Here is a 144179-nt window from a genome sequence, read left to right on the forward strand (position 1 = left end):
GTTAATTTGTGTGCTTATATATAGCATTAATAAACTTTAACTTTTTGCATTCCAGGTACATCCTGCTTATTTTTGAGACAAAAATGTGATTGTTTTATCCTTTATGTAATCCTACCTTCTGCATCCAATAGGTCATGAGGAGGTGTAACCAGCTCCCTGAGCCACCAGCCTGTATGGTGGCCTTCATCCTGTCTGCCTTAATCCCTATTCTCTACAAAATGCCCTAAACATTTATAGAGCAGACTATAGTCCCTTGCGTCTCGGGAGAATGGAAAAGTCATTTTTTTAACAGCCAACACAGTGACTTGTAATGTGTGAAATATGTGCAGTTGAATAAAGGAATCAGGCTGCCATAAATGCAGTGTTTTTTATGATAAACAAAAACATACAGTATCAAAACAGGCAACTAAGGGCTTGAAACACTGCCAACCATACACATTATTCAATCATGAAATGTTTTATTTCTCTATGTACATGTTTCACTTGCTCCTGCAGCCAATCCTCATAGAGGGTAATGTTATTTCCTGTACATAAAACCATTTCTCTCCCTTGTCATTGTCTTTGGTATTTCTCCATCTCTGCATGCCTCCCACCATCTCATACTCCTCTGTACATATACCTCTCTAGCTAAACAGACAATTATGTACCTCTTGCAGTTTTATTGCAAACTAACCATTTCTTCAAAAATGAGGTGAAATGAATAGGGGAAAAAAAGTCTTGGACAATAGTACCATCAATCTAGGCTTTTAGAATTGGAATAATGATGCTGTGGAAGGTGGATTATTTTATTTTCATCTTATTTTTGGTGAAATAAATGCAGTAATGATTATGATAAATGGTCAATGTTATCTACAAGTTGCTATGAAAATAGTGATAAGGTTAATTTTTAAATTGGGTAACTGGAATGACTGCATTTAGACTGCAATATGGAAGAGCTCAATGAAAAGAGATAGAGAGCACAGTCAAGTAGAGTTGCTGCCAATATAACAATAAAAAAATAGCTATGTACACATTTCCTTCCAGTGATAACTTATTGGTAGTGACACCAACATATCAGCATCGAGCCTGCATCATGGTGGATCGGTGTGAATGCTATGCACTTCCTTCAATACAAGGTTAACAATGGGAACTAATGATTACAGTTTAGAGATCAATAGCAAAGGTAGATGTTATTGAACCATTCCAACTTGCTGAATAGTAGCAGACTAGTTACATTATGAGTCATTGGAAGTGTGGGTTTTTTGCAATTTTATGTCAGATTTGTCAGACACTTGCTTGTGAAGCTATTTTGGATACAACATTGCCTGATGACTGAAGTTTTCCACTGCTTGGTCCTTGCTGCAACTTGCCACAAGTTGGTTTATATGGAAGCTAGGCCAACGGTACCAAGGAAGTTTTATGTAGGAACGGTACACATAAAAATGGCCTCCGCTCCGACCATCCAGGAGTGTTGATTAGAATGGGAAAGACTGTTCAATCCATTCAAATTCTGTGGCGCACGCCATCCGTGAAAGCAACCGGGCGAAAGTATAACCAATTGATATCAGGAAATTTAGCATGAATCAGTGACCTGGTCAAATTAAGTGATATGTCCAGCAACTCAATACCTAACTGGATAACCTAACTGTCAAAGACTGTAACTGATGGGCAACCTATCAAGCAAGTTGCATTTAATTCATAGAATTCTGTTACATCACCACACAGCCATCTTGGTAGGAAAATTACAGGTGATTGCAATAAATTAACAGGTGATTATAATAAAATGACTATGAATAGTCTACTATGAATAGTCACCCCTAATTAGCAAGAGACAATTTAGCAGCATGGTAAATACACCACACACATACTAGTAGCAATGCGCACATTTTTTCTGTACAAATTTGTGGCATGTTAGAGCACACACACACACACACACACACACACACACACATATATTCAGTGACTAGTTGGCTGATTTGCAGCCAGAAACAGAACCGTTGGCGTTGCCTGATTTGCTTGTCGTCTTGCTCATTAAGAGTGCAGAAATGAAATGGCGCATGCGGTCGAGGCTAGACTGGGCGAAGTTTGCAGGCACTGGGGCGCGACTATGCTAATGAATAGTTAGAGCTGATTGGTTGATTTTAGACAGTCCAGTGTCTACATAGAAACTGGAGCAAAATCTGTCTGGCTTGTAGAAGGGGGCGTGTTTTATAGTTGGTGACTGTGGGGAAACGGCATATGATTCAGTTTTTTTACTGTGATTACACACCTCCAAGTACCAAAATCACCAGAAATACTGGAAATTGCCACTTCCTAGGATACCTCCCCGGTTATATTCAACCTGCATAAAAATGTAACATAAGACAGATATACATGTGAGAAATAAAACGCTTGGAGAAAGGACAGTCACTTTGTACCGTCTCACTTCTTTTTCAACTGTATTACAGGATTATTATATTCAGTCAGGTAAAGAAACGGTGACTAGCTCGTGACTTTCTGTCCTGCTTGTTCTGACTGACACAAGCTAGTCCCTATACCTTCTGTTCACTCTTGCATAGAAACAACGTCAGGCCAGGTCTACATGTTTAGAAGATACGTTAGCCACTAGTTAGCCATGCTAACTAACAAGCCAACTTGATTGTTTATTAACAATCTGTCATCAAGTAGCTACGCAAAATAGTGTTCTCTACGCAATATGTAATTGTTACATTATCTGTGTAGAATTTTAAGCCCCTTAAATATCTCGCAAACGCTGGAGACTTCATTCTGCGACAAACCTTGATTCTGAGAATATTGTCTACTTAAACTTCACGCTACGTCAGGAGCAGTAACTATTTTACAGGTAAGGAAAGTGGTTTACTTTAACAATATTTAATCCTGTTATTTATGTACCTTTGATAGTGCCATTTGATTAGAGAGTGTATTTTCTTTACGTTAAGATGGAAGCAAGGATTGTTTCTCCTCTTTATTGTCAGTATCCAGTGAGGCCTCCATGCCTAGAGAAATAGACAGACGCCTAGGTCTCTTTTGTATTCCAAATGTAATTACTGGTTGTTTTGAATGAAATACTTGAAATGCATAAATATGAGTTGATTATACAGGGCAGTGACAATGCGTTCCTCCACTGACCTGGACCTGGAATAATCAGTTTGGCCTGAACAGTTTTAAGCCATTGACGAGAGCATATTTTTGTCAGGTTCTGCCATTTGTCTCATTATGGTGTACATCTGTGTCATTTGTATTTGTGCACAAATGTCTGTCCTCTAACAACCTTTGATTCATTTATAGGTTTAAAACCAGCTTCTTGGGCATTTATGGGGATCCTTGGATATGGATGGCTTGTCCCCAAGCAAGTATATTGCCAGAAGAATTTTTCTTCCTCCACTTTGGTAATCAACAGCTGAAATCTCTAGAAGCCTGAATTTCCTACCCACATTTTTCTTCCGACTTCACCCAAATGCCACCAAGCCCAAGAAGAAGCTGAAGACTTTTCTCCACCCACCAGCCCACATTCCCTTTTTAGCCACACCACTTCCAGTATTCACGGATCTCATTCAGAGAAGTTTTTTTCTTTCCTGGCTATTTCTCTCCCCCTCATTTATTTCTCCCAATAGTTGCACCCATTAATAAAATAATAAGGACACTCATGCACCAACCATCAGTAATTTTTAACAGTCTGGTGGAGATAAAGGTGTCTCGGAGGGTCTCAAAGAAGGGACGTCGTTCATGTCTTCCTTCAGGACTCTATACCGCCACGAAGCAAAGCAGCCTCAACATGACCAGCCATGGAGAGGACTGCTACTTCTTCTATTACTCCACCTGCACTGAAGTATGTGTAGCCGGGAACACTGTTCCTGACTGCATCTACTGCATTCCCAGTAGGATCCCATATATGATAAAGTGACACTCCTCCCACTAGCCAATCTTTCAATCAGTGCAAGTAGTATAAAAGGGAGCTAGTTTGGTAGCTGTGTGCACTCCTGTCTCTGACTGCTGAGCCAATGGGCCTCATGCAAGAACATTTTCGTATTCTTATCTTAAATTTCTCTTACTTTTGGACTCCTACGAGTGTGCCACGTCAGATTCACCAAAAGCTTGTATCTTCAGAAAATGGAAATTACCTGTGTAAACACGATGAATGGCACCTGTTCTAAATTAACGCGCGTTCACAAGAATTATGAATTTGCATAATTGACGCCCCAGTAATGCTAGGTTAGGCGTCCGGCCCACGTGTCGGGAAGCTACTATCAGAAATAAGTCAATGAAAGCATATAATATTTAATAGCGTCAATAGTGGAATCAAATACCCTACTAAAGCCAAGGAATGGGAAAAAAAATACTTGTGCTGTTAATGCAGTGTTGTCTGTTCCCTTACGAAAAACAACTATTCCTATACATTTTAGACGAATACTAAGTAAATATCACAACAAAACTATAATTCCCTATAGGAATATTATAGTGATACTACAGAAGACAAAAATACCATGATACGGTCACTAACTCACTATTGAGTACCACTATAAGTCCCTGTCGGAGTATTATAGGAATATTGTAGGACTATTATAGTGATTTTTCGTTAGGGCACCGTCACAGAAATAAATAAAAGAAATGGCTTGACCTGAAATTAGCAAGGCGATCCATGACTGCACGGACTCCTTTTCAACTCCTTTTCAAATTTAGATTCACTTGCACTTACCCACATTGACATTATCAACTGGAGTAAAATAGACATATAGAAATCTGATTTATCTCCCTCTATAATGTATTTTCCCCAATACAATCTAAACTTGCCTTTGTCTCATTGGGTGTTTGTCAAATAACCTGGCAATTATTAGTGTTTTTTGTTTTCTCTTTGTATTGAGCGCATTTATAGGCTACTATGTAACCTGCAGGATATTTATGAGATTTTATGCGGCTCTGATAAAATAAATTATGCACTGCCTTCTTTTGAAAAAGCCAACAGTGCTTCCTTGATATTTTTTTCCTGACTATAGCCACTGTCAAACAGGATCATCTCAACATGGTTATACATTTCGAAGTGTAATTTATATATTGTAACTCAAAATTTCTTCAAAGTAATGAAAGAGATACAATCCATTAGTCAACAACAACGTTTTTTTGCTTTGGAGAACGGCGGGTTGATTGTACGTGACTCGTACGACAGGTCTGGACCACTCGTAAATTTTGTTCGTGCCTAAGAGAAAATCCTAAATACGAGAAAATTGGTGAATGAGGCAAGTTCTCTTAAATCGCTCGTACGAGTGATTTAAGAACGAATCTGTTTGTACGAGTGGTTCTTGCATGAGGCCCAATGTTTCCCCCTGCTGTGGTCTTTCTGTTTAATTCCTCGTCTTGAGGTAGGTAGGGAGCTAGTTAATATCATGCTACTTGGGTCTTGTTTTATGTTCAATTCCTTTAACCTATTCTTTTCTTTGTAGACTAGTAGCATTCCTGATGGTGGCCATTGCTGATATCTGCTTTGGGTAGTAGCAGAAGGTAATCTGTAGGCTGAGTGAACGCTGGCTGGTGCGTCATTCAGCTGAGGTAACTGTCCTGGTTGTAATCAGCCCATGAAAGTCAGACTTGGTAAGTAGGGTGCTTTAAGTGCCTGAGGTAACATTTTGGTCTATTGTTGGCATGGAACCTTATTAATGGTATGTCTCTTTATAGGTCCCTGCCACCGCTGCTGTTTTGCCTGAGTTGAATTGTTCTTAGCTTTGGAGTGTGTTTACAGTGCTGCTTGCCTCTGTACGAATTGTAACTGTAGTCTGTAAACCAACTGGTATAATATTTCCCCCTGGGGGCATGTGTTTTGGAGATCCAGTAGGATTCTACAGTGGAACTGAGTGCCGCCCTGGTGGGGTTAGTCACCCTGGTGAGGTCCCTTCACTGCATGCTGAGTATGAGCACTGGGCACCTGGTAAACTTGGTTTTGCTGTGGTTCAATTGGTTTTGCTGTGGTTGCACGAGTGGTGAGTATTGCACTCCCTGGGCACCCGCCTTCATAGTCTACCTCCCTTCAGTGGCCCTCGCCCCACTCTGGTGATTTTAATACCATGCTGTAGTTTTAATTGTAGTTCCTAGTAATTATAGTTTTTACTAGACTGGAAGCAGTTTTAAACTAAAAGAAGATACTGTATTTTGTGTCATTGTAATAAACTATTTATTTTTCTACTGCTTGCATAATAGTCTATGGCAGTCTTATTTCAATATTTCTTAACACTTTTCTTCCCTTTTCTTCAAAGCGTCCATTGAGCAAAAAAACCCAAACATAATCCAATCTAATAACAAATCAATCTAATCTGTAGGGTGAGGCTTCCCATTTAGACACTGCAAGGCGGCTATGGGCAGCGAGACAGTCTGCAACCTCTGGCAGGAGGGACGCTGCTTCCGTGCAGGCTGCAGATTCCGCCACATGGAAATCAAGTCAAAGCATGTTAGAGGAATGTCAACTGAAGATTTCCCAGAACTATCTCCTTCAGGCTTTGCCAGGCTGTGAGTGTCTTAAATGGCCATTTACAGAAGGGTAGAAAAAAGCCTCCCTTAAAACCTGGGTCAGGAGCCTCACTCCTGCCTCTGAACCTGTTGGAAGAACACCAATTTACTGCATAATCTATAAAGTCAGACAGAAAACCTGTTAATATGTTACTTACCAGTGGACAGAATTCAAAAATTTGATGTCATAATTGGGCCCCCCCCCCCCACACGAAAATTAAATGCCTGTCCACTGATTTGCTTCTGCCGCCGGGTCTGAATACACTTGCCTGATTTGCCTGGCAGCCACATTTCGTAAAAGTAAGAGCAGTTAGACAAAGTGCAGCCTAAAACTTAAAGGAACACTTTGCCGATTTTCAACCAGCTTTGTATCATTACAATGTCGGTAGTATATGCAAATGAACAATGTTTACCTTCCCTCCATGTTGCCTGCACCGAGAGCTCCCTGTTCTTTTGCCGGCTCGTATGGCTCTCGATCCGACTGTCCGTGGATGCGGGCATACAAAAATGAGTTCGAATAACAGCCATGTGAGCCGGCGCATCTTCAAAATCTGTTGTTCTTCGGAGAACCAGTGACGTCACTGGTTCGCGGAAGTACAACAGATTTTGAAGCTGCGCCCCAGAGACACAGAGAACATTAAAAAAACCTGTTGTTGTTTTTCACACTATATCCCGATTTCGGATAGATAGAGATATGGTTGAAAATCGCCAAAGTGTTCCTTTAAGTCGCCTAAAACTATGAGCCAGACTCAAAGAGAACAAAAGAGAACAAACCTTTAGAGGTTGTCTTTGGCTTAATGTCAGGTGTGTGTGTGTGTATTACATGTGCACACTTTTGAGAGAGACAAAGACAGACTGTATCTCTTTGTCTGCTGTTTGAATTAAACATCACACCTCTATAAGTAAAACTAGCAGTGTAGAAGTGAATATATTCTCCTTAACATATAATACTGACAACAGTACAACTCTGAATTTGTGAATGAGTGGGTTTATTTTTGAAGGGAGAACTCACTCAATTGTCTTTTATATTTTTTCCTTTTCAGGATTAAAGGGCAATACTGACTCTAGGAGTTTGGCCCATTGGTCACCTGACCCAATATGTGACCAGAGGATTGGCTGTAAAATCAGTTCTGTGTCTTTAAAGGAATAGTTCACCCAAAAATGAAAATTCAATCATTATCTACTCACCCCCATGCCAGTAGAAAATCGGGTAAAGTTTGTTAGTCCATACAACAGTCCCTGAGTTTCCCAGCTGAAGTACGTAGCTGCCTTCTCCAAAACAACTGAAATTGCTAGGGACCTGTGTCCAGTGTTAAAAAAATAACGGAACATAACCATAAAATGGCTTAAAAATGGATTAAAAACTTTGTATTTAATCGTCAAATTCAATAAGTGAGCACCTATATTCACGTTTGATGTCATAATAATAATGAAAAATGCCATAATATGTGCCATTTTAACTATAAAAGCTGCATGTATTACACTGCAGAATACATACAGAGACTAAAGTGGACATCAAACATTAAGTACTTGGTTTAAAACAGCATTTCTACCCATTTAAAATCTTGCGCTTTTATTTTGAAGGCTAAATGGCCAAACCAGAAGTCTTGTTTCAGCTAGAGTGACAATTTCAGCTAGATAATGGTGTAAATGTCGGTCTTTTTTGGAATTTTGGAATCGTTTGTCTTCAAGAGACTTGGATTATGCTGGATGAGCTGGATGGTGCCATTTTATGGTTATTTTCCGTTATTTTTTGAAGACTGACGGCAAGTCCCTAGCAACTTCAGTTGTTTTGGAGAAGGCAGCTACGTAGTTCAGCTGGGAAGCTCAGGGACTGTTGTATGGACTAACAAACTTTACCCGATTTTCTACTGGCATGGGGGTGAGTAGATAATGACTGAATTTTGGGTGAACTATTCCTTTAAGGGATGCTGGAGGCTACCCAGCATTTAGATCTATGGGCAATTTAGAGTGTCCAATCAACCTGACCAGCATGTCTTTGGGACTGTGGGAGGAAACCGGAGTACCCGGAGGAAACCCACGCGAACACGGGGAGAACATGCAAACTCCACACAGAAAGGACCGGATATGGGAATGGAACTTGTGTCCTTGCTGTGAGGCGACAGTGCTAACCACTGAGCCTCCATGCTGCCCATACAGAGAACTATGAAGGTTTTTCTTTGCAAAACTCCTGAGAACTTGCATGATGGATTTTGCACTCAGAAAATATTCACCCACCCGTGTTCTTAATCTGAAGTCACAGAAAAGATCAATTTTTTGTCCAATTTTGAATCAGACAAAATATGGTAGCCTCACAAGTATAGGTCACATTTTGTACTCATGAATGCATGAATGCATTTTAAATTGTGAAATGAGCCAAGACACTATACCTACTTGATTCACTTGTGAAAATCAAATAAGTAACATACTTATTTGACTAACCTGTGAAAAGAAAATGAGTGATATACTTACCAGATTTACCTGTGGAAAGAAAATGAGCAATACACTTGACTGATTTGCCTGGCAGCCACATTTCATAAAGTAAAAGCAGTTAGTCCAAAACATAAAAGACATTGCTAAGGTAAGGCAGTAAGGTAATGTAGCAATGTCTTTTATGTTTTTGGCTGTGATTGTTTTTTCTATAATTTTGCTTAGGTCCTCTCAAAAATAGAGCTACATGTTTAGCTTTGCAAAAGTCCAGCAATGCTTGCTGGTTTGACACTTGCTGAGCTTGGCTACGCTACAAGATGTTGCATTTTATGGTAACATTAGCTAGCTGCCATGGACCACGGCTTTATTTGGAAATGTGCTTAATGTACAAGTCAGGCTTGTTGCCCATTTTTCTCCTGTCTATGCGACACCAGTGGTAAGTTCCCTCATTAGATTTTAGCTTATAAGACATCGCTGCTTACATCTGTATTTCAACCATTGATCTTTTCTGTCATTTTTAGTCCAAAAGGCATTTTTGCCTTCACTCGATAGTCTATAGTGAAGAGAGACGCCCAGTGTGAATATTTTCGGTGTAAAATCCGTCATGCAAGTTCTCAGGTGTGTAGCTAAAAAAAACCTTCATAGAACACTTCACTCCACATCTTCCTCCTTGGGCACACAGCAGCAGCGAAGGGCCTTCATCATCCTGGAGAAGAAGCGTCGGATTCCCTTCATCATCCTCTTCTTCTTCTTCTTCTCCTTGGGCTTGCTGACTTCTGAAAATCAAAAGAGCACAGTCAATGCCTCAACCTACCTTAATGCAATTAACTTCAGTGTGGACAGGACAGTTCAGACACAAGTTGAGGTGAATGTCTCCTACCAGATGTGGTGTGGCAGGACTCTGTGTTGTCCAGGTGGTTCTCCGTCTGGTTCAGAGCAGCGGCTGCAGCAGCGCTGCTCAGGGGAACCGATGTGGTGTCCACAGCGGCAGAGTCCACAGCTGCAATAGCTGGAGCTCTGACCTGAGAGGAAGTTGTTGTTATTAACAATAATCACATTCATGATTTGTTGAGTCAATTTTCCTACTGTACAATATTGCTAATATATGAAGCACACTCAGCAAGCGGTGATTCCTACCTCTGTGGCGTTCAGTGAGGGAGTCACCTCAGTTGTGGCAGCAGCCATGTCGGTTTCAGTGAGAGGCTCCAACTTGAGAGACACGGCAGCGGCCATGTCAGTTTCACTGAGAGACTTGGCAGCAGCCATGTCGGTTTCAGTGAGAGGCTCCAACTTGAGAGACACGGCAGCGGCCATGTCAGTGTCAGTGAGAGACTCCAACTTGAGATACACGGCAGCGGCCATGTCAGTTTCACTGAGAGACTTGGCAGTAGCCATGTCAGTGTCAGTGACAGACTCCAACTTGAGAACACTATCATCCACAGTCTCCGGACAGCTGGGGGTCTTGTTCAGAACAGGCTGGGGGCTAAACACACACACACACACACACACACACAGTCACTGTTGGTCCATACAAGTTTTGAAGAGCAGTACTTTACCAGGGTAGAGGGAAAATGATCTTATCTTGTTAGGAGTAACTTGTTGGTAGTGGACAAAACAGCTGCACTGTTAGCATACTATTCCTTCAAATGTTATGTGTCACAACACCTTATACCAATCATGCAAATTTCCCACACAAGTGCACATACTCCCTGATCTGCTCACATTATGGCCTAATTTGACCATTTACCTCCTCTTCCACCCTTATCTGAGTGATGAGTGGAGTGAGCAGAGGAAATAATCTTACCTAATTAGGTGGTTATCACTCTGCTGTTCAGTAGCCCCATCCTCCTGCATGCTGTTCATGAATGGCCCAGGCTGAACCAAGATGACACGTGGCTGTGGTGTTGTTGAAGTTTCCCCAGTGCTGATGAATGAAGACACATGCAGTTAACACATATTGCTCCCTCAAATTTGTTGTTCAGCAATTCAGCAACAGATTCAGCAACATGAAAAGGCCTGAATCTGATAATAAAGCAACTGTGGCCTCTACCACACAAGCCTCTAGCACCAGCAGGCAAATAGAAAGATGGAGCAACACCTACCAATCATCAGCCTCGGTCTTCTTCCCGGTGTCTTGGGATCTGGTCTGGGTCTGGCTCCTGGTGGGTTCCAGTGCTCCAGGCTGAGACTGTTCTTCATCCACAGTCTCACAGTCTCTCTGCATGGTGGTGGCAGGGGGCAGAGCTTCACTGCTACAAAACAACAAACTCACACTGTTACACTCAGGAAACAGGACTTACCACTGAACAAAGTATGTCAATCAGTGAACCAGTTGATCAATTTATAAATCATTACAGACAGCCCCTACTGTTGTCTGATAACCTATACGCAAAGCAGAAATATAAGGACTTTCATGCACGACACACACAGAAACACACACTTACTGAGAGCTGTGGCTGGAGCCATTGAGGTGGCTCATTGTTATAAATGGATGGGTGAGGACTTCACTGGGGGTAATCCTCTTGCTGGCATCCATTTCAAGCATTACCTTCATCAAATCAACAAACTCCCTGATATCATCGGCCCCAGCCCTGGTCTCTTCACCCAGGCTCTCCTAAATTTGAAAACAATAAGCAAATTCCAACAGAAAATCAGACAAATCATCTTCCTGACTGATGAAAAGGCAGTCAGTGAAAGTCATGAATTCAGCCAATGCTACGTCTTCACTTTTCAGCAGCTACCACCAACTTGACCACCTACCTCCTTCAGTGTATCCAGAGAGCGGAATTTGTAGAACCTGGTGTCTCTGGGCCGTGTGCCTGTTTGTATGGCAAACTCCTGTGGAGGCTAAAAGAACATCAAATCTATTTGAGATACCTCTTAATCACTTTATGTATATTAACTGTTATACTTTCATACTGTGATGTATACTTAAAAGAAATCATTTTAAACAGAGAAGAAAATGTTCAAGAGAAAATTATATTTGGCCAGCGAAGCCAAAGACGGGGTGTTGTGGTACCCAGAGACTCCAGCCCTGGATCCAAAGTCTTCTGAAAAACCTCCCTGTTCTTAGCCCAGCGTCCAGAAGATGGTCTGCAGGCTGTCCCAGGAGCTGGACGATGAATCGCATCTGGAAGCAAAACATTGCATCATTTTTCTAGGCTATCAAGCCTGGCCTTTCAGAAAGATTATATGTGGATGCAGCAGTACTAGACGTATTAGGAACCGTGTCCAGCTATAGCAAGGTACTGACCACGTCATATTCACACAACCCAGGGAAAGCTGAAAATCCAAGATGCAAGTCGAACATCACACAGCCCAGCGACCACATGTCGATGGCCTCAGAAAACGGCAGACCCAACAGGATTTCTGGAGACCTGAGTGTGGAAGAACAGCAACACACAACATGAGAAACACTGTCATGTTCTGAGGAAAAAGAATACAACATGGGACATGGCAGAAATCCCTCACAAACAAAAATGCACAGCATCACTACAAGGTTGTCACAGCAGCTGAGAATTATGGAGCCCTGAATTCATCATTTGTCCCAACAAGTATGGAGAGGAAACACACACTCTGCTACTTATTTACAGCAGAACTGAGAAACTGCAAGCACCTTCCAGTAGAGTAGTGATCCATGTTCCTATAGACCTCACCTATAGAAACTGGCCTGAAGCAAAGAGCCAGGCTTTGCTTCATTTGTCTCAATGGCCAAGCCGAAGTCGATCAGCTTCACCTTCAAGGGGCTTGTCCAACGATCCACCAGCATGATGTTGTCTGGTTTCACATCTGTGTGGATCACTCCAACACTCTTCAAGGCGATGAATGCTGAGGCCAGCTGCAAATACAAAGTCGGTAATAAAATATTGAGCATGTGCCACAGCTGAAAATTTGAATTTGGCTTTCTATCTGATTGTATCTGTACCTGTTGGGTGATGGTTCTTATGTCATTCAATTCCAGAGGGATAAATGCTCTAAGCTCCATGTATTCAAACAGGCTGATGTCCAGCGCCTCGAACACCAGACTAGTGCTGCAGCTCGTTTGGAAGTACTCATGAAATCTCACGATATTACACTTGTCCGGGTCCAAACTTCTGAGCTTTTGCAGCATGTCAACCTGGGAACACATGACAAGTTTGACATGCTTATGTTATCAAAAGTTAGTTAATGTGTTACATAGCAAACCCTTTAAATAGCGAAGGCAAAATCTTACCAGCTAAGCAAATGCAACACAATCTTTTGCAAGTGTAAACATCAAAATCAATAAAGTAGCCCACCTCTATTCTGCCGATGATGTGGTGCTGGCTGCATTTTATGGTCTTTACAGCCACAGTCTCGCCGGTGTCCCGTTTCAAACATTGGTCCACTGTTCCGAAGGCCCCCTCTCCCAGGTGGTTCAGTACCAAATAGTTCCTGTTCCAGTAGTCAGTGGAGACCAGGCGGGGAGGAGGGAGAGATGCACTGTCCTTCACGTCTGACATGGGTTATTTATTTTTGCACAGAAAACTGAGAGGAAAATGAGGAGAAAAGAGAGAAAAGAGGTTGCTACTTTCAATCTCTGCTACTTTCAAACCCTTTAATTAGACTATCATCCATTTATCATGTCATTTTACATTCAGATTGTATTTGCCTAGCACTCCTAAAACAGTCATTTAATATGACTGTAGGCATTGTCTTTAAATCCCATTGGCCTATTGTAAGAATTTAACCAAACGAATGAAACACTGGTGTCAGTAGACTATGGAACACTCTAAATCAAGGTTGTATTAGTGTAAACATACGTACTACATTACATTGTCACTATTAGGGTTATCTATCTAGCCCTATACCTACCTACCTAGTTAACAGTTAATACAATAACAGTTTTAAGTAGGCTAATACGTTTAACTGCATGTTGGGGGCTGATGTTAGCCAATTCAATTCAATGTGCTTTATTGGCATGAAAGTTCACAGACAATATTGCCAAAGCATTAAGATGAATATCAGTCTAGGTGTGTGTGTGTGTGTGTGTGTGTGTGTGTGTGTGTGTGTGTGTGTGTGTATGGGAGTCAGTGCTGGATAGAGGAGGATCAGAGTTGCTGCGTATTCAGTTCCTGTACCCAGAGCCTCCACTGCAGAGTGAGGATCAGTAAACTATGTGAAGGAATTAATGTTTGTTGGTAACAAGGGTTACACATTCAGGTCGGTACAGTTTTAGTTTAACTTGAAAACATTTCTAGACAAGTAGCTGTATTCTCGCTATGACCTCCGACTTGAGGAAAGTTTAGGAAAAAAATAACAGCAGGCGGCTCCTATTAACTGAGTCAATAATTCTTCCTTTCTTCAAGTCGGGGGTTGGACTTCAAATATACTTGTCTAGAAAATTGCTCAAGTCAAATTAAAATCATACCTGACTGAAAATGTGAACATCATATATTTCACCCCTCTATCCACCTCTGGTTCAGAGTTACAGCATCACTGGACCTTAGATACTTTGCTACATTAAAGAAGAAAACCATTGACTTACCTTGATCAATTGCAACAGTAAACTGAGTAAAATCCACATCTTTGACACTTGATGCATTTGTTCCACAACAGCTTTATGATGCAATAATCTACAAATTCTCAGGTTTTGATATGTTAATTAAACTTGGTTCCAACCAGTAGACTAAGACCAATAATCCAAAGTCCAGTAATAATTTAGTATAATAATAATAATAATAATGTAAATTATTTACTGTCAGATAAATTGAGCAGAAATAATTTTTCATTCTAACAGAATTGAGAAAAAATGCACAAAGTGGGTGAAGTGGGGCAGGGTGTGAATACTTTTTCTTGCCATTATACTTGATGGGTGGGATGATGGCTGTGCTGCAAAACATCAAACTCCTTAAAGGTCCCATATTTTACACCAGTACTTCACAGTGTTTTGTTTGTATTGAGGTCCATTGAAAGCTGTTTGTGTGGTGTCATGTACCAAAAACACTCTCAATCCAGTTTCACACGTTGTATGGCTTAAATACGCATACTACACGCAATGTCATATTCCACAGTAAACAGGATTGTGGACTGGGGGTTCCTAACTTTGATTGGACATATATTGCTGCGAGGCTCTGCCATCTATTAAATACGCTTAACAGTGATGATCAATGTGTCAGAGAGCTTGCTAGAGCTTCTCTGTTCCTGGACCTACAGAGGTGCAAGGTCCCCCTGGCACGTAAGTCGGATCCTAGTTTCCTGGGCTTCAAGAGGAAACCCAGTGGAAAGCTGGACAGTCGCTCCCCTGGCTTCGGTGTGTGGTCGGACTGGCCTGACTTGAACGACCTATGTGGCTGGGCCAAAGTTACTCTGGAGTGGGTAGGGTCTAACTCCGAGGCAGTGAATGTCTCGGAGGAGGTTATATCTGACCCCAGTATCTCTGTGAGAGCAACTGTGAATGTCGGTGGAACAGAACATCAACTTCCACTAACAAATGCCCAAGGTCACCTCTTGAGGGCGCAACAACAGAGACAACGACAACGCTGGACTGAGTTGAAACTTCAAGGGAAGCTAGCATGTCTCCCTGTTGCAGATCACTTTGTCTCCCACACAGTGTTTAAAAGTGTAGCTATAGATGAGAGCATTGTCATCTTCACTATAAAAGCAAGATTACAGGTTTTACCAACTAAGCTTAATCTTTCCATCTGGCTTCCTGACAGTTATGCTCCTCACTGTAAACACCATGGTCACGAACAGATAGCTGAAACCATGTCTCACATCTTAAATGGTTGCCATGTATACAGGGGCCTTTACATATGTAGGCACAACAGAATAGTGGATCTGATATCAAAAAATATAACATCTGTTTTCAGGTCTTCTGTAATGCTTTATAAGCATTCTACTGTGAAGCCGAGCATGTTCAGTCTGTGCAGTGAGGATTCAGAAGTGTTCTCTAATATTACAGCTAACACCCCTGATGTTGTTGTTGTCAATGAAGATCTTAGAGAGGTGTTCGTTCTAGAGGTTGGCTGTACTTTTGACTACAGCCTAGAGGAAGCCTTTCTAACTAAGATGCTGAAATATCAGCAGCTGGAGCAGACCATTTCACAGCTAGGCTACAAGTGTAAACTTTTAGTTTTCATATTTGGCAGCCTGGGTCATGTGCACAAGCTAGTTGTGAGGGGCCTTCAGATGGCTGGTCTCCCAAAGAGAAGGGCCAAGCAGTTAGCGAGGTATTGTTTAGTATCTGCTATCATTGGTAGCCGCTCAATATGGAGAAGGCGTTGCTTTTTATATCCATGAAGTGGATCATGTCTGTTATCCTTCGACCTGCCACTGTTTTCATCCTGTGTGTCTGCAACAATGTGGTTGCCAATTAGGCACTTATGTAACTGACTGACTCAATATCTGACTGCATTAATAGTGTTTATGTCCTTTGTATGCTTGTATTTATGTGGACATAAATAAATAGTTTATATGTGTGTATGAGAGTCAGTGCTGGACAGAGGAGGATCAGGGTTGCTGCGTATTCAGTTCCCCAGAGCCTCCACTGCAGAGTGAGGATCAATAAACTATGTGAAGGAATTAATGTTTGTTGGTAACAAGGGTTACACATTCAGGTCGGTACAGTTTTAGTTTAACTTGAAAACATTTCTAGACAAGTAGCTGTATTCTCGCTATGACCTCCGACTTGAGGAAAGTTTAGGAAAAAAATAACAGCAGGCGGCTCCTATTAAAAGTCAATAATTCTTCCTTTCTTCAAGTCGGAGGTTGGACTTCAAATATACTTGTCTAGAAAATTGCTCAAGTCAAATTAAAATCAAACCTGACTGAAAATGTGAACATCATATATTTCACCCCTCTATCCACCTCTGGTTCAGAGTTACAGCATCACTGGACCTTAGATACTTTGCTACATTAAAGAAGAAAACCATTGACTTACCTTGATCAGTTGCAACAGTAAACTGAGTAAAATCCACATCTTTGACACTTGATGCATTTGTTCCACAACAGCTTTATGATGCAATAATCTACAAATTCTCAGGTTTTGATATGTTAATTAAACTTGGTTCCAACCAGTAGACTAAGACCAATAATCCAAAGTCCAGTAATAATTTAGTGTAATAATAATAATAATGTAAATTATTTACTGTCAGATACATTGAGCAGAAATAATTTTTCATTCTAATAGAATTGAGAAAAAATGCACAAAGTGGGTGAAGTGGGGCAGGGTGTGAATACTTTTTCTTGCCATTATACTTGATGGGTGGGATGATGGCTGTGCTGCAAAACATCAAACTCCTTAAAGGTCCCATATTTTACACCAGTACTTCACAGTGTTTGTTTGTATTGAGGTCCATTGAAAGCTGTTTGTGTGGTGTCATGCACCAAAAACACTCTCAATCCAGTTTCACACGTTCATTTTCCTGCATCTCTCTGAGCCTTACTCTCCGGTAAATAAACATTGACAACCGCTCAATGTCATTTGATCCAACGTAGTCTGCAAATACTGGCTGATCAATGGGTCCTGTAAGGTATAAAATGCCATGTAACAGTCAGCTACAGAACATACAGGGGGTGCACAGAATAATGTAAACACTTGGGCAAATTAAATGGGCTGCCTTGTCCTTGTATTGTTGGGGTACTCTCATCCCCTAATAAGGCATGGGCAGTGCTGACCACTACATAATTATCTTTAATGACTTCTTTCCTGCTGTCCAAGACCCCCAATGCCCCATATTTACAATGCTACATAAACAGTATTGTTTAAAAGGCATTTTCAATGTATATTTGGGCATGAGTTGATTAACTCTCATGAGGTGGAACGGTGTTGCATGATCCCTCCTGCATAATTTCAGATGCTGTTAGTATTTATGCAACAGTACATATAAGCTGCTTTGGTCATTTGTGGGGGCCCAACATCATTTTAGGACTTAATTGGCTTTGCCACCTGTTTCCTGATGTCAAAAACATGACAACACCAATATGAAGTTGTGTAATATGATGTTGGGCCAATGTGCGGCCAAACCAGCTTGTATGTACTGTTACACAGAAACTACCAGCATCTGAAATGATGTAGGAGGGATGAAACATCATTCCACCTATGAACGTTAATCAACATAGAAAATCTACATAGAAAATACTTTCCATACAATAATGTTTATGTAACCCACTAGACGCCTTGATCAGCACAGACAATCATGTCCTGGTTAACACCAACTATGGCTTCTTAGGGAATGAGAGGAAAATCCAACCAATATGGTTTACCCAGGTGTTTACATTATTTTGCATACCCCATATATTAGACTAATTTACTGATTTAAAGAATATTGCAATCAAATAGTCTATACAGTACTTATCCTTGCACACCAAGCAGGTGAAAGCTGCTTTTACTTTCTCCGCCTGGACCTCAGTCAAGGTGTTGGTAGTTCTTGAACTGATGGACATCTCAGACAGTTCTTTGATAGTTGAGATTACTTGCTGAAGGTCCTGAGAGGCCTGCACCACCTCTATCCTGTCAGCCTGAGGTCTCATCATCCTTTCCACTTGACACATAAAATGCAATTGTCATTATTAGATTTAGTATTGACTACTATAGGTGAGAAATCTACTCACAAAGATTGGTATTGTACCTTGTTCTTTTCCTCTTGCTGCCTTGGAACTCAGCAAAATCTTCCTTTGCTATAGTAAAGACCGTGTGGGCATTCTGCCTTCAATATATGGAACCTGGGGATACGGGATGACATGGTCACCACTGAGGACGACGTCATTCTTCATAGTGTAAACAGTCTAAAGATACAAATGGTTTTCAATTGTAAACTTCAGAATCAAGTGTTTTGTTACCCTGGGCATCTGTGAGGATTACAGGATCATCTTGAACTTGCTCCACGATGCCCTGTAAGTAACCTCACATTCCATTAAGAGGACCCTGCACCAAACCAGCAATGTATATGGATTAGGGGTTGCACGACTGCTGATTTTTTAATATATTATATATATATATTTATATATTCATTCCACACATTTACCCGTTTGTTGGATTCCAATTCTTCTAAGTGAATCAGTCATCCATCGCTACATCGTAACACTGCTATGCATTAACTATCCTGGGCATGTTTATGTTTAGCCGTAGTATTTTGTTACATTAACATCTACACATTCTCTGATTAACTGGGGGAAAAAGAATGCACAGACATAGTTTCAATTTACATTTAATTTATTGCTTTTGTTACAGAATAACTGTGGCGTTGTATTAACGTTCATTTCGTTGCAGTATCAAACCATACTTACCGCACTTCAGCCGCTGGAGTCTGTTTGGGAGGGGGCCGCCCAACTACTGCCGCGTAGATATGGTGGTGATGACGTCAGAGCGAATACACAGGGAGATACATTTAGTGGGGGGTTTTCCATTTTGTGTAGAGTGGTTTTCTGACTGTGTGGGACCTCTTTGGGTTTATATGTTGTAATTTCTGGTGTTTTGGGATAGAGTTAAAGGGACATTATGTGATGTTTTGCATGATGATCTTAATATGACTTTGTGCGAAATAAAGTTAAGAAAAACCTCCTGTGGCCAGATGGCACTGTCCTGGCAGAGAATGCTGGGTAATTGGCCTGGCTATATAGACATTCGTATCTAGCCTTTGGGGGGGAGGGGGACTAGGCCGTGCAGCCGTGTACACGTGCCTTATGTTGAGTTGCCTTTATTTGTGCCTCAGTTTTCTTTTGTTGCTGTAAGATTTTCTTTGCTATTTTTAATTTCTTTTTACCTATGTTACACATGTAATCCAGATCACTGTAAAAAAAATGCACCCTAAGCCTCCAAGACCTTGTCCTGATTTTTTTTTTATTTTAATTTTTTTCCCCAACGGGGTCATCCCTATTATGTTCCCTCAGCCCTATGTTCCCTCATTAATTTTTTTCCCCATCCAAATTAGGCCCTATGTATGTTCCCTCAGCCCTATGTTCCCTCAGTCCCATGTTCCCTCAGCATCAGAGGGCGAAAGGGGTGAAAACATTACCTCATTGGCGGAGGAACTGATCTGAGGGAATATAGGGCTGAGGGAACATATGCTGCCTTCAAATGGAAGTCGTGAGCTCGTGGTTACGACATGGGAAGTCGTGTACACGATATGCTTGGCGTTCAAGTGGTTAAGTCGTGAGAGCACCGCTGCTAGGCAACGCTGTGTCTAGAAGCCACCAAGGCTAACAATTTAGCTAGCTAGCGAGCAGGTAACGTAATGCAGGAAATGCAAAGGCATAATGACAGAGGAAAAAGATGAGGCCGTTGGGAATATCAACATTTTCCTCAGACATATAAAATTACTAAGAAAAACTCTATATGACTAAAATTACAATATATTAACTTACCATCCACCGAAAACGAACTCGTGAACTCTGAGCTTTCCGAAAATTTCCACTTCCGAAGTCGTGAATACCACAGGAGGGGGGCGTTCATATGGACTCTTCTCGTGAACACGGTAAACACGACCCCATTTGAAGGCACCAATAGACACGCTCCCAACCACTTCCTGGACCCTTTGGCTGGGCTACCCTCTTACAGAGGCCGCAGGGATTACTTGTCAACGCAGGTTGAGAAAATGTTTGCTGGGCTGCAGCAGCAAACATTTCCTCAACCTGCATCGAGGCCAACAAGTCTAATAGACGTTGAGTCTTTACTTTGACCAATTGCCGACATGACAACATATAATCTTAGGCGAATGGTGATTTTGTGGAAAACTTGTTTTACAGTGGTGTAACTGAATAAACACTGAAAATTACAACAATATAATTTTGTAACATGAGTGCGAACGGTAATATTAACGCATGAATTGCAATTGGTTATTATTCTAAAAGCAGTATCATGTGTTGTATGGCCAATATAGAGGCTAAAACAGGTTTATTTTTTATTCCAGCATTTCCTCGAGTTGCCTTTATAGGAACTATTTTTTTGCGCATCAACACTACAAGAAATCCCTTCAGCCTCCAACGCATGGGCCGCTGGTGAGGTCACTTTGAGTTCGACAGGGGATGCGAGTTGGTCAGGCGAGTTAACAAAAGGCACTTCGATTTAAAATGCAAATGTATTTGCACAGACGTGTTATGCTTTTACCCTTTGCTTTGAAAACTTTTGAGGCGCTTCCACCGTTGACTGTCAAAAAATTCTCCAATATCAGAAGAGGGGCTCTGTAAAGATGAATTTTCCAGAGCTGTGAAGAAATGGAATGTGAAGGCCACAGAAAATGATATTGAAGCAGCCATGGGACTTGATATACCTTAAATATGCACCACCAGCAAGGACTGGGGGGACGGTATTTGGGTCTCAATAAACAAGCAAACGCAACATTATTTTCAAAATGTTTTTGTTCAGCTTTAACCCTCCGATTATGTTAAAATGAATAGACATCTTTTAGGTTAGGGTTAGGGTTAGGGTTTAGGGTTATGGTTGGGGTCAAATTGACCCCAAACAAAAAAAAACTACTGTGCGTCTTATGTTAGGGTCCTAAAGCATGGAAATGTTTTTTAAAGAGCAAAAATTGCATAACAAAACAAAGAGAAAGAAAATATATGTAAAACTTTTATATTTTCTCTGCTTTTATAAGGCGTTTGTGTTTGGGGTCGAAATGACCACAAACAACACCGCTGTATACAAAGTGTGTTCAGGACCTTGAAAACGTATTATCATGTTACACTTTATGTTTTCCCCATGAAATTAAGAAAAGTAAGTGAGTATCAAGCTGAAAAAATAATGTTAATCATGTTTTTAGAGACGTTAAATGTTGAATGGGGTCAAATTGACCACAAACATAATAGGAGGGTTAAACATGTAGTTAGGCTACCATTAAATACGTTTGGATAAAGCACTTTATAACCTGAATGCTGTCGTTTGTTGAAGAGTATTAGGTCATGTATTTATGCTTTCTCTATGCCCTAAATAGGTTAAAGATGGAAAGTATTCCATAACTTAAAGAAATACCCCAATATTGGTATCCTTTGATATAAACCAAATAATCTATAAGTTTGGTGTTTAGCATTTGAGGTATTTGGGGATAACTACACACATTCTTTTTTACAGTACGGGTGAAATTCAGTAGAAATTTCTGAATTTAAGCTACACTAAGCGATTTTCCGACCACTAGAGGGTGACAGAAACCGCAACACATTTATAAACACAGAAAAAATGCAGGGCGACGGAAGCCTGAAGGATAAACCGTGCATGAAGGCTTATGGCTAAAATAAACGTACCTATGGAGAAATATTGCCCGTTACCCTCTCGCTTTGCCAGATTTCTCTCCCGCTGAAGGTCACATGTCCCACAATGCCAAGTGAAGAGGTAGGTAGCAAGTTTACTAGTTTAACAAGTTTACTCACTCGCTTCATGGAGTTCGCCATTACCACAATTTTTTTCAGGGATGGGAGGGGGGCGAGCGAGGAGACGAGCTAGTTTTAAAAAAAGGAAAAGCTACGACTTGGGCCGAATTGGACAACAAGCTTTAGGAAAGAGGTGAAAACAACAACACAGCTGGCCCTTGTGTGGCTATTTGTTTATATCATTACGTCTCACGGAAATCTCCACATAGCACACATTGAGTTTCAGAATTGGTTATAGGTTCTGAAATGGCTTATTGCAGGTTTAACATAACACTTTGTCATCACAGGTGCCTTTATAAGTAAAGTATGCATAGGCCTATTGGTTGTAAATATGTTTATAACAATGGAAGTGTGGGCTAGTACGGAAAAACGCAATTTGGGGCAAACTACAAGATAACAGAAAGATGTGAAATTTAGCTTAATTCTATTTTCTTTAAGTACGTGGGGATTTGGTGGCTTTGCTTAAAAGTAAATGTCATACAGGTTGAAATTATGTTGTCTGTGAAACGTTGAAACGATGTGGATTGATGTCGTCTACAAGCCGTTGAAACGACGTGGGTAGAAAGACCGACGTCAGAAAAACTTTCATATCAACCCCTCCACTAGACGTATCGACCTTGATTAGACCTTTGATCAATGGTTGCTGGGAGTTTTCTGGCCCATGTGATTTCGTATTGATTTATTCGTTAATGGAGAGCACTACAATGTTCTATAACTTTATTGTTACTGACTCTTCATCTATAGTGATTAGCACTGTCAGTAGGCTGCAGTATCACACTACTAGTTAGTTTCTCCTCAATAAACCCATAACAGGAGTTTGGCTCAGTAGGTAAGCTAAGCATCAGCCTCTCATGTAGACAATTGTGGGTTCAAATCCAAGCTTGTCCTTTCCGAAGTCATAAATTGCCAAAAAATATAAGGGGCATGTTCTCCAATGGAAAATTTGGCCATTGCAAAAATCTTCACCAATATGGTTGCAATGACAAACTTGACAGAGGTCACCAGCCCACACAAAGTAAGCCATAACTAATAGACTGTGTGTCTGATCTTTACAACTTGTTTGTTTCTGTGTGTGTCTATCCGCCTTCTGTAATATTTTGTCTATCTGTCTTTCTTTTCAAATTGTGCTTGGACCCCGCAATTGGCGTGCAAAAGTCAGAGACCACCCTTTCATTCATTTAATTTCCAGTCAAAATGGCCATTAACTGCAAGTTATGCATTTTTCAGTGTCAGTGTTTTTTTGTTGTTGTTTTTTTTTCACAGTATTTATTGTGTCCGCCCTTTGCCTTTATTACAGCTTCCATTCTTTCGGGGAGACTTTTTCAGATTTTTTTTCCTATCTCTCAAAGATGAAAGCTTTACTGTCTATGTGATTGTGATAGTTTCGGTGCTCTATCAGGTCTTGCACGGTTGAACTCCTGTTTTTTCACTTATTTTCCTTTGACTTTCACCTTGGTTATTCAAGTGCATTATCTGATATCAAATCACACCAGAAATGTTGCCTTTAGCCATTTTAGGGATGACAAAGAATGTGCGAGGCAGCTCAGGTGTGTTTGGGAAGTTGTTTGTGTGAATGTTGTAGGCAATAGGGTGCACAAACGTAAAGAGTGGACAAATTCAATACTGATATATTTGATATTATGCTTAGTGTTGGAGGCTTTTGTGTAATTTTCTGCTAAATATGTTAAATAGTACAATAATAGTAACTAAAAATATTGTTACAATGTTAGGTGACCACAATGTCAGCGTTCAGTTCAGCTGTATTGAGCTGCTGCATGTTGTCAAACAGCCATGCAGGCATCTGAAATGTGTTCAAATGGTTGTTTCTCTAATAATCTAAATATTACAAAATGACCATTGCATACTCTGTTTTGAGAATTATGTTTTTGCTCGATGGCATGATTTGATGACCATTTTATTTTCAAATGGAACAAGCTCAATGTTTTGATGCATCTTTGCATGCTATGTGTGATTTTGAGCCCACAATTATGTAATTAGTTTTGTACTTTGGACAAAACTGAAACTGTCACTTATGTCAAAATCTGTCAAAAAAACTGTTTTAGGAGTTTACTTAATCCAGGTCCATGAAACCAGATAGTAACAGCAATACCAGCAACTTCATAGGTGTCTGTGCATCTATGCTCACGTGTGTGTGTGTGTGTGCGTGTGTTTGTGTGTACCTCCAAGTCCAGCTACATGTCTTCATGTGAATGACAGTAAAGAGTTTGCAGAAACAGTGATGGTTATTTGTTGCCACCTAGTGTTTGAATCAGATTCACTGGACACAGACTAGTGACCTACTCCCTACTCCTTTACCTTCACTTGACTGATTTATTGTGCACCTCCAGCACAAAATATACGGCAATTAACCTGAAGCTGCTGACGTTAACTAGTGATGTTGGAAGTTAGAAAATAGCACTGAAAGTTATGTTAACTGTTGTACTCACATTTAGGAGCAGCTTATTCAACTATTCTTTATCCAGGTTTTGTCAATCATGTCATATTGTGGGCGTGTCACAGTGAGGTCAGACTTCCTGGGTAGGAAACACCTGTGCATCCTCCACCGAAGGAGACTTCAGGAGCGGCTTCTCTTGTCTCCTCCACTATTGGGACAGCTAGCAACATGGTGGAAAGGTGGAGGTAGAGGAGGAAAGAAGGTAGAGGAGGAAAGGAGGAGGTAGTGGAGGAAAGGAGAAGGTAGAGGAGGAAAAGAGTGATTTTTGGAGCTTTGGGATGCACCCTATAAGTAACTTACATCCCCTGCATAGCTTTTTGTCTTTTTAATTATATTTATACTTTTACAAGTATGGAATCCTGTTGTCTTTCTATATGTCACACGTATGTACTTATATGTACGTTTTGTGTTGTACTTTGTAAGGACTCGACTCAGACATGAGTCACAATTTTAATAGCTTGAGACTTGACTTGATGCATGAAGAGAAGACTTGAGACTTGACTTGACTTGGGTTCTGGTGACTTGGGACTTGACTTTGACTTACTTTGATGACTTCAAAAGGTTTCTAAAGTCTTGACAAAAGATCTTGTTTTTGTGTTTGACTTAGATCGAAAGTGATGAGATTTGTTCCACCAAACAACTGAATGTAAATTCTGTTTTCTGAATTTGTATGGAATGATTGAATTAATTGAAGTTGAAACTGATTCTAGAAATCAAACTCATAACGGCACCAAGCCTGGGACCTGTTACATTCACCCCATAATTCAGCAAAACCCTTCTTATTGAGTGGACACTGTGTGGTGGGAGTTCTGTAATAAAAGAGACTTGAGAAACAAGCGAGAGTTTCCTTTCTGGGTTTATTCGTACGATACACCTGCAGGCGGGCACAAACAACCTTCAACAGAGTTTCAGGCTGAGTGAGCAACTTCCTCTATTCTCAGTTCCTTCTTATACATCACACTGACATCATTCTCCGCCTATTACTTTTACAGGAGTACAAAACAACTGTATTGATATGGTGAGTTCAAGACATGGTCAAATATGTAATAAAATCTATAAATGTAATAAAGTGTCAGTCGTACATCACATGCATCACATCTGAGCCGGACAGGAACAAGGTTTTGCTTGTCACATATAGGGATATCTTGGCACTTACTGTACATCAACAGTGTCATTGCAATAAAGCCTCATTGATTCGAATAAAGCTCCTTTGAGTTAACATCTGGACATAAAGAGGAGGTCAGGAAAGGGACTGGACATTGGGATGGGGTCAGGAAAGGGACAAGGTTTTCTATCATATTTCTCCGGAATTATGCTCCTGCTGTATTTTTCCATTACACACTGTATTGTATGTACGCATATGCTATGTGTAAAGGTTGGTTTGCTTTCTATCAAACAATTGAAGTGAACGGGGTCTGGTTCAGAGATCCAAAAAGGGCATAAATTGTTCATCAAAGGCTGACCATCAATGAGGCAAGGAGGCAACCAGTTTTGCAACCAGTAGAAGGCTGGACTGACATGTTCCACCATGTCAAATGGACCCACGAAGTGCGGTGCCAGGTTCCTATTCTCCACCCGAAGCGGGAGGTCCTTGGCTGCCAACCACACCTTGTCCCTGAGCTGGAGGGAAACTGCTGGTCTCCGCCACCATTTGGCCTGTCAGGAGTGCCTGGACCTGCAGGTCTTCGCACACCTCTTGACAAAGTCGACTGCTGCTGGCACCCCCACTTCTGGTTCCCGGTCAGGGAATAATGGCAGCAGGAAACCCATCTGGCACTTGAAAGGCGTCATCCGGTGGATGAGGACTGCAGAGAATTGTGAGCGCATTCTGCCGACATCAGCTGAGACCTCCAGGTGGATGGGTTGGAGGCGGCTAGACAACGTAGTATGGTCTCCAACTCCTGGTTCACCTTCTCTTTCTGTCCATTAGATTGAGGGTGGAAGCCGAGACTGGCGGTGGCACCAAGAAGGGAGCAGAAGGCTTTCCAGAAACAAGAGATGAACTGATGAACAACATCCCATGGAATGCCATGCAGGCGGAACACATGTTCCAACATCAAGATGGTGGACTCATGGGCAGCATTTTTATTTATTTATTTATTTTTTTATCTGTCTGTTTGGACTGTCTGTGCTATAAAAATGAATAAATAAATGTTCGCAAAAAAGAATTTAAGTTGAGTCATGCTCTTTGGTTTGGTGAGGTAAAACGGATAACATGTCACATTGTATCATATGCTGTAGCTATAATTAATCATGTGAGTATTTTTCTAAAAATAAACGTTAGGCTATAGCTACACATTCAGAAATTCTGAAAAACAAAGTTGCACAGCATTTGTAAGAATCATAAGGGTTTGGGTCTATTTCTGCAAATCCTTTTTAGGCTACATTGACAAATGTTGAGGAATAAGCACAATATGAAACTGTTCATGCTGTTACTGCTAATGATAATAATAATAATAATAATAATGGCAGCTCTTTAAGTTCATACCTTGGCATCATTTATTTAGTATTGTCTTTTGTATCGATTACAATCAAGTTCTCCTGCATTCCTAGCTGCCTTGCCTACTTCTTTATTCCTTTATTCACCATACAAGGTCAATGTCGGTTCCTCTGCCCCTCCTCTGCAGGAGCGACACGTGGCTGACAACACAGATCGACATATTGTTGTATTTACAGTTGTGGTAGACGGGCTTAAGTTGCCATCATCAGCACCAACAACACAAACGTCATCATCATCATCACCACCACCACCACCGAGGTTGTTGCGCAGTGACAGACTAGAGGAGTGGAGAGGAGTGTGGGAAAGGCTTTGGTGTCTTTTGTCATTTGTTTGTTTATGTTGCCAGAGGACACGAGGAGCAGAGGCAACTTCACGATGATGCTGCCGTTATTTTTTCTATTTGTCTGCATCGGTGCGGCCAGCGCTCATCGGGAGTTGAACGGTGAGTGCGTCATCTTTTAAACACTGTAGGTTTGATGTTCTCGGGAACGACCAGGTGCGGGAAGGGGTTACGATGAGGGATTATTTCGTTCGGGAAAATAGATGCCAAATTAGTCCCCGTTCGTAGCTATATTGCTCCTCGCTTGTGTGATGTTTGCGGACTTGTAATGCGCGAATCACAGTCAAGCATACACTGTACTGGAGTTCATTTGCTATGATGCTGTCTTTTTTTCTGCTAGATTATTCCCTACTGTAGATGATGTCATTCAATAAGGTTTCTTTTTCTTTTTTTTTTTTTCTGCCTCTCCCTTAACTCTCCCTCTTCCCTCTCAGAAGATGCATGTGAACCTGTGCTGTGTGACAGTGGGGAAGATTGTTATACTACACAATCAGATAATTCGGTCCCAAGTGAGTTAATTTGCCCAACTTTTTAATTTTATTTGACCAATGTTTTCAAAAATGCTAGGAAGGCATATTCAATGAATATCCCCCTCTCCTTTCAGCAGCATCATCAGATTGGAATGAGCCTCCATCAGGTGAGAAAACAAACTCAGAGCTTCATTGTAACCTCTCATGATAGGCACAAAAACATAAGTCAAAAGTGCATATATGTGTGCCTGTGCATGTGTGTCAGGCTATGTTCCATGTAGCATATTTTATGTTAATTTCTTAATGAGAGAAAAGTCTTTGTTTTTAAGTGTGTCAGTTTGAAAAAAAAGGCTTTTTCCTCATGTCACAATGACCCACTTTGTAATTTCTGTGATGACCACTCAAGCATAACAGTGTCATTGTTAGGCTTCTTCTGTATGTGCATGCAGATACACTATCTCCCCTCCAAATACTGCTGAGCCAACATTTATCCTTTCAGGACTGAAAAGATTATATGACATAAGTCCTGCTCTATTGTGTTCCTGCATTATGCTCTGCTGTGTGTTTTAGTAAGTCACCACACATGCAGTTGCACACACACACACACACGCACACACACACACACACACACACACACAATCAGTGAGGGGTGCTAAGCTGATGGACAGACTCCCACAATGCTAGAGAGGATTGTATTAGCGGAGCGTAATAATTATACACTGGCCTATATTTCTCTTCAGAGGATGGACCACATACTGTACACTCATTATACTGCTCTGACAGTGAAAAATGTAGTTAACTGAGGAGTTCATTGTTCTCTTTGTACAGCAATCAGTCAGTAAACACACACCATAACAACATGAAAAAAAGCATTTTTAATTCTTTGAGTTGAGCAGGTAGATATTGCAAATCTTACTCTTATGGTGTTCTTTTAATTCACAAATAATGAACTAAACTGCCACATTACCATCTCATATGTGGATGAAATACTGTCAACAGACCCACAGCTTTTTTGGGTCACTTTTATGTTTTTGAGGAGAGGAAATCAGCTTTCATCAGGGCTTGTGTTGTTGAATTATGTTGCTGTTGCCCTGGTGCTCTGCAGGGCCTTGCCAGCCGAACCCATGCCACAACGGAGGAGTGTGTGAGACCACTGATGCCTACAGGGGAGAAGTCTTCCTGGGCTACCTGTGCCACTGCTCACCCGGATACACCGGAGTCCACTGTCAACACAGTTGGTGTCAATGTGTAGCAACAGAAGCAATTTACGTTAATGCCCAGCTGCTATTGTCACTGTTGTTCTTTCACCATCAGTTTCCCTTATGCCTTTCTTTGTCTCCAGCATGATCCTACCCCCTCCCCTTTGTATTCACATACAGTATAGTGCATACATTGCCAAATGTGCAGCTAAATAGCCTTAATTTATTGCATAATCCAAAAAGGGAGACCACATTGTTTAGGATTGTTCATACATATGCATACCTCAGATAAGTGATGGTAGTTTGTGTTGGGGTGTAGGTTTAATACTTACCTCTAACCTAGGACAGACTTGCTTAACAGCTTTAACAGCTCCTATATGGCCTCATGTAAACGGGGGTCTGATGGGATCTATACACTCTTAACGAGGTCAGACAGTGCAGATTAGGCTACTCTCACAATATCACTGTTGATATAATACAATCCTGTGGGCCTGAAGAGTTAGGACAGCATAGAAAAGTGTGGACTGACAAGAAAAGGCCCACAGACTTGAGTTAGTTATTAATGCTTTAACTAGTACTAATTAGTTGCCAAATAGGGCCAAACCATGTTTCCCTCTCTTTAAAGAAACTTAGATGTAATTCTTCAAAGTACACAAGCTAAATAAAATCAGTGCAAAGATGTCTGCTGTGAAGCATTTCCACCATTGTTTCGATGATTGATGGCTGGCGCTCCCCTTGCAATATTTGTACAGTATGTACTAGATTATATTCCCAGTGTAGACAGTATCAGTTTGCCAGGATGTCTTCATGTGAAAGAGAATTTGCACTGTAGATTCAAACACTCATTCAAAATTTAGTTGTTGTATTTTACAGTACAGCACTGAGAGATCTTCAACCAAAGAGCATTTGGTGATATACTAACATGCAGTAGAGTGTTGTCTATGGATGATGTTCTTTCGCTCTGCTTCAGATGTGAATGAGTGTGAGAGTGGTCCTTGCCAGAATGGAGGAGTGTGTGCAGATCTGGAGGCCAACTACACATGTGTGTGTCCTGGAGAATACACAGGTCGCAACTGCCAGCACAGTGAGTGCTTTATCATCATTTCATTCTCTTTATACCGATGGATGATTGAAATATGCTTGCAGACATCTTCTGAAATGTGTCTAGAGCTAGGAACCGTCTTCTGTTTCTTGTGTCATTTTTACTTTGTGTGTGTGTGTGTGTGTGTGTCCATCACTAGAGTGCTCTGGGCCTCTGGGCATGGAGGGAGGAATCATCTCCAATGGGCAGCTGTCCTCTTCCTCCACAGACAGCACCATGTTTGGCCTTCACCTTTGGTATCCGTATCTGGCTCGCCTGAACAAGAAGGGCATGGTAAATGCCTGGAGCCCGGCAGAGACCGACCGCTGGCCGTGGATACAGGTGCGTACATACCCACACTCTGATGTACAGTATACACAATCACACAAACACGCACACTCATTTCAGCATTGGATAATACAGTGTTTCACCCCCTGTGTGTGTCCAGGTGAACCTGCATCAGCGTATGCGCGTAACCGGCGTGATTACCCAGGGTGCTCGGCGGATGGGCCGCTCAGAGTTCGTGAAGTCGTTTAAGGTAGCCCACGGGAACGATGGAAGGACCTGGAGAGTGGTGAAACTCGAAGGCAGCAGTCAGGACATGGTGAGGCTATTTTTATATTCACCTCTGGATACATTTTGCAGGTTCTATTTTCTCCTACTTTGAAAAATATAAGGTCATATGGCCCTGATATTTGCAGCCTTTTAAATGTCCTTTAAACATACCCTGATTTAGTTGAGTGATTTCAGCAGAATGAATTTGACCTCTTCATATAATTTCCAGCCTATTGATTTCAAGCATTGTTGTGTATTATAACATAATTGGATTGAAGGAAATGAGTGTGTTTTGGTTTTGGTGTGCACGTTTCCCTGTTTCTGTGCAGATTTTCCATGGAAACACAGACAATAGTGCTCCCATGGCTAATGCTTTCTCTCCACCAATTGAAGCCCAGTATATCAGACTTTACCCACAAATCTGCAGGGGCCACTGCACACTACGCATGGAGTTGCTGGGATGTGAGCTCACTGGTCAGTCACGTGCATAAACACACTATGGCTAACCTGTATTAACAGTTTGAATGACCCCAAATGCCTTTACAGATTTCTTTCTTCTTTCAAATTGGTACAACACAAACAAAAGTCTGTTAGCCCATTCTGTAACCAATTAGCTATGGTGGTAAATGGGCAGCAAGGTGTTTATCTTCAATTCCACACTAAGCTCTAATGATGAAGGCACTGATGAGCATTGGTGTTGTTGCCCAACCATATGTAATGGAGGTCCAAGAGTCTGCAAATTTTCCAGCCAAACACCACAGCAGGTAATTTCACTTGTTAGCACACTAGTTCATTTGTGAAGCTAAGTTAGTTAGCTAGTTAGTGAAATCAGCAGGTGTTTGGTTGAAATGAAAACCTGCATATTCTTGGCCCTCCATGGACCATGATTGGAGACCACTGTGGTATCTAAATGTTTTCCTGATTTCCTTCATACTTGATAACATGTGTCCCAATTTTTTTGCCTTTTTCACAAACATGGCTGCCATACCTCCGCAGGGTATAGCTTGGTTCTCACCATTGCCAGCAATGTTAAAAAGCCAACTTTCTGTCACCCATAACTCTGTCTGTGATCACTTATTTTGTGTTTCAACATAATGTATAACACAATACAGGTGTTGTCACTGACATATCTTTCTGTTTCTGTTGTCAGACGACTGCACCACTATAAAAAAAGTGATTTAGTCAAGGGTCTCAAAATGCTAACAGTACAGAAATTAAGGTTAGCCTTGGTTAGCTAGTTAGTATTTTGTGACCCTCGATCACAGTTACTTGTGCAGTCGTCTGACAACAGAAACAGAAAGATATGTCAGTGACAACACCTGTATTGTGTTATACATTGTGTTGAAAGACAAAATAAGTGATCACAGACAGAGTTATGGGCGACAGAAAGTTGGCTTTTTAACATTGCTGGCAATGGTGAGAACCGAGCTATACCCTGCGGCGGTACGGCAGCCATGTTTGTGAAAAAGGTCTATAACCTCTCCAATCATACAAATACAATCAACTCATATATTTGAACAGACTGCCCCCACTGGTTTGGAGTGCCATCACCCCAAATAACACTACAAACTGAAACACCCATAATGGCTCCAACAGTGTCTTTACGTAGCTGCCCTCTACCTCTAAGCTTGTCTGTGGTTGCGTCCTCTCCTCAGGCTGCTCGGAGCCGTTGGGGCTGAAGTCAGGCCAGGTTCTGGACTCCCAGCTGTCTGCCTCCTCTGTGTATCGCACCCTGGGAATGGGTCTGCTGTCCTGGGGGCCTGAACAGGCCAGATTGGATCGTAAAGGCAAGGTCAATGCATGGACGGCTGCCTGGAATGACCAGAAACAGTGGATACAGGTAAAACGAGAGAAAGCAATAGCAGGTTAGCAATAGAGAGTATCTTTGTTGTGCACCAGTTCATTTTCTCATGCTCGACTATTCAGTGCGTGGTCTAATCTAATATTTGGACTTTAAGGTTGTGTCAAAAAACACTCTAGAGGCTGGTCTACAGTGATGGCTTCTACTCAACCGTTTGGGCACTACATAGTTCCAATGAGTTAAAATGATTTTAATGATGTATTTAAATATATATATGAAAATGTTAACAACCAAATTACAACAGTTGACGCAGATCCCCGCAAACAAATATTCAAATATTCCGTTTTTATGAGCCATCCCTAGTTGTTACATCTTCCTCAACCCCCCTCCTTTTAGGTGGACCTGCTGGATCCCACCAAGATCACTGGAGTAATAACTCAAGGAGCCAGGGATTTTGGTCTGGTTCAGTTTGTAGGCTCCTATAAGCTGGCCTACAGTGATGATGGAATCAGCTGGACAGTCTACCAGGATGAGTCACAACACACTGACAAGGTAAACACAGCGGCTTCACTCAAAGAAAAGAAGGTACAGAGTTGTATCTTTTGACAGTGTTAGAGAGATTAAGCAAGTGGACAGAAATTAAAACTGGAATGAATTGAGCTATAAAAACATTATGACAGGACCCCCAGAATTCTTAACCAATTGGTCTGTCAAACACGGATAGTGAGGACACATGTCAGTGACAAAATATATTCTATTGAATATGCATAATGGTTGAAATGTCAATGACGAAAATAATTAAATCTGCAAGTTTTGTAATCACAGTTGTCATATTTGATTCTGCTGCTATTAAAATACACCTCTGAAACAAGGCCATAAGCCGCTATGAGTTATGATTGGTCGCGTGACCTCACCTGTTGTCTTGGCGATAGGTTTTCCAGGGGAACTCTGATAGAGACACACACAGGAAGAACTACATCGAGCCACCAATACACGGCCGTTTCCTCCGCCTCCTCCCCTGGTCCTGGTACGGGCGCATCACACTCCGGATGGAGCTTCTGGGCTGCTCAGAGAAGGAATGAACCCTAGCATCTCTCTCTCTCTCTCTCATTCTCTCTCTCTCTCTCTCTCTCTCTCTCTGTTTCTTCTATTCCTCTGTATTTATTCCCCCTATTCTGTGTTATCATTTCTTCTCTCTCTTTGCTAGAATGAAGTGGGGGACATTTTGAGCAATCACTGTTCAGACATGGCACTGAAAAACACCAAATAGGTTTCTATTTTGGTTGCTATTTGTTATTTATTGATCATTTTGGTTTTTTTGTGTGGTTTAAAGCCTTTTTAATGTAGTAAAAGACTGCTCTGGGTGTAGTCTAAGCACAGTGCCACATGACTTCGCAGTCAACATTAAATGGCCTTTCACTAGCCATGACCATTGACTGTTTTCTGCTAACTACTACTGTAATAGTTGACCTATTGTATTGTATGTTGACGATAACCACTGGTACTGTATATGGTACTCACAGATATTGCACTGAATGGATTTTGATTGTAATACTTCATGCTGTATTTGATATGAGGCCAAACTGGTAGGTGCATTTCAATGGCTACGCTTTCATTTGTTTTATTGTTGTATTTAAATATGGACAGTGCAGATAAAAAGTTGGAATAAAGGTTTTTAGATGGAAAGGAAGAAGCCTTTGTTTATCTAATTCTATTGAGTAAATTTGATTCATGATGGGAAGTGTGGAATGAGAGCAGCAACTGAACAGGGAGGGAGACCATAACCAAGGCCAAATTTAGGAAGACAAGAACAGATACAAATGTATGAAACAGCATATTTTCTCAAAAAGCTGTTTGTTCATTACTTGATGTTTTTGCTTGTATGAAAGCTTGTATTTTGGTTTCCATTCTCCAATCCAATCCTCCACCAAGCAAGGAGAGTGGTAAAGGCAAAAACATCTTTTCTTATACAGTGTCAGTGTGATGCTTTATCTAAAGCATCACACATTACTGTTGCATAACTTGCATAACGTTAATAAATAAATTAAAAAAAATACCCAAATTTGTATTTGTTCAATGACAGACACAAGGCCAATACTTTCTCATGGTATTATATTTAGGATAATGCTTTGTAACTCATCTATTTAGTTCGGATTGCTTTTGGCTTCAAGGTGTCACAGCACACAAGAAAATAACACTTTCTTCAAAATCAAGACCATAGTGTCACTGACATCTGCTGGCTGCTGTGTAACATTGCCATTACCATGACAAAACTAAATAATTCACTGTAGCCTGAGGGATCTGAAGGGGGCAAAGCTCTTGTTACCCAGGCAGAGTCCCAGGTCTGTACAGAGATAAGGCCACCAGACACACTCATGGATTATTAAGTTAGAACTGAGTCAAACACAAATCCTGTAGTTTTCAGTCAATTTATCCCTTACATTTCTTAGTGCAAGCCTGCAAGTTTTGTAAAATATATGTAACTGCAGTGGTACAGTATTCATTTCAGCATTCCACTAAAATTAATAGGATATGTGTGAGGGAACTGATCATTGACAATGAGTTTTTGGTTTGCCACTTGAACATTGTATGATAAGGAAGTGGCCATTGGGAGAAAAATAATTTATGTCATGGCCACGATTTACTATAACGTGCGCACAATATCTAATTCGAGCCCTATTTTTCTTTTATTCATGGACACAAGACACATTTTATTGCCTTGATTTGGTTAACATGAGCCCTCGTTTGGTTTATTCGTGCGCACGAGATGCTCTTTACCTGCGCTCAACATATAAAACGTGTGCACGAGTTGCCAAAACGCTGAAGAATCCTACTCCCATCAGACAGCAGATGTTCTAGATGTCTCCTAGTGAGAATGGTGCCGTGTTGATGGAGGAGATCCAGGTGATGATTGATCTAGGAGTAATCAAACCATCAGCCAGCGAATGGAGCAACTGTGTTGTCCTGGTGATCAAGAAGGATGGAAGTATTTGCTTCTGCATAGACTTCCGTAAGGTTCAGTCTGAGTTCCATGCTTACCCAATTCCTAGGCTGGATGACCTGAAAAAGTGAGCCAGGCCAAGTTCATCAGCACTCAACTCCCACTCACAGAAGCAGCGAAGCCTCTGACCGCCTTTAGAACCCCTCAAGGTCTCTGGTAGTTTACAACGATGCCCTTCGGTCTGCAGGAGGTGCCAGCGACCTTCCAAAGGCTGATGGTCAAAGTCTTTTCAGGTACAGGTTAATTTGCAGCTACATATGTTGACGATATAGTAATCTACATTAACTTGTCATCTCAGCATCTGACTCACCTGAAGGAACTCTCGCAGAGGATCAAGCAGGCAGGTCTAACCATCAACCCCAAGAAATGTGCCCTGGCTAAGGGAGAAACCAGATACCTGGGCTGTCATGGGAGGAGGTGTGCTCAAGCCACAGCAAGGCAAGGTAGAAGACATTCAAGCAAGGGAGAGACCACCCACCACAACCCGGGTCAAAACTTTTCTGGGCTTGGTTGACTGGTATTGGCATTTCATCTGAAATTTCTCAGCTGGAGCTGCTCCCTTGATTGATTGACCCTCACTGCCAAGTCCAAGATGGTCTGGGGACAGGAGCCGGAGAGGGCTTTGCAGGATCTGAAGAATCTGCAATGAGCCGGTTCTCCAGAGCTCAGATTTCAGTCTAGGGCTTTTTTCAGGCAGGCAATGGGTTTTTGTATTTTGTGTATTTGATTTCTTCCAGCCCAGAAATGTTAGTTCTATGGTATTACATCAATTGAGCATTGTATAAGAGTAAAGCATATAGTAAATCTATTTGCTTGTATGTTCAAGATGGTTTATAGCCATTTGTACTTTTGGTAACACCTAATATAAATGGTTTTGACCAGGTGTATTTAAAGCTAGCTTGATTTACTCAGTGTGTGACAGGCTGTGGGCTAGGGGAACTGTCACTGTAAGTTTTGGTGGGTCGTCATCTTTCTTTTTGTCAGCAACTCTGGCCTTATAGTTTAAATGGCAAGTAAACAGGACAATCAGAGCTCTGAACCAAACTTCTGGACTCATGTTTCCTTCTTTCTCTGCTTCACACTTCCCAGAACTGCTGGACTACATTCTCTTGAGTAGGGGTTTTACATCTTAACCTTACAGTATGATGTAAACATATAATTTAATTCACAAGTAAAAACACACAGACACTCATACATAGGCTGGCTTGCACATGCATTTGAATCCCCCTCCCAAACACACACACACACACACGCAGCAGAAACATGTTCATGTTGAGGGACATTATAAGAGATCTTAAATGGTCGCAGAAGTGATCGGCCAACTTTGTTTTTCCCCTCTGAGGAAATGTCACTTGGCTCTAAGTGCCAGCCACTTCCAGTTTGCTCTGACATAGCTGAATAGACCCAGACACACACATTCATAAATTTACCAAATTAAGCAAATGCACACACACACACACACACACATATTGCACACACAACGTCACTAAAGGCTAACCAGCTGCACACAGAGACACACAGAACAAACATTGTTTCTGGTAGGACTGAGTACACCTCCACCACCAACAGCCTCCTCTGGAACAACTCACAGAGGCTTCTTGTGCTCCCTGTCTGGGCTGGGTTTGGCTGGGCTTAGGCTGGGGAATGCAGAGGCAGGAGATAGGGCTGGTAGAGAGGCCCTGGGGGAGCGGGGTTGGGATAGGGTGCAGGATCCTGTTGGGGGTTTCATTTCAAAGATATATAAACATCGCCCCCCTGAAGCCACAGTACTCCTAGTTATGTTACAGAGGACAGAAGTGCTGACACTGGCATGAGTTTGTGAGTGCGCTTTACACAGATGTGCACACTCATCCACACTGCTCCTTACTCAACTCATCCTCTGACTTTACTCCCCCTATTAAAATTCACATAGGTTCATATTTACTCAAACACCGAATAACATTACAAAATCACTGTTGGGTTCACGTTCACTCACACTTAAACTCACATATTCACAATCTGACTCATTTAGATTGGCATTACATTTCAAGTCACACTTAACATTTTGGTAACAATAGATATCACACCTGGATGCTGGCACAATAGAGTTCACACACACACACACACACACACACACACACACACACACACACACACAACTCAACCTAAACTCAGATTTTTACTGTATAGATTCACATTTTGTCTATCTACTTTTTCAGCCTATAGAACGCCATTTCTCTTCGTTTTGTCCTGTGCTGTAACACTTTCCCGGACCTGTTCTCTACTCCACCATGTCTACTTAAATTCAAGTCAGTTAAATTCACTCTAGAACGGCCTTCTTCTCTTGCTGAGCCATGACATCCGTTTTGCCCCTATCATGCATTTCCCACAGAGAGTTCTCACTGGCCATGACGGTCCTGTATACAGTAGGTGCCGCTGGGTCTCTGCTTATCTAAGAGCGCGTCTCCTGTCTCACATGTGTGTATTGAGATAGAGGCTGGGAGAGAAGGTCTATCTCAAACCCAGGAAAGACTCTGAGAGACCTTGATACACTCTACTCTGTCATCCGCGAACTCCTCTTCTTCACCATGACGCCTTTTCTCCACCCCCTCCCTCTCTTTAACTCAGGGGTTAGGACACAAGATCGATATATTTAAGAATTTGCCAAATAGCTTTCCAAAGGGGATGCACACGCCAAATGAATTACAAAATGTATCTGCAACCCCACCCAATGATAGAAGTTGATCTTCCTCAAGAGCAAAGCATACCCTTGAAAAAGTGCTGGGTGTGGTTGTTTTCTGTGTTTTAATAAATTGCTCTCATTGGTTTTTTTTTTTTTTTTTTGATTAATAGGGCAGAAGATCAGCTCTTTTCTCTCTTTTCTCATCGTAAAAACAATTATTTGGGATTAGCTTATTATGCTAGGACCCAGAACAGCATTGTTAAACATGAGCAGCAAGTCTTAGTGGCCTAAACCGAACTGTTAGTGCTCTGTTAGTCCCGTCTGAGTGGTTCGACAGCACACACACAGAACAGCTTGAATGACAGGGTTCCTCTGGGATATTTACTGTAAAAGATACGGGATGTCAATAAAATAGTAAGCGGAGACCCGTTGCTGCCGTCCTGCGTCTGAACTCTCGGCGGCTCTCCGGTCTGTCAGATCTCAGACCCCCTCAGACAGAAGTGGCATTTCATGGCCCCGCTCACCCTTGCTAGACCGGCCTTGAACTCGGCTCATGTTGTGAGGCTGAAGGTGAGGAGGGGGCATCATGATTGGAGCGCCTGTTTACCTTGTCCAGAATCAGCAGGCTACATAGAGGCAGCATTTTGAAGAAGCCACATTTGAGCATGCCGCCCAGGGTACATGCGGTGTAAACAGAGTTGTGGACATTCAGTCTATGTGTGTTTGTGTGTGTGTGTGTGTACTCACGGCTCTGTTTGGGGCGGGGGGGGGGGATAGAGGGCAGGGGGCAGGGTGGAGTAGAGAGCAGACCTGGCCTCAGAAAGCAGCTTCTGTCTTTGCTCTCACAAAGTATGATTCAGTCTATTAAGAAGTGAAACACCACTTAAAGGAATTTTATTGAATTTCAGGCTAGGCTGTACAGATGAAAGTAACAGAAATGCAGAGGTCTAAAATTGCCCTTTTGCTCATGGTGGCTGAATATTGTTTGTTTGTATTGTTTGCAAACTTTGTTTAAAGGAAAAAAGTAAAGTATGGAAGCATTTTAAGATACAAGATACATGGTGCAAGGTACAAAAATAATACGTTTTTCTCCATTCACTTAAGTTCCCATTATACACCATGAATCATGAATGAATGGTACTAAATGCAAGTCATTAAGATTGCTGGGGTGGGGCTGTCACTGCTGCAGCATGTTAAAGTCCCAGTGTTGGACATGCCTGTGTTCATGTCATTAAACCAAATCCCCTGAACCCCACCCTGAACGAGCACAAAGACCCCCTGTCCACACTCACTGCACGTGTGTGTGTGTGTGTGTGTGTGTGTGTGTGTGTGTGTGTGTGTGTGTGTGTGTGTACTTTACGTTGGGACACTTGGTGGTAAGCAGCTTTTACCACTAGTATAAAAAGGTAGACCTTCAAGGGATTTGAAAAAGATAAGTTACGGCAAAAAAACAAACAAACAATTGAAACTTGAAGAACTGTATGGACTATAATCTGTAAAATACAAATTCCAGGTTTATTGTCCCACCTATAAAAGTAGAATATTTTCATGGGGTTGTCCCACTATCAGATCAAAACAGTTTATTTTGGCTCAAGCTCATTATGTCCACTACAAGATTTACAAACCTCTCGTACATCACCTCTTCAGGGTTTATAGCTGACGACCCCATTGCTGACCTTTTCAACTCTTTACAATTACTTTAACCTTCTGCTGGGAAAGCTCGCTGACCGCGACAACAGCGCAGTTAATGGTGCAGTGTTAACGGTGTGTGTGTGTGTGTGTGTGTGTGTGTGTGTGTGTGTGTGGGGGGGGGGGGCGGCTTTTACACACCGGTTGTGTTGACTGTAGAAGAAAGGGCTGAATCCTGGTTAATAGCTTGGCATTACAATACAATGTCATGCAATGTTATGGTGTAGCAGTACAACTGGCATATGATGAGTTAGACCAAAGCAGCCATATACTGTAGAGGGAGGAACAGCCTGGAAGTCTAAACTGCGCAGTATGTAAACAAGTATACCAAAATACATATACCCCAAAACAAATATAATGTTTTGCTGACTACCAGAATACAGCATACAAGGTGTCAAACCACTGTCTTTCTTATCCAAAGTACCTTTTAGAGTTTTGTTTTAGACTTTTGTCAGTTTTACTCATTGACAGTCATCACTCTGTGCTTGTCTATTCGCTCTCATTGAAAAATTTAAAGTATTTTGATTTGAGATATTTGTGGCTTGCTAAACTGACAGTTTGTTTTGAGTGGGGTATTACTCAATCCTGAGAGAGTCGTACAGTCTGAGTCCCACGACAAAGACAAAAAGATCCCAGTTTACAACTAACACATTAATCTGGTCAATTGCTTTTTTATTGGTGAATGTCTTCTCAGTCGCTCTCATCATGTCCTGAATATCCTTGAAGGGCTGTTAAATTGCTGTTTCTTGTTAGGCTGAATTGTTTGAGATTTATACCCCCTGAAACAGTAGATGTGCTGACTTAACAGATAGTAGAAAAATAACAAATAGGGATAGTGTGAATGTTGTGCCCCGGATCAGATGGATAACAGAGAAACAGTAACAGAGCAAGAGAGAGGGACAGAGAATGTGATCATGAGAATGTAATCAATTCTCGGGTGTAAACTGTATGTGTTGTGAAACATTCCCAGCAGCGTGTGGTTGGGAATGAAAATAAACACCCAGGAACTGTTCCTAATTAAAGGAATAGTTCACCCAAAAATGAAAATTCTGTCATCATCTACTCATCCTCATGCCAGTTGAAACACAGGTGAAGTTTGTCCATATAACACACAGGGAGGTTGCCAGCACAACTCCATAGCAGCCTTCTCCAAAACAACTGAAGTCAGTGGGGACCAGTTCTTCAGAGTTCCAAAAAGACCTATATTTACACCATAATTTAGTGCAAATCTTAACTACAGCTGATTGATTTGCAACAAATAATGGTGTATAGGTCTTTCTATTCACAGTGTGATTGTTTGGCTGTTTTTGTTTTGGAACTCTAAAGAACTGGTCCCCATTGACTTCAGTTGTTTTGGACAAGAATCATTTAGTCTGATATTGATTCTTCAGATTTTATTATTCTTAAAACAAAAATGTGCCTCTGGAGTGAGATAATTTCACTTGTTTCCAATGCACTTTCACTTGTTTCAGGAATTTCCTCAAAACAAGCTACAACATCAAGGACAACAACAAGAAAAAATAGTTTTGTGTTTAAAAAAAAAGCATACTTTACAGGTTTGCTTTTATTTTTGAGTTGATTGTATCGGTATTTTATGTTGTTGTTCAATTTTATATTGTTTATTTATTTTATTTTTCATTTCAAGTATTGTTTTTTCTGCTTTTAAACTGTCTTATGTCTAGCTGTATCTCTTCACCTGTTGTTTAAAAGCCTTGTTGCAGCATTATGGATTAGTGCCTTTTGGATTAGACGGGTGTAGCGAGAGTTATAGCTACACCTTATAGTTAATAAGTATAACTAATAGTATAAAACATATAGAAGCACTTAACATTACATTTCATATGGCTGAATATCGTGAGGAGGGAGGGACAGGGGGAGCGTTGGGGTTGGGGAGCAACTCATGTCCACATTGAGCAACAGGGGCTGGGAACCTCCTTGGACCGAGACTTTGTTTGAGATGGGTGTGGATGTGGTAAAAAGTTCATCTGGTGAGATGTATCGCAGAACAACAACCCTAACATTGCCATTAGTTTCTGGATTAACAAAAAACCCCACAATCAGCTGCACTGATGTAAGGCAAACTGGCAAACTGTGATGACATTTTACTATTTGGTGAAGTGCGCGTTCGGTTAGGACCTGAAGAGCTGTGCGTCATCTAACAACGAGTATCCAGTTTCCATTGTGGAGGACTGGGCAAGGCTTGCAGACCTCATTGGAGTAGTCCGCAGTTTTGTATAAATTTCACCTGTGTCCTATAGTGGGCAGAGCGCAGACTCCCACCCTCTCATCCCTGCATGTAAAGCGGAGCGCTGGCTGCTCCACAAACATAAATAGCCTCTGCGTGAAGGAGGCGTGCTGCTGTACAATAGTACTTTGAGCGGACCTGTAGGCTGGCTGGACCTGAGAGAAGAGGAAAACATCTCTCTGGACCTCACCGCCTCTGTCGTCGACCGTGACGCGCGTGCCTCATCTCGCGCTTCACTCCTCATCTTGGCCGCTGTCAGAGGGTTCGTCACCGCAACGCACCGCGCTGAACAAGGTAAGATGCTTTTGTCCTTGTTGCTTGTACTGAAAAGAAAAAAACAAAAACAAAAAAAAGACATCTTCCACAAATGCTTCAAATGACATTTCAGACTCATTTCCCATCTTTCTTGGTCTATAATGATCTAATCAAATGGTGTGTCTGTGTTAATTTCATTAGGCAATTATTTAAATTAAATTGAGAAGTGAAATTGAGTCGAAATTAAATTCAGATACAGTTTTTCTTCTTCTATTCATCTTTTGGAATAACTGCGATGTGACAGCAATGCTGTTATTTTTTTAATTTTATTTTTTTTTCTTTATTGACGTCTCATTTTCTGGACATAGAGTTTTATTAGCCTTACATTTACAAAAAAAAAAGAAAAAAAAAGAATAACGTTAGGATACACTTGACTGTGTAGCTTAAACTTCATCCCTTCAGTTTATAGACTTAGACAGAAAAATACTTGATTTATCTATTGACCTGTTGCAAGCAATTCAACAACTTAAACTGTAATTCAGCACAAGTAGTCAGTAGCTTGAGTCAGATTGACATGGACAACTGCACTGGATAAATCTCTGATAATGACTTCAGTGCTCCATCAACTGAGGTTCTGTGGTTTCATTTTGTTTTCTCAGGCTCACATATTCAGTTATTGTCTGTCTGTATAGTTGATCATATTTGCAAAGCTTGTCATTTTTGTGGTCGACCATAGTGCAGTGGAGGCCTAGCGGATTAGACCAGAGACTACCAAGGCTGTGTGCTGCTTTCTGTCCAACAGCCCCTCTCTGTGCGCTGCTGTAGAGTTAGACTAGGCGGCTCCACCCTGACCCCCACCCAACACACACACACACACACACACACACACACACACACACAGAGGATATGGCCCCCAGTGTGGCCCCTGTCAACCCCCAATGAAAAGGCAGCCGGTGTTGATTCTCTGCAGTGACAGAATGTTCTTCTTACACACACACACACACACACACACACACACACACACACGTGCACAGTCGACTTCAATGTACGTAAATTGCTGGTGAGCAGGGTACAAGCAGGTTAAGTGAATTCATGGCTCTCTCTGTGTGTGTGTGTGTGTGTGTGTTTGTCTGCGTCTGCGCACATCAACACGCCTACATGTGTTTATGTTGGTGTGCACTCTACAGGGATATGTGGGTTTAGATGTTAATTAATAAGGAGTCTCATTATTTGCTTTATGAATAGAAGTTTCTGTTGTACTGAGTGGAGATGAATGAGTTTGCCATACTGGCTAGAGCTTGGAAGGGAGTTTTCCTCTAAATATGTGCGTGTGTTTTCACTAGTATTGATGTAAAAGTGAAAAAGTCTATGTTCACTCACTACTATTATAGCAAATGTAATTCAGATTAGGCCACAAATGAACACAGATGCTTTGGAGGATGTTCCATTGACTTCATGGTCCTCCCATGACATTACACTGAAATACATTAAGTATATTTATGAATTTATAGTCACCCATCATTTTTGCCTATTAGTTTACATTTGATGATTGCTGACTGTTTATTTGAGTGTATTTGGATGCATCTTGAATGAGTTTCTATCCATGTTTTGCACTCTTTGTAAAGCATGGAAGTAATGAAGGAGAGGAAATTGAAACCCTAAGCTTAAGGTATTGACCCCTTTCATATCACAGTCAACACTAAGCAGTGACCAGTGGTGAACTCTGCACTTTGCCATTCACCTCTGACACACTGAGAGGGCCTAGAAAGAGAGGATTAAACCCGACATACGCAACCATCCCCTTCTTCTTTAGAAGAGAGCGCCATGCTGACACGCAGAACCATATAAACTTTTAACTGTATGGGTTTCCTCAGGCTCTCAGGGGACATGGGAGAGCGGTTTGGGGAGAGAAAGCATTGTAAATCCTCTCACAATGGGGTATTTTTTTGGGGGAAGGATGGGTTATGGAGAGAGGTGAAAGTTAGGAGGAGGGTCAAGGGTGAGAGTTGATTAATAGACTGTCAGCTCTGGAGGTCTCATATGTCCCAGCCTCTGCCTGTTGGCTGGCATCTTCACTATCATGTTCGGGCACTGGTGAGAATTTGGGATGAGCAGGGATGAATTTGCTTCTATAAACTAAACCAAGACATTTATTATGAATTATGGGTAAAGTCAGGATGAAGGAAAGCACTGGTGCTTTCTATGGGATTTGGTCGTGCATCTGGTTACACAGCAATCAGATCTTACATAGTGACAATGCCATGAGTAAGCTTTATATAATCAGCCGTTTTTTTACTTTGGCCTTTTATTGTCATGTCCAATATATTCTGTTTAAAGCGAATGACATTATCATTTACGATGTTTAGAGTACTGTAGTTTATGTTTAGTGTTTTGCTGCAGCAGACATCTTCTGTCAGAGTGATAAGATCTGAAACCTGAGGATAAGCAGCGGCGCCAAAGCATGGCGGTGTGGTAGCATGGTTTATGTTTTAGGCTTTTAACTATTGCCAGGTTGGAATTCACAGAGGACAGAGGTCCGGTTTTCCAGAAAGCCTTACCTATATTCATTCATCCTCTTGAGGAATGATTACTGATGCTGAATGATGAATGATGCTGGATCCTAGATCAGGACGCATAATCATTCAGCTTCTTAGAATAAGATTACTAAGCTGCATAGAATCACTAGTCTGGTCACATTGCCACAATGTCTAAAAAGTGGGACTGTCAAAAAGTGTCAGATCTGCCTAAAGATTCCCACTTGGTAGTAAGACAGCAACCATAATCTTATTTTTTAATGCATGATGCTCATTTTATTAAAAGACAAATATGTTTTGACACAAGCATGCATCGCTTTGAGTCGGCCCCCATTTTTATATTCTACTGTTGCTGACCTTGATTACCTGCCTATGGGACAGTATAAAAAATGGGGGCCTAGTCAAAACTATGCCAGCAGTGACAAAGACACACAATGTTGAAACAGGTCAGTGTTTTTTTTGGACAGGAGAGATTGGGAGAGAGAGGGGGACGAAACATGACAAAGGTCCCATTCTGGATCTGAACCCAAAATGCGTTTTTTATAAAGTGAGCATCCTTTAAAATTAAGACTGTGATTTCTATTTATTCTTGGGAGTTGGTGTCTTACTGCCAAATAGGGATCTTTATGCAAATGTAACTTAGGATCTGAGATCAGCACTCCTGTAATAAGATACTTCTGTGGCTAGGACTCTTATTCTTTGTGATCGCAGAATCGTGAATTTCAAACTAAACCATAAGGACTCCTCCAATCGAAAATGATGAAGGATGGACTATTAATGCTGCTTCATATTTTTAGCTCAAGACTAGGCTTACAGCAGGGGCGATGTAATCAGTACACAATGGAAAACTGCATCCTGTCTGTCACTTTGATACGGAGAGTCCTGATTGGATCCCGCACCCCTTGAACCTGAGATGCCTTATCCCTACTCATCCGGCCCCACTGGCCACCAAACCTGCCATCACAGACCTACTGTGCTCCATACTGAGGACTCTTTGTAGCAGCCGCAGTGGTGTGACAGTGACGTCAAAAAAATCTACACAGCAACCAGTGAGTGTGTGTGTGTGTGTGTGTGTGTGTGTGTGTGTGTGTTGGTGGGTAGTGGACCGGTTTGAACCCACCACTTCCACCACTGAGGAAAATATATCTGCTGTGCAACAAGGCACTGACTGCACTATTTGTGAATACCCAAGTCTCCATGTCTGCATTCAAATAAATATCCCGCCCAACACTAACTACCCCACCCACCTACCAGGAATGGGTGTCTGTGTTGCATTTGAGTACACACACACACACACACACGTACGTTTTTCCAGGTTTTACCCCTAATTACTGAGGCAGGTTGCCTCACAGCTGTTGAAACCTGTTGCATCGCACAGAGATGCTGAATATAGGAACTTTTCCTGCGTCATTTCCCGACAACATGAGAGCAGCTTACCATGGAAAAGCTCTTTGAAAGGGGGGGAAATACCTGTTCTGCACACTAGACTTCAGTATAGGAATTCCCCACAACTCCAGAAATGAAGTCTGTCTTTTGGCTGGAGGGATGCAGGTTTTCCCTGCCTGAGTGAGTAGGGAGGCCTTATATAAAGAGAGATACAGCATTTCTATTTGCTATTTTTTTTTAATTTCATTTCAGTGTTACTTTTGTGTTTCTGTTTTCTAAGACACACTGATTTGTGATCATGATTTGAATCTCTGTAGTGGACGTTCAGACGCTCTTACCTCTTATCTGTGTAGTAGGAGCATCAGTGTCAACTAGGCGACCTGAGATACTCTCCAGAGACGATGCTCTGTGCAGCTCTGTGCTAAAGGAAAGACATCATATAGATAGCAGCACATTAAAAGGCCCGCCCCCTGTCTCTCTTGCTATCTACACCATGAGACTATATCTACCCCAATGGGACCAACCTGATCTGGATTGCTGTGTTTAGCATTTCTGTGTGTTTGTCTATGACTGATTCATGTATTCATGTAACATCGTATTTGACTGAATTGTACAGTATGGACTGACAAGCTTGCTCCGCTTGCTGTATGTAACAATGAAAATACGAGTTATGAGAGGTTACTTTCTATATATCCCATCTCCAGACATTTCTTTTATCAAACACAGCATTCATGTCTATCCCAATGGCATGATGTGTGTGAATGGCTATAATACATATTTGCACGCCTGGACACATTCTTGTGTATTTGTTTCTCCCATAAGGGGAATGCACACTTGCACACCCATTTCAGACAGTAAATCTGTCAATTAAGACCCTGCATCTAATTTATTTATTTGCTGTATTATTTTCAATTGTTTGGTGGGTGTGATTACTTGCATTCTCTTCAGCAGTCTATTGTTTTATTCTCTCTATTGTTTTATTCTTATCTATATCCCATTCTCTACTGCTGCAACAACCCTATTTATTTATTTATTTAGAGCATTATTTTCAATTGTTTGGTGAGGGTGATTACTCGTATTCTCTTCAGTAGTCTATTGTTTTATTCTCTCTATATTTTCGTATTCTTATCTGTTCTCTACTGCTGCGGCAACCCAATTTCCTCAGGGGGACCATTAAAATTTCATGTAATCTAATCAAATTTTGAATTATTGAATCATAGGCCTATATCAGTCTGGTCTCACTTGTAGCCCACTCTTCATACTTGGATTCATTGTCAGATACTCTCACACATACATTAGCACACGTTTCAAGGTTTCTTTTCATCCACTTACCTTCTTTCAAAAGCCCCTGTCTGACATAACCGAGACAGAAACTTAATACATAGCTTGTCATCGTATGTTTCTTTTCACCATAAATCAGCCTTCATGTCAGTAAGACACGCATGTAATGGAATCCATACGTTTACCTCATTGCGTGCTCGGCCCTCGGCCCTCCTCTGGCTTCTTGCGTCACACACACACACACACACACACACACACGCCCTGAAGAGGTCTTCTGGGCTTTATAGTAAGCAACAGTGAAAGCATTTGCACAAGTGTGTGACGTTAAACATATTTAACAGCTGATTTGTTGTGACAATTGCCTTGTTTGTAAGGGAGTGGTGCAGCACAACAGCCACAGCAGCTCTGCAGCATGTGACTTGGTCAGTGGAGTTGCGCAATACATCAGCGCAAAATGAGATTCGGATACAACACCTCTTGTCTTAGAATAGTGTTTTAAGTGTGCTATACTTTGGCCTTGCTCTGTGCTGCTGGCAGACTACAATGACGTATCACCTGAACTTTTTCAGGCATGAAAATGTATCCAATCTCCCCACAGGGATCATTAAAGTTTATCTTATGAAGGAAAGAATGCCTATTTTCCCATTAACGTACACACATTTATTGAATTATAGGACGGGATTTGCAGGTTAAATGCACAAGCTTTTTCCACAACAGCAGCGTGTGCCATGTGAGTGTGTGGGTGGCCAGGCAAAAGGACAATTTTTGTACCTTTGCCTGGAAAAGAATGTCGATGTTTTGTCCCACCTGGGCTTGTTATAGACCCAGATAAAGTTTCACCCAGTCAAAGGTCTCATGGGCAGCTTTATGGAGTTATGCTGAGTTCACACACAGGTAACACACAGTTCTGGCGCACACACAACAATAGAGTATACAGGCTTTATGTTATTATGTCTTGTCTTTGCACATCTGTGTTGATGTTGCTTTTTGTTATCTGATGACGTCTGGAGCCCGAGCAATCATTCACTTAGCTCTCCTCCTCCACCTAACAACATCATAGCGAAATCAGAAATCTGCTCTGTGACAAAGCACGACGACACACACACACACACACACACACACACACACACACACACACACACACACACACACACTTTACCTCTCTCAAAGTTTCTGGACTTTGAAGGCTTTTGGTATTTTACAGCTCATTTAGTTCTCCCACTGAAGAAGGTTTTGTTAGGGTCAAGTAACCACTCACCCGTACAGCTTCACCATAAATATCTGTCAACATGAGCTTCAAACCTATGGAATGTGTCCAGTGTTACTGGGAACTGGATAACCACCTCTATACTCAACCTATGAATGAGTTTGATACTCATAAAGTAACAAACAGTTAAACTTGAAATGATGATGCTGCTCTATTGAGAAATACTCAGTTACAAACAATGGCTGTTCCACCCACAGCAGGGACACTGTGTGACAGGTTGGAGGACTTGGGGCGGGGGGGCGGGGGGGGGGCAGAGTGGCCGTCTCCATTGTGGATTTTATGAGAAGTGACAAATGAGATCGTCCCGCTGCAGATTAGGATTTGACACTCGCAACCCAGAGGCCAAAAGGTGACGGAGTCAAGGAGTGAGCGGCTCTTTTGAAAGACTGAGAATGAGAGAGAAAGAGAGAGAGGAGAGAAAGGCAGAGGGTTTGTGTGTGTGTGTGTGTGTGTGTGTGTGTGTGTGTGTGTGTGTGTGTGTGTGTGGTTGGGTGGTACACAGCAGTGTAGATGTTTATGCCTTGTTTGAACAAAAGAATGAGAGTCAAGTAGAGAAAAGCCCACACCCTAATTTTGGATTGTATTGGCAAATGTCTCTGCAATCTAATGATGTTTCCTCTGTGCTTGTATTGGAGTGCTTGTGTTAGTGTTCCTTTAAAAACTAAAAAATTAAGCTGTGTATTAGTGTGTTTTTGTTAGTTTTGAAGTAGTATTTGGGCCATTAGAGGTCTGAACTTGGTAATAGTGTTTATCATATGAAGAGGTCAAGGGTACTGTAACCATGGTTCTAATGGAATACATTACACTGTGTGGGATTGCTGTTCTGATGTTAACACAGGTATTTTAGAGGCTAAGTAAAAGAGCATATCCATATTAGGAATGGAAACAGTAAGTGTCTGTGTGCCAAATGCATTTTCTTTGTGATAATTCAACTTGAGCGTAATGAGGGCTGCTCTCCTTGTGATTGTGTATGTGTGTGTAAGATCCACATTCTGCCAAAATACTATCATAATAATAATAATGGTACGCACTCTACCAGTTGAGCCACCAAGGCCCCCCAAGCATTTACATGTTAGAGGATATCACCACTTTGCAAGTCTCCCTAGCAACATCTACACATCTGCTTTGCTAAAATAACTCCAGGCTCAATATGCGAATAATCAAATACACTTAAGAGTAGTTGGCCAAGCTTGCCAAGATCCTAAGGACATTTTGCAATGTCCTAATTTGATCTAATTATTATCTAAGCAATTATAAATGTAGGATATTTTAACCCAGCCAAAGGCAACTGCATTGAGAAATTTTATTATGATTCTCAGATGCTAAAAATAATTTGTAGTGCAATTAATTGCCTATCTTTCGATTGATTTAGCCCATCTTTTGGTCCACTTTGTAATTGTTGCTCTTGTCCACTTGAGGGATCTGTTCACCTCCATGTTCCATAGCATTAGAATTGGCTGATACCTTTTTTTTTTTTTTTGAAATAAGGATAAATTATAAATTAAGACATGGAAACATTCCATAAGGTCTTGGCAAGCTACATGAACCATTCTTGACTGTATTGACAGTTAGGCTTAGGCTTTTCCACGTGCAGACATAAGGTTTCTAAGGAAATAACTATCAAAGTGGCGTTATCATAATATATAAACACATGAATGTAAATCTAGTGTGGCGTCGCTATTGACTCTAAGCTATTGCTATGTGAACATTACACTTAAATTAAAGACATTACGCCAGTGTTCCACCTACACTGCATGTGTCGAACGCCTGCGTCTCCATTTTAAATGTATGTGAATTCTTGGTCAAATTTTAGAGGTTTGGTCAGATATGTGTAAGCGCGTTATAGTCTGTGTGTGTGTGTGTGTTCATTCTCTCCAAGTTGCATACATATGGTAGCATGATAAGAGTTTTTGGAATGGAAGCCAACCAAAACTTATAGTTTAGATGACTGATATAATTTGTGAGTTTCACAATTGAGTGTGGAAATATTAGAAAATATTAGAGTTTTCCACATTGTGACATACTGGAACAATTAATCTTTTTTCACTCAATTTCTCAATTTCACTTTCATTACTATCTGCACTACCAGATGCCAAAATCTGAACCAATATGTGCTATCACACATACACACACACACACTGCTGTCCTTTCAAAATGAATCTCTTTCACAACAGCACTGATGTATGTGTATGAGTGTGTGTGTTTACGTTGGCCTGTGTTGCGTTCACAGTCCCAATCACTTACTTGGCGTTCGTAGTGAGTCCTAACAATCAGGGACTGGGAGGGGTCCTGGATCCCAGTTCAGTTCAGCAGGGGGAACGCCAGGGACTGGGTCAATAGATTGCTTCAACTCCAACACTAAAATCGTATTTTTCTTAAAACAAAATGAAAAAAATCTGAGTGTGAGGAGAGATCATTTTGCTTGTTTCCGATGCAAATCGAATTTGTCTTGAATCAAGTGATATTGATATTAGTGGAGTGATTAAACAAAACTACCGGTGAGATAGAGGGGACTTGGCGAGACGAGAACAGGCAGGTGACACACACACACACACACACACACACACACATACACACACACACACACCTGGCCTATAAAGACTTAGCCTTGTTTACCCTCCACACAGATGGAGGCAGAGGAATGCTTTTGCTGTTCATGATAGCCATTGTCTCTCTCCAAGTCACTCTGGAGAGCATGTTCACACACTGGGTGTATGTGTGTGTGTGTGTGTGTGTGTGTGTGTATGTGTGGGGCCTTTTTCAGTAGAGGTGGAGGTCATTCCGTCGGAACACACACAGTGACGCTCTCTTGTCCAGCTGTGAGTTCTCTGTCATAAAGAGCTGAGTGTGTGTGTGTGTGTGTGTAGCTGGCAGCTCTAAGGTTAACATTGGCTAATGGAGCTTGAGACTGAGCACTAGTCCTCTGCATCAGTTTTGCTGCTGCAGAGTCCTGAGCTTCTTTCTCCCACACCTCCCTCCCTGTCTTGCATTTCTCCTCCTGCGTCCCACTGTCTGTATCTGCCTCCTTCTCTCCTCTCCCTCTTTCATTTCACACCTCACCTCTCCTTGTGTCCTGCAGAACAGTTTGACTTGAAGTTTTTCCCCATTTCCCAAAGGACGAATCTCATTGCACCCCCCCTCCCCCCCTCCCCCCCCCCCCCCCCTTCCCCCGCCACACACACACACACACACACACACTCCCATGCTCCACCTACTTATCACTGCCCACCCCCCCCCATCCTGGTATGCGTAATTACTATTTTCAGGCAGGGAGGGGAAATAGGTGATGTGTGTTCAACTGGGTGTGTGTGTGTGTGTGTGCGCGTGCGTGTGTGTGCGTGCGCTGCAGAGCTATTGTGCTGACTGCAGGAGCTCCACCTGGCAAAGGGGGCCAGTGCGTCAGCAATACGGGAAGGAGTGAATGAAGAGAGAGAGAGGATCAATCCCAGTGACTGCAGAGAAAAGCCCTCACACACACACATTACCCCCCCCACACACACACACACACACATATACACACACACACACACACGTACACACACTCCCATGAACTCACACGCAAGCCTCCTCCACTGCTAAGAGAAACACACACACAGGGACACTTGCGGTGCGAGTGTGTGTGTGTGTGTGTGTGTGTGTGTGTGCCGAGCTGAAATGGTGAATCCCTCTGTTTAGTAGGGTGAGTGTGTGGCAGAGCAGAGGATGGGCTGCGGTGGGGATGTGTGCGTCTGAATGAAGCCTGAGGTGCGGGTTTGCTCAGCGGCGGGACAGGGCTGAAGGGACGGGGCGACGCTGCGCTGTGGAGAAAGTCTCTCTCTCGGAAAGTTGAGGACACCGGGACATGGTACGGTATGCTGCAGCAGCGTTAGATGGATACTTACTGCAGTGTATGTACACGTGCATGGGTGTGCTGTGCCCCTGCGAGCGTGCACGTGTGTGTGTGTGGGTGTCAGAGAGGGAGAAGGTGTTATGCATATATATGTAGTCCACCTGTATTTGTGTGCAGCTTCTCATGGGATGTCCAGTTTGTGCACCGAGGGTGACGCTAATATAAGCGATGATAGTAATGATGATACTGTCCTACAACTTTGTGCATATAAGTGCATGTGTGTGTGTGTGTATGTGAGTGTGTGTGTGTGTGTGTATAGGTTTGCTCGGCGACAAGGATACAGACTGTGCCGCAATCACACAGCTCTCGGGAGAAAGGCACAGCACTGCAGATAGAAACACTGTATGGGATAGTGTCCTGAACCGGGGCAATACACACATATGCGTGCATGCATATGTACGTGCACGCACACACACACACACACACGCATGCTCACACACTTTACTCTCTGCCTTACATGTATGTGAAATAACTCCAGGAAGACTCTCCCCCCAGCCTCGTCGCACACGCTCTAATGTTTGTTTCACAACTCCCTCTCCCTCTCTCTCTCTCTCTCTCTCTCTCTCTCTCTCTCTGTCACTCTCTCTCTCTCTCTCTCTCTCTCTATCACTCTCTCTCTCTCTGCAGTGAGCAGACCCCCGGTGTGGTGAGCGAAGATGATTCCTGTGCTGATCTGTGCTTTGATCTCGCTGAGCGTGGCAGAGAACTTAGACACCCTGTACCCCGAGCTGGAGCATTCGAGAACCATCTATGTCACAGGTGAGCTTCTGTGTGTGTGTGTGTGTGTGTGTGTGTGTGTTTGGGGACTGACAATTTGAGCAATGTCATACACATTATTATGTGCATTGCAGAGGAATCAAGGGAGACCATTTCCATCAGAGCGCTCACACCTTTCCCTGTGCTTCGTTCACAACACCCACTTTGAGGTGTCATTTGTTTCCTCAACTTATCAGTGTGTTCTGCCACTGTAGCCTAGAGATAAGGCTGCTATGTGGGGGACTACTGTCACTGGTCTGTGAGATAAGGCTATCTCTAGTCACAGATGAAAACTTTGTTTAGGTCAAGATTTCAAAAATGAAGAAAAAAAAAATGCCCATGCAGCTTTGAAATCCTACAAAGGGTTTTAAACAGTTTTAATGGCTTTATGAGATACAGCCAGTGCATAAAGGACTATGTAAACTTTCAATTCAAGCAAGAAACAATACAACAAAACAAAAGAAAAACACCAAAATTGGAGTTAGAACTTTTTCATGTGGCACTTGCACAATGCTTTGATTGTTGGACAGAGGATACAGATCGTCTGGACAGACGCTGATCTGATATAGATCCTGTAACCCAGCTGAAGAAGCAGTTCAAAGGAAATGCAAACTCTCCCAACTACACAACTGTATACAGGATCAATGTGCCATTAGCCAGTTGGTCAGTTGCATTGACAAAACACACATGCTTATGCAGCAGACAAGGTGAAATGCTGCGGTGGTCAGACAGCCTGTGTGAGGAGGCAGGGGGACTGAAAACCCCGTTAGTGATGGAGGTTATCTGAGGATCCAGGACAGAGGCTACATGCTCAGCCGCTCTCTCTCTCTCTCTCTCTCTCTCTCTCTCTCTCTCTCTCTCTCTCTCTCTCTCTCCCTCTCTCTCTGCGCCCACACACCCACAAAACACACACACACAACTGCTTTGCAGCTGTTCCCTTGGCGGGTTGACAAACAATGGGACATTATTTAATGGTTCCACTGGAGATTATACAGTTATTGATTCATTTCACCTTGGGGCGCAGAAATTGCACCGATAACAGTGCTGATATTGATGTTAACAGGTTGCATAGTGGAACAAAATCCTTACTTGAACTAAATATACATAAAATACTTTGGCTGGATTGCTGCGGAGAAAACAAATATTTACAGCTGTTGTAAGTGTGTGAGTGTTTGTTTATAAGAGAGATGGATGAGAGAGACGGAGAAAAAACGAGAGGTTAAATCAATTATGCATCTTTTTGGGTGTGTTTCTGTTACCGCGTTGCAGAGAACGGCCCTCGGCTTTCGGTGGTGACAGAACAGTCCAAGGTGGTGTCGCGGCGAGGGGGGAACGCCACCTTACCATGCAAGATCCAACGGGACCAATCACTGGCGCCCAATCGCAAGATGAGGATCAAATGGACCAAGCTGACCTCAGACTACCTTAAAGAGGTCACCGCTTTCATTCCAAATGACAGATTCTTGGCTGTTTCTTAGATATTTGTTCCATTAAAGGAGCTACATCTGGCATTTCTAAACATCAATACATCATTGTGCGTTTGTTTTATGTTTGTCTTTACTGAAGAGGATAAACATGTTGGAAGTGATTTTTCCATCGGCCTTTCACTCCTTCTACTATCTGCCATTGCCAGAAACTGAAAGCTTTAGCTCCGTTTATGCCGCAAAACAATCTCTCTGTGTGCAGTTAAGTAGTGCGGCAAATTTCACACCAAATCCCGATGGCACACAATGTAAAATGCAGTGTGGAGGCAGGTGGAGACTTCCAATCATGGTCTCATTTGTTTGCAGTAATCATACCAGTGTCTCAAAATTAACGTGATAATGATTTATTGGTGTTAATGATAATGTAAGGCACCTGTAATGAAATACAATAAGTACAGATTCCAAAGTAGCATGGCATCACAGACTGGTTTCTCTCCATCTTGTTTCAGGTGGATGTTTTTGTTGCCATGGATTATCACAAAAGAAGCTATGGCCGTTTCCATGGACGCGTCCACCTGCAAGGCTCCTCTCCTATGGACGCCTCTCTGGTCATCACCGAAATCACCCTGGAGGATTATGGGAAATACAAGTGCGAAGTCATTGACGGGCTGGAAGACGGAACGGGGGTCGTGTCCCTCGACCTGCAAGGTATAACACCTGAGTGAACTAGCCCTTTCAAATTGGAATAAAGTGTCTATTTACCTTGTAAACCCTGTAGCGGCCTGTCATTGTGCTCTAATAGACTCTCAGCTGCGGTCAGACTAAATTTAGCGCTGCGAGCAGAGACTACCTGGGGGAGTGTCAGGAGTGAGTGTGTATGCATATACTGTACGAGCACACACACACACACACATACGGGTACACACACACTTCGAATGGACACACACCTCTATCAGACCCATGAGAGAGAGACAGAAGTAAAAGAGTTCAACATTTAGGTTTCTACTCATCCAGCGGAGAATCATACATCAGTGTCAAAGCAGCTTCATTATGTATTAAAGTAGCCAGAAAGAAAGTCTCTCTGTGTAATAGGATTGAACACAGAAAGCCAGAGGATGGATGTTTCTCTCACCCTCTCCCACCTCTCCCCCCAGGCATCGTCTTCCCCTACTTCCCCCGGCTGGGCCGCTACAACCTCAACTTCTACGACGGCGAGCGGGCGTGCCGCGAGCAGGACGCCATCGTGGCGTCCTTCGAGCAGCTGTACGACGCGTGGCGGGGAGGGCTGGACTGGTGCAACGCCGGCTGGCTGAGCGACGGCTCGGTCCAGTACCCCATCACCAACCCCAGAGAGCCCTGCGGGGGCAAGAACACGGTGCCGGGGGTCCGCAACTACGGCCTGAGAGACAAGGACAAGAACCACTACGACGTCTTCTGCTTCACCTCCAACTACAAAGGTGAAGGACGGGGATTATGCCTGTGTGTGTGTGTGTGTGTGTGTGTATCTGACTGTCTGTTTACCTGCCTGTCTTTTTGTCTTCCCTTCCCTCCTCCCAGGTCGGTTCTACTACCTGATCCACCCGTCCAAGCTGACCTACGACGAGGCGGTGCGGGCGTGCCAAAAAGACGGCGCCCAGATCGCCAAGGTGGGCCAGATGTACGCCGCCTGGAAGCTGCTGGGCTACGACCGCTGCGACGCCGGCTGGCTGGCCGACGGCAGCGTCCGCTACCCCATCTCCCGCCCCCGCCGGCGCTGCAGCCCCACGGAGGCCGCCGTGCGGTTCAGCGGCTTCCCCGACAAAAAGCACAAGCTGTACGGAGTCTACTGCTTCAAGGGCCACAACTGAGCTACAAAGCACACACATAGACAACACACGAATACACACACATACATCTATACACATAAACACACACATGCACACTCGCGGGATGAAGAGGAGACAGAGAAACACATTCAAACTGTGATGCTTTTATTTTATGAAAACCTTAAGACAAACCAGAGTCATGTTGAACCATGTTGCTTTGTAATCTGGGACCTGATATTCTATGATGGATAGTTTACACATATTTAAGGTTCATATTATTTAATCAATTCCTATTCAGGGGTAGGGGTACAGTAGGGGAGTAGGGGAAGGGGGGGGGGGACATGGAGGACATCACATAGCCACAGTGAAACCGCCATTCAAGAGTGGGACCAGGCATGTCCTATAGCTGGAACGACATGTCTGGATTGAGAACAATTTAGTAAAACGTCTCACGATTGGACTGATACTTCGGGCACTTACGAACAATAACGAAGCCACGATACATAATGTCAAAACAGACACAAAAAAAAAAAGAACGATAGCTTAGATCCCGTGATGCTCGTCCGACACGAACGCAAGCCTAGCACAAACTAGAACGATCTCTTGCTGTCCCATCTTTTACAAGGTGCTATTACTTTGTACGTCATCATACCGTCCAGTATTTTATGTTTTTATACTAATGTGTTGTGTATGGACCAAACATCAGTCTCATCACAGAAACGGATTAAAAAAAAACAACAAAAAAAAAAACAAGAAACATCCAGCCATTAGCATCGCTTATGTTTTCTAAGTATGACTATGTAGAATGTGATTATCTAGAACAGCGTTTCTGTTAACGGATATTTTTTGATATATGAAATATTTACATTATTATTTGTGTTTCTTGGGCAAACTAGCTATCCCAGACTCCTTGGTTTAGACATAAAAAAAAAATAAAAATAAAAAAAAAAATGATACTCCACAATCCTTAAAAAAACAGGACTTTTTTTGCACTGAAACATACAGAAGATGCCTAAAGGCCGGTGGGGGGCCGAGAGGAGGCGAGGCAAACAGTAGAATGCCCTTTGCAGCAATAGAAAATGCCTGGCGCAAGGTAAACACAGCACTGTGCTGAGAAGTATTGTCACTATACATGCCGAGCTCAATTCCGCTGTTAGGTAGACCTCTATGGCTGCATCTGTGTTTGGCTTGAACCTAGACTGCAGAGCATGACCTCGCTTCTACAAGCACACAGCAAAGCACACGGCAGAGCGGCTCTCAGTGTAGATCCACATCCGATACGCCTATCTATCTGTCCACTTCATAAACGGCTATTTTTGATACAAATAGTTTCTTAGAGTGAATGAGCAGAGCCAGGGCGATGGGTTTCTTGGCTCTACTCTGGCCAACCTGTCTCTGAATGCACAGTCTGGACACACTGAATGAGAGATACAATACATCAGAAATACCGGTAATTCCTGCATGGAGGTAGTAAAGGGATTCTTCCATGTAAGGATATCACAGAGTAAATCGGTGCACATTGATCCGGTGTGAGCTCACTGTACACGGTCCCAGCTGGCCCAGAGAGGGTTAGGTCATCCGCTTCGGCTTTACTTGGCGCCCCCCCTTGACAAGCCACTGAGTGATCAGGGCAGGAACGGTAAGGCTACACTAACAGTTATCGCAAAAGAACTGCTGGGCAGACTCACGAAAATAGCTTTATATTATGATTAGCCTTAGATATTGTGTTAGAAATATTGATGTTTTCCTAGCTTGTTTTCCTTATCAACAAAGGGGGATTTGAAAGCGTTGCCAGGGGACAGAACAGCTGTGAAATAAATACAGTACTGAGTCTATCAAAGTGTTGCAAAACCTAAAAGTTTCTTTTAACCTGTATTCTTTTGATTTTCCTGTCAAACTATTATTTCTGATTATTGTAACTGATTTATGGACAATTTCAAGTTGCTCAAAGTTTGAAGAAACCCCCAAGCGATCATTTCTTGCCTATTATTTTGTGTATTGTATGCCTAACGTTACTCACCGGGAGCCTTGTTTATAACTACAGTATACAAGGAAACCTTATGGACCCAAAGACAAAAAGGAAAATAAAACAGTAGATAAGTCATGGCTTTGCGTCTTTATCTTTTCAGAGGGATATCAACCTGACTGTGTTGCGAAAGTCAGCAAAATCATCATTTAAGCTCAGTTTATTTCATGTTCTACTTTTGTACCAGGCTGGTACAAAAGTAGGTGTATAGACTTAGTTCCTCAGTCATGCAGTAAAACGTGTTTCCGAAGGGAGGGTCGAATGTTTTCCTGTCAGTTTTAGAGAACACAGAAGCACACAGGGCCATTCATGGTGCTGCTTGTCCTCTCCATTGATCTGGTCGCTGAAAAATGTGAGTCAAAGCACCGGACTGTTTTAGGAAACCGGATGACGGCATTTTCGGAGGTGTTGGCTTTTCATGTTGATTCATATTTTCATGCTGGTTTCTAGGGGGCTATTTTAGGCTCCGCACCAGCCGTGTTGCTTTAATGTAGCGGGGTAGGATGACATATTGGACCTAGAGGTTATTGAATGCTAGAGGTAAATACAAATAGATTTTTTACCATATGAAGTACAATATTGCCACTGTGACTGTTCTGTTTAACTGGATTTTTGGTCCTTTATCTCTAATGATGGCTGCATTAAATTAGTGGTATAATATAAAATGACATAAGCAGGAAAGGTTGTGTTATAATAGTTTCTTTTATTGCACACACAGTAGACATGGACAGTGAACTCAGGATGACAGGAACAGGACACATACAGTAACTTGAAAGGGGAATTAAACAAAGATTACATATAAATAAGCTCCTCTACTGTAACAGATTCAGCATCCCCATCAACCGCATGGAGTCGAAACACAAAGACTTGCATATACACTTTAAATCACAAACACTGGGTATATAAAAAAAAAAGGAAGATGTATGAAGAACAATGAAGGAAAAAAGATAAAATGCGTAGGAATCAGATGAAAAAAAAAAAAATTCTTATCCATGTTGTCCCTTCAGAGCATGTAGAAGTGTCTAACCACTCCTTCGGGGGTCAGAGAGTTTTCACATTCCCTTACTGGTTAAGTTTGGGTTAAGGAAACAGATTCCAGATCTGTAGTAAAAAAGCAACATCTACCTCTAGTACACTTCCATAACCCAACTCCATCTTATCTCGTAGAAAAAAGTAGTTTAAAAGAGTCTTTGAGGGTCTCTCAAAGTGCATTTTGGTCAAGGTAAGTCGGGGTGATTTTGAGGCACAGCACATCAACAGGCTTACACTGCTAAACAAAGGTTATGTGCAACACACAGTACACAAGGGCAGCATGTACTACATACGATGTTCACTCTGCAAGGCACAACATGACAGATATCTGTAAACAGCAAGGAAGTCGTCATTAACAGAATCGCTTCAGCTCCGATGACCTCTATTTAATATCACAGTCCATTCATAGTTTAATGTATACAATAAGTTAAATTCATATGGCTTCATATAATATCTATCCTATATCCTATGATTAATACCGTGCCTGCAGCCTCAGCACACACCAAACATTCATATTAGGCGAATCTCGCTTTCCCTCTTCAGCTCTGTGTGGCAAATGTCAGAACACACATCATCATATTGGTTCATCTTCAAAACCTTCCCGCTCCCTTTTAAAAACCATTTTCCAGAAATCGACATGGGAAAACGATAAACCGATGGATCGGAACAAGCAGCACAAATCGAAACCGGACAAATTGGAAAATATGCTATGACAATAATTTAAGATGATGAATTCATGCTGTTTATATTCTACTCCATAACAATATCTCTTATCTAAATTCTCAAAAAACAGTTATGAACTATTGGACTACCCCCATATAAAAATAAATCCACAAACATTTCAGTAAATATCGTGTTTTGGTAGTGAGACAACTGGTTCGGTATCTTATGTGCCTTATTTTTTGTTTCCCAAAATTAAATAAAACATTTCACAGAAGGCACTGGGTGGACGGACCGTGTTCAGATTCTCTAGTCAGCAGGTTGTCAGTGTAGAGAAAGGGAACACAGTGCAAAAATCCAGCTGGTGGAAAACTGATGAGTCACTGAAGTTTCACAGACCACCCTTGTGGTGTAGAGACTACTAACTAAAACCGCTTACTGAAGCCATGAAGGCACTAGTCTTCCTGTTTAGAGGATTGTGATGTAGGGAGATTGTTTCACTAAGTATAATCAATGAGCGAATTGAACTTTACAAATAAGTCATGATGAAGCTACATTCTCATTGGCCTTATGGTATATATGAGCTTGCTTAACCTGAACGTGAAGCTGATCCTGGAGTGTTTATGGAGGGTTGCCAACCTATTAACTCATTGCCTTGTGAAACAATTCCCTTGTCCTATTGAGAGCCATTGACAGACAGTTCAGTGCAGCAACTCTGTCTATCTATGCCTCTGGACTGACTCGGCCAGCCTGCCGTGGTGGGCTACCATGTTGAGGCTGGGTTATAAGACCTAAATACAGATCAGTGTCTCATCTGATCCCCATGCTGTGGCTGGACCTGGCGTTGCCTCTTTTCCCTCTGCAGCTGCTGGTAGCGGCTCTGGAAAGGATCCCAGCTGCTCTGCAGGACGTCCTGACTGGGATATTGCTCTTGGTGCTGGCTGTGCTTTTGTTGACTCTTGGCGTGATGGATGTGATGGTTATAGTACCGGTTTTGCTGATTGTTATTTTGGTTGCTGCGGTGCCGATGAGCGAAGGACTTGTTGTAGGTTGCGGCTGCAAAGAAAAACGGAGAGTGTGAGAAAAGTGAAAATGTGCAGCCTTACAGTTCTGAACCAATGAGCTACAATCTGGACCCTATGCGGTCAGTACTCACGGCTCATGCAGGTGACCTTGGGCGCGTCCCATTGGCCGTTGGCCCGGCAACGTATAGTGGGGGTGTGTCTCTGGATGTAGCCCTGCTTACAGTGGTAGCGGACCAAGGCGTTGATCTCGTAGCGCGGCTTCATGGACCCGAACACCCGAGCCTCCTTCACCACCGGGGGCTGGCCGCATGAGACTGGACAACAGATGATAGAACGTGTCACTGATGTGTGATGTTGAAAGTGTGTTCATGTACGTGTCTGCATGTACGCGTGTGCAGTGCATACCTGTTCCCTTTTTGCAGGTGAAAGTGAGGTGGTAGTTGCAGGGGACGTCGTTCCACTGGCCTCCCTCGTGCCAGATCATCACCACACAGTCTTCCCCGGACTGGAAAAAGCTGTCCGGCTGGTTGGGCCTCCAGTGCTCATATTGCTGTCAGAATACAAACATTTCATAATCTTTCCATATTCTGAAGTTCAGTACCTTTAGTTTGTGCAACAAACATGGAGTTTAGTTATTAGTAAAAGATGCAATACAGAAGTCCCTCCAGTACTGACGCCTGTAGTATATTCTGCAGCAACAGTGACAAGCTATTAGATGTTTACATACCTCACTGACATACTACAGTTTAATACAGATAGACTGGGATGGGACACTAATTCATTATACTGAGACACTGAGAACAGCACCCACAATTACCCTGCCACCATCAATACTGTTTAGCCATATGTGCATGTATAGACCAGTGATTATCAACTTTTTTTCTTATCATGGACCCCTAATTTAGTCCACATTAGAGCCACGGACCCCTGCTTGATGAGATTTTGTCTCTCGGACCCAAATCTGAGACTATTTTTATTGTTAGATATGATTTTGTCCAGAATTCCATGACTATCTGTATTGTAGGTAGAGAGATAACAGAGAAACTTTGACCAAAATAGTCATTCTTCTACATACTCTAACTTCTTGTAAATGAAATAATGCTGAAGTTTAACCCCCTCAAGGACCCCTGGTGGTCCCCGGACCCCACGTTGAGAACCACTGGTATAGAGGATAGGAAACCACCACCTATCCCCAGTAGACATGTGACGATGATAGAATGGTGCTGAGGTGGTGATGAGTCAATGCATACGACCGGATGTAATTCACCTAGTAACCAGACAGTGGCGCTATTGGGACAACACAAGATCTCTGACTCAATCAAACTCTGCCTTCTGTAGCCAATTTGGGGAAAATTAGTCGCTTTGATTTGCATTTCATGAGCTCCATAATAACGTCTTGACTCACAAAGCGGACACACACGGACACACACACACATGGACTCAATCATACATGCATGCTATCATGCAGTCGCTCACAACTGTACCAAACATGCGCTGTATGTACAAACTTTGGCTCGGCGCACATTTCACTCTAACAAGGGTGTGCCTCTGTTCTGAAATGATAACACATTATTACAACAGCGTCCGCCAGTATCGGCTTTCTTGCTCTCTACTCTCATCCAGCCCGTCTCCGCTGCATAACTCATAGCTCACATGCTGAAACAGCTGAGCGTTCCTTGGAGACGCACAATGTGTGTGAGTGTGTGTCATCGTTACTGAGAACACATGTGAGTGCAGCGCTTGTTAGGGATATGTATGCAGAGCAGGACCTCCATCACTACGAACAATAGTTACATTGCATATTATTCAGTTTAAAGTAATAATACGCATTTTCACATAAGTAGATGTCCATTTTGCTACGTCCTATCACTGACTGATATATAACACAATAGTGATTCACTGACTTTTTGGCATTTTCTGCTTTACTGCAGAGTCACAGTATAGAGAGACAGGAAAGATTGGGGAGAGGGGGGGTGACGCGCGACAAAGGTTTCAGATTCGAACCCAGGACATCATGTTTACATGGTACCCGCCTTAGCCCACTGAGTCACCAGGATGCCCCTCATTTGCTGTTCTAAACATCCGGTGTTAGGCCTTTACCGGGAAAAATCCCCTTGATCGCAGAAAGTGATGTATTTTACATTTCTGGCAGCAGCAACAGTGGTTTGTTTGGAATAAACAGAAGAAGAACTGGGTAGTTAGCATGAGCAGCGATAGCCACCGTGGCCGAACAGACGAAGAAAAGAGAAACTCAAACTGCATCAACAGAAAATCCAAGGAAAAAGACGTCACAGTACTGGACACACTGTTTGATTGACAGGTGATCTCTGGGAAGAGCAGTGCAGAAACACCACAGCATTGAGCGCTTAGCAACAAAGATGGAGACAAAATAAAAAAAAACACTGTCTGCCTGCCTTACCATGGGCTTGCCATCAGTCCATCTGAAGTCTCTCTCAAACATCTTGTCGTTTAGGCCAATCCACTGGTAGTCATGGCCCAGACCTGCAGAGACAAAACACACAGGGATCTGAGCTGTTGCATTAATGTAGCCTACATTATAATATACAGCAGGGGTCCTCGAGGTCCGGCGGCCTGCAGACTTTTGGTCTGGTGCTTAATGAGCCACACCTGGTTTGTGTCTAGGTGTTGACTGGAAGTGAGGACCCCTGCCCTACTACACACTACAGCATGGCTCCAAGTTTCTCAGACTGTAAATCCAATCAGGAAAACACAGCCACTTGAAAGTCTCATTCCATCTTCAGGATGAAGGATGAAGCCTACTCACCTATCTTGTTCTTAGGACTATTACTGTGCAAAGTCTTTAAATGAGGGTGAGCATCAAAGTAAGAGAGAGTAGGAGGGCAGAGAAAGAGAGAGATGGTGTGTGTTTACAGGCTACATTGCGTAAGTGTCTCTGTGTGAGTATAAGCTTGCGGTTTGAGCATGTGTGGGGCGGCAGGGGGTGTCGAACAATCAAGATTGTGAACAAACAACAAAGCAGGAAGCAGAGGCAATGTTAAGAGTAAGCAGCTTCAGGGAATGAGTTCATTTCATCTCAGTCAGCGCCATCCACAATAAACTGAGAAATGGGGTCATTTTACAGCCCCCCAGCCTTAATGTTGCACAAACACAAGTGCTGCGCTTCGCTATGGAAACTCTCTGTGTCCTTTCTGTTTTAACTAAACCAGGGTTTATTTTATCTTCCCAACATTAATCACCGGATTAGACCGCATATGTGATTGGCCTCCCTCCCAACATGCTCTTTTGTCAATCTGCACTCATCTACAAACCAGCAGATCAGAGTTTTAGCTAAACAAACATTTCTCGGAAGCAGAGCTGAAATGAGTTAGCTAACTGGCAAACTTGAAAGGCAAAGAAAACTCTGTTCAAAATCTGAAAAGCTCCAATCTGCTACAAACCGATGATGAGTGAGAGTGATATAGAGAATAGAAGACTGACTGTAACTCCTCAGACCAATCAGTGTAAATAAGGACAGGAGATATGGTTTAAATGTACCGAGCAAATGCCACAACACGGACTTACGATTGACATATAGTTGTTCCTCCTGTGACAGGATGCTGACAAGGTGGGCACCGTGGAGGCGACACTCCCTCTCAGCGGCGTCCCAGGTCCGACGGTGTGTGATGTACTTGTAGCAGTGAGACTGAAATTTCTGCCAGCCGAATCCACACACCTCTGTGTCTGGAGAGAGACAGACAGAGAGAGAAAGAGGAAGAGAATGAGTACAGAAAGTATCCAATAAAGTAAAAAAAAACAATAATAAAAAAGATGTAGTGGTCGATAGTCTGTAGAACAGTCTGTAGTATATTAGGCTATAGTTTATAGAACAATCTATAGAATGGTGGTCTATAGTCTATAGTACAGTAGTGTATAATATACAGCACAGTTTACAGTATAGTGATCAATAGTCTATTGTACAGTCAGTAGTGTAGTATTTGACAGTTAATAGTACAGTATAGTTGTCTGTAGCTTATATTACAGGCTACAGCATGGTCTAATGGTAGAGTCTATAGTATTGTTGTCAATAGTCTATAGTACAATGTACAGTTTAAGCTATTGTACAATCTATAGTATAGTAGCTGATAGTCCATACTACAGTACAGTAGTCTATAGCTTATAGTACAGTCTACAGTATAGTCTATGTTGCAGTCTATAGCATAGTAGTCTATTGTTTACAGTACAGTGTAAAGTATAGTCTTCAGTACAGTCTATACTAGTATAGTAGTGTATAGTACAGTCTATAGTACAGTAGTCCATAGTGTATAGTACAGTCTACAGTATAATCTACATACAGTCTATACTAAAGTAGTCTGTAGTTTATAGTACAGTCTGTAGTATAGTCTAAAGCACAATCTATGTGTGGTGGTTTATAATCTGGAAGAAGAATATGCTGTATGTATGTTTTCAACCAGGTTATGTACGTTGCCAGTGAATTTGAATGTCTTCTCTTATAATGAACCTACTGCAGCTAGACAACAGCATTGTGTTGTTTGTTATTTCTCATCAGACTCAGTTTTTCAGGCCAGAGAGAGAGGGAGAGAGGGAGAGAGAGAGAGAGAGAGAGAGAGAGAGAGAGAGAGAGAGAGAGAGAGAGAGAGAGAGAGAGAGAGCTGGGATCCAGATTAAGACAGAGGCACAGCTGGGGAAGAAAGGCCCCTCACTGAATGAGCTCAGTAACCCACAGTTGGACTTCATTAACCTTCACAACTCTCTCGTTGTCTCCAGGTCAAACACACACACACACACACACACACACACACACACTACACACACAACTAGCTTGATATACAACGACTTTAAGCCACATAATCAGCTCTATGCTTTGTCAGGCTCAGTAAACAAAGAATGTTTTGTATCAGTGGGTTCAGAATAATGTGTATGCCAATAAAGCCATGATGGAAAGTTTCTGTCCAGGCTTCAGGGTATTAGCTATCATCAGCCCGCTACTGATCATCTTAATAACTCCAGTGTGCAGCCACCTGGAAGGTCAGGTGAGGACTCCGGACCCGCTGATAAATGCATATCTTTTATCCACGACTGTCCCTCTGGCATCCACATTTGGAAAAAGCGTAATACTATTCTAATCTATCTAGGGAATAGCTATCAGTCGATTACAGAAGACCAGCCTTATCCCAACATGGCTTCATCTACATGATGAAGGAGAGCTTGACTTAGTCCAAGGTATTTATTTAGAATGTATTTAGCTGGGCTTGCATTGATCCAATAACACACAGCTGCAAAAGCTTTCTATCGTAATAATGGACCAATTATCTCTTTCTCTCCCTTTCCACTGGCAAGCGACTGTGACAGAACAGCTGTGTCTCTGGATAAGTGTATGCATGGTTCTCTATTACTGTATGCATTCAAATGGGTGAGCTGTGCTCTCTATACTGTATGTTTCGGCGGTGTGTGTGCATACTGCAAATATCCTGTAGGGTGTATCCATATGTAAATTGGGAACTGGGATCCTGGGATTCCCTGTCTTTATTCACAGCCGGGTGAAAGCCGGGAAAGTAAATACTACTAAATCAGCAGTCTATTCTAATTTAAAACAAACAAAAAAAACCAAATGTTTTTTTCCCTATGTTTCTAACGCAGCCTGCACCATTTTCACTGTAGGTTATGTCAACTAGCTTTCGGTAATTCATTGTATGTACTTATATACTTATCACTGCACATTTTACCAGCTGCCCACAATCAGAGCCGGCCCCAGGCTTTTGGCTGTGGTCCTAAACGACGGCATAGAAAGTTTATTCCACGGGCCGGCTCTGCCCACGATATGGAAATCTTCCAGTTTTCCATCCAACAAAAACAAAAAATATGAATGAAGGCACCACATTAATATTTTACCTGCTGATCTTATTTGGCTGTCCCATAAAATATGATTCTTATTGCGGAATATGTAATCTCTGAGCACTGTCTTACTTATTATTGAAATATTGCGTGAAAAGCACATTTGGAACACAAAACATTTATTAGGCTCTATGTAGATGGAGACCTATGTGAAATGCATAAAGCTTGCCCCACTTTTTGATTCGTTAATGTTTGCTCTCACACCTTAATTCCTTGGTTCTGAACAAAGCAAGTTACCTAAAGAAATAATTGCAGGTAGACTTCTGAATGAAAGCTGAGATCAACTTCATTTAAACAGTTCCATTTTTTAGTATTCTGACAAATGATACCCCGCTCATTAAAAGTGTGTTGGATGAGCTTGTGAAAGTAACTGAAGTGACGGAGCGCAATGCATTCTCTGCTGTAATGCATTCTCAGCCATTAGTTCAGGGTTATGACCTTCAAAACTGCACAATAAAAATGGATGGTGGCCTTAGCATTTCATTTAGTAAAATCTGAATAGCTCAATTTTTGTTTCTGGAGAATATTGGGAGAGAGATGTTTTTGAGAATTTTTGAGATAATATGAATCCCTAGAGTCTGCCTGTATATTTGAACCATAGACTAGTTGCTGAGTAATAGCAGAAATATTGGATATGGGGCTGGAACTAATCTGATGTAGAGCCAACGCCCAGTCACAGGGGATAGCCAAGGAGCAGAGACATGAGTCATTCATACATATGTACTTGTGTGCGTGCATGTGTACGTGTGTGTGAATGCATGTGTATCTACTACATGTGCAAAGATATCTCCTACATAAATAGTTAACTATTTGACTGCCAAAGAATGCAGTCTCCAAACTAAATGCTCACATTACACTCATTATTACTTATTATTAGTAAGTTACATGCAGATGATACTGAGATGCGACTGACCTTGCTCACAGAGCTCTCCTGCATAGCTGGGGAGACAGAGGCAGGTGAAGGAGTTGACGCCATCCAGACAGGTGGCTCCGTTATAGCAAGGGTTAGACTGGCATTCATCAACATCTGCACACACACAACAGAAGCTTATATTACTCCCCATCATACATCTTTCACTATGGGGTCAATATCCATGAAAGAGGATATGGCTGTGTGTGTGTGTGTGTGTGTGTGTGTGTGTGTGTGTGTGTACCTGTTTCACAGTACTGTCCAGTGTATCCAGGTGCACATAGGCAGATACTTGCTCCTCCTTTCTTGTAACAGGAGGCTCCATTCTGACACACACTGACTGAGCATGGCAAGAGATCTAGACAGATGATACGATAGAAATGCAAAAAACGTTAAAATCACACCAATGTGATGACAAAGAATCTGCAGGTTCTCATTCTAACCAAACACTACAGCAGCTCATTTCACTGATCATTTCACACTTTGTACATATACAACCAGTCAAATGAGCTGTTGTAGTGGCTAGCTGGAATGAAAGCCTTCTGACTCTTGGGCCTCAGTGGCACATGATTGAAAACCACTGGTGTAGCTAAACAGGAAAACACTGACTCTGGAGTACATGTACCTCTGACATTTACAGTGCTGGCCTCCACAGAATAAGCCGAGTCGGTGCCGGTCTCTGGTTGTTCTGTGGCCCGGGTTTCTTCTGCAGGCACCGGAGGGCCCGACTCCACAAGAGAAGGGGCGATCTCTCGGTCATAGTCCACATCCTCCTCCTCTGGTAGAGGGACGGAATCGGGGTCAGGGATCAGCGCCCATTCAGGGACCGAATGGGTGCTGTGGCCGGTGGGATACGTGGGCGACGGGGTGGAAAGCATCGGGTGGCCTACGTAACGTGTGGAGCTTGCGGTGGACTGTGCGGTCTGGTTCCCATAATGCTCAGTGGGGTGTGTGGTGTTGTCACTGTGGTGAGTAGTGAAAGGGGTTGTAGATACAGGCGGTTTGTGATGATCTGTGGTAACGTTGGTATGATCCTTATCGTATGTGACAGCAAGAGCGGGATGTGTGGGGTGTTTCTGTGTGGTATGGTCCTCGGTGTGTGTGCTAGGTGCTGAGGTCTGGTCCGTGGTGTGTGTGCTTGCGTGTGTGGTGTGTGTGATGTGGTCTCCGACAGTCACAGCTGCCACGGCTGGTAAAACAGTAGCAGCGATCTCTCCGGGATGCGTTTGGACACCCGATCCGTCCTGTTCCCCAGAAGTCTCGCCCTCTCCGGACGGCTGATCTGTACCCGAGTCAACATCCGGTACAACTAGGGGGACTTCGGTGACTCCTGGGCCCAGGGGTGAGTGAGGCTGCGGTGGGTGGGTGGTAGAAAAAGAAGGGGGTCGGGTGCTGGTAAGTCTGGGCACATCTGGTGGGTAACTATCTTGTCCTGAAGCCTCGTCCTCTGCTGATGTCGACCCCTCATAGTCTCCTGTTTCTGCCTGGGTCTTTGTAGCGGAGGGGGTGTCCCGAGAGTGCGTGTCTTCTGCGATGGATGGGATAAGAGTAGGGAGCTCCGTCCCGATTTCCGTCTCGTCGGTCACCACACCTGACGTGCGTACGGCCTGGGTGGGCAGGGCGTCGTCGGCAGAGCCCTCCTGCGCCATACCCCCCTCATCGTCAGTGGTGTGGCCTGCAGAGCCCTCCATGTCCTCGTAGGGGGAGAGGCGATCTGTGCCAGGGTGAGACGGGCCTGAGGGTGTCGCCGGGGTCGGGGATGAGATGGGGAGCGGATACGGCGTTGTGGGGGTTTTCTCTGTGGAGGTCCTCGCAACCGTCTGGTCTTCTGGCTCTTGCGTTTTCACACCGTCTCTCTCAAAGTCAGTGTCAGTATCTGGAACCGTGTCAATATGTGCACCTGAATCTGTAGCTGTATCTGTGTATGTGTCGGCGGGACTGGTGACTGCGATCGGCGTTTCTTCTGTGTGGATTTCTATGGCTCCATAGTCAAAGGGAGTCGCGCTCTCCTCCTCTTTCTCCTCTTCCTCTTCCTCAACCTGGACAGGAGTCGCTGTCTCAAACTGATCTCCTCTGGCTTCTTCGGGTTGCTCTACCTCCAATGTCACCTGGAGCGGTCAGAAAAGTGGGTACATGAATATATAGATAGATAAAAAGCTTCTGATTAGGTAGGACAGAGGTAGGATGAAAGGCAGAGAGAAGGAGAATCAGCATCCCTACTCCACTGCATGAACGGTACCTCATGTTTTCCATTGATGAAGCTCAGAGTTGGAGGCATGGTGATGGGAGAAGGCAGGACAGAGTCGGTGTCCCCGCTGCCCTGAATGGCTCCACTGGCCACCGCAGAGAGGTCCGTGATCTGGGGGAACTGGGACTGGGAGCCCTCCATGCCTCTCACAGGCTGGTTCAAGATCTCCAGGATATCGTCGACTAGAGACACACAATAAAAACAGAAATTCAAAGTGCTATACAGACAATAAAGCAATACTAATGAAAGCGAATAAGAAAAATGCCAGACTTGAAATATAAAACAGGGTCACAGAGGAATAAAGCAGGTAAACACAACATGAGTAAAAATCAGAAAGCATATTTTAAGTAATGATTTAAAGATGACACTGATTGTGCAGGTCAGATAGAAATTGATATGTACCAAGTAAAATCACTGTTAGTCACTGCTGTCTTTAACTGCTTCAATAAGTGGCATCATGCTGGTTTCCATCCAACAGACTGAAGCAATAACTTGTTTTGTTTGTTTGGTTCCTCCATGCATGCACCTTGATAGTGTTGTGATGTGCCAATCATATATATTCCCCTTCTCTATGATGAAAAACAACTTCTCTTCCAGCCATAAGATAGAGTCTCACATCCAATTAACAGGATCCTAAAGCAGTCCATTTCTGATGCTGATTAAAACGAGCCAGAAATGATCATCCACGGCTGGGACACTGTGCATATTTGGATGCTTAACAGTCAGGGGTCTGTGTTGCTTATGATTAGGGTCAGCCACTGCCAGGGGCGGCGGTGACACAATGCACGCTTGTGTCTCTTCATTAAGACTTTATAGTACACATGGAAGCTATATCGTGGGAACCGGCGTAAAATGTGCAACGCTTGACGCAAACGCTAAACCTGAGGTTAGTTATCTCTCTGAGGACAAATAAAGAGGCACACCGTGACCGAGTTGGCGGCCGCTCTGTGAAATAGAAATTGTGTGTTAGACATAATAGCTCTCGCAAAGTCTAAACCGAGCCCCTGCATGACCTTAAACACGACGCGTTGCACTATACGAACCCGGAAGATTTTTTTCATCGTAACGCTCAGTACTTCAATTTTCTAGTTTCCTCAAGACATGTGGAAACAGTGAGTCTGTGGGCCTTATGTAATATGCAATCCAATACACCTTTGCCTTTTCAATAATAAACACAGCCCCTCCAAGATGGCATGACTTGGAGGGAGAGAAGAAGGAGTGTAGAGGGGCGTGTGAGGGGAGGAGTGTTGAAACTGGGTGGGGGGAATATAACTAACGAATATAGAGGGGAATGTAGGGACGGAAAGAGAGTTTAGAGATTAATTTATAAGGTGCTGCAATTGAGACAGCTCCCAAGAGAAAGGACAAAGGTCATCAGAATCTGTGGCTTGTTGCCCTCTCCTATCTACAGATATGCCTGCTAAGAGAAAAGACACTGATCATGCCATCAGATCACCAATATGTGTGTGTGTGTGTGTGTGTGAGACAGGAACAGGCAAAGCGGCTTGTCTTTCGCTCAGTCAGATTTGACTATGCTGCTTTCCCATCTGAGACAGTGTGATATTTTTGCAATATGAGTAGAGATACTGACTGACTTTCCACATCTGGCTCTACATGTGTGTTATGTGAGTGTGTATCTGTCAGCGCGCGGGCGAATACAAAGCCGATGATAACAATCCATTGCCCATTTCCTACAAAGACAACAAACGATGCTAAATCATCTAGAGCGGATCACTGTAAATGTCTTGGGGGTATTGTTCACAACACAAGACAGCACAGCATAACAAACACAGTGCCATTCGGAAAGATAAATAGTTCGCACTGAAAGATCTTAAAAACTCACATTTCATCTCATGTCCCAAAGCACAGAGGGGTTACAAAGAGTCAAGGCGGGGAAAAAAAGAATCCGTATTAGCTGATTCATAACTGGGAAGATAAACATGGGAATATAAATATGGCTTTGAGTTGCATGGGGTTCAGTCTAGGACACAGCTGTCCAGCAGAAGGCTGGTCTGAAACACTGGTCACTGACTGCTACCTCTCCACAGCAAACTGGAGGATTTTTCTGGTCCACTACTAGTTACTACAAAAAAGTAATCTGAGTACTCTAACATGGGCATTGTACATACAGACAGACAGACACACAAATGCACACACAAACACGCTTAAGTGGTTTAAATGATTATCCAATAGCCAATATCGGCCCCATAAATCGGCTGATCAATACATCAACCTAACCCATGTATGTCAATGCAGACATGGGTTAGCGACACTGTATTTAAAAGTTTTACTTACCTGAGTGATTTTTGCTGTACACATCGACGATGATAAGATGGAAAGGTGCTTTGGAAGATAATGTCCCCTCTCCGGGAATGGCCAGTGATTGGTCGAGGTCAAATGACGCTCCAGGCTGGCTGTCTGTCGGCTTCGTAACACCGGCTGCAGATCCGGTCTCGTCCTCTTTATACACCACGGCAGGTTGTTGCCCCGGCTCTCTGCCCTCGTCTGGGACGCCCGGCTCTGGGGTGACCCGCTCTGGGTGCTCCACCGGTGGCGGGTCCATCCCCAGCCCGGGCGCCGGGGTGAAACCCTCCACCCACGGCTGCGTAGGGGCCACCGCTCCTCCCTCCCCTGCCCCGCTGGAGCTGTCCCCGCTCGTGCTTCCCTCCCCGCTGCCGCTGCTCTCCCCTCTGCCCGACCCCGCCTGGCCTCCCTCCTCTCCCCCGTGGGCGATGTCTAAGTGTGGGGGCTGGGAGCGGGTGGTGGGCAAGGGAGGGAGCTGCATGGGGAACAGAGTGTCTCCTCTAACGGGCACCGACTCTAGCCTAGTCGGGTCAAATACTTCAATATCGTAATCTGGTGAAGTGGCGGCCACAGAGGCTGCGGGGTGAGGGGTGCTGCGGTCTGTCGCTGTGTGGGGGGCGGAGGTTTGTGTGTAATCAGGCCTCTCTGTGGCTGTGTGTGGTCTCTGTGCTGGTCTGCCAGTTGTGCGCTCTAGCCTACCTGCCTGCTGTGTCGCCGGGTGTTGCGTGGTGTGTTTCCCAGTTGCGTCTGTGGCTGTATGGGCAAGTCTGTCCATAGCTGTGTGTGGTCTCTGTGTTGGTGAATGTCCTACTTGGTGTGGTCTTGCCGTTACAGCGCGCACTCTATCGGTGTGTGAGAGCGGTCTGATTGTTGCGGTGCGGGGTCTGTTTGTGATGCTGTCAGGCGTGTATGCAACTGCACCCACTGGTGGCCCGGTAGTAGTCGGCTCTGGTAGCGTGGCTGTAGGAGAGGAGAAGAGAGAAGAAGGGAGGGTTTTAGCTGTGTTAAAACCAAACATTTTATTTTAGACATCCCCCATTATCACCCATCAAGATATAATTAAGGCACAGATGAGTTGTAAAACAAGGTTAAGTGAAATATATGAAAAAAACAGACCAGTCATGCAGATATATAACCAGAAAAATGTCTACAGACTGTATCAGTATTGTCACACACAGTGACTGATGAGAAAACAGTGACTCTATTCTTAAGAAAACAGGGCTCTCGGCACACAGCAGGCTATAAAAGGAAATCCAGCAACTTCGATTTTTGAAACATGAAGTCACCTGTCAAGAATAAACCAAATTCAGTCCTGGAAACTGCGGTTCCAGTGGTGTCAGAATAATAATAGTCAGAGTTCAGGCCTGATCTCTGCCAGCACGCCTTATTTATAGATGAATGATGTCTGAACAACATTAAAACTGGCAGTTTTAGGCCGGTTCCAAAAGCAACCATTTTCTCAGGCGAGACTCTCTAGCTGGTAAACACCAGATACAAGCACACACAGATACAAATATACTGTAAATACATACACATACATACAGAGAGACACACACAGAAATTTGTCTCTCACACTGAAGCATGAAGCCTTTTTAATTGTCTTTTTACAATGTACACTCTATACATGCACCATTTACACGCATGTGTATAATGAATAGACCTCAATGATTTGTTGTACAACCTCTCCAAAATAGTCTGTGATGTTAGCGAAGATTTATAGCCCATTATAATGGAATATATACCATATGAGAAAAGACAGGAAATGGGACTCCAAAACACGCATACAATGCTCCTTTGTGTAGTTCGAGCTGCTGAATTCATATAGTTTGTCTCCTGGGAAAAAGCAGTCGACTTTGAACGTCACTGACATAACGCTTTAATAAACGGTATGTAATTGACTCCCCTCCTTCCCTCCTTCCCTCCTCGCCGGCTGTCCGGGGTACGTATGAATGGGCGGGGTGGGCTTTTAACTTTCTCTCTCTCTCTCACTCTCTGTCAACCTCTTTCCTCTGTTTTCTTCTCCTTCGTCTCTTCGGTCTTTCTCAGCGACCGTACCGTAGGTGTTTATTGTTGATTGGCCTCCAGACTCGCAGGGAGACTCTGGGGGATTAGCTGCAGTCATTCACACTGTGAGCTGTGAGGAGACCCTGCATGTGTAGCGGGAGCCGGCCCGGTTCAGCCTCGCGCAGTGCGACCCTGCCCAGATATGATGTCATGTGTTTGGCGAGTCGTGGCCATCTGGCGGGGCTGGGGTCTGTCCTCATACTGTCACTTACTGTACATTAAGGCTCTCTCGCAGCTTTGCCACCTCACTTAGCGCTTGGCAAAACACATTACACAGCTCGCAGGTTCGAAAAGTACCTACACATTGCCAGACATATGACTGTTTGCAGTCACATCATCTGTTATGCATCATGCCCATATAGTCTGTCTCTCCTTAGTTGCATTCTTACTTCATACTTACATACTGCACAGACTGAGTTTACCTCTTTTGAGTGTAAAATGTTATTGAGTGCTTTCTAATGATAATAGTACTTAGGGGAGAAGTAGATCTGCGATTCCCCTCTTTTCCTCTCCCTCTTTCCCTCCCTCGTCTGTCTCTGGGCAGGGTCCAGCTGTGATGCATTAGGGACCTGTCCTGTTTCTCCAGTATCTGTGTTAGAGAGCATGACTTGGGTTTTCCCCTCATAAAAACATGCCCCACCATAAACAGGGCAGTGGGAGTTTATTCTTCTCCTGTTTGGGTTTGAGTTCTATTTGTTTTCAATGGAACCCACACTCATCCCCCTCTGTTGCCATTCCTGTCTGCTCCACTGGTTTTGGATCACGACAGATGGTAGTTTTTTCTGCGATGTTTGTGCTACAGCACACCTCAGCATTTATGGGGGGGTGAACTGCAGTTTTCTTGTGACCTCACTAGTGAAATGTGTCAGCAATGTTGACCCTTGGAGAGTCAGTCTGGAGCCTGAATAAAGGCGCGACGGTGACCTAAATCAGCGATCGGCGATACTGAGTGCAGAGAGGAAGGGAGGAGACCATTGTGTCTGTAGATACCAGATAGAAAGCTCACTGCACAGAGAACTATCTGACACAGTCCAGCCGTAGCAACTCTCTTGCTCCCAAAGATGTGAGCTGTCCCGGGAAGTAAAAATAAGGTTATAGTTCACACAAGCTCAGGTCATAACTCAAATAGCTGGAGAGAAACTGTATTAAACCTCCCAGCCACGTCTCCCTGTCCACACTGCAGTGAAGTGTAATGATGGGCGGGGAGATAGAGGGTGACTAAGGAGAGAAGAGGAGAGGAGAGGAGGAAGATAAGAGTGGAGGAGAAGAAATAATGGTGGAAAATGGCGCCCTACTCTCTAGCAGCAACTAACCAATCAGAACTGAGGGAGTGCTCACCCTGGAGAACACACAGCGGCCATTTTGAACCCTCGAGGTGGGAAACTCTACCTGGTAAACTGGCATGTACTAGCGTTACTTCAACACATGATTGAGGACAGAAGATAGTCCTAAAGTTATCAAATTAGCTAGCAATCTCGGGAACAACAACCACAACGACTGCTTGAAGTTAGCAGGGAAGTTAGTTGGCTAGCTTACTAGCTAGTGAGCTACTAGCTTCATTCGTTTCAGTGTGGAATGTTCTTCAGTGGGGAATCTGTGAAATAATAAACGTTTGTATGATGTGTATCTTAGGAACAGTAGGACAGAGCTGGGCTGCACTTGTGCTTCCAGGTAGAGTTTCCCACCCCAAGTGTTCAAAATGGCCACCATGTGAATAAAGTCAACAGCCCTAGATGAAAATGAAGCCTAATGCAGTGGTGGTGGAGTGGCATCAGTATATAAATGGTGTTTCAGTCTCACCCTTGAAGCAGAAAGCTCCGTGCCGGTCGGTGGGGGCGGGGTAGCCGGTTTGGTCCTCGTAGCGGTAGAGCGTGCGGACCCCCAGCTGGCCTCCTCCGCACTGGGGCTTGGGGACGGCGATGGGGTAGCGGACGCTGCCGTCGGACAGCCAGCCGTAGTCGCAGCGGTTCAGGCCCGCCCTCCAGGCCGCGAACAGCTGACCCGGCGACGCCAGCTCGGCGTCGTGCTTCTCGCACTCCCGTCTCGCCTGCCGCAGGGTGAGCTTGTAGCGTATCGGAGGGTAGAAGACCTCACCTTCAGGGAGGAGACAGACATGCATGATACATCGATGTCATACTTTTTTTTCTGTCTGTAACTAACTGTTGCTTTTTCCTTGGATTTTCTTTTACAAGTTGGAGTTTCTGTAGGTGGCGCTCTTTTCTTTGTCTGTTCAGCCATGGTGGCTATCACTGCTCATGCTAACTACCCAGTTCTTCTATTTATTCCAAACAAACTGCTGTTCAGCTGCTGGAAACGTAAAATGCATCTATTCCTGTGCGAGGATTTTTCCCAGGAAAGACCTACCAGACACCGGGTGTTTAGAAGAGCAAATGTAAAAGCTTTCATGAACTGGATATAGGTTGAATCACTACTGTGTTATATCAATTGGCAATATAGAGTAGCAAAGTGGACATTTATTTTTATAAAAAAGTTTAGGATTATTAGTTTAAAATCTTCTTTTCCTTAAAAAAAAAAAAAAAGAATCTCTGGATGATTGCAATCCAAACAGGTCCAAAGAGAGACTGGTAGCATTATAGCAAGGTCAGTGCACCCTGGAAGTACCCACATGGCCACAAGGAAACATTATATATCTATTATGGACAATGGATTTAAAAGATAGTGTGAATGGATCCCTGAACACATTCCACTGTAACAAGAGATTCACAGCAGTGTAGCCTTGCGGTTAGAGAGACTCAACAAACTGACACACTGTCAATAAGATGAAATAACATGAAAGCTGACATATGGATTAAATCATTATTCATAAATGTGTCATGTAGCTGTTATGAAGCAGTTGTTCATGCACAATAAATGTGTTACAATGTACATGTTCATTTACCGTGCAGTTTGTCCACATAGCAGTACACGTCATATTTCTCTGTGAGGTTGCGGAGGCCATATGTTCTCACTCCTGGCCTGCCCTTCTTATCGCCTGAGCAACCAGGACGGGGATCTGTGATTGGGTATCTACAAACAAATAAGGGTATTATATACTGAATTGCAACATCTACCAATGCATAGCATAAGCATACTATAGGCCAGTGATTCTCAACCTTTTTCATATCAAGGACCCCAAATTTAGTCCACATTAGAGCCACAGACCCCCATTTGATGAGATTTTGTCTCTCAGACCCAAATCTGAGAATATTTTTATTGTCAGATATGATTTTGTCCAGAATTCCATGACTATCTGTATTGTAAGTAGAGATAACAGTGAAACTATGATCAAAACAGTCATTCTTCTACATTCTCTAATTGTGTTAACTTCTTGTAAATGAAATAATGGTGAAGTTTAACAATTCATCAATTTGCTGGAGACCCCCTGGAACCCCCTCAAGGACCCCTGGTGGTCCCCGAACCCCACGTTGAGAATCGCTGCTATAGGCCATATAGTACACAGACAACTGCATATATGCACATGCACAAACATCCATATGCATAAACACACATACACACAGAAACACACACCTGACTGACTGGTCAGCGAGCCATCCTGCATCACACTGGTCAAACCCGTCCTCAAAGGCGGCGGTCAGTTGTTCAGGTGTGGCGATTGTGGCGTCGACAGCATGGCACGCATCCATAGCCGCAGGGAAGTCCAGAGTGTAGCGGCTGGTGCTGGCCCGGTAGTGGAACACCACACCTGGGGAAGGACCGCAAACAAGCAGTGAAGGTACAGTACATCACATACGGTATCTCACCTGCACCCATAAGAACGTCTTCACCCAGCTAGTCACACTGGAGATCCCCAACTGACTCGGGTCACAATTTGAATTGCTTAAGACTTGACTTGCTGCATGAAGAGAAGACTTGAGACTTGACTTGACGGGTTCTGGTGACTTGGGACTTGACTCTGACTTGTACTTTGATGACTTGAAAAGGTTTCTAAAGTCTTGACTTGAGATCTTCTGTTTGTGTAAATGACTTAGATTGAAAGTGATGAGATTTGTTCCAGCAGACGACTGAATTTAAATTCTGTTTTCTGAATTTGTATGGAATGATTGAATTTATTGAAGTTTAAACTGATTCCAGAAATCAAACTCATGATGCTCTTACCAAGTTTTTATCCTATTAAAACCATATTGCATTGAAAAGTCCTAGATATTTAGTTTTCTTTAAGATATTAAATTGATACTGGACTCTTGATTTGTTCTGACTTGACTTGCTGTTCTACATTTAGACTTGAGACTTGACATTAATGACTTGGACTTGATTTGGACTAGACTTAGTAATCTACTTTTAGACTTGGGACTTGACTTGAGACTTGTCCCTCCAGACTTGAGACTGACTTGGGACTCAAGCAAAGTTGATTTGGTCACACCTCTGCAAAACAATCACATAAGGGTGACTTTGACATTAAATGAAAGAGAAGGATATGGGGAAGACAAACTGTTTCTGAGTATTTACAGTAGAAATGAAGAACTCAGCATCATCAACCTGTTCCCAATGTGCCACCGCATGGGTTAGGAGGAGGCCATCCCCGCTTAACATTACATTTCAAAGAGACAAGAGACTCTCTCTCATCCGTAATCATTCATAATTATGTGAGATTAGTGAGATTAGTCCAGATCCTCACAGAGAAGCGACAGTATAGGGAAAGACAAGACCGCCAGCTATTTTAGCTGTCATCCTGAAACTATATGTAGTTGTTGTCTTGTGCAATTAGGTCCTTTATTTTCCACTGGATGGGAGGATTATTTCTCGTCTGGGAGGATATCCTGGCAGAGTTGCAGGAGGATGTGAATAGACGACTGATCGGTTAAATGGAGAGTTGTATGTCACTCATAGGGAGCGTCTTTGTCTGGATCCGCTGGACAAAGCCCGCTGTTCAGCATTAATGTGGAATCTGTGTAAATGTCTGGGACCGAGGGTTGGCTCAGTTGTCTGATATTCTGCCTGAAGGACACAGCGCTGTGGGGCGATTCTGCTTCATTAACTCTTATGGAAGCACCTCAAAAGTATTCGCTAAAGTCAAAATTCAGTCGACAAGTCAAATTTCCACTTAAAAATGATTCTTTCATTGAATTATTATTGTTTAAAAATTAGTGGAGAGTGACTGGAAAGAGTCTCGGTGATTCAATTCTCACTGCTGGCCTCTTACAAAAGTCTTTTTCTCTACTGGGCACCTGTTTTTTTAGCGAGCAGCAATAAACAGATGCTTGGACGAGCTGCCAGTCATGGCTCTTGTTAGTAAGTGACGATTGGAAACATGTTGCCATTTAGAAATAACAAGAAAAAGAAGCCATCGCTGTCTAGAGGCGTTCCCGGTGGAAATGCAACCTCACATGGGTCTCTGATCCCTTCCACTGAGCTATGGAACCATATTCTGTTTTGTCCTTAGATGACCCTTCTAACAGGTCCACCATTATGTTAATAATCATATAACATCTGGGGAAAAGGAGTTCAAATGACAGGAATACATCGAAAAGAGGGAAGAAGACATTCTTTGTGGGACTTTTGAAGCACCTGAACATAAAGATGATTGAAATGCATTGCGTGCTTTTTTTTCTACCTGGGCCAAAATGCTTGTTTTGCTCTGCCTTCATGTATCAGGTGTATTGATCTTTGTTGTCTCACTTAATGCATTTGCTGATTTTGTTCTGCAAAAAATACAGAAACCTCTACTGCCAGAGATTTTTACAGAGTGTGGTCAGAGGGGCGGGTGTTGTATTTGCATACAGTCACCAGCAAAGTCAAGGTAAAAACAAGAGGCTTCTGATTACTGATAATGTATTAAAAGGAAAGCCAAAACATCTTGGTTGCAAAAGTGTGCACAGCCTTCAGTTAATACACAATAGAAGCATCTTTTGCTTTCATAACAGCAGTACGTCTGTTCGGATAAGTATGGAAAGCCATATATTGTGGATTAAAGACCTCAGTTGTGTTTCACTCACCGCTGACATTGAGACTGACAGTGTCCTGGGTGTCCTCCATCCCGTGCATCACCTCACAGCGGTACAGCCCTGCATCGCTGGCCCTCAGGCGGACTATCATCAGCGAGGCGTCTCCGACCGACTGGGGGTGGCTGGGCACCGACACCCGGCCCTTGTGCTCCTTCCCCACCTTGACCACTCCTCCCTGGGCAACCAGCACCACCTGCTCCCCTGCTCCCTCCAGCCGCGTCCACTTGATCCTCAGCTGCTCCTCGGGACTCTGGGTGTGAGAGGCGTCGGTGGGGGAGTGAGGGCTAGTCGTGGGGACTGTCGTGGTTTGCGGGGGGGTCTGCGTCGTGCCGCTGGAAGAAACGGGCGTGATGGAGAAGTGGCAGGGCAGCACCACCTTGCCAGCCAGCGAGCCACTCGCAGGCGAGCTCTTCTCCATTGTCATTTTCTGCGGTGGCGCTGAAAAACACATCGGGAGTGGCATCGTGCATGAGTGTGTGTATCACGTGTAAAGCAGTTTCCATAAAAAAATAAATAACTAATAATTCATTTGTTGGATTTCGAAATCAAGATGTATGTGGTGGGCTGTGGATTTGTAGAACTGGCAGGAGAGGCAGCATGAATTGATTTGGTGTGTGAGTGGCTTCCAGAGTCTGATTGCTGCTACAAGATGATGCAGGCAATTGGATTTGTGTGTGTGTGTGTGTGTGTGTGTGTGTGTGTGTGTCTAACCAGGGATTAGTGGAAGCATGTGTTTGGAGTTGATGTATGGTGCAGAGGAGAGTATCTACTGTCTCTCTCCCTCCTGTGTGGAACTAATGACCAGTTTCCACTTCCTCAGACTTGGATGCACAATGTGCATGTGTGTCATTAGTTTATGTAAGAGAAAGACCACGGGAAAGAGAAGGAGAGGTGACAGAGTTTGGATTTACACAACAGCTGAACACGACTCACCTTGTTGAGGAAGGCCAGAACACAGACACACCAGCCACAGCAGGTGTCTGATGTGCAGAATCATCTCAACTCAACCTATATAAAACATAAGTGAGGTGATTGACATGCTGACAAACTCATAAACCAACAACAACAACAACAACAACAACAACAACAACAACGAAATCAACTACTATTCAGTCTAGTAGCTTAGAAGTAACAGGCTCATTTATGAATAAAAAAAACATGAATATTGGATAGGATTCATTTATTGCTATTATTTGTATTCACTTTTATTAAGATGCTTTGGCAATACTTGTCACCTGACATCCATTCCAATGAAGCAAATTGAATTGAATAAAAAAAAAATGGAGTAGAGAGAGATGTGTGTAAGCGCAGCTGTAGCAGTAGGCGCACCAGACGACTTGAGCGCAGCTGCGCGATGATAAACCTTATCAAATGATCGAGTGTTCGAGCTGCTGCTGGTGGATGTAAATGGACATAACTGGTCCCGAGTGTCAGCCTTATCAATGCGCCCCTTATCGTCTCGCTTATCGGCGTGGGAAGATTCCCTGCCCACCCAAAAAGTCACGCTCGCCCAGAGGTGAAACGGTACCACGGAGCCGCATCCAGCATACTTCTCTAAAAAAAAAAATCATCTTTAAGCTATCAGACATATCGAATTTGTTTTAAATCTCCTCAGATGAAAAATGAAGCTGTGGTCACCGACAGTGCAATAATAATAAAATTTCAACCATACCTTGCAAATCCTAAGAACTCAAAAAAAAAAAAATCCAGTTATATCAGGTTTAGAACACGCCGCGTCTTAGGAGCGTCGACTTGAAAGTCCTGGAGGTCCCGCTGCCAGGGTGTGATGGCACTTCTTTCTTCTCTCAGCGGCGCATCAGCTCCCCGCACACAGCAGTTCTGGTCGGACCTCTCTTCCACCTCTCAGCCGCGGCTGCAAGTTCAAATCCACTTTACACCCGCTATTATCCAGCCATTAGGAAGAGGAGGGGCGCACGTCCAACACCCCCCAACACCGCCCAACAGTATGAGAGAGGGGGGGGGAGAGAGAGAGAGAGAGAGAGAGAGAGAGAGAGAGAGAGAGGGTGTGTGAGAGAGACAGAGGCAGAGTGTGTGAAATACAGGGGAGAGACAGTGTGTGTGTATGTGAGAGAGAGATGGAGAGAAAGTGAGAGAGAGATGGAGGAAGGAAGTGTGATGAGAAGGATCTTGTGATTGTGAGGGAAAGAGGCAGAGAGACCTAGCGGCAGAAAGTGGGGGTGGGAGGGAGGGAGAGAGAGAGAGAGAGATTGTGTGGGTGAGAGGGAGAGGGAGAGAGAGAGAGATTGTGTGGGTGAGAGGGAGAGGGAGAGAGAGAGATTGTGTGGGAGAGCAAGAGACCAAGAGGCAGAATACAAACACACACACACACACACGATTATACCTTCAACAGAAAGAGCAGCAGCATCAAAAAAATAACATAAATAATACAAAATAACCAACAAAAACCAACCCAAATGTAGACTTTTTTTAATTAATAATCGCAGCCAAGGAGAATTATTAAAATGACAAGACCGTTATTTTGCAAATACACAGAAATCACACTTACATACAACACCACAAATTCATAAAAGCACATTACAAAATATATCAATAAACAAGAGCATGAGAATATTTCCTATATTTAAAATGCATTATGATTCTGGAGAACTATGAGAATTCCTTATAAATAAGTTATTAAAACCCATGACCCATAGCTATCCAGAAGTAGCACTTACGTTATTTAGCTTTATGATAATTCATTATAAAAATATCACTTTTACAATATAAACCGACGTCCTAATCGTTTCTAGCCCTCTGTACAGGACAGCGTCACAAAGAGATGAAAGACAGGATGATGAAGAGAGAGACGGCTGGGAAGTGAAGGGTCAAAAGTCCTCAAACAGGTCCTCTGCAGTCGGGCTTGTTGCCGCAGCGTCTGTAGAGCGCTGGGGTGTCTGCTGCTTATTGGCTGCTGAAGCGGCCGCCACGGGGGAGTCACTCCTGTGCAACACACACACACACACACACAGAAGAGAGAGAGAGAGAAAGAGAGAGAGAGAGAGAGAGAGAGCAGGTCAGCGGGCTAATGAGGCTGGTTTACAGCAGAGTTTTCCTGTTGAGACAGGAAGTGTATCATGTGGCCCATAAGGACCAAGACTAGAAACACATGGGCAAGGTTTATACCTGTGTGTACATAGGTAGGTGTGTGTCTATGTGTGTGTGTGTGTGTGTGTGTGTGTGTGTGTGTACTTGTGGCTCAGCAGCTCCCCCACCTTAAGTGGTCTACATCAAAGATTTGACTACCTGTGTGTTTCTTAACATTACGTAAAGGCTTAAATTGTCATATACAAGCATGTTTGTAACACAGGTATATTTTGCCTTACCTGCCACATGACAGCATCCTACCATGTCTGTGTATGAATCAGGACACTCATAATTTCAAAGATACAGAAGATGAAGGCAAGGCAGAGTATGGGTAGCGGAGAAAAGAGGAGGAGAGGAAATCGAGGGAGAAGAACGGAGAAGGAAAACATGAATGGAGGCCAGCAGGTGAACGACCGGCGAATCTGCATCTAGGATACTCCAAAGACCACACGCAAGCCATATCAGCATCTTTAAGCTTTATTTCCCCAAATCAGTTTTCAAAGATCGACATGAAAACTCAGACCGCATGGAAACAAAGCGATTGCCAACCTCTCCCGCCAATCCAAGCCCCCACTGTAATGGTGATTAGCTCAATTGGGAACGAGAAGAAAGATCTCCCCTCAGAACAAGGCCACGGGAGTGGGAACGGTGTGAGAAGGAGAAGGGGGTGGGGTGGGGGGGTATAGGCCCTGAGCTTGTTTAAATCATTACCAACTGTATGACAAACACTGCCTCCCCTGCTGGAACCGGTTAAGAGGAAACAAGAGATGTGTTCACTGGGGAAGGGAAGGGAAGGGGGGGTGGGGTTAGATGTTGAAACACACTGCCGTAGAAGACCACCAGAGACTCAAACACATGGCGGAGGGGACGTGAGGTGAGCATTTCAAGCCCCGAGAGGTGGGGTTAAGCTCAGGCATGGGGCACAGGAGCCCCCACACATAGCTGGGTCTGGTGACATACCAGAGCGGCAGAGCACACCCCAATTACGTGCTGGTTTGTAGTTTTCGGAGAACAGGGGTTTAGTCTTTGACCGAGCTTGGCGGTGTGATTATACCTGGCCCTCAATCGTCCAATCCATAGGCCCCAAAATAATGTATCTCACACAAATGTAACAGGAGATTTTTTCTGTTTTTACAGCTCACGTGGAGCATGTTAGAGGGACACCCAGCCTATACACCAACTGTGCCAAGTTTTGTTTAGAAACCGACGCGAACCCGGTATAATGCATCAGGCACGCACGCAAACGCGCCTCTATCGGTCCCATGTCTTGTAGTGATTATCTGTTGTGGCTAGGAGCTATGTTTGATAGTTTACAGAACCTGTGTGTGAGAGTGAGAGAGTGAGAGAGAGAGAGAGAGAGAGAGAGAGAGAGAGAGTATCACTGATGCAAGCTCCTTTTAATTTCTTCTATCATGGGAAAATCATCTTCTGAGCATACACTTATCTCAATGATGCGTTGATAGGCACTGCATCCAGTCAGAAATGAGAATTTGGGCATTAGGCTAACTAGCGGTTTAGTGTGGCTCAGTGAACAATGAGGCATTGGGATATCCTCTCCCGTCTCCTTTTTCCGAGCGAGCAACCCGGAGGTAAATAAACACACTCTTTCTGTTAAGTCTGTCCACATCCTGACTCCTCGTCTTCCCTTTGCCTGGCCTTCATTTAAGCCTCGGCAGTCTCTTTCCCTTCTTTCACTTTCTGCTTCTCCTCCTCCCTGTCCTTTTTGCGGAGGACCTGCACAGAGAGAGAGATAGAGAAAGGTGAATGGGGTGAGTGATACGGTGTACGACTGCCAACACCCACGACCCCCCACGGCACCCCTTTCTCTTGCCCCCGGGCAGACAAAGGCTTCTCTTCTGCGGCGGGGTCTCCGGGCCGGTGTCTGCCAGCTCCGAGGGAGGGCAGGTCCGCGCCGAGCCACTGGAGCGATCAAACACCCAGCCGCAGCTGCCGATCGGCTCACTGCTGGTTCTTGTTGTAGCGGGGCAGAGCTGCTAATAGCGCTGGTAATGGGCACCGCTACGAACTGCTGAGAGCAGCTGGGGATGGATGGCACCACTTATGGCCATCTGCATGTGGCACAGTTTACAGTCGTTGGCACTCTGGGAAACTCGGGGTAAAGTATATTCACGCTCTCTTGGGAAGGGCTGGGTGGGTGGGTGGGGGGGGGGGCTTGCTACAAAAACAGTGTCAGATTGAGACATGTCTTTGGAATATTTTCTAAATGGCCACGTCCAGAAAGAAACTGGCAAATGAGAGATACGGGCACAAGGACACTAGTATTGTGAGGTTTTGGATGTGTGGCAACGGGGATTCAGAGCTGTCCGGGCGCCTGACTTTGAGCGGAGATACAGGGACTATGGACACTATGGAGACGAGTGTGTGAGAAAAAAGAAATAAAAAGAAAGAAGAAAAAAGTTGCATAAGTGTTTCTTTGAGACTGGTGGCTGACTTTGGCTCGCTGGTCCTTCTCTTAGACCTCCCTTAGAAATCCCCCTGCTGCTGGTTGTTTAGCCCTTAGAATAATGACATTCAGCAATATCCAAAAAGATGAATATTCTCCTCAATAGTATAATTTATTCGGCGCTAATGAGAACACAGCTTTAGGAAGGATAAACATTGATATAGCCCTTCAGTCTGATGTTTTTCCCCCACTCTCATTCACGTGAAGTCTTGATAGAGTGGAGAAGGTATTTCTCCTTAGGCTAAGTGTACCGGCCTACTCGTCACCAGCTGGCCTGCCTAAAGCCAAGGCAGTATATTATGCATGTTTGTGTGTGTATGTGTGTGGTTAGATAGAACGAAAGTGAAACGGAGAAAGAGAGAGTAAGAGCAGTCAAATAGAAAGAGAGAATCTTGAAGCAGTTGAGTTCACGAGCCCAGCAGCAGGAATCATAAACCTAGAGATCCTGCAGGACAACGGTGCTCTTTTACTACCAATAAACTGAAAGAGGTGAATATGATATTCCCTCTCAGTGGAATGCTGTAAATGCGATAGGCCCTGGAGGTGGACAGCTGGGCTTTTTCTTTAGATCTGATAGAAGGGGTACAGGAGTGGAAACTTTGAGCTGACCGCTGGAGTGCGAGAGTGGGTAACTGGAACAAGGTGACACCGCTGTTCGGGCCGAATACTTTGCCTGTCCACTCTTGTTCTTCAAGCACCTCTGTCCTCCTTGCATGTCCTCCTCTCCTCTCCTCTGAGGACAGTGATGTAGTAGCTTTTCCTGTTCTAGTGCCAGAGCGGTGACACGGGCTCAGCTCCCGAGCCAACTACGGCACATATATGTCATACGGCTAAGTGTGTGGTGACAAGTTGAGCCGTAGCGATGAAAATATGAACATAAGAGCTTCTTCAGGGCCAGAGACAATCTGCCTCCTCCCTGCAAACCCTTACAGCTGGACGTTTGCATTTGACCAAGTGATTGCCATTAGAGCTCCAAGACTGTGATAAGGCCTGTCCAAGGAACTCAGGTTAGACTGGCTTTTAAGTAAATATTTCATTTGAATGTGTCCTTTATCTTTGTATTTCTTGTATCTTTCCTTTTTTATCTTTGAATTCTTTTGGAACCTCGTGTTAAACCTTTTGTTCCATTCCTTATGTTTTTATGTTAAGCATAATTAAGCATTATTATTCCAAACACTGTGTTGGTAGTCTTTGGTGGCAACACATCTTTGTTCACTCCGTTCATCATGTTTTACTCCTGGAGAAATCTCACACACACCCCACACACATCCATTCACTCACATTCCATCACATATTTACACGTTATACGTTCTCACTCATTGTGTTGTGGTCAAACCCGGTCAATCAGCGGTTTACGACTGCCACCACGCATACGAAATACGCTTTACTGCCGTTTAGCACCAGTACGTTCTTCACATACAGCGACGGCAATTTGGGAGGGGGGGGGGCAACCTCCAATCTCATTTGAGCGGTAATTTTCCAGGCCCAGGGGTTAACATCTTTGAGAGGGACCACAGATTGGGTGTAATTACCCGACACAAAGGAGATCCCCGACGGGAAACTTTTATGACGTTTGATTTTCCCATTCGAAGGGGACACCATGGGGGAGAAGTGGGAGGTGAGTGAGGAGAGGGAGGCAGGGTGAGAAACCAACTGAGACAAATGGACAGATAAGCTGGCAGTTATTTACGCAGAGAAGACCAATGCCAGGTGCACAAGCTCATCAAGATCTTTATAATTCTACAGCAAAAAGGAAAGGCACACTTAAGTTACAGTAGCAACAGTAATGTACATGTAAGAAGAATCTATGTTTGTGTGCTATTTTGGGTTAGAGATGTTACACCCTCGCTAAATGAACAGATTTGAGGACAGCCAAATGAGCCGTTTACTGGCTACAAAGCCAGTAAACTGATCTAAGAAAGACTGAGTTTATACCATTAGGGAGGTGGCTGATGTCTAGGAGGAACTTCTTTCCATGCATTGTTAAAACAAACTCAGACAATAAATGCGTACAAACAGATGTAATTAGCATTAGCGCAGTGTTCCATACAGCGCACTGGCTGTAATGCAATGCAGACAAGTCATGCAGATTGTGTGTCTCCTACCTCTGTCTCTGGGACGTCTGTGGGCTCGGTCGCTTCGCCACGAGGTCCGGGGCCCTGAGGTGACGGAAGCGCCGCTTTCGACAGGGCGCCACATCTGTGATGTCATTCAGACTGTCGTCCAATGGGCTTGGATTACGGGGTTCTGAAGAATAGACCGGAGTCAATCAGGTTTCCAGCCTAGATACTGTACATTTGAATTACACTTTCAACCATTTCTAATGAATAGTCTATTATAGAAGAGGAATAGGCCTCTGATTGTAGCTTAAACCAGGTGAATGACTAAGCAAAATGGAACAAATTGCCCCATTTCATTCCTAATATTGGGATGCACAGTAGGTTATATAATGCACACATTCAGAAAGTGCTTGTCAACTTTTTTACATGCCATTCTTCCAGTTTGAATGGCAGATGGCATGCCACCGACATCTGGTCATGACTCCTCTCCTCAGCTCCGTTTGTCTCTCTTTTCGTCACCTCTCTAATTCCTCCCCTTCTCCCTCTGTCCTTAAAAGGTGGGGATACTGGGACGAGCGCGCGGAACAACAGAGCGGCAGATGGCTCGCAAACGCCGCAAATCAGCACGTTCCCAGGATCAAAGGCCAGGGGAACGCGGTGACTGAAGCAAGTGGGAAAAGTAGAGGAGCGGAAAATGTGGACTCATCCCCTAGAATTACGTGTTTTTCCTTTTCTTATATTTATCTCCGCTGATGCATTTCCTTCATTTCAATTCGGTGACTGCTTTCCACACGGTCTCCCATATTTGCTACAGATATTATGACTTTTACAGCAGTCTGTAAAAGCAGTCTGTTAAACCGAATGGCCCCATTCAACACATTGTCAAAATGGCACGAGCGAGTAAAACTGTAACAAAGTAGGGCGGACAGGTGTCAGCGAGACAGAAAAATAATCACGTGACCTTTCAGCTATGGGAATGTCTCTCCTACCAGACGGAGCAGTCTCTATAACCACTACACAATACACACACACACACACACATGCCGACACCGCAAATTCCCTATAAGAAAAGTCACTTCACCTCTTCCCCTCCCTCTGTCGGCCCTGACTGGCAACACACAACCATCTGAGTCATTGTCGTGGCAACGGAAACAACACAGAAACCTATGAGCTTTTCCTCATCAATCTCAGGGCACAGATGGAGGGAAAAGGCCCGGGGAATGAGGACACCTACGTAGCCCAGGAGCACTTGACGTATCACACCGACCCAAACCTGGCCACGGAGGGTTTAGCTTGTGTGAGAGACTGGAAAAAATGTTCGCAAATCAGGAAAGTCAACTGCTAAGAGGAGAGTAAAAAACTCCCCTGAAAACGTCACACTCCATTTTCGTCTCTGCCCATTAACCTTTTTTTTAATAACTTATGTCCTACCCAAACTTGTTTTAGGGTAAGGCGCAACTGCATTACAGACATTTAGCCTACTGCTGGCACATTAATCACATCCAATCCTCTGAGGGCCTCAATCTAGAGGTTGACAGTGCAAAGCCAAGGTCAGAGCTGCTTGTCTTCCTTAGCGGTACCTAGAGCTGTCAGTTCACAGAGGCCCGCTGCTCTCGATTACATAATTTCTCAGTGGCGTCATGGTTGGTTCCTGGGCAAGAATAACACAGAAGTCTGACCGATGCGCGTACACAATGCGCTCCTATGACAACAGCTCTGATGTCCCAAAAAAATCTGTCATATTTTACAAAACATGAGAAACCTCTGGGTGTCAGGTACACAGCGGTTTTAAATCACAACGTAAAGCCAGGCGCTATAAACATCTTCAAGCAGCCGATAAAATACATTTTCAAACAAAAATACAGAAGCACAAAAACTTGCTGGTTTGACAAATTTATACCGCTAATTATGAAGGTGATGTGATGTCATTTCAGATGCTAGACATACATTGGAAACAAGAGACAGTCAGGTACTGTATGTTTTTTTGCACTTTACTTTGGGGCCCAACTAGAGAGAGAAAAAGATGGCCATGAGGTTTTGGGTTTCCACTTTGCCCCCATGGATTTATGGATTTTCCCAGAAAGAAGTGGTACATGAGAGCTGAAACATAAGAGCATCAACCAGGACTGTTAGTTCACAGCTTCTGCCCACAATTATTTAGCTTGTGTGACACTTCCTTCCTATATGGCTGCTCCACTGGGAAAGCATTCTGGGTACGAACTGTGATGCTTGGAGAATGGGGCCTCCTGTTCAGAAACCCTTTAGCTGTTATAGAGTACATGCATTTCTTTTAAAAAGGTGAAGTTATGTACTTTATGTAGATGATCCTTGAAGCTTCTTGTCTGAAAACTCTTCCCTCCGTAAAGGCGTCATTCCATTCATTCATTTATGGAGTAAATACGTAGACAGTATCACAACCCATTTTCTTTCCCAGTTTCATAAGTTCCTGTTTCACAAGTTTATTTGTTCCTCTTTTTGTTACCCACACAATGAAAATGAATGAAATGAAAGCTTCATTCTAGTGTTGTAATTGTCGATTGTGTTATGTTTATTACACCCCACTTGGTTGCCGGTATTCTTATTTATATTCTATTTTACTTTGCTGCATCCCATTACTATTTGCTGCTGCAATGACCCAACTTCCCCACGGGGACCATTAAAGTTTCATCTTATCTTAGCTTGTGGGTATTACCTACCTGCCTACCTGCTATTTCTCCACTTTTTAGCCCCGCAATAGCAGGGGCTCAAAGGATCGCATTGTCGGTCGGTCGCTCTGTTCACCACTTTTAGTTATGTGGGTGAAAGTGTGCCGCAGGGAGTTAGACTGCAGACTCTCAATCGGGAGACCTGAGGTTGATTCCTGGCAGGAACGCTTCTCCCTCTTAGTCTTGTTTGTGTATTTCTGCATATAAAACTAGAAAATGTACTCAGTAGAGCACAGGCCTCCGCCATGTCTGACAACACGTTACAAGTTGTGCACCTTTTGGTGATCTGCCACGCCCACCACCACGTCCCATTTTGGCCAATCCGCATGAAAAGTTAATCAGTTCTTCCTTGGCCCATAACCAACCTTCACACCAAGTTTTGTGCAAATCCGTGCCCAACTTTGAGATATCCTGCTAACGGACGGACGGACGGACGGACAAACACAGATGCAGGTGAAAACATTATCTCGTTGGCGGAGGTAACAACCAGAATCCAGAATCCAGGATCATGTGACATGAGTGTTATACAGCAGTGGTTCTCAACCATGTGCTAATGTGACCCAAACACTACAGCAGCTGATATCACTGATAAGCACAATTTCAGCCAGGGAGGAGCTACTCAGTGGAATGAGCTGCTGTAGTGGTTGTTTGGAAGCAGCATTAACTTTTTGTCTCACCTGCCAAGGGATTGTAAACTAAAAAAAAATTACCAGCTGAGAATAATTTTGACCAGCCAAATTAATGAATATACATTTCCCGTATAGAAATATATCACCCTACCTGTTTTCAATGCTACTTTGTGTACAGAATCAGCTACTGTGCAAGTAGATTTCAAGATTTAATATAAAACTTGCTCACTCACTTATAGAATGGATGTTTTTTTGTTTTAGTTTTCATTTTTTCTTGACCTCACACCTGCTATGTGTCTCCACAGGGGAATAATGTTAAGTTTCTACTACCATAGGCTACTTAGGTTTGTTTTGTGTAGAGCCAGAGTAACAGGCAGCCAATCAGGAGCCTGTTTGATACAGAACATCCTCTTTTGTGTCTCTATACATAGAAATCTTCATCAGGACCCCCACATAGTTTTCATGAGATGAGATGAGATGGGCCGGTGTCCTGTCCCTGCTCTCTAAAACACACACACTCAAGTAAACACAGACTCCAGGAGGGCGATCACACACATGCTATTGTCATTACTCTTAAGCCCACTCTGCACACGACCGGTTTGGGAGACTGGAAGCAGAGTCCAGGGGGGGGCTTCATCTACAATGTCCTCACCCTGGGACGGTAAGGTGGAGGCGGGGGGGGCAGGCTGCGCTCCTTCTGGCTCCTCGTCAGTGCTGCCTCCATACTCATCCTCCTCATCCACCTCCTCCTGGCCTGGGGTTTGGCTCGATCTTGCTGAATCCCTCTTTTTCTGCCCGTCCGAACTCCTGCAGCAGAGGCCAGAAAGAGAAAAACAACTTTAACACATATTCATTCTGGTCTGCAGTTTACACGCGACACAGTAGGCTAAATATTACAACATGCTGATGTCAGTGAAAAAATTATCTGAAATCACATGACTACAACAAAGTTACAACAAAGCGGATGAATCAGAAGCGTGTCCGGATAGTATGGACGTCAAAGGCTCTTGGGGACTGTATTGGGCAATAATTTCACATCATTGAATATTTGAATCTAAAAACCGGGGGGGGGACTAAAAGACTGTAACATCCACTAAATACAACCAACATACCTGTCTTCCTGTAGGTGTGTTACAGTATCCTGCAGACTGCGAATCTTGGCTTTCTTCTCATTGAGGACCAGGACAAAGCGAGAGTACAGCTCTGCCTCCAGCGCCTCCTTCCCACCGGCGTAGCGCTTCATCCTTCAATATAAGGCAACACAAACACAAAAATCTTAAAATCCGCAAATCTCACTTCCTTCCTTCACCCGACCCTTTCACCACATTACCCTGCCTTTCCCCCTTCATCAGCCGCAAGGCCACCAGTACAGTTCACTCTGGTCACCATGAAAGACCTGGGTGTTTTCCCACTAGAAACATAATACCGATATTTCTAATTGGTGATGGATACTGCAGTCGGGAGACTGATTACAAACCCAAATAATCAGTCAAGGTGAGCTCCCCTCGACACCAACTTGAGTATATGTGTGTGTGTGTGTGTTTGTGTGTGTGCACATGTATGAATATATGTGTGGTTAGACATTTTTCAGCCATTGTTTACCATCAAAGGAAAGCCAGAGATCTTTTTTTTTTTTTTAATCTGAGGACAGTTTATACAGCTTATGGAAAATAACTCAGCTTTGTCATCCTAATGGGGAAATTCTACATGTACTGTAACACAGCAGTATGTATTGTCTCTCTTATCTACTTTTGTTCCTTTCTTTACTTGTTTATTGTATTATGTTGCTTAGCTGTCAACTTAAACTAAAGTACCAATTCATATATCCTTGAAAAAAAACACATGAATGCATGTGCAGTCAGTTAGTTTGGGGCCCCTCTCAGTTTGCTGGGTGTGCTGGAGCCTCCCACACACGTGCACACCGGTATGACATCACTTCATAGCTCAATGTGACATACAGTTGGAGGCAGACGGCCCCTCCCTGCAGACCGTTATGAGGATTGGGTAATAACTCAGAAGGGAAGGCGTACTGGATTTTGGGGAAATCAAAACTTAAGCTGTTAAAGTTGCTATGTTGCGCTGTGTTGTGCCGAGTTCCCACCATCGTCTTCGTTTAAAATCCCATATTTTTTCCCACGACTCTCCATAACGAAGTGGAAGCACTTCTATGCCCTAAAAATGTTATTCCTTCCTGGTTTGTTAATGTTGTTTTTCAGTCTAGATTCCACACAATGTAGAAAACCAACTGAAAAACCACCATCTGATGCCATAAATGTGTGAAACATGTTGTAAAATACATTCTGGCATATTCCTGTAGATGTAACCCATTTGCAAAATCCCCTGATATTCCCTAACTACCAGAGAATTCATCAAATTCCCCGACTCTCCGCATCTGGAAAACACTTCTCATGATATTGCAGAAATTCCATTACCAGTGGGAACCCTGGTTGTACTGTGTTTTGTGAATGTGTGTGTGTGTGTGTACGTGTGTGCATGCATGGTTACTCTGCAGTGATGTGTTGCTGCTCTCTTCTGAGTCTTTGGTTCTCCTCCTGGAGTTTCTGGTTGTGGCGCTCCAGTGTCTTTCCCCTCTCCAGGCCGTGAATAAGTAACTCTCTCACAGTCTCCGCTGGCTCCGGGACGGCATCCAGCAGAACAGAACCCAACCTGAACTGGAGGAGGGAATGGATAAGTGAGAGAAGTGAGAAAATTGCAAAATAGTTCAATTTGCAAAAGAGCTCTGACATTCTCTAATAAGAGAATATAATAATAATGTGATTTTGAACTTTCCACTCCTCTTCTTAAATGTCTGACCTGTTCACTGACGCTCACACACTTAAGCCCCGCTGTCACCTGGGAGCCCGAGTTTTTCGTCACACATGGCCTCACCGTGTTTACACACAGATAAGAGCCAGGGCCGCCGCTATCACCGCTGACCTCTCAGACCATCAGCTCCCCAAATAACTGACCTCTGGGATGGGAGATGGCAGCTGTGTGTTTGCATGTGTACGTCTGTGTGTGTGTGTGTGTGTGGCTGCGCAGACTGGATAAGGGAGATAAACAGTAGAAAGCTGGTGACAGACACGGCTGGGTTTGGCGTTTAGTTAACCTCTAACACAGCAGTCCCTTCACACAACAAATCAAGGCATGTAAACATTTACGCCGTATTCTTGATTTTATTTGCCCTTGATTTATACGAGGAAAAGCTTTCTCCCACACTCTGCTACTTTGCAATGCGACACCTTTTTTTAATTTCAGAGTAATGTTTGGGTCCAGCTAGACCCTCGTCAGACGTTTGCAGTTTTTTTCATTGTTGAGTCTACTGCTTGCGCACCTGCACACACTTTTTTGGATGTGTTTTCCATTTGCTGAACCCTGCCTACATAAAAACAAAAGGTTGTAGATGCTATAATAATAAAAAAGAAAACACAGAAAGACAAACAGGCAATGGTTATAGAAATAACATACACACTACCAGTCAAAAGTTTTGAGACACCACATTTTTCTTTATTTTTACTATTTTCCACATTTTAGAATAACAGTAAAGACATCAAAACTATGAAATAACACAAATGGAATGATGCAGTGACCAAAAAAGTGTTAAACAAATCAAAACTATCTTATATTTTAGATTCTTTAAAGTAGCCACCCTTTGCCTTGATGGAAAGGCAAAGGCTTTGGAAAGAAATTCATACATAGGATCAACTTCACTTCATTTATATTTGTCTAAGAAACACATTTCAAGCATTTAAGCAGAAGCCTTTAGATCAAAATGGCTTTAAGATCATGAAAAACATGCAAGCATTCAGTGAGGTGTCTCGAAACTTTTGACTGGAAGTGTAAATGAATGGATTTCACTTATGTTGTGCTTAATTCTTCAACAGATAATTACATTTTTAAGTGTAAGAGCTAAGAAATCTGATGTAAGTGCTCTGCTGAAAGGGAAGCAAGAACAATGCCAGCGTGGGACAGGAACCAAACTTTGTCTCTCTCATATTCTCTTCCCTTTTCACCCGTCCTCATCTTTTCCGCTGCTCACTCTCTCATGTCTTCCCGCCCTGCGCTTCTCTCCGTCAAGCTGGGCAATTTGCAAGCGCATAATATCTGCCAGCTATTACTTCATCGCCTCTCGGCAATATTAAGTAAATAACCTCAGACTAAACAGCGGACTAAAATACTGCTCGCATGGAAATACGTCTCCCAAGCCCTTCTGGCAAGCAGTTCTAGCTGTCACCTCATCATATACTCTTAGTTGGTATTAAGCTATTAACTGTTTCCAATTTGACCAGAAACATATTAACCAGTGAGGACTTTGGCTGTCACCTGACTGGCCACATTAGGGATCTGGGTTGTAAAACTATTGGTGAGTAACATTCAGAGCCTAATGCTATTGACTGGTGCAGTGATGAGACCCCAGCAGGTTGGCTGGACAATATTGGCTGAGGAAATGTTGATGTGGGCAAAGGTTCCTCAAGTCGTCATAGAGACGCTACTGTTTCAAATGCTGTTTCTGACTCAGTGCTACACTGATTAACTACAGGACACTTTTATTTGGGGGAGAAACTCCTGTATGCAACCCCACCTATTACAAATTTACTACTGCTGTGGGTGACCGCTGGTGGATGCTGACTTTAAATATCCCGGCATATTGATAAATAAAAAAGATGAAAGTGTCCTCACACCACAGTTATTATATGATAAATGAACAACAGATGAAGTAAAAAGTCACAGTGCCAAAACTTAGCTGGACAGAAATCGAGCCAAACCTAATAACACTTCTTTACAAAAAGGCATAGAGACAAACTGAAAGGTAGAAAAAAACAACAACAACAACTAGAGGACCAAACATTTCAGCTACACTCTATCATCTAAGTACGGTAGAGGATTAGGGCCACATGTGAAAAATGTATTTGAATTTTGAGTTTAAAGTCCGAATTCTGAGAACAAAATCAGAATTCTGACTTTAATCTCAGATTTCTGACTTTAATCCCAGAATTCTGACTTTGATCTCAGAATTCTGACTTTATTCTCGGATTTTTCTGACTTTAATCTCAGAATTCTGACTTTATTCTCGGATTTTTCTGACTTTAATCTCAGAATTCTGACTTTAATCTCAGATTTCTGACTTTAATCCCAGAATTCTGACTTTGATCTCAGAATTCTGACTTTATTCTCTGATTTTTCTGACTTTAATCTCAGAATTCTGACTTTAAACTAAGAACTCAAATACATTTTTCACATGTGGCCTTAATCCTCTTCCATGTAAAAGCTCTATGAACAACAGAGAAGTTATTTTTGGTAGAAATATATTCAACTAACCAGTATGTATAAAAGCTGGAAAGTGACATTTTATATTTCACAGACAATCGTGTAGAGAAAAACACTACTAGACAGACTACTAGACTCCCTCTCCCAGGTCCTGCTGTATGGACGTACAGTAAAGATTCTGCGATATTTTCATACCAGGCCCCAAGAGAGAACATCTGTCATGGCAAATGATTGCTGAGCTATGTAACACTACCAGCACAAGCACACCTTCTCCTTCTCCTTCTCCAACTCCCACTTCATATGTACACTAATCCAGGAACAAGACCCTACTCTCCTGCCACACAAAGGGAACTGATGGCACAAATGGTAAAAACAAAATAAAACTACAAACAACATGACAGCCTATAGGAAGATTTCTGGCTATAGTCTTTATGTTGTTTATCATAATACAAGGATTTGTTGAAAAATACATTGTATTGCGTATAGAAATCACCATGACCATCTGATTATGTCGACAATAGGCAAAACCATAGCACTATGTGGGGATGAGCTTTAGTGTTTAAATCAAATCAATTCACTGGAATTACTATAAAAGACATTTTTGAAACAAATTTCAACCATAAACTTTATAATAGGCCAACATTAATACCACATGCCACAGTCATAACAATATGAAACGGCTTACACATTTCTATTTGAGTTCTAACAGCTCACAGCAGTGTTAAAGAGACTGTCCTGGCAAAAATGCATAATCACAAACACACACACGCTTGGTATGCGAACCACCTCAAGTAACACCTGCACATGTGTGAGAGTCTCACTTCTGGGGTCTTTTTTATTTCCACATGGTGTTTTTCGGCGCTGGACGTGAGCTGCTATTAGGGGTGAATGACCAGGCATTAGACTGGAAGCCTTTCATTATGACTCATAACTTTATGACAGATTACTGTTTTTTTTTTTTTTATGTTGAGCAACAGAAAACCCTGGACACCTCGGCTGACACATCCCAGTGCACTTCTGCAAAATCTGTTTCAAACTCTCATTTTTAAAACAGAAACATTTATTCATTTCCCCTTTGCTGCAACAGATGCAGTAGGATTTCCATTCTGTCATCGCTACCATGGCAACAGAGTTTCTATGTACGCGTAATGCGCGCGCGAATGAGCGAGTGTGTGCGTGTCTAAGCTGTGTGCAGGGGTCTTTTGCTTTTGCTAAGGAAGTCGAATGTTGTTCAACCCCATAGTAACTGTGTCGTCACTCAACAAAATGATGCTAGCACAGATCCATCAAAGCCATATTTTTCACATAGTTAGCAGTTATGAGTATCCTAAGGTCACATACCAACATTCAGCTGGCCAACTCAACAGCAAAAATGTCTCTAATAAGTCTATATTTGTTGAGAAAACCATGCAGCATTCCCCTCCTCCCTCACTACTGCCAAAAATTCATCATTTGGCCTTATTGCTCATCGAAAACAAACAGGATAACTGCAGTGAAATCGCCCATAACAAGGGCTTGGTATTCAAAAACCGCATCATTGAAATTGCTAAACTACAAACAAGAGCACAGCTGGGTTCAAAAACACAAAATGACCCCCCCAGGCCCATCACTACAAAAACATTAGGGGGAAACTCTAAATCATGGCTAGACACCTGGAAATTGGGAGAGCGACACTGAAGAGCCAATGATTCATGATAATGGGAAGATTTATCGCACGACAGCTCCATTAACAGCAGGGGTGCTGATCTGAGAACAGTTCCCCGTAGTCGCAGTGAGCATTACGGGACCACGTGACCTGAGCGATGATCCCAGGAAAAATATTCGGATTCCTCGAAGCTCATGAATATCACATCAGGGCCCGAGCGACAACCTAGTGGATCAACTACTTACAGATGGTCCACACATCTGAAATAGACAGGAGGCCGTTGTTACATGCATACTGGATGATTATTTGTCTGGTTATTATTCTATTAAGTCAGTTACATTTACTCCGATTCTGCGGTGAGATAACACTCCGCATGGCTCGAGTTACTGTTATAACACCAACAACCCCTTCACCATGTCAACCAGGTGGTAACACATACACACTTCACACTCTATTAATCACTTCCTGGGTTCGATGATGAAATCAAAACAGCTCTGTGTAGTTTTCTGGGTCTTTTAAGTATCCTTAGATTAGGAAAATGGGGTGCGCAGCGCTCTGTTATCTACATTTGGGGGCTGACGTCATGGGAAACACCGACTATGTAAACGCTCAAGAAGACTTCAAGGTCCATCATCAGCGCCAACAGTCAGAGCGTGGTGCAGAAATACGCAGTCCATATATCATGTGAACAGCCATTGCAGTTTGATGATAATGTTGTCAGTCAAACCTAATGACGTGTCAGTGTGTGTGCGCCGCTCACCGAGATGTCCCTCTGCACCTTCTCATAGGCCAGGGTGACGCTGGAGCCGAGGCTTGGCGGAGAGGGTGTCAGGGTGAAGCTGTACGTGACGGAGCTTTCTGTCCCGGTCAGAGCCTGGTGGAGGTCCTGGATGTACCTCTCCTTCTGCATCTCCAGGTCTTCCGCCTCGCCGCGCAGCGCAGCCTCACTTACTACATAGAGGGGTGTAAGAAAACAGTGAGATGGCAGAACATTGTTGGAATCAAAATATTGGAATCAGAAATACAGCTTATAATAGGATGTACAAAAATGTGTGTTGTAATCACATTAACAGGTCTACAGAGGGCATATGAATATATTCAAATTACAGACACAGATACCATGTACAGAGTGTTATGTGCATTACTGTCCTTCACAGCTGCTTGGACAGCTATGAAGGACAGTCATGCACAGGTTAAGTGAGAAAGGTGTGTGTGTGTGTGTGTGTGTGTGTGTGGTCAAACAGGTGAGGTTGTCCTGAGGTGGGTGAGCGTCGTCAGGTGAGGGGAAATATGTGAGGTCAGACAGGTGAACAGCGAGAACTCAGACAGGTGTGAGGTCAGACTGGGTGAGACGTTACCCTCTCCTCTCCAAGCATCCTGCCCATCAGTCAGCAGCAACTGGAACCCTGAGCCTAAGTCCCGCCCCTTCCAATCCACACGCATGAAGTAGGCAGATGGGTGCTCAGGCTCTGAGGAGACGTGGATCTCCCGCACCGTCACGTGCATCGCTGCAAACACCTGCGGAAACATTCACCATTTAGACAGAAATGCCACACAAAAAAACATACGCAAGTTAAAGGACTACACCAAGTTTTTGGGAGTTTGGCCCATTTGTCACCCATTACCCAATATTTGATGAGAGCATTGGCACCAAAATCATCTCTGTCTCTATGGTAGACAAATTCAACAAAAACAAAGCACTTTCAATGGCAGAAGATGTTTCTTCTCAAGCACAACTTGTTTTGTTTACATGGGAAGTGAGCAAAGCTAGACAGCTAAAGTTCTTAAGGCTGTGGATTCCTAATGGATTACGAGTACAAAAAGGCTTATCTTCAAGTTAAGTCAAGTTCATTTATACAGTACAGCCCTTCATCACAAAAGCATATCTCAAAGGACTCGTTGTATCTCTTCATACTTTGCGTAATAACTGCCGACTTATCATACTGTATGCTAAAGTGTTAGCATGCGCACCGGACAGCGCTATCTACAGAGATGATATTGGTGCCAGTCCTCTCGTCACATTGTGGGTAAGGTGACCAATGGGCCAAACTCTCAGAAAGGCTATTGACTTGTTGGGTGTTTGTCATTAACCAAGACAACCAAGTTTTTATATATGCACCGAGAAAAGACTGGGTCATGGCCTTTAACAGACACTGGCCAATCAATAATCACGCTGTGTCTCTTCCTTGTATGATGCATATTAGACTGTCTGAATCCTAAAATATGATTGGTTGTCTGCTTCATGATCCCACCCGATTTGGCATGACACCAGCAAATCAGTGCTTTGTGTCTCCGCCATTGTCTTTGGCATGCAGGATAAATATTACTCCATTTTCTTGTTGATTGTTGTCTCATGAAGCCTTGGCCAAAATCTCATGTTTTTAATATTCCGTAGATAAATAAACTTTTAATGGAGACGGTGTGGCACCAATCCATTCTGTACATGTCTCCGTAAGTCAAACCTTCTATCTAAAACACATAGGCTGACGGGCCTAATTTCTGGAGTGGTGTCCAACTTAGTGCGGACCGGTCATAATTCCCACTGCTGTTCTTACATCATTTTCCTGGCTTCTGCAGCAGCCTGCTGCTTCACGTGACAGCCAAACTGTTAAAATACTCTACCTCCACTTGCCTTGGCTCGGAAACATCTAGCAATCCAGCCTCAAACAAAAAGAAATTAGCATAGGGTACTCCGGCATGTGGTTTTGGTTTTACAGGAGTTAGGATAGGCTGTACATTTATCAGTGCGAACCCTTCGACGGCATTAGCATCAACGCGCTGGGGGCAGGAGCTATGGTCACAGGGAGTGAATGGGAGGCTTTTCTTAAGGTCCACAGGGAAAGTGGATCTGTAAACCATCAGAAACCTCACAAGGCTTGGCTGTGAGAAGATGAAAACACAAAAGGCCTGTCTGTACTCTGCTATTCTGTAGCTACATATTGGCCTAGTAGGTGGTAGCTAAACATACAGTAGGTCTGCAGTGGGTCAGCCACAATGCTGAATTATTAAACCTCTGTAAAAATAACGGATTAGCTATTCACTTTGCTGAAATATACCGTTCACAATTTAGGCGTAGTACTGGAATGAGGATTATATAATTGTTAAACATCCATTTTCCTCTTAGTCCCATTTGTCCACAGTAATGTTCACACCGGGCCTGACTGTTGTAAATGATTAGGCCAGCACCACGCAACCGTGTCATCACAGCCCAAGCACTGTAATGCAGCAGTACACAACCTCTGATTAAGTCTAAGTACAGGCTTAGCAGTGTAAGGCAGAGAAACTTACTCATCAGTTACCTGTATACTAATGACCGGCCACAGCAGCATGCTTCGTAACACAGTCAGGCCTGTGTTTTAGCACACCAGAATAGCAACCTTATCTTTAACAACATCCTTTTAACACCTGCTTTGGGACAAAATAGATGCACAGTTGAAGGAACTTTTCAATGATAAAACAGTGATCCTAAAAAAGTGCCATTTACCAATTTAATTTTCATTTGGTATCTTTTGCTTTCACAGTCATTGTTCATTGCAACAGTGCCTCTGGTCTGGAGGAACAATCAGTGATTATCTAATGGAAATTTGATTTGGCTACATTCAATCCCTCATCTCTCTTTCATCTCACAAGTGAAAAAAAGACACAGTAGGTAGTTTGAGAAAAACCAGGAAGACTACGGCACTTAGCCCCCTCTCCCCTCCCTCCCCTGCATACTGAGCCAGTAGTAATTGACGTGCAGCTGATTGACACTTTGGAGCAAAGTTCTCCTGCTCTTAAGTTTACCTCAGCTGGTGAGATGCCTGAACCACAAAATCTACTTTGAAAGAAAAATAGTAGAGCAATGGGGCTATCAACATTGACAAGATTCAGATATATTATACTCATGTATGTTCACCCAAAATGGAGATTACTTTTTCTGAATTCAAACAAAATGCCAACTCATGGCAGTGGCTGGCTGGCTTTAAACACAGGCTCACAGGTAAACTGAAAAACCTACTGAAAATACTACATGAGGATGGAGTAAAAGGTTCTGATCCAGTTAATGTGTGTGTGTGTGTGTGTGTGTGTGTGTGTGTGTGTGTGTGTGTGTGTGTGTGTGTGTGTCCTAACCACTTTTGAGTGTTCCTGGTGTTTTACCATGTCCTGGTTAGTGTAACCTTGTTAATGTGAAGGATCCACTATTAATTTCATCAACTTTTTGTAATTTATATGTAGGGATATTCTCATAGATTGATATACTGAAACAAATTCTGGATTGGGACTTTAAAATGCAAACTATTGTGGGATTAACAGCAGGTGGATTTAATATATTTTCAAAATTATTTGTTTGTATTTTCATTTGAGTATAGAATATACAGACTTCATTATTGGTATCTGAAAAATAGACCCAAACAGGCCTATGACATTTTTTTTTAGCATGAGCAAAATACCATTCATAACCCTTAAGCAAAGTAGAGATCACTGAGCACTGATACTTATGACTTGCTGAATAGCAAATTAAACGAGGCCCCTTTTGAAAGAAGAAAGCTCATTCCTCAGCTCTATTAGCTGCCCAGTACTGTCCTAGTGTCCTTCACTAGTCTCAGTAACACCTGCACCTGGAAAGGCACAAGTGATACCAGGCTACGCTCTATCTTGTGTGGAGAAAAGGTCACGCCAAAGCTCCATTCAGAAATCTAGCAGTCTAATGTTGCCTTGCAAACATAGCAAACATACAGACCTTGTACAACACGGCTTAAGACCTTTTACGAATCGGCAGTAGCCACTTTTCCCTTCGGCATAGATCCAAGAGACCAAGCACCACTTATTTCAGGGAAAATCAACTTTTATAATTGATTCGTACGCTTGTTATTCCCACAAGCCTCTTCCAAAGTCTACCGTGATGAGTGGTAGCAACCAATCCTGGAAGATTTTATTAAAATTAAGTGCTGTTTGGTGCGTAACTTGCATGCCGATTTTGCCAGAAGACCCTCGCGATTCAGAAAATGTCCAAAGTTTTGTTCTGAGAGGAATGTACCTCTGCCGAACAGCAAGGCACGATTAAAATGCTAGCACCCACTCAACATAAACGACAGTCACAGAAACAGAGGGAAATTTCGCTCTCGTCCAATAATGAACGGGTTGCATTAGGCATTATACGGCTTATATCGCCAAACACATAATGGTTTTCGTCGTGGAACACTGTTTGTAAACAGAGGGGCTCGAGCAAAGTGACAGTAACAACACGTGTTAACAATTGCAAAGCTATACGTCCAAAAACAACTACCTTATTTTTTAATCTTACCTATAGTGTACCGCGTATGTCGTAGGTTCTGGTTTGATGTATAAATGCTTTATCGTTGATAGTTAGTGAAAACTCAGAGCTAAGCCGGTTATTTCGGCGTAAAGGGAATGTTCCCTTTTGCCCAAGTACGTCATCAGTAAGCGACACTGGCTAGGGAACAGCTGATGAATGAATCTAATATAGAACCTCCTTGGTTCTTTCTCTCTTTCTTTATTTCTTTCTTTACTTATTTCATCTATAAAGGTAACAAAGTAAAAGATGAATTAAACAATTACCATTTTAATTAGATTACTTTAAAAGTCACCAAAACTGCCAATCTGACAGCCACTAGTCATGCCCAACTGAATTAAGGTGGGATGTGTCTCAGATATTTGACATCTAACATCTCTCAGATGTAAAGAACATGTTTTGTTTTTATTATTTCTTGAAATATTTAGTCAAGTTTCAGCTTGTGTAACCGATCACATCTTGATAATCTATCCTCCCCTTTCTCTTTTTTTCTAAGTTCCCTCCACAGAATTGGCCTCACCACAGAAAGCTCTGTGGAAATGCAGCTGTTGCCACGCTGGTGAGAACGATGTCAATATCTAAATTCTCTATTGATTTGCATTGTGGAAAGTGTTTGTGCCCGCTCAAAAGTTTGGCATGCACTACTCCCACTGCTGACAGCTATTTAACAACAACAAAAAACAAACAAAAAAAACCTTCACCATAGATACAGTAATACTTCATCATGCCTGTTACACCACAGTAAGGAAAAGTGAGGAAACACTGGTGCCTATTATAAGCCTAAGGTTTGTCCATCCAATAACATGCTGGCTGTGCCAACCTTTAGTTAACCAGAAATTGGAAAGAAATGCTCACCAGTAACACTCTGACAAAGACAGATGTGCTGTTGAAGCTTTGCTCATTTGAACTTTATCATTGAAACTCCTATTTCTTTTGCACTGGAGCTATGGATGTACAACCAGCTTTATACAGTTTCAGGCCTTCAAGTCACAGTACTGATGTGTGAAACAGCGACTGGTAAACAAAGTTGTGTTTTGCTAACTTAAAGCCTCTTCTCATTTATATTACAATATCAGTAGCTTAAAAATAAGGTATTTTTGCATTAGAACAATGATATCAAATCAAAAAGAAAAATATTGGACACTCCACCATGGACACCTCAAGTCTTCTGGTTTGCGACATAAATAATCGTACAATTTCTCTTCTGCTTCATGTTTCTTCAGATGGTATTTCCTTTATAAATGATGAGTTAGACAATCCATTACAGACTTCTAAATCCCTATTTTATCCATTTGATCAAGTCGTCTAACTCTTAACTATTATTAATAACACTAATAAATGACTATTTACGTTCTAGCTGCTGGAAGTTAGCTTCTAATTTCTTCACCTCCCTCTTGCTCCTGCACTCTTCTTCACAACCTCCCATAATTAACTTCCTGAGTTTGCTAGTGAAAGACTGGCTAAGACAATTCATGTAACATCACAAGGATTTGCCTTTACTTTGAGATTTCAAAAAATGATTCACATGGTCTTAGATGCAATGTCCTTCTAATGACATATTTCAACTTTGTGAGGTGCAACATTCACAAGAATATATATATATACGTATATGTGGGACAAAAGCAAAAATTAGACCATCGACAAATATTACACTTGATGAGAGGAAGCGAGGTAAAAAAAAAAACAACAAACAATAAATTTGCCTCTCTCCTTGTCCCGCAGTGTTGTTTTCTTTCTCTTCTCAGAGAGGCTAAGGCAACAAGCTGTGTGCCACATGTTGTTGAGAGGGAAATGAAGGGATTACGGCAAGACCATGATTTGAGTTCTGCAAACAGACACTCTTTCCAAGATAAATTGCTCTAAGAGGCTGCCTGGGCATTAAAGCACTTTTTGTTAAAGACGCGCGCACACACACACACACACATCAGCTCTTTTGCCATAGGAATGTATGTGTGGGTGCAATTGCTCAGTGTTGTACGTATGCAGCTGTAAACCAGGATACTTCTCATAGATTAACCTTTACAACTCTCCCCAAGGGGTCTTGTGTGTGTGTGTGTGTGCACATGATCATGTATGTACGTGTGTGCATACATCTGTGTGATTGTGTGTGGGACTGAGGGGAATATCAAGTTTCAATCTTTTCTCTCAGCAATTGGTGACATGTTTACAAAAAGCATGGGCAGAATAGGTGGTCTAACAAACTAAAATATTCAGTATATAGACCTATATGTTCATACTGGAGACACTGCACATTGGTGGATTAAATAGAGCTCATATAGAGCATTAAGATATCTCCTTTGTGGAGCATTAAGCCTAAAACAGACTACAAGACTGTCCAGAACAGTTCACTGCAAATACAATTACATAATAGCCTTTCTATTGTTTCTTGCTTCATGGTACAGTAGCTACAGATTACATTTAGGTCTACATTACAAATGTATTTTGAAGTGACATTATTACAAGGATAATACTGCTGAAGAATTTTGTATGATACTTCTTTCACTTAATTTGTAATTGCTTACTTGTGTGGATTGATTTAGGCACTCTGCCAATTTATACTGTTTTACATGAGATTTATTCCTCCAAAGGAAATGATATAGCAACTTTTCTTCCCCCTGTATCTAAACTCCCATTGGCTGTTGCCAGAGTCACTCTTAGATTTCAGTCTTGGTGACAAAATCAAACATGTTTGAAAAAATTGCGTCAGCAGTCATCAGCCCGTTCACACTACAGGATAATCTGCGCCTACCGACTAGCCCAGATTCATCGGTGTTAAAATTGTGTAGTTTGATAAAGGCTTTAGTTTGTTTTAGTCAGTCAGTATTATTCCAGTCAAAGCTTTATTTCCTCTCTGTTAACCTGGAATGAAAGACTGACCTCAAGACTAACATTACACACACAATTCAATGAAAGAGCTGTCAAAGAAAAACAGCAAAGAGGACAGAAGGCATTTAAGGATTGTAATGTGATTGAGAGAGGAAAATTGCATAGTTGCATGGGTTGATAGATAGATACTTTATTGTTCTCCAAGAGGAACTTTGTTTTCAAAGCCTGTACATGCTTACACTGAAGACTAAAGAGTAATACAAGACATTGACACATTGGTACTAGAGACGTAATTACACCAAAAGTAGTCTAAGATGTTTGTTGGCAGTTTGTAGGCAGTTTGTCGAGAGCCATGATGGCAGAAGGCACAAAGCTCCTGCTGAAGAAAGCTTTTTTACAAATCTACGATCCGTTCAGTTCAGTGCTTTCCTTCTCACTTGGCTGCATTGGTGTCTTCTCCTCTCTATTCATATACAGTGAGGTGGATCACAGGAGAAGCTTCAGATAGTGACATTAGTGACAGTGGGCACTCGACTGGGTACTTGAATAGCCATTTTTTGCAACACCAGCAGGCATGGCCACTCAAGGCCACATCGCTGTCAGACTGTCTTCACTGTCTCATTCCCACAGTTGTGTCTCATTAGCTCATCCTGGAGCGCTGCAGTAAATGGACTCTGCAAAGGTTAAAAGCACTGAGTTCCGCTGAAAGTTTATGTGCAGCTTCATTGGCTGTTTAAATTCTGCCCGTCTTATCTCAATTATTTTGCAACTTTATTGAATTATTTTATTTTGTCCTACACCCCTAATTGTCTCCATTGTTCAGACACACATACACACATAGACAAAGATAAACACTGGTGCTGTTTTCATTTGCTAGATCCGATGGAGGCTACTGGGATAATTGGTTGCCTCCAGAAAAAACAGATTGAGTGATTAACTTCTGTTTTGTTTTGTTGTTGTTTGTATGTGCTTTTGTCGACCCCGACGGTAATTCGCTTGTGTATCTATTTGTGTTTTTTCATCAAGAAATTGTTTATTTCTTCTCTGGTTGCTGGGTATCTGGCGGAACGTCCATCTGTGGCTGTGTGCTGTTCCACCAAGGCAGTCTAACTACATACAAGCATCAAATAACAAAAGGACATTTAATGGAGCATGTGGCAAGGTAGGAGGCAACTTCTGGACTGGGATAAAAAAACAAACAAAAAAAACAAAACAGCCCTGGACTGATATCCCACCTCACCACTCACAATATGGACACATAGAGCAAAGTGTTATTAAAGATACTGTCTACAACTTTATTGAATCTTTCAAATCAATTTGGCATTTTAGATATGGGTGTTACATTTTATTTTGAAATGAAACATTTGGATGAATTATTCTGTATCCCATAATCTTAAAAGCCTGTGGTAAAACGCCTAAGCTTCTACCTAAGCTCCTACTTCCGAGTTTGGACATAAGAAGTGCCAGAATGAAAAGGAGAAAATACACATCAGGCATGTAATTGATGTGATCATAGGCAAAAGCTGCTGTATGTGCATGACAACTAAAAGGTAAACAAAGAGGGAAAATATACAACATAGAGACATAAAACAATAACATATGATAATAAAATATATCAGTTTTACCGTTAGTTGTCGACACGATTTCTGTCCCTTAAATGTCAAATCTTGTCACATCATGCACACCCTTTTCAAGTCATCAAAGTACAAGTCAAGTCAAGACTCAAGACTTCATGCATCAAGTCAAGTCTCAAGCAACTAAAACTGTGACTCAAGTCTGACTCGAGTCCAAGTCATGTGACTCGAGTCCCCACCTCTGGTGATAGGTAGTCTTGCCTTGTTGCCTGGAAAGCATTGGATCGTTTAATAACCTTGCCATTTCATGATCAAAAAAGTTCCATTTCGTTTGTTACATAGAGTCAGTCAGTCAGTCCCTTTAGATGTTATTCAATTTTTATAAAACATTAGGTAAAAGATTTGGCTTGAATGGGAATGATCTGTACTGTGTTTGATCTGGGAGACTTAGGAGTTTGTCTCTCACTGCTTGAAGCAAGATATTATGGGACTAGATGTTGGTTTCAAAACTCAGTGTGTTTTAGGTACTAATCAAATCTATCAATACTACCATGTACCAAAAATATAGATATTCACAGCTAACTTGAACAGAAATAAGCAGAGAATTCCATGCTTCTGCCGCTCTTCTTATAGTACTGATTTATTGTTGTTCCTCTCACATGTATTCATTTGTATAAGCAAATAAATGGCTTTTTAAAAAAATAGGTTAAATAGCTTACATTCATACAAAATATTGAGTGTTATGCAGTATCTGTTGTGAATTCCACATAGATTTTAGAGATTTTAGAGATGGTGGTGTTCATGATGGACACAACCTCATGCATCCTGCCCACAGGCCTTCATAATCCAGACTCAATCAATTAACCAAATTGGCTCCCAGACATCTATGTAAACACATCTGTGGGTTTTTTTGTTTGTTATCGTTGTTAATAGCTTGAGCTGTTGCTGTTATTATTGTCCAACATACTTGCAGGCACAGTCCAATGTGTCTCTATGCAATGAGATCAACCTATGTTCATCTGGAGAATGGTGGACCATGGAAGACAGAAGAGCTTCAGTGTGTTTTAATTTGTCTAGGCAGCCTATTGTGGTATAGTTATACAACATTTCTGTAAGACAATGTTCTTTTCTTCTGCTTTGCATTACCTAGGTTTTGTCATCCCACTAATGTAGATGGAATTGTGGTCAAACATACTCGTCCAACTTTATTCCTAGAAGCGCTCTTTATTTTGGCTGGATGAAACCTGGTTGCCCAAGATCTAAGTTCATGAATTGAATATTAGTGGTCATGAATTTCTCTCAGGAGCTTAGGGTGCCTGTGGTTTCCTGTCATTAAAACTGTGCTGAATGATAACCAGCTAGTGTCTAGCATAATGTATGTGTGTTGGACAGCCTGCTTCTGAATACAGTGGAGAGGATCCCTATACAGTTTTAAGAGCCTTGACAGCGTGCCAAATTACCACTTGTTAATGACCATGCACACAGCTCCAGCCTCTTAGCAAACCAGTAGTTCGGAATAAAGAGTTCATTCACTTGCTTAGAGGCCAGTTGATAGACCTCTGAGGGACTGGCGATAGAAAAGGTCAACAAACCAGAACTCTCCGGGGCCTGGGTCATTTATTTAGATTGGCAGAAAGGAGATGAGATTCTGGTCCAAACGGGTATACTGGGAGTGTAAAAGAGAAGAGGCAGAGAAGGTTGTATCTGTAGCTTCTACTATAGTTGGGTAAATAAAATGTTTGAAAGATGGACAATGTACTATGTTAAAGGCTTTTTCTTTCACTTTATCCTTCTTCTAGTTCACAGAATTACCCCATTAAGCAAACAGGAAGACTTTGGGGCAGTTAGTAATAAAGTGTTCCACTGTACTGTGTATGATTGAGAGAGTGACTCTGAGTCAGTGCTGCCCACAGCAGTGGTCCCTAACCCTCTCTGTGTTATGACCCACCCAGAGCCTTTAGAACCTGCTGGGACCCATCAGATAAATAGAACCATGTTTCCCTGTGGCTCCCAGCGTCACCAGAAGGCCCGGCCAGACAGCGCAGCCTTATTAGCTCCAATAGACTCCTCACAGATCCAAACGGGGCCTTCAGTGTCTGATCCTCCTCTCCTTCGTCATTAACGGAAACTCTTCACTTTCATCTCTCCCTCCTCTGTGCTACTCAGGGATCCTTCCTTCCGCCTGTCTTTAGCATTGCGCCACTCACAGGCCCTAAACTGCGCCTAATAGCCTCAAGTACCCATATGTGCATGTGTGTACATGACGCACGCACACGTACACACACACACTCGCACTCACACACAGTAATGACTTCCAGCTCAATCTGTAGGTAACAAGCATTTCCTAGATGTGTCTGCCTGAGGACAGATCCTTTACTGGTCCTCTCGAAGGCTAAACCCTGTCTCTGTCCAATTGTGTAAATGGGTTTTGTAACACCTATGATCATCAGCAATTTACTGGATATGACAGCTGATTTGACTCTCAGCATGTGAGAAGTACAGTGTCTCCAATTAAAATGAAAGATTGTATTTTCCAGCATTTGCTACAAGTTGATTTTAAGATGTCGTCAGGCCATTTCAGCGTATGAGAAACCCAATCTACTGCACTGACATCCAGAACAACAGTTGGCCTGGAGATTGCCGGGACACTTGCCACATGCTGGCTACAATTCTGCCTCTGAGAGTAAATTCTGGTGGCATTAATGAGCCTGTTTGGCCTGTATGTTCAGCCACAACTCTTGGCTTTGGAGTAATTACCACTGACAACTCTTGTATCTGTGTGTAAGCAGGCTAGAAAAGTCTATTTAGGCCTACTACACAAGTTAGAGTGAGGGACCAACGCTGGAGTCAGATTTTGGCCCATCACATTGGTAACTCTTTTGCCACACACACGTGTATCTGTGATGTACAAACAAATGGCACAGAGACAGAATTTTGTGGAAAGAAGAATGTTCATGGATGGATGGATGGATGGATGGATGGATAGATAGATAGATAGATAGATAGATATATAGATAGATAGGTAGATAGGTAGATAGATAGATAGATAGATAGATAGATAGATAGATAGATAGATAGATGAAGTACTACAGTGAACCCTAGTCTGGAATATTGCTCAATTTACAAATTTGTTTAGTGAGGAAATTCTATGAAAGTTGACATAGTCGTAAACAGAAATAAGAGAACCCAATGTGCTCTGTCTACTCAAATGAATTTCAGTTGGCAGTTTTCACCATCTTTGTGTCCCCTGTGAAACCCAGTTTTCCTATGCTGGGGGGTCTTAGTGCCTCAATCCCTCTCTATCCCAGTGCCAATAGGAGTGGGAGTGAAGGATGTCTACCCTCTTATTAATGTACAGCAACAAGTATATTTAACATCAACATCCATTGCACTGCCATACAGTTGGTCCCAATGATGTTCAGAGGGGGAGTCTAGGTCAAGACAATTAACCTGTGATGGCGCTGTGAAGTTGTGCTACATCAGCAGAAAGCAGAGCGCTCCCTCTTAATTCTTGCTCTTCCTCGTCCCTCTCTTCTCGCCATCAACCCCGTCGCTCACAAGGGGGGCACTTAAAACAGAGTCCATAAATGTAAGCAGTGAAGTTCATTAGGGCTGGCCTAGTTTCGGAGGGCTTATGAGAGCATGGGACGACTCTGCGTTCAGTCCAGCTAAAGCAACAAGATTATGAAGTCTCCCTGCAGAGACGGCTTCCTGTGTCTATATAGTGTGAGATGAACCAACACCAAACATGGTAAACGATCTCTATGTTGCTGGAAAATTAAAGTCAGAAGGTTCCTCACTTGGATATCAGTTAATTTTTCCAATTTACGTAAGAGAGCAGTTATTATTCCAAAAGCTGATCATTGATTAGCTTTGAGGATGTATCCATGTAAGTGCTGTGAGGGTGGAATAGGGTAAGGGTGGATATTGGGCAATTCAGTGACAGAGAGTTTGAGACAATAGTTGGAGGAAAGACCCCCTCTCAGCTAAGCTTAAATTGGAACCAGGAGACATGAGTGAATGAACCCTCTGTGCTTTTGTTATGAACCCCATACACACACACATGCATGGATGCATGCGCACACATACACATCCACAATCATTGCCTGTGGATGAAACATTTGGGTAAATTGCGTAATCAACCTCAGTGAGATGTGAGCTGGCAGTGTGCAGCTGTCTGGCTCAAGTCCTGATCACCATGGGCCACAATTTCACTTCTCCTCCTTGAGAATCCATCAGCCTCTGTGGAAACCAGGCACAGGGGGTCTTTTGAGGGCAACCTCCAGGAGGCAGTCCCCCTTTTTATTTATTTTACTTCACTTTTATTTAACCAATTGACATGAGATCCTTGTGAGCATAAGGAAAAGGAAGGACAAGAACAAAGAAATGAAACACACAAAATTATTAGTTTGTTTTAAGTGTGAAGAATTCCTGCATGTTTTCACCCAAAACGTTGAGAATATGAGGCTGCAAATCTCACCTGCCTCCAGGGACCAACCTACTCGTCCTGCAAATTCAGCCACTTTGGCCCACTGTTCCATAGATATTCTTCCCACAATATTTTACAAAGAGGTTTTGGACACTGTTAGCCCTTGCATTCTGTCTATTATCAATAGCTTACTGACCACTGGCGCCTTTGAATCTTGTTTTAAACACACAGAAGTGCAACCTCTGAGGAACCCCAGCTTAGATCATAATGATACTTAATACTGGCAGACCTATTTTGAAACTGTTCAGCTGATGTCTTTTTTGAAACATAACATTTTTGAGAAATTTCAATCAGGATTCAGAGCACTTCATAGCACAGAGTCTCCTCTGCTTAAATTAACAAATGATCTTCCCTTTGCAGTAGATAGCAGGTTATTGTGCAATTGTAATTCTTTTAGACCTAAGCATGGCCTTTGATACATCTGAAGCGCTGGGTTGGTATTACACATACAGCACTGAACTGGTTCAACTTCTACCTCTCCAAGAGGACTTGCTCTCTCACCATATGTAATTCATCATCATTCTCAGTATTATTATATTAGTATTAGTATATTACCTGTGGGGTTCTGCAGGGTTCAATTTTAGGTTCCATCTTATTTTCCAAGCCTGGTCTACAAACATTTTGTGAAATTAGCAATGTCTTAACATGCAAACATGTGCAATGTGCACAAAAAGTGAGAAAAATATGTTTCCCCATCATGAAAGGATTATTTGAAGGAGACACAACTATAAAATGGGCAGTGGATAGATGTGGAGGTTGGGATGGTGAATGGGAAGTACTGGCATTCAACTCTGGCAACCCAGGGTTCAATTCCCAACTCGAAGAAGATTTCTAGAAGTGTTTCTTATTTAAGAATGACCAAAACCTTACCCGCACCTTAAAGGAATAGTTCACCCAAAAATGAAAATTCTGTCATTATCTACACGCCCTCACGCCAGTTGCAACATGGGTGAAGTTTGTTAGTCCATATAACACACAGGGAGGTTGCCAGCACAACTTCACAGCAGCCTTCTCCAAAACAACTGAAGTCTATGGAGACCAGTTCTTTAGAGTTCCAAAAAGAACAAAAAAATAACCATAAAGTTACTCCATACAGCTCATGCAGCATAATCCACGTCTTCTGAAGCCAAACGATCGCACAGTGAGTGGAAAAGACCTGTATTTACACACATTATTTAGCGCAAATCTTCACCACAGCCATTGTTTTCAAAAAACAGTCACATGCACACACCCAGACCTTTTCATGTGAATCTCCCCGACCTCCGTGTTTACACTGCTATGCATGGTATAGCTCTGCTCAAAGTGCCTCATTTGGATCAAATGTTAACTTTTTGGTCTTTGGTCTGCTTCCTAGCTGTTGTAGCTTCTCTCCCAAGCGCCGATATTTACAAAATGGTCAGAATGAGAGCTCTTCCTGGATGGTTCAACAGAGAGAAGCTCCGTGACTGAGCTTCATTGCAGAATTCAACTGTGACTTTTCACAAACTGCAGGACCTGGAGAGGCTCCAGCTAATCGCTGGATGTCAACTTCTCCGTTAAATCCCTTTGTGCAGTCCGGCTGTGTAGTGAACTTTCTCCTCAGAGGATTACCGTCTGGGGAAGAAAAACAGAATTACCACTTCTGAAGCCGACCACTGTGCTGGCTGCGTCTCTACAAAGAGTGGAGGTATGTGAAATAATTTATGTTAGAGTGATGAGACGGCACTGTTTTTCACCGTCTGCGGATTTGGTGCTCTGTCCTCGGCCGGCACTACTGTCTTCCACGGTTTTCCACTCTCCGGACGTTGTACATGTATTAGACTTTATTACTCCCATAAATTACTGAGGGAGCGTATCATTCCCGTCAGATTTCAAAATGCCTCTATTGCACAAAGTAGGCAATTTGAAATGTATAAATCACATACATCCGGACCAACATGATCTCACACAAACACGTGAAATGAACATGACCTCTGAAATGCCGATTTACGAAGACAGGTCAAATTACCTGACGAAGATCCATCATGGATCGAAACGTTGTCATGAAATAAAGAGTTAAACAATACTTTGGTGTGCGGGTTCTACTTCTCAACTGATGATCGGCACTTAACCCAGCACCCACTGTCGATGTGCGTGTACTTAGTTGTTGGCTGAAAAATAATGTTTCTCCGCCACAAATTGAATTATACTCCCCACAACGAATTGAAATACGTTCCTCCACCACAAATTGCATTACATTCCAAAGATTGGCTAACGGTTAAGTTTAAGCAAGTAAAACGACTTTGGTTAAGGTTAGGGTTGAGGTTATGGTTAAGTTTAGGCAAGTAAAACAACTTAAGTTTGGGTTAAGGTTATGGTTAGGCAACTAAAACAACTTGGTTATGGTTAGGTAAAGGGTTTGGTCATGGTTAAATAAGAAAAACGTTCGCTAAAAATTAAAATGTGACTCGCGCTAGAAATGTCCTCTGCAACTGCTGGGATTTAAACCCTGGTCTCCGGCATCGAAGGCAAACGCATACGCCCATCCGGGGACGCGCGCTCTGTATCACAAATACAGTTGATCGGGAATTAGATTGAAATCACTGAATCACACAGGTAAAAACTACATTACCAGACTCTAGTAATACTAATGATGTCTAGACAGGGCTGATGGTTTGATCTGGGTGAGCTGCTACTGCCACTGGTTCGTCCAATGCCGGGTGGGTAATCGGAAGAACCGGGAAGATTCCCGGTGGGCCGCTGTTGGACAGGTGACGGGGTCGGGAAACGCAATAATTTTATAAATGGATCATCATGCAGGCTGATCTTGCTGGAACACGGGCCGTTAACGTGACTTCTGCTCTCTGTGCCTCACACTCACACTCACTGCTACTGACACACCCCTGTTTCCCCGAAACCTGCCACAAGGGGGGTGGCCCACTCTGTAGATCGTGATTGTTCTTATCTGACGTGACAAGTTCAAGTCAGACCTGTTGAGTATGATTCAAAATATATTTTGGGAGCTAGACATGTAAAGTTTTGAAGTCACAGTATATATTCATTTGCACTAAAAAAGCGACTGTTTTCCATAGAAAACGATACTGTGAAATAACAGGGTTGCAGAGAATAGCGCAATGCGTATTTGTTAAGGCTTCTTTGCTTTTGTTCTTTTCTGTAACAAAGATGATGAAGACAAATGCTATTTTATCCATTACCTGTTAACATTATTTTTTACTTTTCAGACCGCCGAGCGGGGCCGGCCAACATGCGCAGCTTTCCCATACATAGGCTTGCTGCGGCACACCACCACAATATCGCCACGGCTGCCACAAAATCAAAACTTTTCCTTCATTTTTAATATTTACATCCCGACAGCTGTCAATCAAATGTTCTAAGAAAAAATCTGGTCTCTGTGACTGTCCCAGGCCCTGTTATCAGCCAAAATCTCAGGGCGCCTGAATCTTAACAACCAATCAGAACAGCTCTCTGCAAGGGCATCCCGTCAATCATGCACGCACATAGCTCAATCTAGTCCTGACCACCCTGCAAACTGCAGAGAGGAAACAAATATATCCACAGAAGAGTTGACGTGAAACAGCCATATCCTAACTGAATACTGGGACTAGAATAAACTAGTTTAAGGGAGCAAGTTATTTTCCCACGGCACATGACGTCTTCATCAAGAAGGAGCCAAATTCAGTTCAATTCAATTCAATTGGATTCGTGCTGGGGAACATCTTCTTCATCACCAACGGAGCAAGTTGATAAATCAAACTTTTGCCAAATCCAGTCGGAAGAACGGCGAAAACATCTTTTCCGCCGAGAAACTCCGCTAGTGCATGCTCTTGTTCTTGTTTAATTGTTGTTATTGAGTCTATTTCTGCAATAACTGCACTTATGGCTGTGTTTACTCTACTAACGTTAACGTTACCGCTCGTTGCTTCGGGAGACGCCATTACTGTTTTGCCAGCGGTGGCCTGTATTTCACATCATCAACTACGACGCAGTCCCTGATTGGCCCGGTTACATTGTAATTTCAGGAAATCGATGTGGGCGGCTAGAAGTCCAGACTGATCCGTGGAGCGAAACAGAATGTGAGGTCACGTGATCAGGATGGTCTTACCAGGCTACTCTCTTTCCAGTGTAGAGTGAACTTCATTTGACCAAAGTTTGAATCACAATGGGTGTTTGTAACCACAATGGCTAATCTATTCTGGCAAAGATTATTTTTGCTGTTGAATGTTTTATTTACAACTAGATTGAGCTAGCAGAGTTGTGTTTTGTGTAAAAGATTTGTAATTTATTAAGTTTGTTTGCCCCTCTCAATTGACAGGCATGCACATGCACACGCTTGAGCCTCGACCATTTAGAGGGAGGAGTTACTGGAGGGAGGGGGTTTGAGTGGGGGGGGTTTGTGTGTATTGTTTCCCACAGAAAATCTTAATACATAGAATCTTCCTGGTACCTAACCCAGACTGAAGGTTGAAGATTCTAGTGATCACTCTTGTCTGCAGAAAGGCTCTGTCCCAAATCAGGTCAACTCAGCTTTATACACAGAAAGAGTTAAGGAAAGAGTCCAAGCAAGCTTTTGCATCATCAGTGATGTAAGACTCTTTTCATGCTCTCCAGGGGGAATACACACACACACACACACGCACACGCACGCACACGCACACACCTACACATACAGATCTTAAACTCTGCTCGGTGTTCTGGCAAACAAACAGCTGTCTTATCATACCAAATTTCCCACAGTTAAGAGGCTGGAGGAACACCAGAAAACAGTCAAGTTCTCTGCTGTTTCTGGGGCTTCCACTGATAGTCTATGAGAACTGCAACTCTTATCTCAATCAGACCCCACTACCACCCCCACTCCTTAGCTGCCCGTGGCACTGGCACATGTTTAAGGGTCAGTTTAACGTCAAGCCAGAGCAGAGCCAACCTCAGATTAGCCTCATAAGGCCCTCTCCTCCCACAGGCTGGATTGATGAGGCCCTCTATGCTGAATTGTTGTCACTTCTGCTTCAATTCACACATCAAATCTCCCTGTTCTGACAACTGTAAAAACAGCCCTCCAAATTATCGCATTATTCCTTTATGTCTGTGAGAAAGACATTTTTTGTTGGGTTCTGAAATTAATCTAAACTAAGCCTGCATTGTTATGCATGGATGCAGTAATCGCATTAAAAAAACAACAAAAAAACATGATGGAAGGAAGGAGAAAGATTTGTTTCCAATGTCATCAGTTTTTAATGCAAAACACAACATGAAAACAGGAGGCAGTCTCTGTCTATCAGTGTGAGGATCAGGAGGAAAGCACAGATCAAATGCCAAATGCCAAAATGAGCAATTCACAGCTGCACACCCATGGGAAGTCTGCTTCTCTTGTCAACTCTGTATTCCACTCTCACCCATGACATCCAAACATGAAACCTAAACAAAACAATCCTTATATATTTCGAAATACAATAGTCAAAGACCATACTGCAAATATGACATATCCTTTAAAGACTTAGGAAAAATAGATAGATATGCATAGATACTTTATTAATACCCGAGTGACATTGGGGTTTCATCAGTAGGATTAAAATAAGGCGAGGGGAGAGGAGAGCAGTAGACAGTTCTCACCAACCTCCCAGCTAAGGCTAATGATGTTGCCAATGGCAATCTGTTGCTAGCAGATACTGTAGTTTCGTTAACATCCTTTTCTCCATCTCCTGGGCTCAGTCCAACAACAGTGCTAATCTTTCTCACCAACTTGTTCAGCTTATATTCAATTAAGTTCAATATCTTTATTTTCCAAAGGGAAATTGGTTATGCAGTCAAGTAAACACAAGGGTAAAAATAACATGGAACAAACACTGTAGATAAAAACCGAACACTCACCTACTAGACTCATCTGCTATTGGCTGGTCTTTGTTCCAGGTGACGTCCAAAGACCAGCCAATAGCAGATGGCCAGTTCAGTACCCTACTTCTCACCATTAGGTGTCAGGCTTCACCAAAGATTTGGGTGGGGTTTAGTTGCTATTTAAACAGCGAGGGAGGTGCCAAGCTAGTTTAAAAAAAAAAGAGAGCTATTGAATGGAGCGGGAGGAGCTTCGTTCCGGTGTGGAATTTGACAACAAGCTTTAGAAAAGAGGTGAAAACAGCAACACAGCTGCTGCTGTGGAGGGGGCACACACAGGTGATTCCAACAAACTGGATCTCTGGCAGCCCCCTGCAGCCTTTGCCAGTCAATGGTCGTCGTGAGTTTCTCATACCAACGGTAATCCAGCTGGCAGAGCCAAGAAGCCAACTGCGCACCTAGACTCTTCCTCCTTTGCCCATGCTTTGTGGGCTCTGACCATCACATTTGGAAATAGGTCATTGGCAAAAAAGTGGGGAAAATGAACAGCAATGGACTCCAGCTCCTCTCCCTCTGCTCAGAACACCACGTCATCGTGACCAACACCATCTTCCAAATGAAAAATAATCCTGGCATCACCCCTACTCCAAACACTGGCTCCTGCTGGATTACATCATTGTCCGACAACGGGACCAAAGGGAGGTGCTTATCACGCCATGCTTGGAGCTGAGTGTCGGACTGATCATCGCACGATCAGATCCAAACTCAATCCCTCTACCACAACCAATCTCAGAAGCCTCCTCACAGCCAACTTCTCTCTCACACCTGAAGACCCCAACCCTAAATCTGATTGGTCAGTTTTACGCACAGCCATTTACAGTGCAGAAACTGGAGCCACTGGATTCACCACAAACTGCTACCAGGACTAGTTTGATGATAACACACCTGGCATTCACCAACGTCTACAAGCCAAACATGTAGAACCGGACTCCATATTACAACATACTAACTAACACCAACTCCACTTGCATGGAGGCTGAGTTGTCCAAATGACATCTACGCTGGCTGGGTTATGTGATTTGCATGCCAGAAGATCACCTGCCCCGTCAAGCCCTCTACGGCCAACTCAGTTCTGCATGCTGCTGGAGCACAAAAGAAAAGATACAAAGACCACAACAAAGACATCCTGAAGCACTGCAACATAAATCCTCAACAGCTCGAGCCTCTGGCCCTCAACAGGCCTGCCTGGCGGACCACCTGTGCCAGATGAGTTCAACATCTCCATCACACCATTCTGCAACGAATGAAAGTGAGTGTGCATCCCAGGAAGATTAGTTGTGGCTGACGTGTCAGCTAATGGGGATCCTAAGGAATAAACTAGAAGGCACTCAGAGTGCAAACCTCCGCCAATGCAGAGCAACTTGTTACACTCAAAGACATCATTCCTATCATTTAAATTTTAAGTTAAATTTATATCTTGACTCTGCAAACATACCCTTAGTATTTGGAATGAAATCTTTATCACAGTTGATTTCATAGTTTTGGTTAAAAATTGATAATCGTCTAATGGTTGAAATCCCAGATTCAAGTCACCACCAAACTCTAAGCAACTGTACTTGACCCAAGGCCTGTCGGTCGACCAAATTTAATAGAAATCTGTTCATACATTTTTGAGATATCCTGCTGACAGATAGACAAACTAACAGTTGAAAACATAACCTCTTGGTGGAAGTAATAAAAGTGCTACATGGAGTCAGGGTTAGCACATCTTCATGTTGACACAATCCAGAAAGGGAAACCAAATGTTATTTAAACTGTCACTGTGCTACTGCCCACTACATTATTCCAGGAAGGACAACATACCTGTGGTGAAATACACATGTGGAGAGCATTGAGTTGACTCTGTCACCACTTGCTAATAACAAAACATGAAAAGGACAGATCGAGGCCTGGATGGAGGACACTGCAGCAGTGGAAGCCAAGTAACATACATGCACACATCTTTCTTTCACATCACACATACACTCATATACTTATGCTTACCCCCCAACACACACACACACACACACACACATATACATAATACACTAATTACAGGGTATTTTAAGCTGGATGCTCATGAATTTCCCAATGTCTCTCTTTTGTAGTCTGTGCAGCTGCTATTAATTCTTATGTTCTGCAGACCAACTCAGAGGTCCTTCCTCTGTGGGAAAAAGTTGCTATAGTAAACAATGCATTCCCGAACAGATAATTGCTGGATATATTAGAGTCTTCATGTCTGTGTGAATGTACCAGTATTTGTGTTTGTATCTCTGTGTGTCTATCTTTTTCTAGTATTGAGGCCTACAATTGTGAGGAATAGACTGAGAATTAGGCTGTGACACATCAGTAGTGTTTTTCTCATCTATCAACTGGCCAACACACCTGCAAACTGCCCTGCCTTCCCTGACAGCATATACATCACACAGGTAACTCATGCCTGCAGACAGACACTGTGTTCAGCCATAGAGACCAAGAGGAGGCCAGGTGGAGGAGTGTAAACACAGTGCTGTTGTTTGTGTAGGATGGAGAGAGGAGATGCATCGCTGCTATTATAAGGAAAGGGATATAAATGGCAAGATGTTGTGTAAAGATTGTTTTATTGGCATTCTTGCCATTGTTCTGTTGCACACTTGGACCAAATGAGGGAGTTCCAGGTATGCAAACACTTAACATAAAGTTTATTCCTCCTGGGTCCTCTCTGCAAGTCACGAACATAACGGCACATCAGTACTATGCATAGCTGTACATTGCAAGCTGATATGCCCAATATTACTGAGTCCTACAGTTTGATAGTTCACAGTGGAGAGAGACAGGAAGGATTGGGACAGAGACAGGGGGACGACATGTCAAGGACTCAGGCCAGAACCCAGGATGCTGCAAATTCATGGTATGCACCTTAGCCAACTGAGCCACCAGGACACCTTGATATTGTTTCTTTTCTGCAGTTATGTCCTGTATATGTTCCATTTCACAGAAAACAAAGATGAACATACTCACAGTATTACAGTATGTTTGTGTCGGACTGCCCCCTGCAGGTGTACCTGAGCTATAACAACACTTTATCCTTGATTACACTTGCAGAGAGTATCAGAGCTAGGAGCTCAGCAGCATTCAAACAAGTGCCTGGGTACCCGGGATTGTACCACTAGGGACCCCCAGGTGAACATGTCCAGTTGCTTCATAAACAGCCTGCAACCCTTGCTGACCTTTCTTTCCATGTATTTGATAACCATCCATCTTATCCCTCTTTTGTCAGGAGCCATTTTTCAGCCACAGCAAAGGAACATAGTCCTGCAGCCATACATATGCACATGCATAACAACAGAGATGCAAAACTCTCATACAGAATATGCCCATTGATAATAACCTTGAGGAGATACTGGGAGATTTGAAATTCTGGTTTATTTTACTTATCCAGGCAGCTGTCACATGGGACAAAGTTTCCACATTAGAGCTTCATTAAACCATGCAATAGGACAAAGCTAACAACTTTCTTTCTGATTTAGTGCCAACCTAGAAAGCTTTCCCCCCATTATGTAAAAAAAAGTGCCTGGTAAACTGAAATGAGACCATAATTTAAGAGAGAAGTACACCATTTAGTTTATACCACTGCAATCAAAGGCCATTCCATTTCATACATACAGTATTGTTCTCATTCAGTTTAAATATTACTGATCACCAGATCACACCAGACAGGTTACTATAACCAGGAGAATTGCACTCAAAATGGCACAAACACTGTCTTCTGATGAACACAGACACACCTCCAGATTTTGATGTTGCTTCTACCAGCACTTTGTTTTGATTGTTGTGATTGTTTTGATTCAGCACAGTGTTATCAAGATCTGCAGCAGTGGCAGTGTTTGAAATAATGCTGCTTTCATGTCAACCTTGCACCTTGAAGAAGAGTAATTTCTTGGGGATCAAAACAGCATTGTGCTCTTTTAAACCAGTATAGTGGGTTTTTAATGGGTTTGATGGAGCCTTAAGTAAAGAATTTACCAGATGTTCACATGACACCAGCAACAAGAAGACGGAAATTGGGAATTATACTATAGCTCATGGATTATTTAATGTGTCATTTATGAATAATTTTGAGTGGTTAAATAATCTGTTTAAAGAATGTATAAAGTTTGTAGTGCTTTACACTGAATTACTGACAGCCGAACAAACATAAAACCAGATGTGTTGCTGCAGAATGACATAAATCAATAGAATAAGGTAAAGTTGTTAATATATAGAAGCAATCCTTTATTAAAAGGAAATCTAATATACACAAAACAATGAAATTATCAAATCCTTTATCACACTTTGGGTATTTTATCACAAATCCAGAGTGTAATCTCAGTTACCGCTCCACTACATGTCAATGATAATTAGTCCACTTATTAAGAGTCCGGGGGGTGAGGTCAGATCAGAAACACATTCTGAAATCTGTGGATAAGGCAGCCAGAAGAAAGTCATCTCCACTGTATGCACTGATTCTTGAACAGGGTCAGAGTAATGACAGGCACTGCTGATTAGTTCCCTTGTGGGATGTGTAGCAGCCTGGCATGCTGTCCAGTGGGATAAAGCTGTCAAAGTGTTTGGCAGATCAGAAAACCACCACCTTAGTTTGCTTAGGCTTGGCTTTCTTCACAGGAACATGCACCTCCTCGTGGTCGGCGCTCATATTATTGGACAGCCAGCCCACTGTCACAGAGTTAGCTAGAAGGACACAAGGCAAACATTAAAGCCTAATCAATCATGAACAAACAAAAGACAACTACTCAATTATAGCAAATTGTATCTGAACAAACAAAGAACCAAACCAGACACAGTACAACAGACAGGGAGTGATCTGAGGATGGACCAGAGAGGAAGGAGACTCACTTGAAGCCTGGTGCTCTGGACAATCCTTCTGGAAATGTTCGACTGAACCGCACACACGACAGCAACCGCCTGCAGACAGAGAAATTGTAAAAGCTAAAGATGGGAACACTAAAAACAGTGTAGATCTGTTTGTGTTTGATTGTGACAGTTACTGTACCTTGTGCATATAGTCCTTTAGGATTATCTGGGCAGGACCGTGACAAGTGCCCAGTCTGACTGCAGATGAAGCACTTTGCGTAAGGGTAATCACCTGAGACAGAGACCACACATTACAAGCAGGTATTACAATCTGTCACTGAAATAGATCCGTTACAAATGTCGAGTTGTCAACCTCATGTTCTTACCGAGAGCGGGGTCCACTTTAGCTCTACATTTTTGGATTTCATGTTCAGTGGAGCCACAGCGGTAGCAGATGCCTCTGCCCATCTCCTCATCTCTCTCTGCCTCTGGACAGTCCGCCAAACCATGACCCGGCTTTCTACAGTTAAAACAAAGCTGGAGAGAGGGATGGATGGCGGAGAGCAGGAAACAGGGAGAATGACGAGAGGAAGAAGAGAGGGGGCAATGGAAAGAATAAAGTTATCTCTGCATACAACGTCCTCTGAGAGCATCTGGGAAATTTGGTTTGAAATGACTCACCATGTTGTTCTTCTTGTTATTCTGCCTCTTCACCCTCCGGTCCTCTCTTCGCTGGTCTTTTTTCAGGGCGGTCTGTACCTCCTCCCTGAAGTCCCGTTCTCCCTCCTCTCCTCCTCTGTTCCCTTTGGGCACCGGTCGTCCGGACTGCTGGAGGTACTCCATGAACCCGTTTACATCTACATTGTCATAGTCTTTTTTCTTGCGGTTGACTTTTTTCACAGCTGAGCCACCGGGCTGAGTCCTTCTCAAATAGTCCCCACCTCCAGCCCCTCTTCCCCTGCCCTGCGGTCCTTGTCTAGCACCCATAGGGTCCCGAGAGGACCTTGGGCCACCTCCTCCTGCTCCACCTCCCCCTCTTCCTCTTCCTCCACTGAGTTGACTCCATGGAGTGGCGTCTGCTGGTTTGTGTTTATGGACGTTATTGGCTCTGGCCCACCTTGTCATGACTGGACCTTCTGGCTGAGGTTACAGGAAGTGAAAGTATGTTAGATGATTGCAATACTGCACAAACTCATACTAGACAGCTACCTAACTACATGGGAATAATGAATGTTACATGTCTTCAAAAGCTTTTGACAAGCAGAAGAGTGGATAAGGAAGGTTTACTTTTTTTCTACAACCAGTGACCACCCTGAAAATCCGGACAGGCTAATGTGTTGTTAGCGCGTCAGCTAATTTTGGCAAGCCATGCTAATGTGATGCGTGAAAGTAGGCCTATGTGATGCCACTGACACGAAGCAGCCATAGAGAGAATGATGTAGCCTACATTAACTATAAACTATTAATTTCAATCTAAATCTAGAAAGCAATTTTCTCTTTCGTTTTTTATTACTGGGTCAAGAATCCCACAAGTAGCCTACACGTCAAGTATACAGGACAAATACACAAAAACAGAAAGAAACTCTCTCATTTACATGTCTATGTTAGAGACAGACAGAAATAGTTAAGTTCCCAGTACATGCTATTTAAATACTTTGTGAAGGTTACAAATGTTTACTACAAAATAGTTTGAGGTAACGTTACAAATAGTAACAATGTAGCCTACTGCTCACATTCTTTGACAAAAACAACGAAAAGAGGTTTACAATTGGAGTACATACATTTGTGTATGTTAAATTTGGTGAAAATAACTATCATATTTATTAACCAAAACTGCCTCTCTTCTAGAGTTGTGTACCTTTTCCCACCGTACTGGTTACGAAGTCTCTCTAACCTTATTCGTAATTAAATAAATATGGGGTAACAACCGACACTGCTTCCAGCAAATACAGGCTACTTTACAAAAATATTCCAATGAGTGCTGACACACAGTGCTGACAAACATTACGTTGAAATATTTCCTAAATACTCACTCTAGCAACGTTGATACATGTGTCTGTATTCCCCCCGGAAGTGTTTCTCTCTTCTTCTTCGTGCTCATAAACTGTCACTGAGCAGCACACCGCCCCTAGTGTTCATACTGGAGAGCGCATCCAAGCGTTTATATTACTGTAAGTAGTTTTATCTGCTATATTGATGGATCGTTGGGCTGTTTTTTGAGTGACAAATACATTCTTTATAGAAGTGCAGTTCTAAAATACATTTTAGAGGGTTACTGCACATTTTATTATTTTACTACTTACTTTAGAGGGATAGGCTACTACACAAATATCACAGCAAAACTAACCCCTACAGGAATATAGTGACACCATAGAGATACCATTTTTTTAAATTATTATTTATTTATGACATTTCAATTAATCTCATAAAGCACTTCGTAACTGTTTTGATGAGTGCTCTGTAAATAAAGATAATAATAATAGGCCTAATTATTTTATTATGATTGTTATTATTATTATTATTGATTTTGTTGTTTTTGTTTTTGTTTTTGTTTTTGTTGTTGTTGTTGTTGTTGTTGTAGGAGATGAAAAAATACCATAAAACACGATGAAGTCACTATTAACTTCCCTATAGGAATGTTAGGACTATTATGGTGATTTTTTCGTTGGGGTAACCAAAAGAAAAGCCCCAATACTATTCCTATAACATTTGATTTGTAATGTCTGCGGGAGTCAATGAGTTTATAGTGACTTTAATGGTGGGCTATTTTCTCCTATGATATCACTATAATATTCAGCAGGAACTTTAGCTTTCCTATGATTTTTGTATAGCCTAGTATCTTAAATTGTATTATTACTATAGGCATATCTGGCAATATCTGAAGAACATGCAATATGACGAGAACAGCTCTCTCTCTCTCTCTCTCTCTCTCTCTCTCTCTCTCTCTCACTACACACACACACAGACACACACACATAAACGAGCAACTACAAACAACATATGAAATGCACTACATCAAAGACGACTTTGATCTACTCAATTCAACAAACTCAAACATATAGGCTAAATGAGGTTTTTGGACATGGCCCAAGAGGATAATATTCTCATCAAGAAACTTACAAAGTTCTTGCTCATGCGTCAAAATTAAAAATCAAAATAATCAAAAAGCAAATAAATAAACAAACAAACAAACACTGCTGTTTAAGAATCAAAGCTACTTATGTGAAATTTCTCCGGTTCGTAAATGCAGAAAACACATTAGCCTGTTTGGATAGTTGATGCCTTGCAGTCACTTATTATGACTGATATTTATGACTGATGCATATAGGCTTAAAGGATAAGGCTGGTGTTTTTTAATGCATTGTTTACCGTCAACAAATCCTATGAAAATAACAAAATCAGCAATGATTTTGTTTTGCCAACAAGTCTCGTCCATGTAGCCGGTGCCCAATGCAGCCATGTCCCAGCAGCCATAGAACTCCATTGTATTAAAAAAATTATTAAAAACACGTCAAAGAGCCATGCTGCTGCTCTGCAGCATATTTCATCATTGCGATGCACTGGGCCAGCCGACTTTTTCCTCAAACAACTTAATAAGCCGGCTGTAAACACATTTGCGAAGGTTTTTAGCTTACAATTGGAGCCAATGACTTCCGGGTTGACGGCTAAAAACGGTACGTGGGAAGTCAGAAAGTAACGGGAGTAGAGCAAACGCATTGTTGATTTTGTTATTTTCATAGGATTTGTTGACGGTAAGCAATGCATTAAAAAACACCGGCCTTATCCTTTAACTTACCTCCATATCCAAATGTCTCTTGAATTCAGATCATTTTTCAGATCATTTTTTAATTAAAATTGTTTGTAAAAAAAAAAGAAAGTTTATTCTTTTATAAAAAAAAAAGTTGGAAATATTAGATGTTTACGATGTTTATGATTACAGTAGGACATATATATGTTTCTTATATCAAAAGATGACTGCTGTATTTGAAGTCGTATGTGAGTTATAAGGGAAAATGTAAAAAATGTTACAATTGCCCCCGGTCTCCCCTAATTCAAAGAAAAATGGGAGGGAATTTCACCTTCACCCTGCAGTGGCCTCCCATCTCGCTCTCTGCCCTCACCTGCAGGAACAAAGGAGCCAGGAGGACTCAGGTGATTTGACTTAGCGTGACTAATGAGGCAGTGGAGGTGAGGGGCACAGTCTCACTTTCTGACTGGACTTCTGTGGCCATGCTTCATCTGCTGCTCAGTGTGTTCGTTTTTGTTGAACATCTCAACGATGGTACGGAAGTATAACAGCTTGACCAGCATTTGGTTTTACCTTTGGGAGTATAGGCCTAGCTGTGATTTAACATATCTCCCATCTATTTTGTTACAGTTAACTGCAGTCCCATATGGGGAGCTGATGCAGGTACAATTTAGCTTCACCCAGGATTGTACACGATGCTGAAATGTGATCTTCTTCATGTGTCCCTGTTGTTCTCTAACCTACAAACCTGCATTACAGCACTTAATGGAAATTGGCTCATCAAGACCTTGCATTACATGGAGACTAACCCTGAGACTTTGGAAGGTAAATTTAGATCTGTATGTTAGAATTCGTAATTGGGAAGAGGAGAGAGCGCTATTTTAATGTTTCCATCACACTCTCTACAGAACTGAGGGATGACTATGCAGTCTTGGAGGGGGACATTGTGTTGCCAGTGAGTGAAAATGCTTTTATTCATGAATTTTCTTCATTCATGAATTGGGAGTCTGAACAACAACACATGTTGCATTGGACTTGAACTCTGACTGCTCAATACCTGTATGCTCTACAAGTGTTTGTATGCGTGAGTATACTTTTTCTTTCTTTTTTCTTCTAGTCTGACAGGAATGCGGTGGATCACAAATGGCCAGAAGACAAGGTGCCATATGCCATCAGCCCAGAATTAGGTCAGCAGTCTCCTACCATTACTGTTTGTGTATGCAGTAAAATATGTGATCACTGGTCACTCGTCTTTCTGTACATTTCCCAGTCAGTAGGACAAATGACTTCCTGGCGGCAATGAAGATGGTGTCAGAGCACACCTGTGTAACCTTCCACAGTCGAACCACTGAAGCAAACTACCTGTTCTTCAAAACCAGCCAGGGGTGAGTGCTGAGGAACATTGAATCAGATTTTGAATGTTGCATCAATCATCATCCTATTGCAACCAACCGTTCAACTCTCTCATGTTTCCTAGCTGTGCTTCCTATGTGGGCTTCATGGGTGGAGAGCAGCCTGTGTTTGTTGGGTCCGTCTGCACCGTGGGCAACATCTGCCATGAGATTCTTCATGCGCTGGGCTTCCACCACGAACACACACGGACAGACCGTGAAAAATACATCACAATCAATCTCCATAATATTATGGAAGGTAGTGTCTTCATGCACATGTGTATAATTTATTCTGATTTGTGGGTTGCTGGTTTTGTGATGAGCCTTGTTGCTGGTTACTGTCCATGTGGCCCAGTCTGATTTCAGGGTATTTGTTGCAGGAAAGAAGAGTAACTTCAATGAGCAAAATGGCAACACCTTCAGCCTTCCTTATGACATTACTTCCATCATGCACTATGGAAGGTAAAGCACGACTCAGGATAAAACATCAGGGCATGTAAAGAGGTTGGGAGTACCTTAGACTATTTTACATGCTGTGCAGTGTATATGTAGTATGAATAGTGTTTCCGGGGCGCCCCGGTGGCTCACCGAGTAGAGCGCGTACCATATAAGGCTCAGTCCTTCCCGCAGCGACCCGGGTTCGAATCCACCCCGCGGTCATTTGCTGCATGTCCTCCCCTCTCTCTCTCCCATACCTTCCTGTCTCTCTCTCACAGTGTCTCTGTCAATAAAGCATAAAAAAGAATAGTGTTTCCATTCTTGTGTTTTGGCAGTGGCTTTTTCTCAGCGAATGGCTTGCCCACCATCATACCAAAGAAAGATGAGAAGAACATGGGACAAAGGACTCACATGACAGAGGTGGACATGCAGAGGGTCCGCCAACTCTACAACTGCGGTGTGTACGCAGTCTGTATGCCTAATATGTTTTACTTGTTTGGGTACTGTTGGATGTTATAGACTGCTAACACTCTTTACAGTGATACACACAATTCTAATACATGTGCAATGTTTAATTCACCTCTCTTACCTCTTCACTCCCTGCCAGATGGTAAGGAAAATCCAACGGCAGCTGATTGGAGACAACCTGGTAAAATTAGACATGCCAGCCTTTGGAGGCAGGAAAATCCAACTAGTAGTCAGAGTCTTTTCAGTGATCTGTCTGCCACCAAGACCACCGATGGATTCAACCAGTCCTCTGCCAGTCCTCAACTGGAGAAGGATCTTATCCCTGCCTCTGCATCTCCATCTCCCATGATGCAGCAGTCAAACATTACCACTAGAGGGCACAAAGACACCAGCAGCACAGTGAAAGCAGCAGCTCAGAGCTGAACAACCTTCACACTGGCATTACTGTGGGACTCTGAGACGTGGACCCCAGGAGGCTAAAAGTGATTTCAGCTCCTAGTATACCTAACTTTGTTTGCCAACTAGTACTTACTTCACTTTATGTATTTTTCATCATCATTGAGGTAGGTTTGAGATTCACCTCTCATTCGTGACTGCAAGATCCGTACTAAAGAGAAGAAGCCTGTTCTCTTTACCCAGTAATAAAGTTTATACTGTTGATACAACTTGGTTTTGTTTTTTCTCCTCCATGGGCATGTTTTCACATTTCAGACACTATAGCAAGCTGAAATTTGAGTTTATGAATGACTTCTATTAATAAATGAAACATTACTTTCCAAAATGACACCCCTGAAATTGTTAGCCAGTTTGAACAGGTTAGAGGAAAGGGTTTAGACACCTATTGCGGTTTAGACTACTATTAAAACTGCCATTGAGTACAATACTCAGATTTTTTTTCCCATGTGGCTCCTGGTGTTCTTTCGATGAAAGCTTTTGATTAGCACATTGCTGAGGTGTATGTGTGTCAAGAAAGAAACATGGAAATCTGCTATTAAGATGACTGAGACAATGGGGTGCTGACAACAATTGAGACCTATTTAAAGTTACAAACACTAACATATATGGTCATACTGTTCATTTAAAAGATTCATGTACAATTTCTCAGATAGATCACACCTTGTTGTCTACATAAGATGCCAATGTGAAATGCTCTTAACATCTTCCCCCATTAAAGGGGCATCAAGTCATCTACGACCTTTATCGACCTCTATCGGTGACCAGTAGGCCATGCAACACCATCAATAGAACTTATCGACTCTGACACAGCGGTTTGAGACTGAGACTTTTAGCCTTGGTAGCCAAGCCATCCTGTGATGCCAGGAGCTCGCTCGCAGCACCGTCCTCCATAGTTACGCAGTTGAAAATGCCAGTAGGAGGAGGGAGGAGGGGGGTTAGAAGTCTTGAAATTGCAATGGGAGGTTTTGAAGTGCACTCTCCAAAACAGAGTACGGGCTGGAGAGTGAGTTCTGAAAGCCAGAAATCTCAGCACCTGGCAAAGTAATTGTTGAGTTACTGCTATTGATCAGCAACTCTATCAACCCCCTTTCCAAGGTTATGTCCTGCAAATTGAATGTAGGCTATACATGTGATTCTGTGAACTTGAATGTAATATTATAATAATAATAATAATAATAATAATAATAATAATAATAATTTATTTATACTTTTCAAAACAAACGTTACAAAGTGCTTCACACAAACAAATCAAAACAAAGGCGATAAAAGCAAAAGTTCATCAGATAAAATGTCAAATAAAGCATGTTTACATTAACATAAAATACAAATAAATAAAATAAAGAGAGTAGAGTGATTATAGAAAGGCCTTCCAATAAAAATATGAAATATAGGCTATGTATGGCACGGTTGCACTTTGCATTGTCTTTTCTTACATTCACTGTCTCAGTGAACGTACGAATGTTTGTTATGTGTCAGAGCAATTTGTCACCAGCCTACCAGCATGACAGTACAAGGAGCTTAACATTTGCCAGTTAACATTACGACAAATGACCCATTTGTAATTGAATTTATAGCTGGTCTCAGAGGAGGCCTGGAAGAGATGACTTTACCTTGCTGTATTGTCTGTTTGACATCTTCTGATATTGGGATTTAGCTCAAACGCATCACTACAGGGGAAGACTGGAGACATAACATTCACATTCAAATCCCTGGTTGTCCATGTAAATATCTCAGCTCTAAAATTGAATTAGGCTTTCTGCTGCACACCTCAAATATCAGCTCTCTGTTAACTTCCAGTAAGAACAAACACAAACGGAAGCCATACACCCAGATCCTTATTGTTCTGTATGAGAAGGTCCCATTTCCTCCATTTCCTATTCCAACTTTCAATGGGCTGGTGCCATAAAACCTGATATTCTTTAGACATCTACATACATCTACTGTATATGACCCTTAAAACCTCTGACAGTTAAGCATGTTTCCATTCTAAATATATTTTATATTTATCAATATCACTGAGACATTTTTCTATTATTGAGGTGCTGAGAAGCAAGATGCAGTGGCATAAGACCTGTATGTAAATATGGCTGTAATTGTCCTTTAATCACAGCAGCCTTGTGGTGACAGAGTAGCCTATTACAGAAAACCAGTTCTGGCCAAATATGCACAGCTTACAGAATGGAAATGATGAAGAGGTGTCTGGGGTATTTATTACAGTATGTGGCAGAGAATTTTGACATGGTCTGGGGCACACAGGGAGTCTGCAGCTTAGACAGTAGCTGATGGATAATTCACCTTTCCTCTTTCCTATAGCCTTTCAACTGAGATGAATGAGGGGCAGAGGTGAGAGGTTTCCTCCGACACCCTCTGTCATCACATTTCACACTTTACCAAACAGGTCGATGTTAGCTGATAACTCTTCTGAGCTCCATTTCCCAGGGATAAAACGTATAGATATATTACTAATGTTGCAGTTACTTATTTTTGAAGTTAAACACAAAAATAAAACTTAAACTGGATATTGATCAATGAATAGTTATTTAAAATTTAAAGTCGTAATCATAAATTATTGATGATGGTTTGACGTTGCCAGCATTTGGCACAGCATCCAGTCAGCATAAACTGCAAAGGTAGCTGACGTGAACAAAACAGAAGAGATATTGATAGGGTGGCATGGCATCTGGATTCCCTGTTTCTGTCCGTATTGAGAGAAGCGCATCACAATATATGGAAAACTCAACGGTGTCAAGTAGCGCTATATAAAAGTTAACCAATTTTTTTTTTTAAATGCAGGAATTAACTCATAAGTATGGAAAAAATAAAAGGAAAGATAAAGACGTCACATTCTTCTTCTTGTATGGATCTTGACCCACACACAGAGGGGTTTGTGTGTGACGCAGAGAGGCGCACACTTCGCTCCGACCCTGATTCCCAAGCGCTCAGCCAGTGTGGAGAGGTTGGAGTCCAGTGCAAGTGGCGCGTCAGTGTATAAAGGAGCGCGTCCTCGTTATCCAGCGGCTCTGAATATCAGCATCGGCTCCACATCCTCATCTGCCAGTAGAGTCTGTCTCCAGCGCCCGGAGTGACATGATAAACCAGGACCAAGACCATACACGGATATATCATGAGATTTTTTTCTTTTTCATTTGTGGCTTTGGGATCTGAGACAGCCAACCTACTTATTTTGAAAACTTTGCAGTATGTGCCGGTCTGTGTTGTTGGTTTCTTCATCAAGACCAATAGTTTAATTATCGCGTAACTAGATTTCTGTGGGTTGTGATCCGTTTATTCTTCACTGCCGATCCATTGCTTTTTACCCAGTCTCTGGAAATCAAAGCCTTAAGAGTGGACTTTCTGCCTGAAACTGTTGGACAGCCGATGTTATATTACCTGGTATTAGGTTCCTGGAAATGTTGCATAGACTACCTGTGAGAAGAACAACTTTTAAAGTTCTTAATTGAAACAGTTTTTATTGACTGCGCTGATGCGTGTTGCTGTGAAGCTCTTACCACATATATTCCAGTGAGTACCACCAGATAGATTTCTGCTAGTTAATTTTATATTTTTTTTAAGGATCTAGCACAAGACTGATTTTATTTGCAATTTACTGAGTAAATGCAAAATAACAGTTACTGCAATCATTCTGCAATATTGGGTGTAACTTATTATATCTTGACCAATGGCTATTGAAGTTTGTCTCTTTCTTTTAGATCTCTCTCATCCCCAGTGTAAAGATCACAACACTTAGACTGACAATGGCACTGCTTCTCCATCCCAGCCCCTCTTCTTTACTGGGCAAATACTGTTCCTTAATGGCTTATGGCAGCAGCGTCCTCCTTTTCTGTCTCTCATTCCATACAGACTCCTTACTTTAATGAGAGACCATTAATAAAGTTGTCCTCGTTATCGCCACCACCATGGCAGCTGCCCCAGACGCAGCATGCCTGTCTGAGCTGGGCGGACCCATTAACAGGAACATCAGCCTCATCTCTGGCACCAGACCCTGCAACCAGAGCACCATCAGGACCCCGCCCTACTCCCCACAAGCCACCACAGCCTTCGCTACTGCCATCACTTTCATGATGATCCTGACTATTGTGGGAAACATCCTAGTCATCATCGCCGTCCTGACTTCCCGATCCCTCAAAGGGCCTCAAAATCTCTTCCTAGTGTCTCTGGCTGCGGCGGATATTTTAGTGGCCACACTCATCATCCCCTTCTCCTTGGCTAATGAGCTACAGGGCTACTGGGCATTTAGTTCCCTTTGGTGTGAAATTTACCTGGCACTGGATGTTCTGTTCTGTACGTCCTCTATTGTCCACCTGTGTGCAATAGCGCTGGACCGCTACCTGTCAATCTCACGGCCTGTCTCCTACGGCGCCAAGCGTACTCCCTCACGCATTAAGGCAGCCATTATTGTAGTGTGGCTGATTTCCGCAGTCATTTCTTTCCCTCCTCTTCTCTCCCTGGACAAGAGTGATGGAGGTGAGGAGGTGTGTGAACTAAACAATGAGCGCTGGTATATTCTGTACTCGACCATTGGCTCCTTTTTTGCCCCGTGTGTGATAATGATACTGGTGTACGTGAGGATCTATCAGATTGCGAAGCAGCACACACGCTGCCCGCCGGGAGAGAAACATAAAGAGGTGGCAGGGAATGCCAATGCCGCAACCCCTAAACCTGCGGTGAGGTCAGCGGACCAGTCACAACAGAACGGAGAGCAAGGAGAAAAGACTGCTAACGAACAAAATCCCTCAAATCCCTCCCCATCGTCCCTTCATGTCCCACCTGAGGACACTACCAGCCAGGACACTCAGCACCATCATCCCCTCGCAGGTACTGCTCCAGTCCATACATCCGCCTCCTCCCCTTCAATCCCCCATCAGGACAGCCAGCTCCACTCGGTTGTTGACCGTAAAGAGCCCCAGAAACATCCCGACAAAGGGGGGAAGACACATACGGACGCGCTTCACGATGACACCTCAAGTTCTGGCTCTGAGGCTGAATTGGAGACGGGGGGGAAAGGTTCCGTAGGCGAGAATGGCAAAGGACCAGCAGAGGTGAACAAGGCTGATCAGCACACAAAGGGATCATCCCAAGGCAAAGGGTTCAAAGTTCAGGTTCTAAATTTGGCCCATAGGTACAAAAACACTGTGGCTACGTCATCTGGCACCAAAGTGGTACCTGAGGGAACACCTAAGGTCCAGGGCACGCCCATGTCCCGCCGCAAGGCAATGGTGAACAGGGAGAAGCGCTTCACCTTCGTCTTGGCTGTGGTGATGGGAGTGTTTGTGGTCTGTTGGTTTCCCTTCTTTTTCTCTTATTCTCTGCAGGCCGTGTGCCCCGAGACTTGTACCCTCCCCGATCCCTTGTTTAAATTCTTCTTTTGGATTGGCTACTGCAATTCCTGCCTCAACCCAGTGATATACACTATCTTCAACAAGGACTTCAGGAAGGCCTTCAAGAAGATACTGTGTAGGGACACTAAGGGTACGTTCTTCTAGACCGGATCCTCTAAAAATGAGGGTGGAACGTATATTTTTATGTTTTGAACAGCCATGGGACTGAAGGACCTTTATGCTAAGATGACAAGTAAAACGTCATTGCTTTGCTTCTTTCTATATTTGACGGGGACAGAACTGTATTTCTGGAGCATCACCATAAGACTGACATATTAAGGAGAACACTGTATTCATTTTCCAAGCTGCCTGTGCTCCTGTTTGGAGGTTGTTAGGTGAGTCATCTCGGGGCACTGGCGAAGAGTGGATTTCAAAAAGCCACAGTCGAATCACTCCTGGTGTGTAACATGGACTTCTGGGATTACTGCATTTTTCAAGTGGCTGAATCAATTATCTTTCATGTTAATTATAAATATAATGTAATTGTATCGCTAATGACTATGAAGAAGAATGATTTGATTATATTCTGGAATGGAAGTCAATAGGATGCAGTGTATGTGCTTGGTAATTTGAAGAGTACAAACAGATCTGTGTGTGTGTGTGAGTGTATGTGAGTGTGTGCGTGTATGCATGAGCAGGTGGGAATTGCCTAAGGGTCTTACTGGAAGAGGACAAATATCACTAAGTGTCCTTTATCAGAGATAAAATAGACACACAAGGAACACAGGATCAGAGCAATTGCAAGCCTTCCTCTCTGTGCCTCTGCCTCTCTCTGTCCTTCTCTCTGTCTCTCTTTCTTTCTCTTTGTCCAAAGCTGTGACTTGGGATGTGCGTTATGATGGATATTCCTAGTCGAACCTCACACAGAGGGATGAGGACTAGATTGTCTCTATGTGATCCCTGGGATGTTACACCTCTCCCTGGGAACTGCTCATTAAGGCAATAGCCAGAAGCGTCAGTGAGAAAACTAGAGCAGGAAAACTGAGACAACCAGAGAAGGTCGGATGAAAGATGGGAACTACATGTGAATCTGATATAGTAAAAATGCTAGGAGGGATTGACAGCTAAGCTGGCTTGCTTCCCCCACACTTTCTATCTTTTCGCCCCTTTAACATTTTTCTGTTCTAACGTGACATTTTGTGAGGTGCCTGTGCATGTTATGGGTTAATTGCTGTTGCACAGGCATAGACAGAGGTGTGTTGTCATGGAGGCTTGATGGATACACAACACCTAATGAATACGATGGCCAGTCAGTCGCGTACCCTTTCAGTTCGCTCTCTGCCAAAGCAATAGAGACTCTATCCAAACCCAGCGTTGACCCCGGCAACGAGCAAGATCACCGACAAAGATACTTTTCACTCTGAACTGATCTGATTTTGCTGTGTTTGTGTGTGTGTGTGTGTGTGTGTGTGAACGCACGTGTTTATGAGTGTGTTTGCAGTTGCATGTTTAGAAATGCACTTATCATTTCAAAGCCAACGGAAACTTACTTGACTGAAGCAACTCGTACTGTATAAACATGAAAAGTAACATTGATGTTGTCCCTGACTAAACACATACGACTGTGTTGTGTTTTGACACATTCAATTGTATTTAATTCGGGACATGTCCTCTGTTATTTCTACACATTTTGCTTTGAGAACATTTTGTAGTTCCTAAATAGATTCTCCATCTGTATTTAGAGTGCATATGTATTAAACATGCTAAAACTTTGGTTTATGTGTTACGCAGCGTTAAATAAGGAATCAATTTTCTGAATCTGCATTTGCACAGTATATGCTTACCGATAAGACAAGATTCTCGCTTTGTTGCTTTGAGTTTGGAATAGTATGTTACAAGGACCACTGAGTAGCCTATTGCTTTGTATTCACTGCAGTTATCGACGCTGCTGTCTCGTTATGTCCCAGTGCTGTGTTTTTGAAAATGATTAATATAAGGGTTCAATAAAGGATGTGGTACAACTGCATCAAGCGCTGGTACTGGTTGTTTGTTATTTCAGGGGAGAGTGGGTGGGATTGACTGAGAGCACTTACAGAACACAGAATAATGGAATCATACAATTTACCATCACTGCTTTTTATCAGAATGTTTTTTGAGAATCGGCTTTGGCCTATTCCAAGGGCCTTTGGACAGAATATATAGACTATACTGAGATGGATTTTGAAAAATATCTCGGCTAAAGTAGACCTAAAGTGGTGTGTGTAATGTGTTTTTACCACTGTAGTGAGGCAATACAAGAAAAGGATTTATTCTATTCTTAAGGGTGACCACCCTATTGCACACACACAGAAGAAATACCTCATATCTTAAAAATAACCGGCTCCACAGATGGGTAAACCTGTAATATTAATGTACACTTGATAATTAATTGAATAATAAGACTTCAACTCAGCCTGTTTAAACACCTGTGAACTACTGACTGTTGAAAAGCAAAACCGATGAAGCCTGGAGGCAAAATGCAATTGCTCCCACGTACTTCTTGCAGTAAAGACGCATTAAAGATACGAAATTGATGGAAATAGCTGAAGCCTCTCAGTGTTTGGTATAATTATCATCATGCTCTCAGCAGTACCTGATAAGAGCAGGGCACTGACAACATATTGTCTCCGGAGACTCGGGAGTGTCACATTATTTGCATGCGTGTTCATGTATGACGACAGCATCGTAGCCCTGTGGCATTAGGGCGCCGGAGGTGTTTTACATGTCTCTTTTGATATGACATGTTATGCCTCCACCATTGCATGTGACAGCATTCTTTTCTGTCAGTGGAGATGTGCAGCACGGGGTCATGAATCAGTTAGCGAGGGAGCCGTACATGCTCTATACTGCCAGCTATCACAAACAGCTTAGTGCAATCAAAAGTGGCATTACACAGAATATGGATTTAGACACTAGTGCCAATGAGATGTTGTGAAATATTGATTTTATTTCCATCCTAATGTCAAAACTATTGATACTGAGATTAATATTGAGTCATTATCAAAAACATACAAAATACAAAAATAGAAACTTCACTGTCTCTTTCTCCCTTGTTCACTCACTCAGTACTAATGTACTGTACAGTATGTGCGTGTGTGCCCACTTACATGTTTCTGTTGCTTTTGTACATTTCTGCTGGTGCATTCTGGGATTTGGACCTTTAGGACACTTGGCTCCATTTTGGAAGCAGTATGTCTCAGACTAATTTAGCCATAACATTGCTTTGTACAAGCATCATTGTGCATGTGTGTGTTTGTGTTGGTCTGCCATAGAATTGGCCACTCGGCGTGCAGGCGAACACAATCCCATGATCGCTTGGCAGGCGAAGTGATGTGAATAATTCAGCTAGATTACATATTGATGCTGCTCAGTCATAAAGATTGCAATGCTTGTATGGGCGTATTTAAAGTTGTATAATGTCAACCATTTTAAACAATCCGTCACGTAAACCATCCAATTAATTCAGACATGTGCGTCACAGCTATGGAGCACATATTTGCAGACTTCTAATTAATCGTAATGGGATGTGTATGTATGAAAGAGTGTGTGTTTGTGTCAGTGTGTGTAACTGTCTGTATTTAAGATGCACTGGACCTGACAGGAGCACGACTCTTACAAAAAGACAAGTAGACAATCATGTCAGACTCTAGATACCTACAAAGTCATGTCAAATAGAAGAAGACAATGAAACATTATAAACCTTTAGCCACATACACACATCACCAACCCCCCCCCCCAACACACACACTCACACACACACATTCACTCACTCACTCACTCACTCACTCACTCACTTTCTCTTCCTCTCTCTCACTCACTCACCCACACATTCGTTCGCTCGCTCACTCACCCACACTCTCACACCCTTTCTCTCTCTCTCTCTCTCTCTCTCTCTCTCTCTCTCTCTCGCTCTCTCTCTCTCTCACACACACACACCTCAGACTGACATTGATGGCAAATGACAACAGCAAAATTAACCTCTGTCATCAGGACTGAAGCTGTGACAAGATATTCAAAAGGCACACACCCACACACACAGACACATGCACACACACATGCGTGCGCACACACACACACACACACACACACACACACACACACACACACACACACACAGACATACAAAAATGTACGGATTGATTTACTCTAATAGGATGTCCACTGTTGATGCAGAGCAAGGTGCATAGCGTAGCACATGGCATAGCTCTATAGAAAAGTATTCACTGTCTCTGACAAACTTGCAAGAAATAATTCATGGCATTTTCATATAAATAATTGTTTTTATATGAATTTTGTTACTCTCTAATACTGATTGTTATAACACAATAGTGATTCAACCTATATCCAGTTTGAAAGCTTTTACATTTGCTGAACACCCAGTGCCAGTAATCCCTTAAAGTAACCTTACATTCACATGAATTCACCCCTTAATTAATGCAAAATCCCCTTAAAATTAATTAAGGGAGTTATTTCTGTAATGGAGGAGACCCCTTCAAAAACCACCTTAAACACCCCTTCATTTTTGACTCCCTGCTTTCTAATTTTATGTAAAATTCAGGGAGACAGGAACTTTCCATTAATAACTTATTAATAACCCTTGAAACCATGCATAAAAGGCATGAAAAATCCCTTAATTACTAGTGTCTCCACGAATCAAGCCATGAATAAATCCCTTAAAACCCCATGATAACCTTACTTTTTCAAAGCTATGGTATTTTTAATGGATAATGGGGGTTTAGGTTTGTAGTGCTGTGTGTTTATGCCTAAATCCCCTGTGTGCCTGGGTGCCTTTTCACAGTAATTATGTTTGGGAGGTTTTGGGGTGCACACCATTTGCTGTGTGTGCGGCCAGCAGTGAGTTGTGGCTATCAGGGTGAGGCTAGTGACCACAGCACAGGGAAGACATAGCAACAACAATAATGGGAGAAAACAACAAGAAATGAAAGAACAGTGAAGCTAAAATTATATTATTAGAATTATCTATATGTCCCAAATTGCCGAACCTATCCTTTAACATGAGTATTTAGTTCATTTTGAGGGTGTAAAAAGCTTGCTTACATTTGTACTGTTGTATTGCAAACTTTGAAGCTCAAGAGATCTGTAATTTCAGTTATGATGGGCTGAGAATTAAAAAAATTATATTTTCTGTCTTATGTGACTAAACCCAAATTTACATGGTGAAATAAATTGCTGACTATGTCTTTAATGTGTTTAACAGAGATTGAGTGCGTGTGTGTGTGTTTGTATGTGTGTGTGTGTGGGTGTGGTGGCTTGGGTGGGAGAGAGAGAGAGAGCGGGAGAGAGAGAGAGAGAGAGATGGAAAAGCACCAACCTGATGGTGATGATGTGTGTGTGTGTGTGTGTGTGTGTGTGTGTGTGTTATAATCCAATTTGGTTCGGTTAAAACAAATAAGGGTGTTATCCTGTTAGAAAGTGGAGGTTCTGCTCGGGGGTCTGCTGTGACATGGTTAAATGTCAGACCCCATCTCCGCAGAGACTAATAGGAGGAGAATGGGTGCTCTCTCTCTCACACACACACACACACACACACACACACACACGCTCACAAAACAAAAGCCCATACATGCACCCAAGGCAATTGTCATTCTTACTGTTTATCTCGAAACACTTGACACGACGACACAAATAATGCTAAGTAGGCTATAGTGTATATTTGTGTACATTTTCTTTCTTTTTCTTTATCTTTTTGTCTGATTTGCTGCAGCTTTCCTTTAATCTGGACAGAAGACAGGATGCAGTTTGTTCAGCTGTGGTTCTCAGTAGCTAAAATAATGGTGCCCTAAGGGTTTTTAAAGACAAGAGACTGTTTTTCTGAAATATTCTCTCTCTCGCTCTCCCTCCCTCTCTCTCTCCATCTATCATTCCCATCATCTATCATCTTCATTTACTTAGCCGACTTATCTAGACTGTTCAGAAGTGCTGGACTTGCAGGTGTTAGATATTAACCTTTACTTGAGTCAATTTTAGGAAAATGTGCAAACCAACAATAACCTTGGAATCATCCGATGTCAGTATTTTATTTATTGTTTTTTATTTGTTTTTTGTGCGTTGTCAGCAGGAAATATTTTTCATTGTATTTTATTTTTCCAGTAGAATTAACGCATGAGTTTGTACCAGAAAATGTGATAAATGGTTCTTCCGTGTATTGCACCTTCAGGGCGAGCTGAAGAACCTTTCAGCCCCTCTAGCACATAATTGAATGTAGAATCTGGTATAGCATGAATATTTACATGAGTGGCTGCTTGCAAAGTGCCCCGGGTTACAGTTTTTTAGTCATGCATTCATGCTGTTGCCGAGTCAAGAATCCTTTTTTAAATGCGTTCTGCTGATGCTGCAGTGTTGGGGTCAGCTGAGCTTTGCTTACACATATCTCGTGAGATTTTTCTGGACATTTGGCAGTTTTTCAACTTGAGCGGTTGTCACTGATGCTCGCTCTGCTTCATTCAGGTCTCTTCGGCTGAACACGGATGTTTGAACCTCACTCTGCTGTTGTGTCTGCTCAGCTGACAAGGCGCTTGCCAGTCACACTTAGACCTAATCTGTCATGCAAACATCAAGCATTGCCCCGCCACAGAAATTTAAATTCATGAAGCACTTTATTATCTAGGACTGACACATACAAAATGTCTGTCTTTAAAGTTATTAAGATATGAGAAAGATGCAAACACATGTTGTCTCTCTACAGGTGCTACTACAGAGGAACATAATTAATAATTAAAAAAGTGCAATTCATCACTAGAAATACTGAATTAAACAAGAGCCAACCCTGTGTGTCAGATGCAGGATTGAGAATGGAGCCACCTTTGTCACTTGTCATTAACACCTGCGATACTGCACCTCAGCCATCTTCTGTCATTTAAATTCTCGATTCCTTTCAAAAAACGAATTGCGTGGAGATATTGTAAACTTTAAAAATAAAATATGTTTGGAAAAGCTGTTCCAGTACACCTAAACCAGCAAACAGTAAAGGTAGCCCCTGCAGAGAAAGTCATAAGTGTTTTAAGAAATTGTTGAATTGAATTGTAATTCTAAAAATAACTGAAAAATCTCTCTATGTCTCATTAAGTTTATGAACCTGGCATTGTCCTTTCAAGAGCCTGGTGCACTTCTAACTTCTTTGCAACTCCTCTCTATGTCATGGATCATCACTTTGCATCCTTTTCCATCCCTCTTTCTACTAACTCTAATTCACCTCAGACTTTCACCCCTCAATCCAACACTCATCTAGTTCCATATTTCTTCCTTCCCTCAATTCCTTTGGCCTTCTCTGTTCCCTTTCTTCTAGACCGGCTGCTCTGTCCTCACCTGCCCCTGGACTGTACGAAGCCCTATAAGAATCAAAGAAATTAAGCTTTGGGAAGCAGAGAGAAAGTGGCACAAATCTGCTTTGTCAAAATACTTCTGTTCTTCAGTCTCTGCTCTCCACCTTCTGCTCATCGGTCTGTCAAATCAACCTTCAACCATTTGAAAATCCAATTCCGTTCTCGATCGTCTCCATTTGACTCAACCGACTCCTCCCTATTCTGTCTCCACTGAGGATTTTATTACCCGCTCTGAGAAGAAGGTGATGACACCTGAGGGTGCCCGTCACCACTGATCTGCTGTCTATTCTGCCTACCATCATTATCTACTCCCTGATGCCATGCTGTGCACCATGTGCCTTCAGGTCAACTGGAGTGGTCTTTCCCCACCCCCGTGTCGTCTTTTCTCCCACTAAATTTCTTGGTTACGTCATCACATCCCACAACTTTTGCCAATGACATGCAGCTCTATACCTTTTTTTTCCTTTTCCTTCCTCTGAAGTGTGGATCTCTCCTTGCCTAGTCGACATCTCCAGTTTGGATTTCTGCCCACCACCTCAAGATGAACCTGACAAGAATTAACTGCTCTTTTTCCTTTGCCAAGAATCACAGCGTGATCGTAGACAGCGAGCTGTCATACAGGGGCTCACACTGCAGCCACATGCTGATGCTGTGAGTTTGCAATATTAATTTAGTCAAACCATTACTTATCAGAGACTCGGTCCTTGTCCAAGATCAAGTCAAGTCGTGTTGCATCGTTGGTAACACTTTATTTGAAGGGGCGTGCATAAGGCTGACATAACACTGTCATAATCATGTGACATCTTACATGAACATGAATTGATGTTTATGAATGCTTATGACTGTCATTGTCATTAGTTCAGTAGGGTACTGAACTGGCCATCTGCTATTGGCTGGTCTTTGTGCCAGGTGATGTCACCTTCTATTGAGTACAACAGGTGGTGACATCACCTGGCACAAAGACCAGCCAATAGCAGATGGCCAGTTCTGTACCCTACTTTTCACCAATAGGTGTCGGGCTTCACCACAGATTTGGGTTTGGGGTTTAGTTACTCTTTAAGTGTGTCTTTTGTCATGACAACTTGACATTAACCAAGGTGACATAACGTGTTATAAAGATATGTCATGTGGTTGACTTTGACATTGGATGTCAAGAGACCATTATAAGTGCATCATAAATATTTTCCTTGACCTCAAGTACATTGGTAGAATCAAGTATAGAACATGTACAATGAGGCTATTGCGGAAGTTGCTTGTAAAAAACAAATACACAGGAATCTTCAAGGACTAT

The 144179-nt window shown here is 42.7% G+C and overlaps 7 protein-coding genes across 9 annotated transcripts; 4 read left to right on the forward strand and 3 right to left on the reverse strand.

The window, feature by feature from the left end:
* The first annotated feature begins 27536 nt into the window (after window positions 1–27536).
* On the forward strand, window positions 27537–33729 carry LOC139911257 (EGF-like repeat and discoidin I-like domain-containing protein 3). The gene is made up of 11 exons (XM_071898763.2): window positions 27537–27627; window positions 27960–28034; window positions 28130–28162; window positions 29101–29229; window positions 30165–30278; window positions 30436–30617; window positions 30724–30879; window positions 31160–31304; window positions 32486–32670; window positions 33028–33183; window positions 33564–33729. The coding sequence occupies exons 1-11, from the start codon at window positions 27561–27563 to the stop codon at window positions 33711–33713; spliced, it is 1392 nt and encodes a 463-aa protein (XP_071754864.1). The 5' UTR covers window positions 27537–27560; the 3' UTR covers window positions 33714–33729.
* A 12315-nt stretch (window positions 33730–46044) lies between these two features.
* On the forward strand, window positions 46045–56867 carry LOC139911011 (hyaluronan and proteoglycan link protein 1-like). The gene is made up of 6 exons (XM_071898484.2): window positions 46045–46066; window positions 53468–53599; window positions 54866–55029; window positions 55530–55728; window positions 56175–56477; window positions 56578–56867. Exons 2-6 carry the CDS (start codon window positions 53497–53499, stop codon window positions 56865–56867), a joined length of 1059 nt encoding a protein of 352 aa, XP_071754585.2. The 5' UTR covers window positions 46045–46066; window positions 53468–53496.
* Window positions 56868–59534: 2667 nt separating this feature from the next.
* vcanb (versican b) lies at window positions 59535–81349 on the reverse strand. The gene is made up of 14 exons (XM_071899077.2): window positions 80923–81349; window positions 78497–78671; window positions 77868–77995; window positions 76769–77062; window positions 72896–73864; window positions 70592–70782; window positions 68978–70460; window positions 68597–68710; window positions 68356–68469; window positions 65112–65270; window positions 63988–64070; window positions 61974–62118; window positions 61700–61882; window positions 59535–61599 (listed from the first exon to the last, which is right to left on the reverse strand). The coding sequence occupies exons 1-14, from the start codon at window positions 81347–81349 to the stop codon at window positions 61346–61348; spliced, it is 4719 nt and encodes a 1572-aa protein (XP_071755178.2). The 3' UTR covers window positions 59535–61345.
* A 2075-nt stretch (window positions 81350–83424) lies between these two features.
* xrcc4 (X-ray repair complementing defective repair in Chinese hamster cells 4) lies at window positions 83425–104213 on the reverse strand. Its single transcript, XM_071898703.2, has 8 exons — window positions 104092–104213; window positions 100166–100325; window positions 99568–99758; window positions 94400–94566; window positions 93007–93138; window positions 92547–92701; window positions 88606–88747; window positions 83425–83892 (listed from the first exon to the last, which is right to left on the reverse strand). Exons 2-8 carry the CDS (start codon window positions 100311–100313, stop codon window positions 83778–83780), a joined length of 1050 nt encoding a protein of 349 aa, XP_071754804.2. The 5' UTR covers window positions 100314–100325; window positions 104092–104213; the 3' UTR covers window positions 83425–83777.
* An 18674-nt stretch (window positions 104214–122887) lies between these two features.
* On the reverse strand, window positions 122888–125729 carry zcchc9 (zinc finger, CCHC domain containing 9). Of its 2 annotated transcripts, none has more exons than XM_071898990.2 (6): window positions 125700–125729; window positions 124348–124806; window positions 124053–124203; window positions 123866–123958; window positions 123709–123777; window positions 122888–123543 (listed from the first exon to the last, which is right to left on the reverse strand). In XM_071898990.2, the coding sequence occupies exons 2-6, from the start codon at window positions 124789–124791 to the stop codon at window positions 123431–123433; spliced, it is 870 nt and encodes a 289-aa protein (XP_071755091.1). In that variant the 5' UTR covers window positions 124792–124806; window positions 125700–125729; the 3' UTR covers window positions 122888–123430. The 2 variants fall into 2 exon arrangements, with proteins under 2 accessions (XP_071755091.1, XP_071755083.1); XM_071898982.2 differs by lacking the exon at window positions 125700–125729 and adding an exon at window positions 125525–125690 and having other exon boundaries at window positions 122889–123543.
* Window positions 125730–127728: 1999 nt separating this feature from the next.
* LOC139911513 (zinc metalloproteinase nas-4) lies at window positions 127729–130134 on the forward strand. Its single transcript, XM_071899065.2, has 8 exons — window positions 127729–127818; window positions 128532–128601; window positions 128685–128799; window positions 128892–129064; window positions 129186–129267; window positions 129579–129711; window positions 129851–129853; window positions 129976–130134. The coding sequence occupies exons 1-8, from the start codon at window positions 127729–127731 to the stop codon at window positions 130132–130134; spliced, it is 825 nt and encodes a 274-aa protein (XP_071755166.2).
* A 3950-nt stretch (window positions 130135–134084) lies between these two features.
* Window positions 134085–135671, forward strand: LOC139911265 (alpha-2B adrenergic receptor). 2 transcript variants are annotated; one of them, XM_071898781.2, is made up of 2 exons: window positions 134085–134938; window positions 135308–135671. In XM_071898781.2, exons 1-2 carry the CDS (start codon window positions 134085–134087, stop codon window positions 135669–135671), a joined length of 1218 nt encoding a protein of 405 aa, XP_071754882.1. The 2 variants fall into 2 exon arrangements, with proteins under 2 accessions (XP_071754882.1, XP_071754876.1); XM_071898775.2 differs by having other exon boundaries at window positions 134085–135671.
* The last annotated feature ends 8508 nt before the right edge of the window (window positions 135672–144179 follow it).

Source organism: Centroberyx gerrardi, chromosome 2 (genome assembly GCF_048128805.1).
Source record: "Centroberyx gerrardi isolate f3 chromosome 2, fCenGer3.hap1.cur.20231027, whole genome shotgun sequence".
NCBI classification, from domain to species: domain Eukaryota; kingdom Metazoa; phylum Chordata; class Actinopteri; order Beryciformes; family Berycidae; genus Centroberyx; species Centroberyx gerrardi.

Coding starts and splice junctions, on each gene's coding strand:
- xrcc4 (XM_071898703.2), bottom strand. CDS start 100,313: ATGCACGTGACGGTGCGGGAGATCCACGTCTCCTCAGAGCCTGAGCAC. Junction 92,702..93,006: donor ACACACCTACAGGAAGACAG/GTATGTTGGTTG, acceptor CCTCTGCTGCAG/GAGTTCGGACGGGCAGAAAA. Junction 88,748..92,546: donor CTCCACCTTACCGTCCCAGG/GTGAGGACATTG, acceptor TCTATTCTTCAG/AACCCCGTAATCCAAGCCCA.
- LOC139911257 (XM_071898763.2), top strand. CDS start 27,561: ATGATGCTGCCGTTATTTTTTCTATTTGTCTGCATCGGTGCGGCCAGC. Junction 27,628..27,959: donor CGCTCATCGGGAGTTGAACG/GTGAGTGCGTCA, acceptor CTTCCCTCTCAG/AAGATGCATGTGAACCTGTG. Junction 30,618..30,723: donor ACCGCTGGCCGTGGATACAG/GTGCGTACATAC, acceptor GTGTGTGTCCAG/GTGAACCTGCATCAGCGTAT.
- LOC139911513 (XM_071899065.2), top strand. CDS start 127,729: ATGGGAGGGAATTTCACCTTCACCCTGCAGTGGCCTCCCATCTCGCTC. Junction 128,602..128,684: donor TGCCATCAGCCCAGAATTAG/GTCAGCAGTCTC, acceptor TACATTTCCCAG/TCAGTAGGACAAATGACTTC. Junction 128,800..128,891: donor TTCTTCAAAACCAGCCAGGG/GTGAGTGCTGAG, acceptor CATGTTTCCTAG/CTGTGCTTCCTATGTGGGCT.
- LOC139911011 (XM_071898484.2), top strand. CDS start 53,497: ATGATTCCTGTGCTGATCTGTGCTTTGATCTCGCTGAGCGTGGCAGAG. Junction 53,600..54,865: donor GAGAACCATCTATGTCACAG/GTGAGCTTCTGT, acceptor ACCGCGTTGCAG/AGAACGGCCCTCGGCTTTCG. Junction 55,729..56,174: donor CGTGTCCCTCGACCTGCAAG/GTATAACACCTG, acceptor CTCTCCCCCCAG/GCATCGTCTTCCCCTACTTC.
- LOC139911265 (XM_071898775.2), top strand. CDS start 134,085: ATGGCAGCTGCCCCAGACGCAGCATGCCTGTCTGAGCTGGGCGGACCC.
- zcchc9 (XM_071898990.2), bottom strand. CDS start 124,791: ATGACAAGGTGGGCCAGAGCCAATAACGTCCATAAACACAAACCAGCA. Junction 124,204..124,347: donor ATAACAAGAAGAACAACATG/GTGAGTCATTTC, acceptor CCCTCTCTCCAG/CTTTGTTTTAACTGTAGAAA. Junction 123,778..123,865: donor TAAAGGACTATATGCACAAG/GTACAGTAACTG, acceptor CTCTGTCTGCAG/GCGGTTGCTGTCGTGTGTGC.
- vcanb (XM_071899077.2), bottom strand. CDS start 81,349: ATGGAGAAGAGCTCGCCTGCGAGTGGCTCGCTGGCTGGCAAGGTGGTG. Junction 70,783..72,895: donor GTACAGCAAAAATCACTCAG/GTAAGTAAAACT, acceptor GTGTGTCTCTAG/TCGACGATATCCTGGAGATC. Junction 70,461..70,591: donor TCATCAATGGAAAACATGAG/GTACCGTTCATG, acceptor TGACCGCTCCAG/GTGACATTGGAGGTAGAGCA.